Genomic DNA, 137268 nt, shown 5'->3' on the forward strand with positions numbered 1-137268 from the left:
TTATTTTAATGATTCTATTTTTCATTTCTAAAAGTTCTATTTGATACTTATTCAAATCTCCCTGATTATTTTTGAAAATTCCTTGTCACTCACTTATTTTTGTTATAAAATTTATCTCTGTACTTCTTACATGTATAGTTTATATTCAATATTTGACTATTCCAATATCTTTTATTCTTAAGGGTCTAAGTCTATTGTTTTTTGTTTTGTTTACTCTCACCCAGGGTGGCCTGTTTCCTTGTGAGTTTGGTAATTGTTAATTGTGAGGTTATATGAGGGAAACCTGGGGGCTTAAATTGAGAATGCTTTCCTCCATAGAGGTTTGCAAATGTTTCTGCTGGGAATCAGGAGCTATAGTACCCTGGAATCAATTTACGTTCCCTAAAGTTTCCTGAATCTGGAGTCCCTGGGTGGTGCAAATGGTGAAACACTCAACTACTAGCCAAAAGGTCGGCAGTTAGGATACACTCAAAGGGGCCTTGGAAGAAGGGCCTGGTGCTCTGCTTTCAAAAGGCCACAGCCTTAAAAACTATAGAGTGCAGTTCTACTTTTCACACATGGGGTCACTATGAACCATAATCTACTTAACAGCAACAGGTTTGTTTTTTTTCTAAGGGAGATGCTGAATTTAAAGGGGAATCTCAAGTTCAGCTCCCTCATTCTGTTGGGAGCCCAAGACTTAGATTCCAGGTGTTCTGAGTGGCTATCAGCATTTGTGCTGATAGCAAATTTGACTTCACATTTCCTGTTTGCTCAATACTCAAGTTTCAGCTCACTATTTTTTTTAACTGTTGTTTTTAGTTTTGTTTGATTTGGGGTTTGTTTGGAAAAGGGGGATGCCTTAGAGAATTTTGTCACTTCCTGGAGTCCAGTAATGCACTGGGAAAAAAAAAAAAAAATATGTTTATCCAGAATGTAGGTGTTTTATAATGAACCCTCAGAGTCTCTAGACCATCATATTCCCTGAGATAATAGATTTTTTCATTATCTTGTAGAGACTTTGAGGGTGGCCTGACTTTTTTTTTTTTCAGATGCTATGCAGGGTCTATTTTTCTTGAAAGTCTGGCTGTAAAAATGGCATGGTGGAGGTGTTTGATTTTCTCTCTCTTCACAAGGAGGAAGGAGAATCAAGATCAATAGCCCAAGGCTGATTCCTATGAGGCGGAGGTCAGGCACGCCTCCTCTTTCCACAGTCTTTACCAATCCTGACACCAACTGTCCCTCCCACAGCACTCTCTACTTCTCTCCTGGGTTCGAAAACTCACTGCAGTGGCCACACAGAACTCACAGACAATACTCACGATTATGGGGCAGTTTGTTAGGGAAGTAACAGGTTACCATTCAGGCTCAGAAACACTCAGGATACAGTTCTCCCATCAGGACAGCCTTTTCCCAGCCTTGCTGGCAGTCATGCCTCTCCCTGGCCCTCTGCCTCTGCCACTCAGCTTTCTTGTTCTGTGGGCCAGAAAGCCCACAGTGCAGTCTCCTGCTGGTCTTTCCTGCTAGCCTCTTCTGCTGCCACTTCTTGACATCATCTCTGTCTGTCTGTCTGTCCCCTGGTTCCAGGAGCTTCTCAGTACAGGGATCCCAGGTCCAAAGAACGCAATCTGCTCCTGGCTGTTCTTCCTTCGTGGTGGGGGGATCCTCTCTTTCTTGCCTCTGGGGTGGCTCATTTTAAGCCTGGAGGGTTGACAAAACTGACCAATCCTTTTGGAGGGCTACAATTACCTTATCTGCACAGTCCTGCCCAATCACCTGGGTGGGAGTTACAAGACCATGGCAAGAAAAACCACACAAAATTGATCCATCCCACTGCACTGGCCCTCAGCCTCTTAGCCCCTCAGCCCCTTGGTCAGGCCTCTCCCTGCTCAGGAAAGTGTTACAAAGCTCTTTAGCTCCACCAATAAGTGCTCAGAAGCACCCCCGCTCCATGAGGAAGCCTCCTGCCTGAAGGCATTCAGCTCTCTCTTGTTCCATGAGTCTACTCCTGCACCATCTTGCACTGGGCTCCTGGTTCTGCTACTGCCATTTCTCTGCCACCACTCCTCACCATCTTGTACCGTCTCTGGTGCTACAGCTGTTTCTCCTAGTTCTAGGAGATTCTCAGCACAGGGACCATGGGCCCAAAGGATGCAATCTGCTCCCATCTCTCCTTCTTGATGGTATCGAGTTCCCTCTCTTTCTGCTCCCTTCTCTCTCCTTTTATCTCTTGTAAGACAAAAGGTGATACAAGCCATGCCCCAGGGAAACTCCCTTTACATTGGATTAGGGCTGTGACCTGAGTAAGGGTGTTGCATCCTTATGACCTAATCCTACCTCATTAACCTAATGGACAGCTCTCTCCCAAATGGGACCATAACCACAGGCATAAACCAAAACAAACCTGACCTTGCTGCCGCAAGTTCATCCCAACTCACAGCAACCCTAGGAGACCACTGACATAGAGGCTAGGATTTACAACACATCACAAAATGGAGGATAGTCACACAGTACTGGGAATCATGGCCTAGCCAGGTTGACACATATTTTTGTAGGTACACAATTCAATCCATGACAATGGTTATATGGTTACACGGGTGTATAATTTATAAATATTCATTGCACTGTACACTTTGATGTGTAGATTTGTACACTTTGGTGTGTATAAACTTAAATTTTTTAATGCAAATACAGCAGTGGATTTTTTTTTTTTACCTATATGAGAAAAACTTATGATGTCCTAGACAGAGAAGAGCTAGCCTCCATGACATTCCAATCAAGACAGCTATCCAAGAATCATGGAGTTGAGAAAAGCAAGCCTCCCAAGAGAAGATTGGATCCACACTCGTCTCTCTTGTCAGAGCCACATTGTGGGTAATAACATCGTGATATCTCCTGTGGTGGGATCTCATACCCAGACTAAAGATACCCTTCAAGAATATAATATAGGAGGTAGAGCCAATATGGTGGAATAGATGGAGCTTCCAGCGAGCCCTCTTTACAATAAAGACCCCCCAAAACAAGGGAAATGAGTATATTTATACAAGCTAGGAGCCCTGAGCATCAAAGGCAAGCTTAGAAAATGAACTGAGGGGGAGGAAGAGACGGTTCAGAAGCGATGAGGAGTTACCAGACCTGAATTGCTGGGAGTCCTCAGGCACCATTCCTGGGAGCGGCAGCAGTGGTGGGCTGGTACTAGTGTTCAGCCGCAGTTTCATCAGGGAGAAGCAGTCAGCCCCACAGCATACTCACACCTTTGGAACCAGAGGACAGAACTCCCAGCAAAAGCTAAGTACTTGCATATATTTTACCACTTGCCCCCTTCCCCCCACCCCCCCGCTCCCAAGTTGGCTTCAGTGGCTGACTTCCCTGGGACTGAGATAGGCCCTGTTGAGTGCCTAGAGCCATCCTCCTGGCCTTGGAGAAGGAATACATTTGCAATTGGGGAACAGATATTTGCCAGCTCCACTAATCGGGGGAGCTCAGGACAGAAGCAGCTCCTGTCCAGGCATAAACAGTCCGTGGTCTTTGAGTACCTTTCCCCTCTGCATGGACCTGTGTGGGCCTATTTCGGGATCATTGGGCCTTGTTGGCAGACTCTAACCATTTTAGCTGTGTGGCGGAGAGGTGGGTGTTTGATGTTTGACATTGCTTTGCCTATTAAACAGGGTCCTCGCCTACCCACATCAAGGGCCTAAGGACTGGTAGCTCAACTCAGGTCACCCAGCCACCCGCAACAGGGGTCCAAGGATAACTGGCACCTCCCAGTCCTTACAACCAAAAATATTGGGTGCCTATGATCTGTCTGCAGAACGTGCCCATCTGTATGCTCTAGGGAACAGGGACATGCTTTCCTCAGAGACATGTGGGGGACAATTCTCAGTCCCTGCCTTGTTCAGAGTGTGAACTCCTTATGCAACCAGATACGGGTACCTACACCAATCCCCCCTGCCCCTCTAAGACTGTAGGACAGAGCCTGTACCACACACTTGATGATCAGCTACCTGGACACCTGAGCTGAATTCATACCAGAAAACTGAATGGACTCCTAGACTGATATACCTGATTACAGCTCTAGCCATCTGGGGACAGGCATTCTGAGCTCCAAGGTGAAAATAATCAAGCTAGCTAACCCAAGCAACCCATTTGGGCATATCAAAATAAAACAAAGCAAGCAGCTATGACACAGTAAGGAAACATAAAATAAACTAATACAATAACTTATAGATGGCTCGGAGACAACAGTCAATATCAAGTCGTGTAAAGAGACCATGATTGCCTCAACCAGTTCTCAAAATAAAGAATCAAGGGATTTTCTAGATGAAAGTGCATTCCTGGAATTACCAGAGGCAGAATACAAAAGATTAATGTACAGAATACTTCAAGACATCAGGCAGAAAATGAGGCAATATGCAGAACAAGCCAAGGAACACACAGATAAAGCAATTGATGAAATTAAAAAGATTATTCAGGAACATAATGAAAAATTTAATAAGCTGGAAAAATCCATAGACAGATAGCAATCAGAAATTCAGAAGATTAACAATAAAATTACAGAAGTAGACAACTCAATAGAAAGTCAGAGGAACAGAATTGAGCAAGTAGAAGCCACAATTTCTGAACTTGAAGATAAATCACTTGGCACTAATATATTTGAAGAAAAATCAGGTAAAAGAATTTTAAAAAATGAAGTAACCTTAAGAATCATGTGGGACTCTATCAAAAGGAATAACCTATGAGTGATTGGAGTACCAGAACAGGGAGGGATAACAGAAAATACAGAGAGAATTGTAGAAGATTTGTTGGCAGAAAACTTCCCTGATACCATGAAAGATGGAAGATATCTATCCAAAGTGCTCATCGAACTCCACATAAGGTAGATCTTAAAAGAAAGTCACCACGACATATTATAATCAAACTTGCCAAAACCAAAGATAAAGAGAGAATTTTAAGAGCAGCTAGGAATAAACGAAAAGTCACCTGCAAAGGAAAGCCAATAAGAATAAGCTCAGACTACTCGGCAGAAACCATGCAGGCAAGAAAGCAATGGGATGACTTATATAAAAAATTGAAGGACAAAAATTGCCAGCCAAGGATCATATATCCAGAAAAACTGTTCTTAAATATGAAGGTGAAATTAGGATATTTCCAGATACACAGAAGTTTAGGGAATTCATAAAAACCAAACCAAAACTACAAGAAATGCCAAAGAGAGTTCTTTGGTTAGAAAATCAATAATATCAGGTATTTACCTAAGACTAGAACACTGGGCAGAGCAATCAGAAGTCAACCAAGACAGTGAAATTAAAAAAAACAAAGCAAGATTAAATAAAAAACTCAAAACAGGGTAACAGTGATGTTATTATATAAAAGAAGACAACATTAAAACAATAAAAAAGGACTAAAAAGTTCAATCATAAATCTTCCACATGGAGAGGAAGACACGGCGATACAAAGAAATAGAAGTTAGGTTTAAATTTAGAAAAATAGGGATAAATAATACGGTAATGACAAAGGAGACAAACTATCCTACACATCAAAATAAAATAGAAGAAAAAAAATAGAGACTCAGCAGAAACAAAATCAACAACGACGAATATGAGGAAAGGACAATATATAAAGCTAATCTACTCAGCACATAAAATTAAGCGGGAAAAAGAAACTGTCAAAAATACACAAAAAAAGACATTAAATTCATACCTATCCATAATTACACTGAATGTAAATGGACAAAAGGCACCAATAAAGAGACAGAGAGTGGCAGAATGGATTAAAAAACACCATTCGTCTATAAGCTGCCTACAAGAGACACACCTAAGACTTAGAGACTCAAAAAAACTAAAACACAAAGGATGGAAAAAAATGTTTTAAGCAAACAACAATCAAAAAACAGCAGGAGTAGCAATATTAATTTCTGACAAAATAGACTTTAAAGTTAAATGCATCAGAAAGGATAAGGAAGGAGACTATATAATGATTAAAGGGACAATATACCGAGATTGTAAAACCATATTAAATATTTATGCACCCAATGACAGGGCTGCAAGATACATAAAACAAACTCTATCTCATTGAAAAGTGAGACAGACGGCTCCACAATAATAGTAGGAGACTTCAACACACCACTTTCGGTGAAGGACAGGACATCCAGAAAGAAGCTCAATAAAGACACGGACCTAAATGCCACAATCAACCAACTTGACCTCATAGACATATACAGAACGCTACACCAAACAACAGCCAAGCATACTTTCTTTTCCAGTGCACATGGAACATTCCCTAGAATAGACCACATATTAGGTCATAAAGCAAGCTTTAGGGGAATCCAAAACATTGAAATATTACAAAGCACCTTCCCTGACCATAAGGCCATAAAAGTGGAAATCAATAACAGAAAAAGCAGGGAAAAAAATCAAACACTTGGAAACTGAACAATACCCTGCCCCCCCCAAAAAAAACAAAAAAAACAACTGGATTATAGAAGACATTAAGCATGGAATAAAGAAATTCATAGAATCCAATGAGACTGAAAACACTTCCTGTTAGAACCTTCGGGACACAGCAAAAGAGGTGCTCAGAGGCCTATTTATATCAATAAATGCACACATACAAAAAGAAAAGGCCAAAATCAAAGAACTATCCCTACAACTTGAACTAATACAGAGCAACAGAAGAAACCCTCAGGTACCATAAGAACACAAATAATAAAAATTAGAACAGAACTAAATGAAAAAGAAAACAGAAAAAGAACCAAAAGAATTAACAAGACCAAAACCTGGTTCTTTGAAAAAATCAACAAAATTAATAAACCTTTGGCCAAACTGACAAAAGAAAAACAGGAGAGGAAGCAAATAGCCTGAATAAGAAATGAGTTGGGCAGTATTACAACAGACCCAACTGAAATTAAAAGAATCATATCAGATTACTAAACCTAGAAGAAATGGATGAATTCCTAGAAACACACTACCTACTTAAGCTAACACAAACAGAGATTAAAAAAAAAAAAAAAGACCCATAATAAAAGAAAAGATTGAAAAGGTAATCAAAAAACTGCCAACAAAAAAAAAAGCCCTGGCCTGGACGGCTTCACGGCAGAGTTCTACCAAACTTTCAGAGAAAAGTTAGCACCACTACTACTAAAGGTATTTCAGAGCACAGAAAAGGACAGAACACTCCCAAATTCAATCTATGAAGCCACCATATCCCTGATTCCAAAACCAGGTAAAGATACCACAAAAAAAGAAAATTACAGACCTATATCCCTCATGAACTTAGACACAAAAATCCTCAACAATATTCTAGCCAATAGAATTCAAGAACATATCAAAAAAATAATTCACCATGACCAAGTGGGATTCATACCAGGTATGCAGGGATGGTTCAACATTAGAAAAACAATTAATGTAATCCATCATATAATTAAAATAAAAGACAAGAATCACATGATTTTATCAACTGATGCAGAAAAGGCCTTTGACACGGTTCAACACTCATTCATGGTAAAAACTCTCAGTAAAATAGGAATAGAAGGAAATTCCTCAACGTAACAAAGGGCATTTATACAAAGACAAAAAGCCAACATCATCGTAAGTGGAGAAAGTCTGAAAGCATTCCCCTTGAGATTGGGAACCAGACAAGGATACACTTTTTCACCACTCTTATTCAACATTGTGCTAGAGGTCCTAGCCAGAGCAATTAGGCTAGATAAAGAAATAAAGAGCATCCTAAGAGGCAAGGAAGAAGTAAAATTATCTCTATTTGCAGATGACATGATCTTATACACAGAAAACCCTAAGGAATCCTCAAGAAAATTACTGAAACTAATAGAAGAGTTCAGCAGAGTATCGGGATACAAGATAAACATACAAAAATCAGTTGGATTCCCTACACCACCGAAAAGAACATCGAGGAGGAAATCACCAAATCAATACCATTTACAATAGCCCCCAAGAAGATAAAATACTTAGGAATAAATCTTACCAGATGTGTAAAACACTTATACAAAGAAAACTACAGTACACTTCTGCAAGAAACCAAAAGAGACCTGCATAAATGGAAAAACATACCTTGCTCATGGGTAGGAAGACTTAACATTATAAAAATGTCTATTCTACCAAAAGCGATCTATACATTTAATGCAGTTCCGACGCAAATTCCAACAACATTCTTTAATAAGATGGAGAAACAAATCACCAACTTCATATGAAAGGGAAAGAGGCCCCAGGTAAGTAAAGCATTACTGAAAAAGAAGAACAAAGTGGGAGGCCTTACTCTACCTGATTTGAGAACCTATTATACCACCACAGTAGTCAAAACAGCCTTGTACTCGTACAACAATAGATACATAGACCAATGGAACAGAACTGAGATTCCAGACATAAATCTATCCACATATGACCAGTTGATATTTGACAAAGGCCCCAAAACAGTTAAATGCGGGAGAAGACAGTCTTTTTAACAAATGGTGCTGGCATAACTGGATATCCATCTGCAAAAAAATGAAACGGGACTGATACCTCACTCCATGCACAAAAACAAGCTCAAAATGGATCAAAGACCTAAATAGAAAATCTAAAATGATAAAGATCATGGAAGAAAAAATAGGGACAATGCTAGGAGGCCTAATACATGACATAAACAGTATGTAAAACATTACCAAAAATGCAGAAGAAAAACTAGATAACTGGGAGCTCCTAAAAATCAAACACCTATACTCATCCAAAGACTTCACCAAAAGAGTAAAAAGATTACCTACAGACTGGGAAAAAGTTTTTAGCTATGACATTTCCAATCAGGGCCTGATCTCTAAAATCTACATGATACTACAAAGCATCTTCTCAGACCACAAGGCAATAAAACTAGAGATCAATAACAGAAAAACTAGGGAAAAGAAATCAAATACTTGGAAAATGAACAATACCCTCCTGAAAAAAGACTGGGTTACAGAAGACATCAAGGAGGGAATAAGGAAATTCATAGAAAGCAACGAGAATGAAAATACTTCCTATCAAAACCTCTGGGACACAGCAAAAGCAGTGCTCAGAGGCCAATTTATATCAATAAATGCACACATACAAAAAGAAGAAAGAGCCAAAATCAGAGAACTGTCCCGACAACTTGAACAAATAGAAACTGAGCAACAAAAGAATCCATCAGGCACCAGAAGAAAACAAATAATAAAAATTAGAGCTGAACTAAATGAATTAGAGAACAGAAAAACAATTGAAAGAATTAACAAAGCCAAAAGCTGGTTCTTTGAAAAAATTAACAAAATTGATAAACCATTGGCTAGACTGACAAAAGAAATACAGGAAAGGAAACAAATAACCCGAATAAGAAATGAGAAGGACCACATCACAACAGAACCAAATGAAATTAAAAGAATTATTTCAGATTATTATGAAAAATTGTACTCTAACAAATTTGAAAACCTAGAAGAAATGGATGAATTCCTGGAAAAACAATACCTACCTAAACTAACACATTCAGAAGTAGAACAACTAAATAGACCCATAACAAAAAAAGAGATTGAAACGGTAATCAAAAGACTCCCAACAAAAAAAAGCCCTGGCCCGGACGGCTTCACTGCAGAGTTCTACCAAACTTTCAGAGAAGAGTTAACACCACTACTTCTAAAGGTATTCCAAAAAAAAAAAAAAGGTATTCCAAAGCATAGAAAAAGACAGAATACTACCCAACTCATTCTATGAAGCCACCATCTCCCTGATACCAAAACCAGGTAAAGACATTACAAAAAAAGAAAATTATAGACCTATATCCCTCATGAACATTGATGCAAAAATCCTCAACAAAATTCTAGCCAATAGAATCCAACAACACATCAAAAAAATAATTCACCCTGATCAAGTGGGATTTATACCAGGTATGCAAGGCTGGTTTCATATCAGAAAAACCATTAATGTAATCCACCACATAAATAAAACAAAAGACAAAAACCACATGATCTTATCAATTGATGCAGAAAAGGCATTTGACAAAGTCCAACACCCATTTATGATAAAAACTCTTACCAAAATAGGAATTGAAGGAAAATTCCTCAACATAATAAAGGGCATCTATGCAAAGCCAACAGCCAATATCACTCTAAATGGAGAGAACCTGAAAGCATTTCCCTTGAGAACGGGAACCAGACAAGGATGCCCTTTATCACCGCTATTATTCAACATCGTGCTAGAAGTCCTAGCCAGGGCAATTAGGCTAGACAAAGAAATAAAAGGTATCCGGATTGGCAAGGAAGAAGTAAAGTTATCACTATTTGCAGATGACATGATTATATACACAGAAAACCCTAAGGAATCCTCCAGAAAACTACTGAAACTAATAGAAGAGTTTGGCAGAGTCTCAGGTTATAAAATAAACATACAAAAATCACTTGGATTCCTCTACATCAACAAAAAGAACACCGAAGAGGAAATAACCAAATCAATACCATTCACAGTAGCCCCCAAGAAGATAAGATACTTAGGAATAAATCTTACCAAGGATGTAAAAGACCTATACAAAGAAAACTACAAAGCTCTACTACAAGAAATTCAAAAGGACATACTTAAGTGGAAAAACACACCTTGCTCATGGATAGGAAGACTTAACATAGTAAAAATGTCTATTCTACCAAAAGCCATCTATACATTTAACGCACTTCCGATCCAAATTCCAATGTCATATTTTAAGGGGATAGAGAAACAAATCACCAATTTCATATGGAAGGGAAAGAAGCCCCGGATAAGCAAAGCACTACTGTAAAAGAAGAAGAAAGTGGGAGGCCTCACTTTACCTGACTTCAGAACCTATTATACAGCCACAGTAGTCAAAACAGCCTGGTACTGGTACAACAACAGACACATAGACCAATGGAACAGAATTGAGAACCCAGACATAGATCCATCCACGTATGAGCAGCTGATATTTGACAAAGGACCAGTGTCAATTAATTGGGGAGAAGATAGCCTTTTTAACAAATGGTGCTGGCATAACTGGATATCCATTTGCAAAAAAATGAAACAGGACCCATACCTCACACCATGCACAAAAACTAACTCCAAGTGGATCAAAGACCTAAACATAAAGACTAAAACGATAAAGATCATGGAAGAAAAAATTGGGACAACCCTAGGAGCCCTAATACAAGGTATAAACAGAATACAAAACATTACCAAAAATGATGAAGAGAAACCAGATACCTGGGAGCTCCTAAAAATCAAACACCTATGCTCATCTAAAGACTTCACCAAAAGAGTAAAAAGACCACCTACAGATTGGGAAAGAATTTTCAGCTATGACATCTCCGACCAGCGCCTGATCTCTAAAATCTACTTGATTCTCTCAAAACTCAACCACAAAAAGACAAACAACCCAATCAAGAAGTGGGCAAAGGATATGAACACACATTTCACTAAAGAAGATATTCTGGCAGCCAACAGATACATGAGAAAATGCTCTCAATCATTAGCCATTAGAGAAATGCAAATTAAAACTACGATGAGATTCCATCTCACACCAGCAAGGCTGGCATTAATCCAAAAAACACAAAATAATAAATGTTGGAGAGGCTGCGGAGAGATTGGAACTCTCATACACTGCTGGTGGGAATGTAAAATGGTACAACCACTTTGGAAATCTATCTGGCATTATCTTAAACAGTTAGAAATAGAACTACCATACAACCCAGAAATCCCACTCCTGGGAATATACCCTAGAGATACAAGAGCCTTCATACAAACAGATATATGCACACCCATGTTTATTGCAGCTCTGTTTACAATAGCAAAAAGTTGGAAGCAACCAAGGTGTCCATCAAAGGATGAATGGGTAAATAAATTGTGGTATATTCACACAATGGAATACTACGCATCGATAAAGAACAGTGACGAATCTCTGAAACATTTCATAACATGGAGGAACCTGGAAGGCATTATGCTGAGCGAAATTAGTCAGAGGCAAAAGGACAAATATTGTATAAGACCACTATTTTAAGATCTTGAGAAATAGTAAACCTGAGAAGAACACATACTTTCGTGGTTACGAAGGGGGGAGGGAGGGAGGGTGGGAGAGGGTTTTTTTTATTGATTAATCAGTAGATAAGAACTGCTTTAGGTGAAGGGAAAGACAACACTCAATACATGGAAGGTCAGCTCAATTGGACTGGACCAAAAGCAAAGAAGTTTCCGGGATAAAATGAACGCTTCAAAGGTCAGCGGAGCAAGGGCGGGGGTCTGGGGAACATGGTTTAAGGGGACTTCTAAGTCAATTGGCAAAATAATTCTATTATGACATCATTCTGCATCCCACTTTGAAATGTGGTGTCTGGGGTCTTAAATGCTAACAAGCAGCCATCTAAGATGCACCAATTGGTCTCAACCCATCTGGAGCAAAGGAAAATGACGAACACCAAGGCCACACGACAACTAAGAGCCCAAGAGACAGAAAGGGCCACATGAACCAGAGACCTACATTATCCTGAGACCAGAAGAACTAGTTGGTGCCCAGCCACAATCGATGACTGCCCTGACAGGGAGCACAGCAGAGGAGCCCTGAGGGAGCAGGAGATCAGTGGGATACAGACCCCAAATTCTCATAAAAAGACCAAACTTCATGGTCTGACTGAGACTAGGGGAATCCCGGCGGCCATGCTCCCCAGACCTTCTGTTGGCACAGGACAGGAACCATCCCCGAAGACAACTCATCAGACATGAAAGGGACTGGTCAGCGGGTGGAAGAGTGACGCTGATGAAGAGTGAGCTAATTATATCAGGTGGACACTTGAGATTGTGTTGGCAACTCTTGTCTGGAGGGGGGATGGGAGGATAGAGAGAGAGAGAAGCTGGCAAAATTGTCAAGAAAGGAGAGACTGAAAGGGCTGACTCAAGAGGGAGAGAGCAACTGGGAGTAGGGAGTGAGATGTATGTAAACTTATATGTGACAGACTGATTGGATTTGTAAACGTTCACTTGAAGCTTAATAAAAGTTATTAAAAAAAAAACTCAACTACAAAAGACAAATTAAAAAAAAAGGTTTTTTTTTAACCCAATTAAAATATGGGCAAAAGATATGAATACACACTTAACTAAAGAAGACATTCAGGTAGCTAACAGATACATGAGGAAATGCTCACAATCATTAGCCATTAGAGAAATGCAAATCAAAACTACAATGAGATTTCATCTCACTCCAACAAGGCTGGCATTAATCCAAAAAACACAAAACAATAAATGTTGGAGAGGTTATGGAGAGACTGGAACACTTATACACTGCTGGTGGGAATGTAGAATGGTGCAACCACTTTGGAAATCGATTTGGCACTTCCTTAAAAAGCTAAAAATAGAACTGCCATAGAATCCGGCAATCCCACTCCTTGGAATATATCCTAGAGAAATAAGAGCCTTTATAGGAACAGATATATGCACACCTATGTTCATTGCAGCACTGTTCATAACAGCAAAATGATGGAAGCAACCAAGGTGCCCATCAATGGATGAATGGATAGATTACAGTATATTCACACAATGGAAGACTGTGCACCCATAAAGAACAGTGAGGAATCTGTGAAACATTTCATAACATGGAGGAATCTGGAAGGCATTAAGCTGAGTGAAATTAGTTGCAAAAGGACAAATATTGTATGAGAGCACTATTATAAGAACTCGAGAAATAGTTTAAAAAGAAAAGAAAATATTCTTTAACGGTTATACGAGAGGGAAGGGAGGGAGGGTGGGAGGAGGTATTCACTGATTAGATAGTAGATAAGAATTACTTTAGGTGACGGGAAAGACAACACACAATATAGGCGAGGTCAGCAGAACTGGACTAAACCAAAAACAAAGAAGTTTCCTGAATAAAGAGAATGCTTCGAAGGCCAGCTTAGCAGGGGCATGGGTTTGGGGACCATGGTTTCAGGGGACATCTAAATCAGTTGGCATAGCAAAATCTATTAAGAAAACATTCTGCATCCCACTTTGAAAAGTGGCGTCTGGGGTCTTAAACTCTAGCAAGTGGCCATCTAAGATGCATCAATTGGTCTCAACCCACCTGGATCAAAGAAGAATGAAGAACACCAAGGACAGAAGGCGATTATGAGCCCAAGAGACAGAAAGGGCCACATGAACCAGAGACTACATCATCCTGAGACCAGAAGAACTAGATGGTGCCCAGCTACAACCGATGAACAGGGAACACAACAGAGAACCCCTGAGGGAGCAGGAGAGCAGTGGGATGCAGACCCCAAATTCTCATAAAAAGACGAGACTTAATAGTCTGACTGAGACTAGAAGGACCCTGGTGGTCATGGCCCCCAGACCTTCTGTTGGCCCAGGACAGGAACCATTCCCAAAGCCAACTTTTTAGACATGGATTGGACTGGACAATGGGATGGAGAGGGATGCTCGTGTGGAGTGAGCTTCTTGGATCAGGTGGACACTTGAGACTATGTTGGTATCTCCTGCCTGGAGGGGAGATGAGAGGGTAGAGGAGGTTAGAAGCTGGCGAAATGGACATGAAAAAGAGAGAGTGGAGGGAGGGATCGGGCTGTCTCATTAGGGGGAGAGTAATTGGGAGTATGTAGCAAAGTGTATATAAGTTTTTGTGTGAGAGACTGACTTGATTTGTAAACTTTCACTTAAACCACAATAAAAATTACAAAAAAAAGAAAACATCCTGCATCTCACTTTGAAGAGTGGCGTCTGGGGTCTTAAACGCTAGCAAGTGGCCATCTAGGACGCATGAACTGGCTTCAATCCACCTGGATCAAAGGAGAATGAAGAACACCAAGGTCACAAGTTAATTACGAGCCCAAGAGACAGAAAGGGGCACATAAACCAGAGACTACATCAGCCTGAGACCAGAAGAACTAGACGGTGACCAGCTACAACCGATGATTGCCCTGATAGGGAACACACCAGAGAACCCCTGATGGAGCAGGAGAGCAGTGGGATGCAGACCCCAAATTCTCGTAAAAAGACCAGACTTAATGGTCTGACTGAGACTAGAAGGACCCCGGTGGTCGTGGCCCCCAGACCTGTTGGCCCAAGACAGGAACCATTCCCGAAGCCAACTCTTCAGATAGGGATTGGGCTGGACAATGGGTTGGAGAGGGATGCTGGTGAGGAGTGAGCTTCTTGGACCAGGTGGACACTTGAGACTATGTTGGCATCTCCTGCCTGGAGAGGAGATGAGAAGGTAGAGGGGGTTAGAAGCTGGTGAAACGGACACGAAAAGAGAGAGTGTGGGCGGGGGGAGGGGGGGACGGGCTGTCTCACTGCGGGAGAGCAACTGGGAGTATGTAGAAAGGTGTATATAAGTTTTTGTGTGAGAGACTAACTTGATTTGTAAACTTTCACTTAGAGCACAATAAAAATAAAAAAAAAAAGAATATAATATAAATAAACTTAGTTTAATTTTTGCTTTGTTGGTTGTTATTGCTGCTGCCGTAATTTGTTTATTCTTACTCAAAGCATTGACGCCTTTATTTTTAAAATTTGAACTTTGTTAACTTTCTTATTCTATTTTCAGGCCTCCTCCCTGCTGAGTCCTTGTCACACACTGAGTGAGAAGGGTGAGATGCACCTTTGCCTACCTGAGAGATGGTAACACTGATGTGGGTTTCTCAGCCATCTCTTGGTGGGCACTGGGAGGTACACCTTCCCTTGAGGTGACAAGATAGAACTTCCTGAGCTCCTGGACAGCAGAGGACCTGGGCAGACCTGGAGAGACTGTGCTTGCGTGATCTAATTTAATGCAATTTTATACAAAAATCAAAATTAATGCAAAAAAAAATCCACGATGAACAAAATAGCATAATTTTAAATAAAGACAGAATCAATATCCATGAGCGCCATATTGGAGTCTGAGGCAATGATGCTAATATTCCACTCCAGTGATGGGCCAAGCCAACAGGAGGACAGTGCTCCTCCTCGACCTCTGAAAATCCTTCTAGCCCCCAATTGAGCGCACGGTGGCTAGGCCTGAGCGTCGGCCCTCCCTGAGTCCCCAGCCCTCAGCACTGGTCAGAACAGCAGAGGGGCTCAGGGAGGACAGCATGAGGCCCCTGTACAACCTCCCCACCCCGGGATGGGACTCACACAGGGGCAGGGCTGCCAGAAAGAATGCCTGGCCCTGCACCCACCACTCTTTCCCTCCAGTCAGGACTTTCTCTGCAAAGGCAGGGCATTCCAAGCTTTTCCTGTCCAGGAATTCTCTCTTCCTGGCAGGAAGAAAATAAAGAACAATCAGGCTCGAAGTCTACTGTCTTTGTTACAGGCTCCCATCCCCTCCACTCCCCGTATCCCCATTCCTGCAACTAGATCCCTTTTCCCTGAGACACCCCTACCCTTTTTCTATCACTCCACACAGGAGAAGTCTTACTGAGTTTTTTCTTTTGCCTTAGACCCCAATACAGCACTCCATGGTACTGATACTGACCCTGTCTTTATTTAAGATTCTGATATTTTATCTTGAATTTTTTGCATTAATTTTAATTTTTTTTCAATATAGCATTAAAATATTATCTATCTTGATTACTGAGATTTTTGGCACCCTCTTAAATCTTGCACCCTATATAAGTGCCTCATACACCTTGCCCTAATATCAGCCTTGATGTCTTCATACCAAAAACCAAACCCATTGCCAATTCTGACTCATAGCAACCCAATAGGTCAGAGTAGAATTGCCCCACAGAGTTTCCAAGGAGCGCATGGTAGATTTTAACTACTGACCTTTTGGTTAGCAGCCATAGCTCTTAACCACTACACCACCAGGGTTTCCAATGTCTTCATAAGCAGTTACTTATTCATTCATTCATTTCACACACAGTCACTGGGGGCCTACTCTGTGCCAGGACATGTGCTGGGTTCTAGAAAGAGAAATGTGAAGACGACACAGGCTCGGCACTGAAGATGGTATTGGGGGAAGATGGCTATGGACACTGGGGACGGTAGGACAGTGTGGGGAGGGGCAGGGCAACAGAAAACTCCAGGGGAATCAAAAACATGCCAGCTAACACATCCTGGGGGTTACCATGTGCCAGGGTCAGAGATAAGATCTTCCCAGGCAACACCTCATTGGTTTCCTCAACAGCCCTTCCAGGTTTGCACATACTTCTATGTAAGTAACAGGTAAGGGACCTGGGCTTGGAGAAGTTATGTGTAGGTAATTAGCATAAGGTCACGCTCTGAGAAATAGTGGATGTAGGAGTCAAACCCAAGTCTGTCTGGCTCTGGGCTCTCACCTGCTCCACTATTCACAGCCCTCTTTTTGGAAACCCTGGTGCCGTAGTGGTAAAGTGTTACTGCTGCTAACTAAAAAGTCTGCAGTTTGAATCCACCAGGTACTCCTTGGAAACCCTATGGGGCAGTTCTGCTCTGTCCCATAGGGTAGCTATGAGCCGGAATCAATGGCAACAGTTTTGTTTTTTTCCTTATCTGTAGAACCCTGGTGGCATAGTGGTTAAGAGCTTGGCTGCTAGCTGAAAGATCGGCAGTTCAAATCTACCAGCCGCTCCTTGGAAACCCTATTGGGCAGTTCTACTCTGTCCTATAGGGTCTCTATGAGTTGGAATCAATTCAACAGCGATGGGTTTGGTTGTTTTTTTCCCCCTGTCAGCATGAGAGAATCAGGGCAGGCTGCCTGGAGGAGGCACTGTTTGAGCTGAGACTTCTAGGATGTGTAGGAGTTTACAGGGAGACAAAGCAGGGGAAAGAACTTTTGGCAGAAAGAGAAAATCATGTGCAGTGTCAGCGAGGTTTCCAAAACAATTCTAAGAAGCTGAGTGATGCTTCTGAAGAGTCATGTGTGCAGAAAAGGCCTGCCAGCATTGCTTCCTCTTTTGCTTTCCTAACAACGTCAGTATAAATAGGAAGCACACAGAACTTACTGCTGTCTGGAGACTCCAGCAAAAGGCGATCTGTCATCCACAAAGAGGTATTGTCTGGATTTCAGGGGCAGGGGCAGGGGCAGGAGCAGGGGCAGGACTCTATGGGGAAGTGCAGGAATTCCCGGACGGAAAAGGACAGGGAGAGCCTGGAGAGACATGTCGGGAACATCTTGAGAAGGCCTGAGCCTGGGTGTCTCCAGTGGCCAGTGAGTGAGGAGACAGGCCGGGTGCTGCTCTCTGGCTTGGGTGGTGTACTAAGGGCTTTGAGGAGGACCCAGTCTCACCAAGGGGGTCTGGCTGTTCTGGCAGGTATGACTCCTGGGATGGTGGTGAAAGCTCGGACCTGGGGTTGACACCTATGTGTGCCCACCCTTGCTCACCCACTAAGGAGTTTGCAGTAGCCATAACATCCTCGCCCTGCCTCGGGCTTCTGTGTTCCTACCTGTGGAATGGGCAGGGGGCTGCTAGTCTCTGACACCCAGGTTTAGAAAGAGACAGTGTGTGTGTGTTCCTCTGTGGAGGCGCAGGGTCCAGAGAGAGAGGGGGGCAGAGGGAAAACCTGGAACCTTGTTCAGTTTAGATGCAGAGCTCGGAGTAACTTGGGAAGCTGACTTGGGAAGTCAAGGAAGGGCCCTGTCTTTTGCCAGAGACATACAGGGCACCAACCTCTCCCCCATTTTCTTTCTTTCTTTTGTTTTAAGTGAAAGTTTGTAGAACAAATTAGTTTCTTATTAAACAGCTAATACACAAATTATTTTGTGATGTTGGTTGCCAACCCCATGATGTGTCAACACTCTCCTCTTCTCCACCCCAAGTTCCCTGTTTCCATTTGTCCAGTTTTCCTGTCCCTTCCTGCCTTCTTGTCTTTGCTTTTGGGTTCTTGTGTCCATAAGTCTCGCATATATGATTGAACTGTGAAGCACTTCCTTCAATGTGTTATTGTTGGCCCCATAAGCTCATTGCCGCCGAGTTGATTCCAACTCATAACGACCCTAAAGAACAGGATAGAACTACCCCCACAGAGTTTCCAAGGAGCAGCTGGCAGATTGGAACTGGTGACCCTTTGGTTAGCAGCCGTAGCACTTAGCCACTATGCCACCAGGCCCTACAGACATGTCTAATCTTTAACTGAAGGGCGAACCTCAGGAGTGACTTCAGTACTGAGTTAAAAGGGTATCCAGGGGCCATACTCTTGGGTTTCTCCAGTTTCTGTCAGACCAGTAATTGTTTTTTTTTTTGTTTTGGTGAATTTGAGTTTTGTTCTATATTTTTCTCCTGCTTTGTCAGGGACCCTGTATTGTGATCCCTGTCAGAGCAGCCGGTGATGGTAGCTGGGCACCATCTAGTAGTTCAGGACTCAGTCTGGTGGAAGCTTTGGTAGTTGTGGTCCTCTAGTCCTTTGGACTCATCTTTCCCATATAAGTTTTCTTCATTCTCCTTTGCTCCAAACAGGGTGGGACCAGTGGATTATCTTCAATGGCCACTCACAAGCTTTTAAGACCCCAGTCACTAGTCACCATGGTCAGATGTAGGACATTTTCTTTACAGACTATGGTATACCAATTGAGATTCCCCCCATTTTCCTCGCAAAGAATGTACCTTTCCTATCACACTCTGCCCTGAACTGTATCTAGCTGTTGCTTATTTGGGTTGGGGTCCAGGTATATGCTGTGCATCAAATGTGTTGGATGGGAGAGCGTCTGGGGATGTTTGCCTCAGGGTGTGGGCAGGTGTGTGCATTGGCCCTGAGTCAGAGGGCAGGTGAGTCTATGGGTCCACATTGGGGTACGAGCTTTGAGGCCACATCAGACATGCTCTAGTGACAAGTCACACATGTACCATTTTTAGTCTCCAAATGCCCTGCCGCTTGTATTTTTTCATAAACAGATTCTAATTTTCTCTCCTTGCCATCATCTTTCCTGCTTTCTAGTATCTTTATAATGAGTATAACCTTTTCTATTAGCTTTTGGTTACCTTTTTTTTTTCATTCATCAGTTTTGCTTACATTGTGCTATAGCCGCCAATACTACAGGATAGTTCACGAGTTGCTTAGTGAGTGTATTTAATATTATACAAATAAATATATAGACACCTGCTTTATTAAAAATTCAAACAATATAGAACTATGCAGTAACGTAGAATTTCAAATTTATAAGACAAAAGTCCCCAATCATCTCCACCCCCTAGTGCCACATTCAACATTCTTCACTATATGTGCCCTTTCGAAACTTTTTCTAAAAAAAAAAAAATTTTCTTTTTACAAAGATGGGATTATAACATGCAAATGGTTTGTGCTTGGCTACTAACCAAATGATTAGTAGTGGAGACAGGGCCAAGATAGCAGAATAGTCGGACGCTTTGGTGAACTCTCATACAAAAAAGACCCCAAAAAATAAGTGAAACAATTATATTGATGACAAGCTCGGAGCCCTGAACATCAAGGGCAAAGTTAGAAAATGGACTGAGCGGAAGGAGGAGGGAGAGACAGTTCAGAAGCTGAGAGGAGTTGCCGGACCTGAATTGCTGGGAACCCTCAGGCACCGTCCCTGAGAGTGACTGTGGGGTGGTGGTAGCATTCAGCCACAGTTTCCTCAGGGAGAAGCAGCCAGCTGCACAGCCTACTCACACCTCCAGAACCAGAGAAGAACTCTTGGCAAAAGCTAAGTACTGGCACATATTTTACTGCGCACCCCGCCCCCAAGGTGTCTTCAATGGCTGTTCATTTCCCTGGGCCTGAGATAGGTCCCGCTGAGTGCTCTGAGCCATTCTACTGGCCTCAGAGAAGGAATAAATTCACAACTGGGGGAAAAGATAATCTGCCAGCTCCACTGACAGGGGAGCTCAGGACAGAAGTGGCTCCTGTCCAGGCATAAATTGTCTGTGGACTTTGAATACCTTTCCCCCCCTGCATGGACCTGCGAGAAATAGGCCCATGTTGGCAGACTGCAACTGTTTCAGCTGTGTGGTGGAGAGGTGGGTTTTTGATGCTTTACACCACTTTGCCTATTAAACAGGGCCCTCACCTACCCACATCAGGGGCCTAAGGACTGGTGACTCCACTCAGGTCACCACCCACCCATGACAGGGGTCCAAGGATATCTGGTTCCTCCCAGTCCTTACAACCAAAAGTATTGGGTGCCCATGGTCCATCTGCAGAATCCACCCAACCTGTGTGTTCTAGGGAACTGGGACACGCTTTCCTCACAGACACTTGGGGGATGTTTGTCAGCCCCCTGCCTTGTTCAGAGCATGACCCCCTGCTGCAACCAGATACAGGTACCTACATCAATCACCCCTGTTCCTCTAAGACTGTAGGACAGAGCCTGCACCACACACTTGATGACCAACCACCTGCACACCTGAGCTGAATCCATACAAGAAAAGTTTATGTGCTCCCAGACTCATATAACTGGTAACAGCTCTAACCATCTGGTGACAGGATGTTAGAGCTTCAAAGGTGAAAATAATCAAGCTAGCTCAATCAAGCAACCTATCTGGGCAGATGAAAACAAAACAAAGCAAGAAGCTAGGATACAGTAGGCAAACATAATATAAACTAATACAGTAACTTATAGATGGCTCGGAGGCAACAGTCAATATCAAATCACAAAAGATTAGTGGTTTGAACCCACCCAGCGGCACCATGGAAGAAAGGCCTGGCAATCTACTTCTGTAAAAATTGCGACCAAAAGAATTCTGTGGAGCTCAGTTCTACTCTGAAACTCATGGGGGTCTCTAAGAGTCGGAATCAACTTGATAACAACAGGTTTGGGGTTAGTTTTGTTTTGTTTTTATTGTTCTGTGACTTATTTCTTCCTCCAAGATTACATTTTGGACATCCTTCCACAATAATGCATATAGATTTAACTTTTTAATTAACCCTGAGAAATACGTGGCATTTATTAGCATAGGTGCACAGCAATCTACCTAATTTTCTACTAATGGACACATGTAATAATTCAACATATGTTGAAAATATATTCTCACAGATGACCATTTGTGGTTTTTTTTTTTCCTTCACCATGTTTAAGATGTTTTGTGTCATATTTAACTTTTAAATTTGTTATTTTTCCAGTTTTCCCACATTTCTATAGCCTAGGTTCCTAGAAGCAGTATTGCTGGGCAAGAGGTCATGCTTTTAAAATTCTAATAGAGATTGTCAGATTCTCCTCGAAGCTGCTGAACCAATCTACACCAAAAGGAGGCATAAAAGAGCCAATTTCTCCTTCAGGAAATTGTCCATCTTTTAATTTTGTCCAATGTAATAGAAGAAAATTATCTCATGGATGCATGACTTTTTTCCTTTCCCTGATTATGGGCAAGGCTGTGCATCTTCGATATGCTTATTAGCCATTTAGATTCCTTTTATAATGTGAAAGGGGATGGCCTTTGTCCATTTTCTGATGGGTTCTTTGTCTTTTACATTATTAACCCTGGGAGTGGTTCCTTTATTGTGCTATATTAATAATTTGCACATGTAATAATTGAACATATGTTGAAAATACATTCTCACAGGTGACCACTTGTGGGTTTTTTTTTTTCTTTTCTTTTCTTTACCATGTTTCAGATGTTTTGTGTCAGATTTAATTTTTAAATTTGTTATTTTTTTCCATTATGGTTCCTGGCTTTAGTGTCTTGCTCACCCCCTAAGATTACAGAAGCATTTTTAATGCCTTTATCATTTTAGTTTCAACTTTTAGATCTTTAATTCATCTAGAGTTTGGAGGGATGGGTAATGTATAAAATTATAATAACATTTTTCCCTAAATTATCATCTAATTGTGTATGTAGTCCAGCCCTTTCCTCAGTGATTTGAAATGCCATTAATACTTCCTAAATTCCTGCATATACTTGATCATTTTTCCTTACTGTTTTCTGTTCCATCCATATACAGCTATACTCCCGGGCCACACAGGGTCAATTAATTTTCTAGCTAATAGAGCAAGTCTATTTTTGGCTTGTTTTCATTTTAGAATCAGCTTGTCAAGTCCTTTTGGAATTTTGATTTAGGTTGCATTAAATTCAGAGATTGGGGGAAAATTGGCCACTGGAGATAATGACAATAGAGGGAGCCTTCTCCTGTCTGTGCCTTTGATAGGGAGACAATGATGCTTCCTTTTGCCACAGACTTCTGGTAGACCCACAAATGTGAAGGCTTCCTCCAACTCATCAACTCATCATTTATCAAGAGGTTTATTTGTTCAGTCAGGGATGACTTGCATATTATCAAATATTTGGGGGGCATCTGCTAAGATAAACGTGGTCTTTTTTTTTTTAATTTGTTAATGTTCACAATTATACGAATAGATTTCCTAATGGTTCTCCTTGCATTTTTGGAGTAATCCCTAATTGGTCCTGATACATTCTTCTTTTAAGTCTTCGTCAGGTTGTTCTATGAAATTGCTTTTGCCTGGAATGAATTTTTGTTCTGCTTTTTATGTTTTTATCTTTTATTCCTACCATTAAATTTCTTCATGGGCTTTAGGATTTTGGTATGCACTTTTTTTTTGAATGAGAAGGTATTTGCTCCCTCCTTCTTCTCTCCTCCTTCTCCCCCATCTCCTCTTTCTCTCTCTCTCTCTCTTTCACACACTCAGTCTCTCATTCTTTTTTGACTGTGTTCACCCCTCACTCTTAATAATTTTTCACACTTATATTTTTATATTATATTATATATTTTATTTATATATATATTTAAACTTACCTGTCAGCATATGCTCTTCCCAAACAAGACTAGATGCGTAGCAAACTTTCAGATTTCCTCTGCTTTCCACACCCATTCCCACATTAAAACCATTTGGGTTTTAGTTCTAGGCTGTTACTATGTTTTTTTTTTTTTTTTACTTTATGCAGTAACAGTTCTTCTTAACTACAAATATACAAGTCTTATGGGTTTATTTGCTCAACGCTGATTCTAGAATCGTAAGCCATCTTTCTTTTTTCGATTTTTTTCTTTCCTGAAAAGCAACCTACAGTAATTTTTTTCAGAGCAAGATCTGAAAAACTTTCTTTGTAGTTACATATCTAAAATATGTGGTTTTGTAGGGGCTTTTTGGGTTTTTTTTTCTCTTTGCCTTGCACTTAAAGAACACTCAGTTTTTTAGGTTTCTAAGCATAAACATATTTTCTTTCAGCATCCTGAAGACATGACTGTCTACTTAGAGTTCAAGGTCACACGTGAAAAAACCCGTGCCAACTCAACCTTTTTTCCGTTTAAAGTAACCGGTTTGTTGTTGTTTAGTTTTCCTCGGGAAGTTTCTAGGATTTCCCTTTTATTCTTGGAGGGCTGAAATTTCACCAGAGTGTGACCGGGTGCGGCACTTATGAAAATGAATCTCGCTCTTCATTTAGTGGACTATTGTCACCTTTCAAGCCCTATGAAGTTTTCTTCTGTTATTTCTAATTGTAGTTATTTGGCTGCACACAGAAAATCTCCAAACGAGAGTGGCTCAAACAACATAAAAGTTTATTTCTCCCTCACATAAAAGATGTGCAGAGGTAGGCAATCTCAGGCTGATGTAGTTGCTCCAGGGACATGAGGCACCCAGGCTCCTCTCCTTCTGTTTCATCATTTTTGCATATGGCTTCTATCCTCAACATAACCTTATAGTCTAAGGTGGCTGCTGGTGCTCCAACCATCATGTCCAAGTTGCTGGCTAGAAGAAAGAGGAAAGACAGAAGGGACCCCTCCCATCTAGCCTTTTTGGAAGGTACCCCCAATGCTTCCACTCACATCTCTTTGGACAACATTTAGTCAACCTGGCCCTACACCTAGGGGCAAGGGAGTATAGAAAATACAGTGGTTTGCGTTTAGAAGCCAAAAGCTGGTCATCTGTTACCAAGAAGGCAGGAGACAGGTAGGTAGCTACACTCTCTGCTACACCTGCTCTCGATTCTCTCTGCCTTCTGCTTCTGGGTGTGGGAACATTGGGACCTCATCCCTAGGTTTCAACTTTTCTCTTTGACTTTCCCTGTTTTTGCCCATATACTCTGAATTCTAGAAGAATCCCTTGTCTTCAACGTCTACTTTGGAACATGATCATTTATAATGTTCATTCAGCAATTTGCACCATTATTGAGTTTTTTTTTTTAATTTTAAAAATTAATTTAAAATTAAAGATTTCATACATCAAAGTTCAAGGACTCTTTTTGTTTTGATTTGGTTTGGTGGTGTTTTGTTTTGTTTTGGGTAGAAGTCTGTTTTTTTAAACGACTGAGATTTCTCCAATCTCCCTGCGGACGCTAATTTAGTATGGTCAGAGTTTTCTGTTGTTTCTTCTGTGTGTGTCCATGCCTACAGGAGAGTCTGTTGGGCCAGTGTATGTCAGAACAGACAGGTATGATGCTGATGCTTGGGAAATACAACTTCTGTTGGTGTAGCAGTTGAGGGCACAGACTCTGGAGGCAACCTGCTATGAGTTTCAATCCCAATCTGTCCCTTATTAGCTGTGTGATCCTGAACAAGTTACTTAATGTCCCTATACCTGTTTTCTCATCTTAAAATGGGGATTCTAGTAGTAACCTACATGTAGAGGTGTCAATACCTGTAAAGCCCTTTGAACAGTACCTGGCTCATGGTAAACATTCAATAAACGTCAATCACTAACATAAATTCTCTCTGTGTGTAAATTTTCTGCTTGTGTTATTTGCCGACTTACTAAATTGTATTAATCTTTCTTTCACAGTGTATTAAGCTGGATTTTTTTTTTAAGCTGATATATGTAATTTCAGTGCAAACTTGTTTTTGCAGTTTATCCTTTGCTTCATGTTTTATTTTCACAAAATAAGGATTTTTTTTTTTTTTTTTTTTTTGCTTTTACATAGTTACAGCTGCCAAACTGTCTCTCTCTTGTTTCTTCTGCTGCTTTTAAGCTTAAATCGCTCAAAGGTATTCCCTTCTATGGTTTGCAAGCTTAATATGTTTTACCATTTTACATTATTTTTTTTTAATTAACCTTGGAAGTGGTATGAGATGGGGATTTAAGCTGATAGGTCTTCTGTTATGATTCGATTATTCTACTTTCATTGAACATCCATCATTCCACATTAATTCACAATTCTTCCTTCAACATATAGTAAATTCTTGGGTACAATATAAACCTACTGTGGTGGTTACGGTTATGTGCCAACTGGCTAAGCCATGACTCTCAGTGGTTTGGCAGGTATTATATAATCATCCTTTTGTGATCTGATGTGAGCAGCTAATCAGTTGAAAGGGGAGTTCCCTTGAGGATGTGGCCTGCATCCAATATATATGGATGTCCTGGCAAAGCTCGCCCTCTCTCCATCCTGCATCCGACTCATCATTCTTGATACATGAGCCAGCAGCCTGCTGTCTGACATGCTAATTTTGGGTTCATCAACCCCTGCAACCACAAGAGTCAGGAGAAGCCTCCAGCCTGATGCCTGACCCACAGGTTTGGGACTTGCCAGCCTCCACAACTGTGTGAGCCATTTCTCTGAAATAAATTTCTCTCTATATGTACTTATGGATACAGGTGGCCCACTGCACCTGCAGATTCTGCATCCAAAGATTGGACCAAGTGGGATCCAAAATATTTAGGGGAAAAAAGGCCTCTTTTTTTGGTCATTATTCCCTGAACAATACAGTATAACAACCATTTACACAGCAATTACGTTGTTTTAGGTATTATAAGTAATCTAGAGAGGATTTAAAGTATATGGGAGGATGTGTGTAAGTTACATGCAAATACTCTGCCGTTTTCTATAAGAGAATTAAGCATCTGTGGATTTTGCCATCCACGGAGGTCCTGGAACCCCCACAGATATTGAGGGATGACTGATGCCTCACTGGTTCTGCCCCTCTAGAAAACACAGCCTAAGACATCTACCTGTCTTTTGTGGGAGTGTGTGCGTATGTGTATGACAGCAAGACCCCACCTTACTTAGCAGATCTTTGTAATACATTTCGTTATTGGGACCAGCCTCCTTATTTTTAAAAATCTCATTGACTTTCGTCGCGTGTATGTTTTCTCCTGAGTTCCTGCAAAACTATCTTGTTAGCTTTTGACTGGGATTATGTTAAACCTCTAACTTATTTTGGAATGAACTCCTCTCTTTCCACAGGTGGTATTTCTATTCATGTTGAGACCCAAATGGAAGTTCTGGAATTCTTAGGCTAGACACAAGCATGCAGAACAGCCCAGACAGGCTCTCACATGCCTGCCCATAATTGTTGTCCCCAGTCTTCAAAGCTTAAGTGGACAAATACTCTCCCCCAGCTCTGAACAAGCCTCTTCTTCCCTGGGCATTTGCTGGACCAACTGCAGCGTAGCATTTGGTTCTCATGACAACCAATGTGAGATACGTGTGCCCATTTTACAGATGCAGACAGCGAGGTACAGGGAGCATCGGTGATTTCGCTCAGGCTGCCAGCGAGGCAGGGTTGGAGCTCAGGGTGGCTGAGCCCAGATCATGCTTACCCTAGCCAAGTATGCATCCTGAGTGAGTTTAGACAGTCTTCCTGGGTGAAAAGGGGCCACGGTGTTCTGTTCCACTCTCCTGGGTACTTCCCAAAGCCTAAGGAAAATAAAATGAGGAAATCCCCAGCTGAGTGCAGAGAAAAGGGAACTGGCTTTCAGAGGGTGGGGTGGGAGGGTGGGAGGGATGACTATAAGTGGAGGGGGCAGGGTGAGCACCAGGCTTTGAGTATTTGAGCCTGTGTGTGCATGTGTGCGTGTGTGTGATATCACACTTGGCACCCCCCATCCAGTGACCCCCCAAAGTGGATGTGGGCTACAGGCTTTGGAGAAATTAATCAAAGCCAGGCTGCCTCTAGGCATCCCCCTCAGCAAGGCATTACACAGATGACTGGCGCATGACCCCAGGGGGACCCCCAATCATGGTCATGCACAAGGAGACCGAGTCCCAAGGAGAGGGGACTGCCCCAGCATGCCAGGCTGAGGCAGCAGCAGGACCTGAGCCTAGGACTGGGCCACATCCCCAGGGTTTCCCCATAACCACTGCATCCCCATGGCTATAGGACAGGAGGGGAGGGCAGCTCCTGGCTGACAGCTCCTTCCACAGGCCCTGGAGGAGTCAGAGTCCTGGAGGGAAGGACCACAAGAGCCAGTGACATGGGTTTGGCCTGACCTCCAGTCAGAGAGGAACACAAGCTTCCCGGACAGTGAGGACCTCTAGCCCTGTGCACACCCTGGGCCCACATGTGCCAGCCACCTGCTCACCCACAGCTGGCCAGAGAGATGCTGCTGACGCGGGGGCTTCTCCCCATCATCCTGCTGGCCCTGTATGGGGGACCCAGCATGGTGGGGGCACAAGGTGAGTCCATTACTTCCTCCTTTTCCCTGCCCCCCTCCTCACTGCTGGGCCCTGTGGGTGACAACACCCCTCCACCCTATCCCCTGGCCCTTCCTCATTGCTGGACTCCATGGCTGAGGCCACCGCTCCATTGTATCCCCAAGGAAGCCCCAGAGGCACCAGCGGCTCCTGTCCTGCCTCCCAGCTCCCTCGCCCTCATTCCTTCTCTCCCTGATCCTCCCTGGCCAACTTCCCTCCCCTCCTCCCTCCTGCACACTCCTGCTATCCTTTGCCTGGTCTCCCAGTAAGGCCATCTGAGGCTTCTCTGCCCTCAGCCCTCAGTGTAGCTTTTGAGGCTCTGACCTCCAGGTGGGCTGCTCCGGACTTTCCTCTGTCTCCTTCTTCTGCACCAGACACTCTGCTGCTCTGAGCAGCCTCCCGCATTTCCCACCTCTGTGCCTTTGCTCCTGCCGGGCCCTCTGCCTGGATTTTCTTCCTGGCTTTGTCCCCAGCAACCTCCTCCTGGTGCTCAGAGGCCCTGCTGGGGTGACCCTCTGGCTCTTGGAGCAGAATGAACCCCCACCCAAAAGTCCACCCGCAACTACCCAGAAGGGCCAAAATGTGGAGGTCTCAGGGTATGGGCTCTGCCATACTGCACTTAGGGGTGGGTTTGGGGCTGTCCTCCAAGGTCACAGGGTGGGGTCTGATGCATGTCCTTATCCTGGGACTGCACCAGGGGGCCCACAGCAGGGCTTGGGAAATGTGCTGTTAATCAACTGGAGTGATGGACAGCCAGGAGGCTCACTGCTAAGTCCTCTTCCAGGCCCCCCCACCTCTGCCTGGCATTTGGGAGCCTGGGCAGGATCAGGGAGACACCTCCCCAGCTTGGGGCACCAGGGGAGCTGGGAAGGGAGGTGATGTGGGGCTCATGGAGGAAGAGAAGGCTGACCCCTCCTGCCTCTCCCCGGTTAGAGGCCGTCCCCCTGCAGAGCCTGCGCTGCTATAACGACTACACCAGCCGCATCAAGTGCAGGTGGATGGACACCGAGGCTGCCCAGCGGTACATCAATGTGACCCTCTATCGCCGACTGGACGAGTGAGTGACCCCGGGGGAGGGGGCGTAGAGTAGAGAGAGGTCCAGGGTCAGCCTGCAAGCAGGAGCTGCCCAGGAGCTCCGGCTCTAGCAGGCTGCCGGCCAGGCCCAAGGCTGGCATCTGATGTCGGGGCTTAGGGGAGGGCTGACTTCATTGTCATTGTTGTTGCTGATGATGATAATGGCAGAGATAATCTATTAGGTTCATCCAGCTATTGGGGAGCAGGGCAAGATGGGCCCCTCTCCTGCCCCTACTTGGGGGGCTGGCTGCGAGCCCACCTGGGACCCTCCCACCTCCTTCAATTGGGGGGGTTTGGCCCTTTCTCCTACTGTGTCTCCTGTGCATGTGCCATTGGGGAAGGTGCTCTCATCATGTTGGGACGTTGGTGAGAGTCTAAATCAGCCATAACAGAGATAATTAAATATCTGGATAGACAGGGGAGGAACAACTCAGAAAAGGAGGGTGACAATAGCTGCAAAACTCAAAGACCGTAACCAACATCACTGAATTATACATGTAGAAACTGTTCGATCAGTGTATGTTCTGCTGTGTAGATTTTCAACAACAACAAAAATAAATTATTTTTAAAAATCTGGATAGAGTTTCTGCTCCTCCCCACGCTGTCCCCACATTCACTTTCTGTCTCCTGTTCCCTGGATGCCTCCAGCTCACCTCCTCCACCTTCCTCAGACTCCCACAACCCTCCCCCCACTCTCAGCCTGTGGCCTTTTTCCTACTGTGTGGAGACAACAGACACCCCCAGAAGGGAAGCTCCCCAAACCCACATACCTTTCCTCACACATACTGGCTGTCCCTTCCTACTGTACTCCAGGCTGTTCCTGCCCCAGGGCCTTTGCACTTGTTGTTAGCTCTTCCTGAAGTACCCTTTTCCCAGAATTTACATGACTCTCTCCCTCACCTCCTCCAAGTTTTTGTCCAAATGTCCCAGCTCTTTCAAATTGCACCCCCTGACCCAGCCCTTCCAGCCTTCTTATTCCCCCCACCCCTAGCTTTATTTGTCTCCACAAAGTTTTCTACTTTTGACATGCTACATCATTCATGTTTAATGCGTGTCTCCTCCAGCCAGGATATCAGCTCCACAGGCAGGGACTCGTGCATGTTTTGCTCACTGTCTGGCCCCTGCCCCTGGATGGTCTGGCATGTAGGAACCGCTCTGTAAGCATTTGCTGAACAGTGATTCTGATTTACTCTGGGCTAATGTGTGTCCTCTCCTGGCAGTGACCCTCCAGAGCCAGTGCCCTGTGATCTCAGCGACGACATGCCCTGGTCAGACTGCCCTTCTCCACCCTGTGTGTCCAGAAGATGTGTCATCTCTCACAGTTTCTTCGTCATTGGTGACAATGACTACTTCTCCTTCCAACCAGACAGGCCTCTGGGTGCCCAGCTCACTGTTACGCTGGCCCAGCACGGTGAGGGCCTGGGGTCCCTAGCCAGGGCTTTGTTCCTTGTCTGGACAGTGGTCATCAGGGGTGGCCTGGCTTCAGGAGGTGGACCAGGGAGTCAGGGTCTTCCAGGGGTGGAGATATTGGCTTGGGGTTGGGTTCGGGTCTCTTGGGGGAAGAGGACATGGTCTCCTCACCATGGAGGCTTTGGAGCAGGTACAGCTTGAGAAGGTTCTGGCCAAAGGGACATCCTACTGCCCTGGCTACTCCCACCACCTTCCAGGCCACTGGCTTCCAGTGCTGAAGCCTTTCCTTAAAGAAGAACCATCCTCCCTAACCAGGTAGAAACTTTACAGCTTGCAAAACTCATTCATCAATGTGTTCACAGCCAATTTCTGCAACAACCCATTTTAGAGATGAAGCACTGAAGCCCAGAGAGGTGAAGTGACTTTCTTGAAGGAAATCCCACCACTGAGCAATAACAGCAGTGGTCAGTCAGAGATATCAAGGGCCTCTTGCATGTTAGAGGTGAAGTTTAGCACCTTCCTGCACTTGCTGAGTGGCCCCCAGAATGTCCCTGCATGTCCTCAAACCACGTGAAGCGATGACTGGTCTTGGGTGGGTGTAGAGGAGCATTAAATAGCTAGGTTATATTTGACTTATATTAGAAAGAACTTCAATAGCACTTCACTCTCATTCTCGTCGATTTGATGATACGTGTGGTCAGAATTATGGAGGGTCATTTTTGAAAGTTAATAGTCACATGGCAAAAACCATGCAGGTGGCTGGCTTTTAGGAAACACTGCCCAATCTCATTTAATCCTTAAATTATGTTTGGAGTCATATACTATTTTGTGACCCCATTTCACTGATGACAAAACTGAGGCTGAGACAGCAGGGAGACTTGCCCAAGGCTACTCAGCTCCTCATGTCTAGCTTTAGCTTAGCATCCAGGGCCCCAAATACTGGGCCACCTGCTGCCTCCTTTCAAGCGTCCAACGGGAAGTTGGCTCTGGCCCTTGCTTCCTGCCTCTTTTTGCCACAGCATCACAAAGTTGTTGCCTGGAAGGGTGGGTGGGTTAGGCCATCCTGAATTAATTGGAAACAATATTTCAAACATAGTTTGGTGAATGAGAAAGAGTCTCCTCCTGAGTGGAGCTCAGAGTACACAAGTTAGAGATGGCAAAGTAGTGGACGTCATCTGGGGTGATAACTCGCTTGAGGGGGGTGTGTGCTCTCTGCAGAGGGGCAGAGGGCAAGGAGCCCCTGGAGGATCAAGACAGGCTTTCCAGAGGAAAGAGCTTTGCTGTGAGCTCTGAAGGATGGGCAGGAATGGGGAGCAGGACAGCAGTCCTGGCAGAGGAAACCGCATGTGTAGGGGCTGGAGTTGGGGAGGGTCTGTCTGCTGGGCAAGCCGCTGGTCATTGTATCCTGTGGAACATCAACTCCTAGAGGGTTGCCCAATGGTAGGGAAGGCAGGGATGCAGGGCTTGAATCTAGAGAGGCTTCTGTGCCCTGCAAAGACGCCTAGAGTTCACCTTCAGGCTATGGACAGTCACTGAAGGGGTGTGAAATAATCAGATATCATTGGGAATGGGCAATGTGCGGTTTGGATCAGAAAGGTTGGGAGGTGAGGGACAGGCTGGAACCGATTAGTGATCTAAGGTGCTGGTCTCCAGGGAGAATTTCAAACCTATTGCCATCGAGTCACTTCTGATTCATGGTGACCGCAGATGTACCAGTGTAGAACTGCTCCACAGGATTTTCTTGGCTGTAATCTTTACAGTTGTAGATCACCAGGCCTTTCTCCCACGGGGTCTTTGGGTGGCCTCAAACTGCCAATCTTTTGGTCAAGTGCAAACCACTTGCACCACCCAGGGATGTGGGGAGGAGTGTAAAAGAACCTGTTGCTGTCAAGTCAGTTCCAACTCCTGGTGACCCCACGTGTTACAGAGTAGAACTGCTCCGTGGAGTTGTCATGGCTGTAGTCTTTACAGAAGCAGACCACCAGACCTTCCTCCCGAAGCGGTGCTGGGTGGTTTAAACCGCCAACATTTACGTTAATAGATGAGAGCAAACCATGTGTGCCACTCAGGGACCTAGGGTAAACCCACTGCCAACAAGTTGATTCTGACTCATAGAGACCCTATAGGACAAAGTAGAACTGCCCCATAGTGTTTTCAAAGCAGTAATCTTTGTCAAAGTGGACTGCCACATCTTTCTCCCATGGAGGGGCTGGGAGTTTGAACTGCTTACCTTTCGGTTAGCAGTCAAGCACTTAACCACTGTGCCATGAGGGCTCCAGGACCTAGGGATGGAGGTTCAAATCATAGTAAGAAAATAGAGGCAATTTATTCGTTACTTGGTTCCACTTTAAGCACCTACATATCCTAGGGGAGCCGTGAACAAGCCAGTCATCATCCCTGACTGTTGAGCTTGTGGCCTGGGAGCAGGGAAGGCTTCACAGCAGAGGAGACAAGGACCACCTAGGGATGGCGTGGGGGGAGCATGGACTTTGCCTACTGGAAGCATGTGTTGAGCTCTGATCTAGCCCACAGAGTTTTGCAATGAATCAGGGAGGCCCTGAGGTGCAGGGAAGGGGAGAGATTTGCATCTGATCTTCTCTGAGGTTCCCACATTTGAAGATCTAAGACATTTCACTTCCTCTATCAGTTTCTTCACTGATGAAACCAGTACGTGGGCTGAAGTTTCTTAGGTTAGATGAGTAAGTTAGGTTTCGGTCTGTTCAATTGGTAGCAGCTTTCTAGAGCTCTATGCTGAGAAGGATTTCCACACCAGGGTGGGCTCAGGGGCGAAGAGTGAAATGACCCATTAGTGACGCCTGTCCTGGCTATAGGTTGGGACAGGGTGGTTTGCTGCCTAAGTATCACCATTCTGGGTTTAAGGATTTCTGAAGGACTTCCAGCTCCAGCGTGCTCTAACACACCAGGATCCAGGCACAGCATAGAAAATTTACATCTTGTTTGTGCTGTTATTGAATTTTGGGGGGCTTGAAAGTCATTCCTCAGCAATCAGACATGGGAGCTTCAGGAAGGCAGGAGCCATGTCATTCATTAGTCCATCTTCTCATCTTACCCAGTAGGTCCCAGCAGATACGCCCTTCAGGTCAGTTGATAGAATGATTTATGAGAAATCTGTGAAGGTTGCCTGCACGTATTCAGCCAGTCAGTCAGTCACTCACTCACTCACTTATTCATTCATTCACTGTCACTCCTGAATTCACTGAGTTGCTACATCTCAGGCCCTGGGGATAGAGAGAGACGTGACACCCAACCTCTGGCTTCCCTGAACTCTTCATCTACTGGAGGGTGCAAATGTGGAAACACATAGACCATCAAGTGTGATAAGGACCATGGTGGAGGGAATTACAATGGGCTATGTGGGACACCTTGGCTGCAAAAGTGCACTCAAACAAGCCAGCAATCATGAAGATGGTGCAAGACTGGGCAACGTCCCATTATGTTATAAATGTGGTGACCATGAGTCTGAGCTGACTGCATGGCAGCTAACAACAACATGGTGGGACAAGAAAAGGAGGAAGAGATTCTGCCCAGGGGAGGGAGGCAGCCAAGAATGGTCTAGAGGAGGAGACATTTATCCTGGGCATTGACAGGGGCACTGGAGAGTGTGCAGGTGGGAAGAGAGAGGCAGAGCGGACTCAGGAGGGGGAGTAACATGAGCCACAGCGCCCTCTGCTGGGAAGGAGGCCATAGAGATCAGAATGCGGTGAGTGGGGGAGACCCAGAACAGATGGAGGCTTGTTTTAGCTTGTCAGCACCTCTAACTCAGCTTACATTACATTTGCAGAGTGTCTGCACAGCTTCATTCATGTTCGCACTGGATTCCACAAGTTCACAGGTGACAGGCCATAGAGGTGAAGTGTCTGGTCCAGGGCCACTCAGCTAGTAGAGACAGTGCTGGGCCTGCAGCCCTGGTCTGTGCACACAAAAGGCCATGAAGGCTGTTAGCTGCCCTACAGTCATCTCCACCCTGACTCATCCTTCCCTTTCTCCCCCTCCAGTCCAGCCCCCTGAGCCCAAGGACTTGGAGGTCAGCCATGCTGGGGATGGCTTCCTGCTGACCTGGAGGGCGCACCTTGGAGGCCTCCAGAGCCGCTGGCTGTCTGAGAGGCACCTGGAGTCTGAGCTGGTCTACCGGCGGCTTCAGGACTCCTGGGAGGTACGGAGCCCTGGCCAGCTGCCCCTGAGCCCACAGGGACCTGGGCCAGCTCTCCTCCTGCAGCTCCTCTATCCCCACAGGAAGCCTCCACCCTCTACTCCAGCTCCTCCCAGGCCGTTCTGGGGCCAGAGCACCTTGTGCCCAGTAGCACCTACGTGGCCCGTGTGAGGACCCGGCTGGCCCCTGGTGCAGGGCTCTCAGGGAAGCCCAGCAAGTGGAGCCCAGAGGTCCGCTGGGACTCCCAGCCAGGTAACTGGCAGAGCTCGGGTGGGCCTGTCTGGGGGAGGGTGGGTCATCATGAGCTCCTGCAGCAGGAGGGCTCTCAGAGTCCATTCTTGTGTCATTCCAGGAATGTGACGTGTCACAGATGTACAACAGCATCCCTAGGCCAGCCCCATCTCTGCTGAACTTGGCAGAGGCAAGGCTGTGTCTTAGGGGCCCGTCTTCAGGGCGCGCCCTGACTAGTACTCATTACAACAACAGTAGCGACTGCATTCATAGCAGCTATGTTTTAATGAGGCTGCTGTGTGCGGGACACGCCAACACTATTGTTCTTAGTCCCCAAAGCACTGGCACTTAGATACTCTTCCCACTTCACACAGGAGAGGATGAAGGTTCAAAGAATCCACTCTGCCCCCTGTGGTCACACAGCTGGCAGGTGTCAGCTGAGCTTTTCACCCTGGTCTCTGGGCCCCAAAACTCACGATCTCTCTATGATGCCTCCATGAGGGCCCTCACTGAGAGCCACAGAATGAATGACCGAGGGATGAATGAGGGAATGATCGAGGGAATGTCTCCCTCCAGGGGACGAGGCCCAGCCCCAGAACCTCCAGTGCTTCTTCAACGGGGCTGACGTGCTCAGCTGCTCCTGGGATGTGAGGTCCGTGGTGGCCAGCTCGGTCCCCTTCACCCTCTTCTACAAGCCCAGCCCCGACACGGAGTGAGTGCCCCTCCCCTCTTCCAGGCCTTGCCCTTGGCAGTCTCCTCCTCTCTCTGGGGGCCCCAGCAGAGATCCCAGCTCATCCTAGAGTCCCCTTCTCCCTCCCAGGGTCCTCTTCCTCCTGCCCTCACCTCAGCCGTGCTTCTCAGGGAGAAGGAATGCTCTCCAGTGCTGAAAGAGAAGCTCAGCAGCCCCTACACCCGGCACCGGTGCCAGATTCCTGTGCTGGACTCCGAGACCCATGACCAGTACACAGTCTCTGTGAAGCCAAAGAAGGAGGAGAAATTGATAAAGAGCTCAGAGCACAGTGAGTTTGCCCACAGCCTTCTGCGTGGGTGGTTCTGGGACACTGTGTAACCAGAGTAAGTGCAGGGCTCCTCATGGCTCAGTCTTCGAGTCTGTCACTGCCAAAGAAATGCAGTGTAGCAACCAAAAGTCTGCAAAAGTAATGTGATGCTTTCTTGAAATTCTCAAGAAGCAAAGAATACAATGACAAACAATATGAAAGAAGATACCATTGCTAACCCACAGGAGCTCTCTTCAAAGTCTTTCCCCCATTCCTTATGCTCTGCTTTCCTCTTCAACTCTGCAGCTGCACTGAAGTTTCTTCTACTGGCTACGCCCTCCTGGCCATCCCACCAAACTTTCCCTTTCACTTCCTGATTTATTTTTCTCTTGCTGATTTCCAAGTCTTCCCTTGACTTATAGTCTCGGTCTTGAAAATAGTTGGTCTATGATTTACTTCTTCAGTTGGGGGGCCGGAAATAGATTGTAGATCCCAGCAAGTTAATATCCCTGATTTCTCTTATGAAGCAAGAACCCCAATGCAAAGGAACCTCTTGCAATTGTTTCATGATGACCAAATAATCTTCCATCCAGTCATCAATGTTTGACAGCAACAGCAGCCAATTTGCCTTAGTCACTGGGTTTAAATCTACCACTTATTCTTCTGAGATTCTCATTGGAAATAGAGGCTGTTAGGGTTCATGTACATAAAATATAAATGGCCTAGGAAGACACCTGACACATAGTAGACTTCAGGAAGTTACAAGCATTAGCATTGTTTTTATAAAAGCCCTATAAAGTTGTCAGGAGTCTCTGGGTGGCACAAACAGTTAAGTGTTCAACTACTAACAGAAAGGTTGTGGTCTGAGTTCACTGAGGGGTGTCTCAGAAGAAAGGCCTGGCAATCTACTTCTGAAAAACCATAGGCCCATTGAAAATCCTATGGAGCACAGTTATGGGGTCACCATGAGTTGGAATTGACTTGATGGCAACTGGTTTGGTTTGCTTTTGGTTTTGTGAAGTCGTCAAGTAGGGGTCATGGCCACTCTTTTTTCCCTGATGAGTAAAAAGAAGCTCAGAGTTATTGAGTATCTTACTTAAGGTCACACAGCTAGTAAAAGGTGAACCAGGACTGGAGTCTAAAACTTCTGTCTACCCGGCCTCTTCTTTCTCTCTTTTCTTTGCCTCTCCCTACTTGCTGATCTGCCAGTAAGCACTGTCTACAAGAGCCCCCCCCCCTTACTATTTGACCACAATCTGGTTGGGGAGAAGGGTCATCTGGGTGTGGCTGAAGGTCCTTTAGAGCTGTGCACTGAGGATTTTCTGGTGGTGAGATCCTGGGAGCTTTTCCAGCCTGAGATGTGTCCCTAAGCCTTTGGGAGTGTTGGGCGAGAGTAACCCAGAATAGAGCTCAGCCCCAGAGACTCTGAGGCAGAGGAATAGAGTGATTCAGCCAAGGACTTTGGAGTCACACTGTAGGAGTTCCAGCCTTTGCACCTACCCCTTGTTAGCTGCCTGTCCTTGGGCAAGTTATTTAATCGCTCTGTGGCTCAGTTTCCCCACCTGTAAAATGTGAACAGTTAATAGTACCTATGACATAGGGCTGTTGTTAGAATTGAATGAAATAATCCATACAGAGTGATGTACCTGGCACAGAGTCAACACACTGCAAGAGAAACCAGCCAACAGGGCTTTTATTTTTACCACAAACACTGCAAGTAACACATTCCTTGGGCCCCCTCACTACAAAACAAGTATATCTTATAGCATCTCCCTGTGAAGGGCTGCTCAAGTCAAAAGAGAGGTTGAAATAGTAAAAACAAAAAAACAAACCCATTGCCATCGAGTCGATTCCAACTCATAGCAACCCTATAGGAGAGAGTAGCGCTGCCCCGTAGGGTTTCCAAGGAGCGGCTGGTGGATTTGAAATACTGACCATTTGATTAGCAGCCATAGCTCTTAACCACGGAGGTCACAAAGACCCCGTGATTGGAGGGTCCCAGGCCAATGGAGATGGCTCCTGGGATGTGCAGAGAATGCTGGGAATATTGCTTTGAGAGTGGGAGCTGGACCACCCCCTGAAGGTGTCCCTCTCTCCAGTCCAGATGGACCGCCCAACACTCAACGTGACCAAGGATGGGGACAGCTACATGCTGCGCTGGGAAACACAGAAGCAATACTACGGTCACATAAGACACAGCTTTGAGGTCCAGTATAGGAAGGACACTGACTCCTGGGAGGTGAGAGCCGGAGGCAGGGGAGGGGCATGGGTGATGGGGAGGGGAGGAAAATGAGACACACCCAGGAGCCCAGAGCCTGGTCCCAGCAAGTTGGCAGTTGGGTCGTCACTGTGGTGTGATCACAACCCTGTATGGTCAGCAGATCAGCGTCTCAGAGAAGTGAGGTGACTTGGCCAGAATCAACACAGCTGATCCTGTATTACAAGAGGGCCAAAGACCTCAGGGCAGGGAGGGGCTGAGGACTGGAGGATTTTCAAAAGATGTAAAGCCCTGGGGACCCTTCTCCAGGGGACTCTTCCCCAGAATCCTAGTGTGCAGTGCTAAGAGCAGACGGCTCCCAGCGAAGCAGGGTGACCTGGCCCAGGGCTCAGTCTCTGCCCTGACCCTGGGCTGCCCTCAAGGACCGTGTGCGACCCTGGGGCTCCCTGGAGCCCAGATCGGAATCCACAGAGCCAGCCCAGACCCAGGCAGAACACAGGCCAGGAGCCGGTGGGTCAGCGGTAGAGGTAGAAGTGGGCCCCAGGCTCCGAAACACCTGTCTAGGGGTCCAGAGCCCCACAGCTGGAGTCCAGGCTGTCCCCTAGAGGAGGTAGGAGGCTAAGGAACCTCAGAGGAATGTGGGACATAGCAGGATCTCAGGCTCTGGACACCTCAGTGTTGTCATGTCACAGGGGTCCTATTCCAAGCATCCCTCCCCGTGGGCGCTGGAGTAGGGGTTCTCCATCCAGGGAAAGATGCAGCTGCTGAGGGGACTGAAAGGGGGCAAGTGAAGCCGGTTGGTGTGGAGGTGGGGAGAGAATTGTGGCTATGCACACGTGTACCAGACCATGGGCCTCAGCCTCAGCCCACCCTGCTCACCACCACCCCCCCCACCCACAGGAGAGCAAGACACAGACCCTGGAGAACACCTACAACATGCCTCTGCTACCTCTAGAGCCCTCCACCAGGTACTGGGCCAGGGTGAGGGTCAAGCCCTCCCTCAGCAGCTACAACGGGATCTGGAGCGAGTGGAGTGAGGAGCTTTCCTGGGACACGGAGTGGGGTAGGTCCCCCAGCTTCCACTCGCCTTCCTGGGACAGCCCAGGCTGGCAGGAAAGAGGGGGAGGGGACAGAGTTTTGAGGCTCCAGGCCCTATCCCAACCAGAGAGGGCCACCCTCAGGCAGAAAGGAGAGCTGGACACCAGGCCTAAAGGAGGAAAGAAGAGGGGAGTCCAGGAGGTGGCCCAGCCTGTGCGGGGCTCAGGGCCTGCACAAGCAAGAAGCCTCAGGGGGCTCCTGACAGGCCGTTGCACATGCTGGCTCCTCTGCCAGTCTGCCCTTTCCCCACCTCACCTCCAAATCCTCCCCGTTCCTTGAGGCCCTCTTACATGCCACCTCCTTCAGGAAGCTTCCCAAGTGCCAGGGTTGCAGCCGTTGCCTCCCATTGCACCACTTCCTCCTGGAAAGGCTCTCAGTCCCTCAGGCCTCCCGGCACATACAGCATTGTGGGCTTTAGGCCAGTGCCCCCCTCTTCTTAGCATATGTCTGGCCCCCTCCCTGGGCCCCTGTAACAGTGAGCTTCTGCAGCCCTGGGCCTGCACAGAGCAGGGTCTGGGGGTGCCCTGCCCTGCCCCTTCCCTCCTGAGCCCCTAGCATTTCCCACCTGGATGCTAATGCCCTTTCCTCCTTGTGCCTGGAAGTGCTGCCCATGTGGGTCCTGGTGCTCATCCTGATCCTGGTCACCCTCGCCTTGCTCCCCGCCCTCCGCTTCTGTGGCGTCTATGCATACAGGTAGAGGTCTCCACGGGGAAGGTGGACAGGGTGGGGCCATCCAGGACCCAGAGGGTCCAGGGAGTCACACTGTGGGCCCCCTTTAGTCCCTCCTCTGCCACCAACCCTCTGTGGAGCCTTGGATACACCCCACCCCCTCCCTGGGCCTCAGTTGCCCCTCTGTACATGAACGTGGGAGCAGCTGGCCCTCAGGTCTCTGGTAGCTGCCACCTCCCTGGTGTCTTTCCAGGCTGAACCAGAAGTGGAAGGAAAAAATCCCTAACCCCAGCAAGAGCTACCTATTCCAGGTAGGGTCTGGCTGGGAGGATGCAGGGTGCAGGGAGGGGTTTCTCTGCCCTGCCTCCCACGTCTCGGTCCCCACCTCCTCTTTCCTGTAGGCTGTGAGTGGTGGGTGTGGGACAGGGGCTCTGTGAGTTAGTTCTAGGACATCAGCCCTGCCCTTCCCGGGTACTGAAGATGAACGAGCTGGGGCCCTGCCTGCCTGGGCTCTCTGTGCAGCAGGACTCAGAGAACTGAGGCAGGGACCATGGGTAGGGTGGGCTCCAAGGAGGGTTCCTCTTCCTAGGGGCAGGTGGGGGTAATGGGAGGCACCTTGGTGTCACCAGGATGGGACATCTGAGCTGGGTTCTGGAGGATCAGGTGGTGCCAGGTGGAAAAGGTGGGAGGGTCACTACAAGCAGACACATAATAGCCTCGAGGTGGGCACACGATCCTTCATGGATGCCCTGAGGGTAGTGGGTATTGAGATGTGGCCAGGCCACGGTGGCCAGAATGACCAGGCAGGTGACACCAGCACATGGTCATGGAGACCTCTGGTCAGCACAGGCAGGGCCACTTTGCACAAGGAGGGGTCTTGCAGCCAGTGTGAGGAGGGTCAGGTGAGATGAGCATGGGGGCAGGGACATCATCCTCTGGTGCTCTGGGGACCCAGGGAAGCCACGGCCTCTCCCTGGGCTGCACTTTGCTGGTTTCTGAAAGGCCGGGCCCATCCTGAGGAGGCTGAGACCCTTCCCTGTCCCCAAGGCTCACCGATGCCCCCTGGTCACCTCCCCTCCACCCTCTGCCCGTCCCACCTTCCCAAGGACCCCTCACACCCACAGAACGACATGTACTTTCTCTTCCCAGAATGGAGGTGCAGGACTCCGGGTCCCGGACAGCACGTCGGTCTTCACCAGCAGAAGTCTCTTACACAAGTGGCCGTGCGACAGCCTCATCCCAGAGCTGGAGGGGTGAGAGTCTGGGCCCCGGGGTGGCCCCTGTCCTCTGGGGAGCAATGGGGCAGGGAGGACCTTGTCATGCACATCAGGGGCTCTGATGAGGTGGCTCTGCCTTGGCTCATTGTGAAGTGACTAAAGCAGGAGGCACTCCATTTAGACATCAGGAAGAACTTCCTGAGCCCTAAGTTAGTGGAATACCAGACAACGGACTTGACCAGAGGCAGTACATTAGAGTAGATGCTGTCTCCCCACCCTGCTGTCTGGGGAGGCTCCACAGCAGAGCCTTCCAGGTCCCATGAAGTGGGCGAGGGGCTGCAAACACCTAGGGACTCAAGGCCTGTGCAGCCAGCCCTCCACTGCCCTCGCTCAGGAAAGCTGATTATATGTTTGGCTAACTGAATGAAGGACAGAGGAAATGACTGGGTGGTACACAGACTGGCATCAACCTGAGCCAAAAGGTGGTGCGGTGTTGAACAGCAGAGGGGAAGGTCGAGGCCACACAAAGCCAGAGTGAGTTATCCACGGGAAATTGAATCAAGGGTCAGTTTTCGTTCCCTGAGCCTCCACCTGGCCCTCCTCTGGTGCTTACTCTGAGCTGCGGGTGGGATCTGGCTGTCCAGAGTCACCGCCTCCTTTGCCTGAAGTACCTGCTCAAGGTGGTCCCAGCATCTTTATCTCCTTTCTCTTGGCAGGGTGTTCCCTGCACACTGCGGGGACAGTGAGCTGTCACCGCTCACCACAGAGAACCCCAAAGACACCTGTGACTCACCCTCTGGGCCTAACATGACTCCAGCCACCTTGGAGCCCATGGAGCAGCCCCCCAGCCCCCCACCTGGTGTGTTCCTCCCCTCAAAGAGGCCTGAAAGCCAGGCTTCCAGCTTTGACTTCAATGGCCCTTACCTCAGGTCACCCCATAGCCGCTCCCTGCCTGACGTCTGGGGTCAGCTGACGTCCCCTGATGTGGGCAGGAGTGAGAAGCCACTGCCACCAGGGTCCCTGGAGTACCTGTGTCTGCCCTCTGGGGGACAGGTGCAACTGGTTCCGCTGGCCCAGGCCATGGAGCAGAGCCGGGTCACGGATGTGGAGGGGTTGCCCAGCCCAGGGTCTGAGGGGAGCTTCTCCCTGCAGTCAGGGAAAGGCCCTGCCCCTCCTCTACCTGGGCCCATGGTGGGTGCTTGCGACCCAAAGGATAGCCCACCTGCTCTGCCCACTGGTGCTGGGAGCCCCCAGGACAGTGTCGTGGCCTCTGGCTATGTCACTACTGCAGATTTGGTGTTCGACCCACCCCCAGAGGCCCTGTCTGGCACCCTGACACCCCCTCTGGGTCGCCCCTCTCACCAGGACCCCAGCTCCTGTCCTGGGCTGGCCAGTGGACCCCCTGGAGGCCCATCTCCACTGCAGCCAGGGTTTGAGGACTATGTGGGGCTCCCTCCAACCACAGGCCAGCCTCCCAAGTCCCCTCTCTGCAGCCCTGTCTCTGCTGTACCCAACAGCTCTGTCCTGAGCCCAGGGGAGCCCCAGGTACATGAGGCCTCTGGGTCCCCCCACCTGAAGGGACTCCTTGTCCTGCAGCAAGTGGGTGATTACTGCTTCCTCCCCGGTGTCGGGCCTGGCCTGCTCTCGCCACAGAGCAAGCCCTCTCCCCCAGACCCCTGTCCAGAGATGGGGGTCCTGGACCCGGTGTTCCAAGCCAAGAAGCCCCCAGGCCCAGCCATGGCCCAGGTGCCAGCCGTTCAGCTCTTTAAAGCCATGAAGCAGCAGGACTACCTGTTGCTGCCCCCTTGGGAGGTGGGCAGACCCAAGGAGGTGTGCTGAGACCCCCGATCCCATGGAGGGCACAGGGGGAGAAGGTCGGCCTGCTCTCCTGTGTGGCCTTCTCTCCCTGCCGGCCCCTCGTCCCTTCCCAGTCATTCCGAAAAGCCAAGGAGAAGCTTCCATGTTGAAATAGAGGGAGACCTGGAAAATCAAGCCCACCATTGTACCGCTCCTCTCCCCCTTGACTTCCGTAGATCACTTCTCTCTCTCTCTCACACACACACGCGCGCGTGCACACATATTTTTCTTTCAAATTAATTTACTTTTAGATCCTAGATTATTAACAAGGAGTCCCTGGGTGAAACCAGCGGTTAAGCGCTCCACTACTAGCCAAATGTTTGATGATTTGAACTCACCCAGGGGCATCTTGGGAGACAGGCCTGACGATCTGCTTCCGGAAGGTCATGGCCTTGAAAACCCTATGGAGCAGTTCTACTCTGCACACATGGGGTCGCCATGAGTTGGAATCAACTTGACAGCAACTAACAATAGGCACTCACGCAGGAGACCAGGTTCTGCCTGGGTGCATGAGGCAGGAGGTCCCGGGTGGGAGCATGTGGTTTAGGGCTGAAGAGAAGCATGGGGGCTGGGCACACTCAGTCAGGTTCTAGCAACCCCAGACAGGGTGGGAAAGCACCCACCTCAACTGTCACTCCCAAAAATGGACACAACAAGGGGCAGTGGGACAAAGGGAGAACACGAGAGGCTGTGAGTTCATAGGGATTCCTGGTGGTTGTCACAGAGATGACCAGGGGACCCTTTGGGGACCAGAGGCCTGCATCATGTAGAGAGAAATCACTATCTGTGAGATGATGGCTGAAGTGGTCTCCTTCCTACTCCCAGACTGGTGGGACCTGGGGAAATAGGAGAGGCCCAGAACCCACACTAACTCTAGATAAGCTGGGAAATACTGTGCAACCAAGTGAAAATGGAAAATGACCAAAGGCCATGTACATTTGAGGGCTTTGAGTCCAAATTGGCCAGCTGTCTGTCTTCCAGAGATACTGTCCCACTTCTGCTCCTGCTCGGGGTGCCAGAGAGGTTGTGGGTCTATGCTGGGTCAGCACTGGGGACTGTCATTGTTCTACATCTTTGCCTTTCTGATATGCAAAAAAAAAAAAGAAGCATTAAACTTGGTTTTAATTTGCATTCTTTGATAAGGCTCAGGTTTGCACATAGTTTCGTGTTTTTTGGCCATGGGTGTTTTTTTTCCTGGGCTAAGCCTGTTAAGGCCTCTGTCCTGTTGGGTGCTTGTCTTTTTCTGATTCCGTTTTTAAAAGTATTTATATATGACCTTTCAGGTGTGGTGCATAGTGTTTTCCTAGTTGTGACTTGTCTTCTAATTTTGTATGTGAGCGTTTTTGGTGCACACAATTTTTACATTTTTGTAAAAGTCAGCAGATGGCTCCACTCTTGGTGTCAAACTTGCAAAGGGCTTCCCACTTCAGAACTGTATAAATTTACATGGTCTCTCATTCTTTCTGCGTCTCAAGCTTTTCATGTACATTATTTATCATTTTGGCATTTGTTCTGGTGAAAGATACGAGAAAGAGATCTGGCTTTCTGTTTTCCCCAAATGAGTAGCCAGTTGTCCCAGCATTATTAGTTGAATCATTCATACTTTGTCCATGTATTTGAAATGCCACCTTTATGATATCCTGAGTTCTTGTGTACACTTAGTTTCCAGTCTTTCCATTTTATTTTATTGTTCTATCTATGATGCCCCACCCTTTTGATTACTGTCGCTTTATAACATGTTCTAATAAGTGGCAGAGCAAATGTTCCTGTTATTTTTGTTCACAAGTCTCTGTTCATTGTAGCAATGTTTGTGGTAGCAGAAAACTATAAGCAGTTTAAATGTTCATCAAGAGCGAAATAAAATTTTAGTACATTCTCAAGTAGACTGTTCTGTTAATAACAAACACAGCAGACCTACATGTATTAGAAGAAAGCCCAAGATGTTAACTACCAAAGGTTTGGACATTGTTCAGAGGGAAAAAGAAATCAATGCAGTGTGTATAATATAAAACAAAATAAAACCCTAAACTTGTGTGTATGTGTTGGAGTAGTTGGGGAGAGGGTAATTATTTGAAACCACAATTGCATTCGAAGAAGGATGACTTCTGTTAAACACAATGGCCTTTGGCTTTGAGGTACTCCCATGAGTTTGGGACAGTTTAGATGCGTCAAAGTTGGCATGTGAGAGAAGATGTTATGAAGTGGTAAGTGCTGTACCTCACAGAGTGAGGGAGTCCCTGGGCAGTGCAAATGGTTAACACACTCCGTTGCTAACCAAAAGGTTGGAGGTTTGAGTCCATCCAGATTATCTTGGAAGAAAGCCCCGGCAACCTCCTTCCAAAAAACTCACCATTGACAACCCTATGGAGCAGTTTTACTCTGACACACGTGGTGTCGCCATGAGTTAGAATTGACTCCATGCAACTGGTTTTTCCTCACACTCTGAAATCCTGAAAGACATTTAGCAGAGGACACATCTCCGTCGTCACCCTCTCCCCTTAGGCCCCAGCCCTGCATCGTGCCCATTGCAAGTGATTGTTAAGGAGTGTCACAGCTTGAAGTCTCCAGGAAGCTGTCCCTGAGATGGAGGTAGACACGCAAAGGTCCTATTGGGGAATGAACAAAAAAGGGAGAAGGAAGACTGGGCAGGGGGAGCTGTCAGAGTGCAATCCAGACCTGACAAAACCTCTGCCCCTCCGCCTGCCCATGGGGAGCTCTGGAGCAAAACTTCTTTTTAGAAGAGCCCCACCTTGGGCAGAAACAGCCAGACCCTAGGACCCTCGAGGAGCTCAGGCATTGATTGGAGATGCCCTGGGAAGAGCTCAAGGCAGATCCTGAGGGAACCAGTGGCTAGAGACTGTCCGCAGCTCTGTGACAGGTCCATTCTTAAGGGGGACTGGAGCAGTATCTCCCCGAGTCATTCACATGATAATGTATCCTACAGAACCATTGATCCAGCAGATTTTACACTCCCAGAGGGAGTCTTTTCTTTGTGTTGAAACCTTCCTTTTCCAGCCCCAACATTGGTGGCCTGCAAACAGTGGTGCTCTATAAGTAAATGTTGAGCAGGCTACCATTACTGAACATTTTGATCAAAGACTCCAAAGAAGAATCCTGATCAAACGGGGGCAAAACGCAGAACAGAATTTCAAATTGTGCTCTAAGTGAAAGTTTACAAATCAAGTCAGTCTCTCACACAAAAGCTTATATACACTTTGTCACATACTCCCAATTGCTCTCCCCCTAATGAGACAGCCCACTCCCTTTCTCCACTGTCTCTTTTTGTGTCCATTTTGCCAGCTTCTAACCTCCTCTACCCTCTCATCTCCCCTCCTGGCAGGAGATGCTAACATAGTCTCAAGTGTCCACCTGATACAAGAAGCTCACTCCTCACCAGCATCCCTCTCCAACCCATTGTCCAGTCCAATCCTTGTCTGAAGAGTTCGCTTCGGGAATGGTTCCTGTCCTGGGCCAACAGAAGGTCTGGGGACCATGACCACTGGGGTCCTTCTAGTCTCAGTCAGACCATTAAGTCTGGTCTTTTTAAGAGAATTTGGAGTCTGCATCCCACTGCTCTCCTGTGCCCCCAGGGATTCTCTGTTGCATTCCCTGTCAGGGCAGTCATCGATTGTAGCCGGGCACCATCTAGCTCTTCTGGTCTCAGGCTGACGTAGTCTCTGGTTTATGTGCCCCTTTCTGTCTCTTGGGCTCGTAATTAACTTGTGACCTTGGTGTTCTTCATTCTCCTTTGATCCAGGTGGATTGAAGCCAGTTCATGCGTCCTAGATGGCCACTTGCTAGCGTTTAAGACCCCAGACGCCACTCTTCAAAGTGAGATGCAGGATGTTTTCTTTTTTTTGTAATTTTTATTGTGGTTTAAGTGAAAGTTTACAAATCAAGTCAGTCTCTCACACAAAAACTTATATACACTTTGCTACATACTCCCAATTACTCTCCCCCTAATGAGACAGCCCGATCCCTCCCTCCACTCTCTCTTTTTCATGTCCATTTTGCCAGCTTCTAACCTCCTCTACCCTCTCATCTCCCCTCCAGGCAGGAGATACCAACATAGTCTCAAGTGTCCACCTGATCCAAGAAGCTCACTCCACACGAGCATCCCTCTCCATCCCATTGTCCAGTCCAATCCATGTCTAAAAAGTTGGCTTTGGGAATGGTTCCTGTCCTGGGCCAACAGAAGGTCTGGGGGCCATGACCACCGGGGTCCTTCTAGTCTCAGTCAGACTATTAAGTCTGGTCTTTTTATCAGAATTTGGGGTCTGCATCCCACTGCTCTCCTGCTCCCTCAGGGGTTCTCTGTTGTGTTCCCTGTTCATCGGTTGTAGCTGGGCACCATCTAGCTCTTCTGGTCTCAGGCTGATGTAGTCTCTGGTTTATGTGGCCCTTTCTGTCTCTTGGGCTCGTAATTACCTTATGTCCTTGGTGTTTTTCATTCTCCTTTGATCCAGGTTGGTTGAGACCAATTGATGCATCTTAGATGGTCACTTGCTAGCCATTAAGACCCAATTCCCCACTCTCCAAGTGTGATGCAGAATGTTTTCTTAATAGATTTTATTATGCCAATTGACTTGGATGTCCCCTGAAACTGTGGTTCCCAAACCCCCACCTATGCTACACTGGCCTTCGAAGCATTCCGTTTATTCAGGAAACTTCTTTGTTTTTGGTTTAGTCCAGTTGTGCTGACCTCGCCTACATTGTGTGTTGTCTTTCCTGTCACCTAAAGTAATTCTTATCTACTACCTAATTAGTGAATACCCGTCTCCCCCGCCTTCCTCCCACCTCTCATAACCATCAAAGAATATTTTCTTCTCTGCTTAAACTATTTTTCAAGTTCTTATAGTAGTGGTCTTATACAATATTTGTCCTTTTGCAACTGACTAATTTCACTCAGCATAATGCCTTCTGGATTCCTCCATGTTTTGAAATGTTTCACGGATCATCACTGTTCTTTATCGATGGGTAGTATTCCATTGTGTGAATATACCATAATTTATTTATCGATTTATCCATTGATGGGCACCATGGTTACTTCCATCTTTTTACTATTATAAAGAGTGCTGCAATGGGTGTACATATATCTGTTCATGTAAAGGCTCTTATTTCTCTAGGATATATTCCAAGGAGTGGGATTGTTCGATCTTATGGTAGTTCTATTTCTAGCTTTTTAAGGACGTGCCAAATCGATTTCCAAAGTGGTTGTACCATTTGACGTTCCCACCAGCAGTGTATACGCTTTCCAATCTCTCCACAGCCTCTCCAACATTTATTGTTTTGTGTTTTTTGGATTAATGCCAGCCTTGTTGGTGTGAGATGAAATCTCATTGTAGTTTCGATTTGCATTTCTCTGATGGCTGATGATCGTGAACATTTCCTCATGTATCTGTTAGCTACCTGAATGTCTTCTTCAGTGAAGTATCTGTTCATATCTTTTGCTCATTTTTTAATTGGGTTATTTGTCTTTTTGTAGTTGAGTTTTTGCAGTATCATGTAGATTTTGAGATCAGGCGCTAATCGGAAATGTCATAGCTAAAAACTTTTTCTCAGTCCATAGTTAATCTTTTTACTCTTTTGGTGAAGTCTTTGGATGAGCATAGGTGTTTGATTTTTAGGAGATCCCAGTTATCTAGTTTTTCTTCTGCATTGTTAGTGATATTTTGTATACTGTTTATGCCATGTATTAGGGCTCCTAATGTTGTCCCTATTTTTTCTTCCATGATGTTTATCATTTTAGATTTTATATTTAGGTCTTTGATTCATTTTGAGTTAGTGTTTTGCATGGAGTGAGGTGTCAGTCTTGTTTCATTTTTTTGCAGATGGATATCCAGTCATGCCAGCACCATTTGTTAAAAAGACTGTCTTTTCCCCATTTAACTGTTTTGGGGCCTTTGTCAAATATCAACTGCTCCTATGTGGATGGATTTATGTCTGGATTCTCAATTCTGTTCCATTGGTCTATGTATCTGTTGTTGTACCAGTACCAGGCTGTTTTGACTACTGTGGAGGTATAATAGGTTCTAAAATCAGGTAGAGTAAGGCCTCCCACTTTGTTCTTTTTCAGTAATGCTTTACTTACCTGGGGCCTCTTTCCCTTCCATATGAAGTTGGTGATTTGTTTCTCCATCTCATTAAAGAATGTCATTGGAATTTGGATCAGAATTGCGTTAAATGTATAGATCGCTTTTGGTAGAATAGACATTTTTATAATGTTAAGTCTTCCTATCCATGACCAAGGTATGTTTTTCCACTTATGTAGGTCTCTTTTGGTTTCTTGCAGAAATGTGTTGTACTTTTCTTTGTATAAGTCTTTTACATCTCTGGTAAGATTGATTCGTAAGTATTTTATCTTCTTGGGGGCTACTGTAAATGGTATTGATTTGGTGGTTTCCTCTTTGATGTTCTTTTTGTTGGTGTAGAGGAATCCAACTGATTTTCGTATGTTTATCTTGTATCCTGATACTCTGCTGAACTCTTCTACTAGTTTCAGTAGTTTTCTGAAGGATTCCTTACGGTTTTCTGTGTATAAGATCGTGTCGTCTGCAAAAAGAGATAATTTTACTTCATCCTTGCCAATCTGGGTGCCCTTTATTTCTTTATCTAGCCTAATTGCTCTGGCTAGGACCTCCAGCACAATGTTGAATAAGAGTGGTGATAAAGGGCATCCTTGTCTGGTTCCTGATCTCAATGGGAATGTTTCCAGGCTCTCTCCATTTAGGGTGATGTTGGCTGTTGGCTTTGTATAAATGCCCTTTATTATGTTGAGGAATTTCCTTCTATTCCTATTTTGCTGAGAGTTTTTATCATGAATGAGTGTTGAACTTTGTCAAGTGCCTTTTCTGCATCAATTGATAAAATCACGTGATTCTTGTCTTTTGTTTTATTTATGTGGTGGATTACATTAATTGTTTTTCTAATGTTGAACCATCCCTGCATACCTGGTATGAATCCCATTTGGTCATGGTGAATTATTTTTTTTGATATGTTCTTGAATTCTATTGGCTAGAATTTTGTTGAGGATTTTTGCATCTAAGTTCATGAGGGATATAGGTCTGTAATTTTCTTTTTTTGTGATGTCTTTACCTGGTTTTGGAATCAGGGATATGGTGGCTTCATAGAATGAGTTTGGTAGTATTCCGTCCTTTTCTATGCTCTGAAATACCTTTAGTAGTAGTGGTGTCAACTTTTCTATGAAAGTTTGGTAGAACTCTGCAGTGAAGCCATCCAGGCCAGGGTTTTTTTTTTTTTTTAGTCAGGAGTTTTTTGATTACTTTTTCGATCTCTTCTTTTGTTATGGGTCTATTTAGTTTTTCTACCTCTGTTTGTGTTAGTTTAGGTAGGTAGTGTGTTTCTAGGAAATATCCATTTCTTCTAGGTTTTCAAATTTGTTAGAGCACAATTTTTCATAGTAATCTGATATTATTCTTTTAATCTCAGTTGGGTATGTTGTAATATCGCCCATCTCATTTCTTATTCAGGCTATTTGCTTCCTCTCCTGTTTTTCTTTTGTCAGTTTGGCAAATGGTTTATCAAATTTGTTGATTTTTTCAAAGAACCAACTTTTGGTCTTGTTAATTCTTTCAATTGTTTTTTGTTTTCTATTTCATTTAGTTCTGCTCTAATTTTTATTATGTGTTTTCTTCTGGTGCCTGAGGGTTTCTTTTGTTGCTCTCTTTCTATTTGTTCAAGTTGTAGGGATAATTCTTTGATTTTGGCCCTTTCTTCTTTTTGGATGTGTGCATTTATTCATATAAATTGACCTCTGAGCACTGCTTTCTCTGTGTCCCATAGGTTCTGATAGGAAGTGCTTTCATTCTCATTGGATCCTATGAATTTCTTTATTCCGTCCTTAATATCTTCTATAATCCAGTCTTTTTTGAGCAGGGTATTGCTCAGTTTCCAAGTGTTTGATTTCTTTTCCCTGCTTTTCCGTTATTGATTTCCACTTTTATGGCCTTATGGTCAGGGAAGATGCTTTGTAATATTTCAGTGTTTTGGATTCTGCTAAGGCTTGCTTTATGCCCTTATATGTGGTCTATTCTAGAGAATGTTCCCTGTGCACTAGAAAAGAAAGTATACTTGGTTGCTGTTGGGTGGAGTGTTCTGTATATGTCTATGATGTCAAGTTGGTTGATTGTGGCATTTAGATCTTCCGTGTCTTTATTGAGCTTCTTTCTGGATGTCCTGTCCTTCACCGAAACTGGTGTGTTGAAGTCTCCTACTATTATTGTGGAGCTGTCTACCTCACTTTTCAATGCTGATAGAGTTTGTTTTATGTATCTTACAGAGCTGTCATTGGGTGCATAAATTTTTAATATGGTTATATCTTCTTGGTATATTGTCCCTTTAATCATTATATAGTGTCCTTCCTTAACCTTTATGATGGATTTAACTTTAAAGTCTCTTTTGTCAGAAATTGGTATTGACACTCCTGCTCTTTTTTGATTGCTGTTTGCTTGATATATTTTTTTCCATCCTTTGAGTTTAAGTTTGTTTGTGTCTATAAGTCTAAGGTGTGTCTCTTGTAAGCAGCATATAGATGGATCTTGTTTTTTAATCCATTCTGCCACTCTCTGTCTCTTTACTGGTGCATTTAGTCCATTTACATCCAGCGTAATTATGGATAGGTATGAGTTTTTTGTTTTTTTGGTTTTTTTTTTTATGAGTTTAGTGCTATCATTTTGATGTCTTTTTTTGGGAGGTTGTTGACAGTTTTTTTTCCCCACTTAATTTTATGTGCTGAGTAGATTATCTTTATATAGTGTCCTTTCCTCATATTCGTTGTTGATTTTGTTTCTGTTGAGTCTCTATTTTTTTTCTTCTATTTTATTTTGATGAGTAGGATAGTTTGTCTCCTTTGTGGTTACCTTATTATTCACCCCTATTTTTCTAAAGTTAAACCTAACTTCTATTTCTTTGTATCGTCGTGTCTTCCTCTCCACGTGGAAGATTTATGATTGAACTTTTTAGTCCTTTTTTATTGTTTTAATATTGTCTTCTTTTATATAATAACATTGCTGGTACCCTGTTTTGAGTTTTTTATTTAATCTTGGTTTGTTTTTTTGATTTCTCTCTCTGGGTTGACTTCTGATGGCTCTGCCCAGTGTTCTGGTCTCGGGTTGATACCTGATATTATTGATTTTCTAACCAAAGAACTCCCTTTAGTATTTCTTGTAGTTTTGGTTTGGTTTTTATGAATTCCCTAAACTTCTGTGTATCTGGAAATGTCCTAATTTCACCTTCACATTTAAGAGCAGTTTTGCTGGATATATGATCCTTGGCTGGCAATTTTTGTCCTTCAATTTTTTATATAAGTCATCCCATTGCTTTCTTGCCTGCATGGTTTCTGCTGAGTAGTCTGAGCTTATTCTGATTGGCTCTCCTTTGTAGGTTACTTTTCGTTTATCCCTAGCTGCTCTTAAAATTCTCTCTTTATCTTTGGTTTTGGCAAGTTTGATTATAATATGTCGTGGTGACTTTCTTTTAAGATCTACCTTACGTGGAGCTCGATGAGCACTTTGGATAGATATCTTCTATCTTTCATGATATCAGGGAAGTTTTCTGCCAACAAATCACCAGCAATTCTCTCTGTATTTTCTGTTATCTCTCCCTGTTCTGGTACTCCAATCACTCGTAGGTTATTTCTCTTGATAGAGTCCCATATGATTCTTAAGATTTCTTCATTTTTTTTAATTCTTTTACCTGATTTTTCTTCAAATATATTAGTGCCAAGTGATTTATCTTCAAGTTCAGAAATTGTGGCTTCTACTTGCTCAATTCTGCTCCTCTGACTTTCTACTGAGTTGTCTACTTCTGTAATTTTATTGTTAATCTTCTGAATTTCTGATTGCTATCTGTCTATGGATTTTTCCAGCTTATTAAATTTTTCGTTATGTTCCTGAATAATCATTCTAATTTCTTCAGTTGCTTTATCTGTGTGTTCCTTGGCTTGTTCTGCATATTGCCTCATTTCCTTCCTGATGTCTTGAAGGGTTCTGTATATTAATCTTTTGTATTCTGCCTCTGGTAATTCCAGGAATGCACTTTCATCTAGAAGATCCCTGGATTCTTTGTTTTGAGAGCCTGTTGAGGTGATCATGGTCTGTTTCTTTATGTGACTTGATATTGACTGTTTTCTCCGAGCCATCTATAAGTTATTGTATCAGTTTATGCTTGCTTACTGTGTTGTAACTTCTTGCTTTGATTTGTTTTGATATGCCCAAGTGGGTTGCTTGAGTGAGCTACCTTGATTATTTTTGCCTTTGGAGCTCTGACATCCTGTCCCCAGATGGCTAGAGCTGTAATAAGGTATATCAGTCTAGGAGTCCATTCAGTTTTCTTGTATGAATTCAGCTCAGGTGTCCAGGTAGCTGATCATCAAATGTGTGGTATGGGCTCTGTTTTACAGTCTTAGAGGGGCAGGGGTAATTGGCATATGTACTGGTATCTGATTGCAGCAGGGGGTCACACTCAGAACAAGGCAGGGGGCTGAGAACTGACCCGCAAGTGTCTCTGGGAAAAGGACATCCCTGTTCCCTAGATCATGCAGGTGGGTAGGTTCTGTGGATGGACCATGGGCACCCAATATTTTTGGTTGTAAGGACTGCGAGGTACCCATTAGCCTCGGACCCCTGTTGTGGGTGGCTGGGTGACCTGAGTGGAGCTACCAGTCCTTAGGCCTCTGATGTGGGTAGGTGAGGACCCTGTTTAATAGGCAAAGCAATGCCAAACATCAAACACCCACCTCTCCACTACACAGCTGAAAAGGTTAGAGTCTGCCAACAAGGGCCTATTCTACTAAAATAGGCCCACACAGGTCCATACAGAGGGGAGAGGTGCTCAAAGTCCACGGACCATTTATGCCTGGACAGGAGCCGCTTCTGCCCTGAGCTCCCGTGGTTAGTGGAGCTGGCAAATTATCTTTTCCCCCAAGTGCAAATTTTTTCCTTCTCCAAGCCCCAGAGGATGGCTCTAGGAACTCAACAGGTCCTATCTCAGGCCCAGGGAATTCAGCTGCTGAAGCTGGCTTGGCGGGGGTGGGGAGATGGGGAGCTGTAAAATATATGCAAGTACTTAGCTTTTGCCGAGAGCACCGTTCTTCTCAGGTTCTGGAGGTGTGAGTAGGCTGTGTGGCTGGCTGCTTCTCCCTGAGGAAACTGCATCGGAACACTAGTACCAGCCCACCGCAGCCACCACTCTGGGAATGGTGCCTGAGGGCTCCCTGAGATTCAGGTCTGATAGCTCCTCTCCACTTGTGAACAGTCTCTTCCTCTCCCTGCCCCTCTGTTCATTTTCTAAGCTTGCCTTTGATGCTCAGCGCTCCTAGTTTGTCGTAAATATACTTGTTTCACTTGTTTTTCAGGTCTTTGTTGTAAAGAGGGCCCGCCAGAAGTGTCTGTCTATTCCGCCATCTTGGCTCCACCTCCTTCAATGCATGCTTTTTTAAGAACTATCTATAAGGAATCAAATTTGATAACGGTAACTGAAAGATCAGATAAGAAACGGCTATAAATTTATGTTAATGGAGGGAACAACTTAGAAAAGGAGGGTGAGAAGGGTTACACAACTCAAAGAATGTAATCAATGTCACTAAATGGTACATGTGGAAACTGATGAATTGGTGTATGTTTTGCTGTGTATATTCTCAACAATAACAACAAAATAAATAAAATTATATGAAAAAAATAAATGTTGGGCAGCCAGTGGAGGCAGTGCGGCAAGTGGTGTGGCCAAAGGGTTGAAATGCAGATGACCTAGGGTCATGTTGTGGGCCCTGTGCAGAGGTAACTTTATCTTCCCTGGGACCTTTGAGCACTCTGTAAATCCTAACTCAAGTAGGGCTCCTTAGGGAAGTCCCCTCTTGTTCTCTTCATAGCCCCATTTCCACCCAAGCAGAGCCCAGTTCAGCCTCTCTGTCCTCCCACTACATTTTGTCCCTTTGCCTTTACTGACTTCTATATCTTCATGGAAATAGCCCCGGTAGAACAGTGGTTAAGAGCTTGGCTGCTAACCAAATGGTCAGCAGTTCGAATCCACCAGCCGCTCCTTGGAAACCCTGTGCAGCAGTTCTGCTCTGTCCTATAAGGTCACTATGAGTCAGAATCGACTTGACGGCAATGGGTTTGGTTTTTTGGGGGCGGGGGGAGTTTATATCTTCGTGTAAGGAGCCCTGGTGGTGCAGTTGGTAAGAGTTCAGCTGCTAACCAGAAGGTCAGTGGTTCGAACCCACCAGCTGCCCCACAGGAAAAAGGTGTGGTGGACCACTTCTGTAAAGATGTACAGCCTTGAAAACCGTGTGGGGGAGTTCTACTCTGTCCTATAGGGTTGCTCTAAGTCTCGATCGAATTGACAGCAATGGGTTCGGTTTGATTTTGTTTATATCTTTGTGTTCTGCCTAGACGGAGAGCTCCCTGAGGCCCAGCCCCTGTCTTGCCCATCTCAGGCTCCAGTGTCTCCCTCGGGACCTAGCACGCCCACCTGGTATGTGTGCTGACAGTATTTGTTGCTACAGAGTTTCTGGAAATTCATCACTCTCTCTCTTCCACTTCCCGGTCGAGGTGACTCAATTATTCTGCTGAGGAGAGTGGAGGGCGGTGGAGAGTGAAGTTTGACTAATTGCTGGATGCCAAAGGCACTAGAAGTCCTCATTTATGGCTTTGCTCAGTCTCTGTTGAGGGGTTGAAACTGGAGATTGTTATTCTACAGACTTTCAAACCAGGGCTTCAAACCATTGCTTCCAGTTTGAACCCCTGCTGAGAATTTGCATTTCTAACAAGTTCCCAGGCGATGCTAACGCTGGTGGTTAGGGCCTATTCTGAGAATCACAAGTAGAGCAATGTTCTCGAAATGCATTATACATAAGAATCACCTGGGGATCTTGTTAAAATGTAGAATCTGATTCAGCATATCTGAGAGTAGAAGTGAAAATTCTCAGCAGGGGCTCGAAACTGAACAAACTGGTTCGAAGTTCTATTTCAAACTGACCTTTTTAAGTTTATGGGTTGCTTTTGTAAAATAAAGCCAGTAATTTTTACCATGGTAATATATCGAAAGTGTGGAAAGTGAAAAAGAAATAAAATAAAACAAAATAATTATTTGTTATCAATAAAAGCCAATGGATCTACTAAGGCAAGGATTCTCAGATTGGACTGGATTTTTTTTTAATGTAGCTACAAACAGTTTTCAAGACACACTCCAAGAAAAACGACCTGAAAGTTAAACATAATGGATTGGAAAGATGTATTAGGCAAATGCTAATTACCAGAACAACAAAGTACAAGGAGCAGTGTTATTATTAGATTAACCAAAAGTTAAGGTCAAGTATATTAAATGAGACAAAGAACTTTTAAACGGAAAATTAACAATCCACGAAGATATAATCATCACAAACCTTTTAAAACTGAACGATATAGGGAAATTCCAAAGGCAAAAATCTTATAAATACAGAGAATTTGATTAAGACTAAATCCCAGTTGAAGACTTTAATGCACTTGTTCACTATTTGGCAGAGCAAATGGGTAAGAAAACCTGCTGCCGTCGAGTCCAACTCATAGGGACCCTACAGGACAGAGTAGAACTGCCCCCGTAGAGTTTCCAAGGAGCGCCTGGTAGATTCGAACTGCCCACCTTTTGGTTAGCAGCCATACCTCTTAACCATTACACCACCAGGGTTTCTGCAAGACACAATAGTCACTCAATAAAAATTTGCTGAATGAATGACAGAAATCACGTAAGAGGTGACACTTAGACAGCAGTTAACTTTATGCCAGGCACTTGATTAACTTAATCCCTAGGAGATGGGTATGATTATCATCCCATTTTACAGATGAGGAAACAGAGGCACAGGTGGTAAGTAGTGAAGCTCGGGCTTGAACCCAGACACTCTAGCAAAAGAATCCAAATTAATATGAATTAACACTACTCTCTACTGCCTTGCAAAATAATGTATAATAAACAATAACTTACAAATGAATTATATAGGTGAATATGTATATGTATATTTGTAAATGTATGTATATGTGTACACATGGTATATATATAGAGAGAGAGATTATACTCTTTTACTTTTCTTCTCTTATTCCTAGGGAGCATAGACAGACATTTGATCTACTTAGGCACAAAGAAAACTTTAAAGAAAATCCAGATACTAAGGATTCTACAAGCTACATTTTCTGTTGCACTGCAGTAAATCCAAAAATCAGTAATAAAATGGAAACAAGGAAAAAAAAATAATCTTGATCAATTAATGAATTACACATAACTAGTTTTTATGGGGCAGTTCTACTCCGTCCTATAGGGTCGCTATGAGTCAGAATCGACTCAAGGGCACTGGGTTTTTTTCCTTTTTTTTTTTGTAGTCTTAATTACTAGCAATCCCTGCCCGTTACGCAATAATTGGAAAATCGCAGATATGGGAATGGAGTGAAAATCACACCCAAATCGTTCTCGAGATGCTCAGAGGCACAGCATGAGTGACGGATAGAATTAAAGTAAGTGGTGTTTGGATTTTCTTCTACACCAGGGGCTCTCAAGTGCAGCCCTGGACCAGCAGCTTTGGCGTCACCTGTGAACTCTTTAGAAATGCAAATCATTGGGCCTTGCCCCAGCCCAGCTGAATCAGAAACTCTGTGTCTTAACAAGCTCTGAGGGTGAATCAGACGCACAACAAAGCTCTAGCACCACAGCCCATCACCACAGAGCCCTCCTCTAGATACACTGAAAATTCTGGGGAAGCAGTCAGGGGTTGGTACAAGGAGGCAAGGAGGTGCCAGAGCTCCGACTGAGACAGGCGGCAGCCACGCCTCTCCAGGCCTGTTGGCATTGCCCAGGGCAGAGCTGGAACCTAGAGGGCTTCATGGCTTTGAGGATGGGAAGTATACGTGCACTTGGCACTTGGCACATGATCTGGCAAAGGTGTCTGGGGCCAGGGTATCTTAGTCTGAACACCCCTGCTAGGTACAACAGAGACAGGGCTGCAGAAAGGGGACATGGGAGGCTAGCCTGTGGTTGGAGGGAGTCCCACATAGTCCTCAAGCCCTGGCTGCAGTGGGGATGGGCCTCCAGGGGGTCCACTGGCCAGCCCAGGACAGGAGCTGGGGTCCTGGTGAGAGGGGCGACCCAGAGGGGGTGTCAGGGTGCCAGACAGGGCCTCTGGGGGTGGGTCGAACACCAAATCTGCAGTGGTGACATAGCCAGAGGCCACGACACTGTCCTGGGGGCTCCCAGCACCAGCGGGCAGAGCAGATGGGCTATCCTTTGGGTCGCATGCACCCACCATGGGCCCAGGTAGAGGAGGGGCAGGGCCTTTCCCTGACTGCGGGGAGAAGCTCCCCTCAGACCCTGGGCTGGGCAACCCCTCCACATCCGTGACCCAGCTCTGCCCCATGGCCTGGGCCAGCAGAACCAGTTGCACCTGTCCCCCAGAGGGCAGACACAGGTACTCCAGGGACCCTGGTGGCAGTGGCTTCTCACTCCTGCCCACATCAGGGGACGTCAGCTGACCCCAGAAGTCAGGCAGGGAGCGGCTATGGGGTAGCCTAATGTAGGGGCCATTGAAATTGAAGCCAGAAGCCTGGCTTTTGGGCATGCCTGAGGGTGGGGACAGGCCGGGCTGGGGGCTCAGGGGCTGCTCCATGGGCTCCAAGGCAGCTGGAGTCACGTGAGGTCCAGACGGTGAGTCAGAGGCTTTCTTGGGGTTCTCTGTGGTGAGTGGTAACACCTCGCTGTCCCCACAGTGTTCAGGGCACATCCTGTCAGGAGAGCAGAGATTGGCCATTGGCCTCCGATGGGCATGGAAGGGGAGAAGGTGGAAGGGGCAGGGCCATGAGAAGGCTGGGTCACGTGGGAGAAGACAACTGACACCCACACCATCTTCCCTGTCCTCGAGGGCTCTGCATTTGCTTCAAGTTCTTCCTTCCATCTTATTTGCCCCTCTCTGCCCCCCTGTCGGTGACAGAGGAATGCCATCTCAGCACCTCGTCTGATCATCTGTCTCTTGCTCAGTCTGTCATGAAATCAGCATATCAGGGTCCCAGTGGCCTTCCTGAGCCACCTCCCCCATCCCAACCAGCCCAGGGGTGATAGGATCTCAGGCTGTTCCTTGCATAGCAGTTCTTCCTGCTAGACTGAGTTGTCCACTGTCTTCCTCGGTCCAGGACCTCCACCTGCTATTGAGCTCTCCTGCTCCCCAAGGCAGGGCTGGTGGGCTGGTGGTCTCTGCCTCCCTCACAGCCAAGGGCCAGAGCCCTGCCTAGAAGGGGCACGTAGTCAATGTGTGCTGAATGAATGAATGAGTGAAGGAAGGAAGGAGGTTACCTTCCTGTTGAAGGTCTCCAACGGTGTCCCCCGAAGCTGCTTGAAACGGAGTGCCTATAACCAAACTCATGCTTTTCTGCCCTTCCCCCACCATGCCCCATCACAAGCCCCCCAAACCTGCCTCCTATGTCCTCATGCAATGACCTCCATCCTCCCCAGCAGGTGTGTATTAAGCAGTATGCAAGGTACACACAGGCCTATTTGTGTTTACTTGCTAATCTGTAGTGCACAATTTCACATGGGTTCCATTACATCTTTGATGTGGTGAAAACAGATGAAATTGTGCACTACAGCTTAGCAAGTAGGCACAAGTAAGCCCATGCGTACCTTTGGTATTGGGTAATCTGTCCCAACTCCCCAGCACCCAGACCAGGAAGCTCCATCATCTTCAACTCCTTCGTCTCTCTCACCCCTTGTAAAATAAATGACCACGTCCCGCCTCCCATTCTGAAGCCTCAGCAATCCCTCCTTTTCTGTCCACCCCCCAGCGGACACTAAACCAGCCACTGTCTTCTCTACCCTGAAAACTGAAGCAGCCTCTATGCCCTGCCATCCCAGGCTACCCCTCTCTGCGCCCTGTCCCTTTCTCAGACACAGCTCTGAGCATCACACCCTGTAGCGCTCCTGCGGCTCTGGGAAGATGTCCTGGCCCAGCTCCAGGGCCCACTTTTCGGCCTCACATCATGTCTTTCTCATAGCCAAACCCATCCATAGTCAAACCCTGTCCTCCACTGAGTCCCCTGGGCTTGCTCACGGGCTCCTCTCCTGGTGAACTGTGAGCACCTCCCTAGAAGGCCTCCCCTGGCTGCAGAAAACCCCTCCCTTCCCTCAGCGCCTCCTTCCCCAGTCCCAGTGCCTGCTCCCCCTCCCACCTTGAGCTGAACCCATTGCCATTGAGTTGATTCCCACGCATAGCAACCCTATAGGACAGAGTAGAACTGCCCCATAGGGTTTCCGAGGAGCAGCTGGTGGATTCGAACTGCCGACCTTTTGGTTAGCAGCTGAACTCAAAGGGCAGTTATTTCTCCCTACCCAGTACACCTTGAGCCCCGGGAGGGCCAGGGCAGCCCCTCCTTCACCTCTGCGCCCCCAGGCCTGGCAGGCAGCAGGTCTCGGCACATGGCCCTCCTTTCCTTCCTTGCCGTCCTCTTGTAACAACTACAGTCTTTCACACATTTGTCTCACCTGAGCCTCCACCTGCCTGTAAGGTAGGGCAGAGAGGCCCAAGTTACTCTCCCCCTTCCAGGCAAAGTAAGAAAAGGCAGGACTGGGAGGTGAAAAAAGGTCTCTGGGATAGTCAGGCACCTATTCCAGGCACAGGGGGAGGTCCAGAGTGGAAGTGCCCCTCTGGTCTGAGGCCGCTCATGTGGCAGGTTTGTGGTACACTGGGAGAGCCCAGTGCTCCAGCCGCCACCAGAGCTAGAGGAGCAAGGCTCCTCCGAGCTTCTGTCCTGGGTGCCTGCAGACCTGGACAGAGCTGAACCCATGGGCACCTGACTGGGGGCTGCAGACTGCAGGAGCAGAACAGAAAGGTGAGTGTCCTCCAGGTCAAGGGGAGGGGGACTGCGAGAGCTACACCTAGTCTTTAGCCCTGAACTTCCTCTAGGGGAGGAATGTTATTTCTACGAGCAATTAATCCCTGGAAAGGAGAGGGACTGAACATGCCCACATGAGTCAGACCTCAACACGGCCTCAGGGCTGGGCCTTGAGTCTGCCCCAGAGCTTGACCTTGACCGAAGGAAAGACGGCTTTGAGAGTGTGGCCATGCTCGTGTCTGGTAGCAGGGAGGGCTGGGGCCAGGGCCTTGCCTGGAGTCCAACCCCCTTCCCTTGACCTGCTCCACCAAGTAGGCTTATGAAGGCCCAGCAGTAATAAGAAGGGACTCTCCTATCTCCTCTCTTCTTCCTCCTCTTCCACCTTCTTCACCGTCTAATCAGAAATAGAGCATAAAGCCATGGACTCTACAGAGTTGTTCTGAGTAAGAAGCAAGACACCCTACATACACCTGCTCAGCTCATGGCCAGCCCAGGACGTCCTTAACATGACAACTGTTGTTATTTTTAGCATCATCATCACAGACAGGGCACACTGGCTTCTCCCAACAATCCTAGAAGCTCGGTATTATTGTCTCCATCTTGAAGATAAATTAATAATGTAATAAACTGATCCATTTATGGACAACAAGGAAACAGACTCAGAGAGCATAAAGCTTAAGCTAGAGGTGGGAGACATTGTATGTGACTTCATGGCATGCCTGCCTGCTCCCTGCCCTTGTGAAGCACGAATCTCTAGCCCAGGGCTGGCAAGCAGCCCTCCATCATCTGGTCTCCAGGGGTAAGACATACTCACTGCCTCCCAGGCTGACAGCACAGGGGTCAGGGGATCCCAGAGGGTCTGGGGATGATGGTAATGTGCGTACAGCCCTTCTTGGAGTGACCTGATCACCACCCACCCTGACTCCTTGGGTCATCACATGTCACCATGAGGTTGATGGTTTTGTCCTTACTTTAAGGTTGAGGAGACAGAGTCAGGGCGCATCCCAGCCAGAAAGCAGAAGATCCCAGGATCCTGGCTGTAGGACTCTGCCAAGGGGCCTCCTTCTCAAAGGAAAGACCCTCATACCCAGAGCCCCTGCACTAAAGACAGAGCCCCCTTTCCAGCCCCCAGCACCCTACCCCAGCACTCCACCCCAGCACCCCACCCCAGCACCCCACCCCAGCACCCCACCCCAGCACAGAGGTGCTTCACCTCTCTGAACCTCCCTTTCCATGCCTGCACCATGGGGACAGTCACATCTGGCCTGTCTTGTCTACCCCACAGTGGCCATGGAGACAGGAGGGGAGGCCTTGCCAGTGGCAAACTTGTCATCATTACTACTCCAAGGACTGTGGTATTCCCGTCCTCATTGAGGGAGGTCAGTGTCACTTCCAAGCTCCAGAAAAGACCCAAAGAACCCCTGCACCAAGGGGTTTCCCAGTCGCTCCCCCGACCCTTGAGGCCCTGAGGGTATGCAGCCCCTTGCCCACTCCACTGGACCTGGAGGCCTCCACAGTGTGGAGCTTCCTCAGGCAGCAGGGTGGGAAGACAGCATCTGCTCTAGTCCATTGTCTTAGTCAAGTCTGTTGTCTGGTATTCCACTAACTTAGGGCTCAGGAAGTTCTTCCTGATGTCTAAATGGAGCGCCTCCTGCTTTAGTCACTTCACAATGAGCCAAGGCAGAGCCACTTCATCAGAGTCCCGGTTGTGCATGACAAGGTCCTCCCCTCCCCCATTACTCCCCAGAAGACAGGAGCCACCCCGGGGCCCAGACTCTCACCCCTCCAGCTCTGGGATGAGGCTGTCACACGGACACTTGTGTAAGAGGCTTCTGCTGGTGAAGGCCAACGTGCTGTCTGGGACCCGGAGTCCTGTACCTCCATTCTGGGAAGAGAAAGTACATGTCGTTCTGTGGGTGTGAGGGGTCCTTGGGAAGGTGGGACGGGCAGAGGGTGGAGGGGAGGTGACCAGAGGATGTCAGTGAGCCTTGGGAACAGTAAGGGTCTCAGCCTCCTCAGGGTGGGCCTGGCCTTTCAGAAACCAGCAAAGTGCAGCCCAGGGAGAGGCCGTGGCTTCCCTGGGTCCCCAGAGCACCAGAGGATGATGTCCCTGCCCCCATGCTCATCTCACCTGACCCTCCTCACACTGGCCATGAGACCCCTCCTTGTGCAAAGTGGCCCTGCCGGCGCTAACCAGAGGTCTCCATGACCATGTGCTGGTGTCACCTGCCTGGTCATTCTGGCCACCGTAATCTGGCCCCGTCTCAATACCCACTACCCTCAGGGCATCCAAGAAGGATCGTGTGTCCCCCTTGAGGTTATTACGTGTCTGCTTGTAGCGACCCTCCCACCTTTTCCACCTGGTACCACCTGATCCTTCAGAACCCAGCTCAGATGTCCCATCCTGGTGACACCACGTTGCCTCCCACCACCCCCACCCACCCCTAGGAGGAGGAACCCTCCTTGGAGCCCACCCTGCCGGTGGTCCCTGCCTCAGTTCTCTGAGTCCTGTTGCACAGGGAGCCCAGGCAGGCAGGGCCCCAGCTAGTTCATCTTCAGTACCCGGGAAGGGCAGAGCTGAGGTCCCAGAACTAACTCACATAGCCCCTGTCCCACACCCACCACTCACAGCCCACAGGAAGGAGGAGGTGGGGACCGAGACGCTGGAGGCAGGGCAGAGGAAACCTCCACCTGCACCCTGCATCCTCCCAGCCAGACCCTACCTGGAACAGGTGGCTCTTGCCGGGGTTAGGGATTTTCTCCTTCCACTCCTGGTTCAGCCTGGAAAGACACCAGGGAGGTGGCAGCTACCAGAGACCTCAGGGCCAGCTGCTCCCATGTTCACGTACAGAGGGGAAACTGAGAACCGGGGGGGGGGGTGTTCAAGGCCTCACAAGGGATCTGTGGCAGAGCAGGGACTGAAGGGGCCCTGCTGTGTGACTCCCTGCGCCCTCGGGGTCCTAGGTAGCCCCACCCTGTCCACCCTCCCCATGGAGACCCCTACCTGTAACCATGGATGCTGCAGAAGAAGAGGGCAAGGAGCAGGGCGAGAGTGACGAGGACCAGGATGAATGCCAGGGCCCACACAGGCAGTACTTCCGGGCACAAGGAGGAAAGGGCATTAACATCCAAGTGGGAAATGCTGGGGGCTCAGGAGGGAAGGGGTGGGGTGGGGCACCCCCAGACCCTGCCCTGTGCAGGCCCAGGGCTGCAGAAGCTCACTGTCATAGTAGCCCAGGGAGGGTGCCAGGCCCATGCTAAGAAGAGGAGGGTTCTGGTCTGAAGCCGACAATGCTCTACATGCTGGGAGGCCTGGGAGACTGAGAGCCTTTCCAGGAGGAAGTGGTGAAATGGGAGGCAGTGGCTGCAACCCCGGCACTCGGGGAGCTTCCTGAAGGAGGTGGCATGTAAGAGGGCCTCAAGTTGTGGGGAGGATTTGGAGAGACCAAAACCAAACCAAACCAAACCCACTGCCATGGAGTCAATTCTGACTCATAACAACCCTATAGGACAGGGTAAAACTGCCCCATAGGGTTTCCAAGGCTATAATCTTTATGGAAGCAGCCTGCCACATCTTTCCCCTACGGAGCAGCTAGTGGGTTCAGACAGCTGACTTTTTGGTTAGAAGCTAAGCCCTTTAACCACTGTGCCACCAAGGTTCCATTTTGGAAAGGCAAAGCAGGAAAACACAGGCTGTTAGAGGAAACAGCATGTGAAAGGCCCATCAGGAGCCCCTGGAGGCTTCCTGCTGTGCAGGCCCTGAGCCCCACATAGGCTGGGCCACCTCCTGAACTCCCCTCTTCTTTCCTCCTTTGGGCGTGGTGTCCAGCTCTCCTTTCTGCCTGAGTGTGGTCCTCTCCCTGGGGTTCTTCCTCTCCATAGGTGGCTGAGGCCCCTTCCGGCACAAACCATCCACAGGACTTTATCATTTATGTGTCTCCTGGTGGTCACTCTGGGGAAATGTGAGTGGCCAGCAAGAGCAGCAAATACAGGCAGGAGATGAAGACTAAGGAATCAGACCAAAAATTCCAAGCCTAAGCCCCGGTCCATAGCTCTCAATGTCTTTCCTATTATGGTAACAGGGAACTCTTGGTGAGTGAGCACTGGAACGTGGCTGCTACAAAGTCTAGTGAAACCATGGGCCACATTTGTAGAGGCCCAAGTTCCAGGCTGAGGGAGGTGAGACAGAGGAACCTGCTATCCTGGGCTCTGCTCAGAAACCATGTGGAGTCTGTGTTGCACACAGGTATCACTTTCCAAGCATTGTCAGGCTAGGTCAAGAAAATAAAGCAGGGTCACCACATACAGGTGAGCAGGTGGTTCACTGCACAAGGGCAACTGTATAAGAGGCAAGACGGGCCCGAATTCAGTCTGAGCCTCCCATGCCAAGCCTGGTGCCTACGGGGCTGTGTCCACCCAAGAAGAACTACCACCGCCGGCTGCTGTGGATTCCATTCTGACTCACAACAACCCCATGTGGGTCAGAGTGGGACAGTGCTCCACTGGTTTTTCAGTGACTGATTTTTCAGAAGCAGATCCTTGGACCTTTCTTTTGAGATGCCTCTGGGTGGACTTGAGCCTCCAACCTTACAGTTAGCAGCCCCAAATGTTAACCATTTGCACCACTCAGGGACTTATCCAAAACGATCCATTTTCCTAACTCCCTTTAGTAAATGTTAGCAGAGCCCGGGCATGGAATTCAGATCGAGAAGGGCCTGGGCAACAGATCTCCATGTCCACACACACACGCACACACACACACAGACGCACACACACACACACACGCACACACACACACACCCTCTGTGCAGCTGGGCTATCCCAAGAGGGCAAGTGGAGGCCAGGAGACCTACCTCCCTCGGTGTCCCAGGAGCGCGCCTCACTCCACTCACTCCAGATCCCATTGTAGATGCCAGGGGTGGGCTTGACCCTCACCCTAGCCCAGTACCTGGTGGAGGGCTCCAGCCCCGAGAGCCACAGGCTGTATGTGTTTTGTAAAGCCTCAGTCTTGGCCTCCTGTGGATGGAGAGTAAAGAGGAGTTGGAGCGGATCCTCCAACTCCAACACCACTGGGCTTCCCCTCGCTCTTGGGGAATCTGGTTGTGTCCCCTAATCTGTGGCAGTGTTGTTCTCCACCCTGACCCTGGCAGGAGACCCTGCCCCAGACCCACTGATTGTCAGAGCAACATCACTACATATGACCCACCCATATTACAGATGACAACACTGAGGTCCAGAGAGCCCCAGGTTCCACCATGCCCAACCCTCATTTTGAAATCCTCAGCCCTTCCCAATCCTCTGTTGGGGGCAGTGTGGACCTCCAGGAACGTAGTGTGGTGGACTCTGACCATGAGAAAGGTGTTCAGGAGCCCAGGGCCCACTCCTAAGTCCACCTCTGACTCTCCCCCCTCCTGTCCTCAGTGTCCCCGTGTTCTACCTGGGTCTCAGCTGATTCCATAGATTCTGGTCTGGGCTCCAAGGAGCCCCAGGTTTTACACATGGGCCCTGAGGGTGGCCCCAGGTCAGGGGAGAGGCTAAGCCCTGGGCCAGGGCCCCCTGCTCCACCGGGAGCCCTCTGCTCTTAGCGCTGCACGTTGGGATTCTGGAGAAGAGTTCCCTGGAGAAGGGTCCCCAGGGCTTTACAGCTTTTGAAAATCCTCTATCCTGGTGGCCTCTCAGCCCCTCCCTGCCCTGATGGCCTGGCCCTCTTGTAATGCTGTGATGATTTTGACTAAGTCACGTCACCTCTCTGAACCTCAGTTTCTTCACCAAGAGGTAGACGGGGGCCTGCTGACCGTACAGGGTCATGATCACACCACAGTGGTGATCTGACTGCTTGGCTGCTGGGGCCAGGTGTTGAGTAGGAGGCAGCTGCTCTCCTAGGTGTGTCTCATTCTCCCACCCTCAAGTCTGCCCATGTCCCTCCTCTGCCCCAGCCTATCACCTTCCACAAGGCGGTGTCCTTCCTGTACTGGACCTCGAAGTTGGGTGCTAAGTCCTTGTCTGCTTCCCAGTGCAGGATGTAGCTGTCCCCGTCCTTGGTCACATTGAGGGTTGGGCAGCCCATCTGGACTGGAGAGAGGGACACCTTCAGGGGGTGATCCAGCTTCAAATGGAATATTCCAGATGTACCCAGGTCCTGCCCCAGGTCTCTGTGCCCCCTTCAGGGGGTGACATCTACCTGGGCCTGGGCAGCCCTTCTCTGGGAGGTGCTGAGCTAGACTGCTGTCTGTCAATAGTGAGGTAGCCATGTGACTGGTTATTCACGGTGGCTGAAGTACCCAACTGTATACCTTCTCCTCTAAACAAACATGGGCAGAGTGAGAGTCCTCACTCTGATAGCACCTCTCAGCCAGTACACGGTCTGGAGAAGGAGCAATGAGCAGAGTTCCAGCCCTGGGAAATGCCCCTTCTGCACCCCCCATCCCAGCCTGGTTTATCTGTGCTGCTTCTCCCGTGGTTTGCCAGGGGTGGGACAGGACTTGGCACAGACTGCCCATCTAGAGGGAGGACAGGAGGTGCCCAGGGGTATAGGGAGGGTAACAAGTGCCCAGGGGCAATCTCTAAGTTGTTCCCCCTCCCCCAGTTTCAAGATGAATAGAATGGATAGCGGTGAGGCGTCAGCAGAAACTCCTCCCCTCTTCTTGTCCAGCTGCCTCAGTTAGGCGCCTTTCATATCTATGGCACCTAGATCATCATTCCACGTCTCATTTGGTACCCCCTTGGACTTGCACCCTGGAGTAAATGCCTCTCTCTGTCCGCCTCCTCTGCGACTCTGAAGGTACCACTGGGGACACACCATCCAGGTTCTGAAAGGCTGGTCCCCTTGTTAGGACAGGCCGGACCTTGCAGCAGGATTCAGAGCTGACATGATGAACAGACCAGAGAAAGGCTGTGGCCAGCTGAATAACGGCTGCAAAGATACCCGAGACCTAATCCCTGGAGCCTGTGAACGTTACCTCACACGACAAAAGAGACTTCGCAGATGTGACTAAATTAAGGATGTTGAGGTGAGATTCTCCTGGATTATTTGAGTGGGCCCTAAATGTAATCACAGATTTCCTAATAAGAGGGAGGCAGAGTGAGATCTGACTACAAGCAGAGGAGAAGGAGATGCGATGGAAGCAGAGAGAGATTTGAAGACGATTCACTGCTGGCTTTAAAGATGGAGGAAGGGGCCATGAGCCAGGAATGCAGGAGGCTGCTAGAAGTAGGGAAAGGCAAGGAAACGGATTCTTCCTAGAGCCTCTGGACAGAATATGGCCTCGCCAGCATCTTGGCTGATTTTGGACTTCTGGCATTCACAGGAGTCCTGGTGGTACAATGGTTAAGTGTTGGGCTGCTAACCAAAAGGTCAGCAGTTCAAATCCACCTGCTGCTCCTTGGAAACCCTATGGGTCACTGTGAGTCCCAATCTACTTGGCAGCAAGGGGTTTGGTTTCTATGGCCTCCAGAACTGAAAGAGGAGCAGCACCAGGCCACTGTGCTTTGTTGGCTATAGTAGGGACTTTTATTCTGTGCAGGACAGGGCCCTTGGAAGGTTTGGGGCAGAGGAGAGGTATGATTTACTGATGTGTGACCAGAATCACATGAGCTGTGACATTGAGAATAAATTGAATGAAGAGCAAGGGTAGAAGTAGGGAGACCAGCTGTTGCAAGGATCCAGGAGGAGTTGGTGGCTTAAACCAAGGCATAAGCAGAAAGTAGTCATATTCTAGGTGTATTTCAGCGATAGAGATGGCAGAATTTGCTGGTAAATTGGATGTGGCATTTGAGAGAAAGATATGAAAAGATGACACCAAGGTTTCTAGCCTGAGCAATTGAAGAACCAAAAAACCAGACCAAACCAGTTGTCTTCAAGTCAATTCTGATTCTTAGCAACCCCGTGTGTGTCAGAGTAGAACTGTGCTCCATAGGGTCACCTTTCAAAAGCCGATCACCACGTCTTTCTTCCAAAGCACTTCTAGATGGACTCAAACCACCAAATGTTTGCTTGGGAGCCAAGCACTTAACCATTTTTGCTATCCAGAGACTCCTAACTAAAGAACGGACTTGCCATTTAGGGAGATGGAGAAGCTGCTGGAAAGTGGGTCAAGGAGACATAAGTGAGCAGACATTTTGAAGCATGCTAAGTATACTTCCCATGGCACTTCCCAACAGAGATGTTGGGAAGGTAACTGGGACCAACCCAGTAATGGAGATCAGAGGTTCTAGAAACTGCACATTGAGAGGAAGACACAGAGAAAAAAGAATGTGAGGAAACTTATTTTAAGAATTGTTCTGGTGGGGAATCACCAGGTGGTAATATGTTTTTGAGAAATTCAAGCAGAGATTAGAATTACTTTTGTTCATGTTTGGTTGCTACACTGCGTTTTTTGGCAGTGACAGCCATGAAGACAGAGCTGTGAGGAGCCCTGCACTTACTCTGGTTACACAATGTCCCAGAACCACCCACGCAGAAGGCTGTGGGCAAACTCACTGTGCTCTGAGCTCTTTATCAATTTCTCCTCCTTCTTTGGCTTCACAGAGACTGTGTACTGGTCATGGGTCTCGGAGTCCAGCACAGGAATCTGGCACCGGTGCCGGGTGTAGGGGCTGCTGAGCTTCTCTTTCAGCACTGGAGAGCATTCCTTCTCCCTGAGAAGCACGGCTGAGGTGAGGGCAGGAGGAAGAGGACCCTGGGAGGGAGAAGGGGACTCTAGGATGAGCTGGGATCTCTGCTGGGGCCCCCAGAGAGAGGAGGAGACTGCCAAGGGCAAGGCCTGGAAGAGGGGAGGGGCACTCACTCCGTGTCGGGGCTGGGCTTGTAGAAGAGGGTGAAGGGGACCGAGCTGGCCACCACGGACCTCACATCCCAGGAGCAGCTGAGCACGTCAGCCCCGTTGAAGAAGCACTGGAGGTTCTGGGGCTGGGCCTCGTCCCCTGGAGGGAGACATTCCCTCGATCATTCCCTCATTCATCCCTCGGTCATTCATTCTGTGGCTCTCAGTGAGGGCCCTCATGGAGGCATCATAGAGAGATCATGAGTTTTGGGGCTCAGAGACCAGGGTGAAAAGCTCAGCTGACACCTGTCAGCTGTGTGACCACAGGGGGCAGAGTGGATTCTTTGAACCTTCATCCTCTCCTGTGTGAAGTGGGAAGAGTATCTAAGTGCCAGTGCTTTGGGGACTAAGCACAATAGTGTTGGCGTGTCCCGCACACAGCAGCCTCATTAAAACGTAGCTGCTATGAATCTGGTCATTACTGTGTTGTAAAGAGTACTAGTCAGGGCACTCTCTGAAGACAGGCCCCTAAGACACAGCCTTGCCTCTGCCAAGTTCAGCAGAGATGGGGCTGGCCTAGGGAAGCTGTTGTACAACCGTGACATGTCACATTCCTGGAATGACACAAGAGTGGACTCTGAGAGCCCTCCTGCTCCAGGATCTCATGATGACCCACCCTCCCCCAGACAGGCCCACCCGAGCTCTGCCAGTTACCTGGCTGGGAGTCCCAGCAGACCTCTGGGCTCCACTTGCTGGGCTGCCCCGAGAGCCCTGTGCTTGGGGCAAGCCGGGTCCGCACACGGGCCACGTAAGTGCTACTGGGCATGAGGTGCTCCAGCCCCAGGATGGCCTGGGAGGAGCTGGAGTAGAGGGTGGAGGCTTCCTGTGGGGATAGAGGAGCTGGAGGAGGAGAGCTGGGCCAGGTCCCTGTGGGCTCAGGGGCAGCTGGCCAGGGCTCCGTACCTCCCAGGAGTCCTGGAGCCGCCGGTAGACCAGCTCAGACTCCAGGTGCCTCTCAGACAGCCAGCGGCTCTGGAGGCCTCCAAGGTGCGCCCTCCAGGTCAGCAGGAAGCCGTCCCCAGCATGGCTGACCTGCAAATCCTCGGGCGCAGGGGGCTGGACTGGAGGGGGAGAAAGAGAAGGATGAGTCAGGGTGGGGACGACTGTAGGGCGGCTAACAGCCTTCATGGCCTTTTGTGTGCACAGACCAGGGCTGCAGGCCCAGCACTGTCTCTACTAGCTGAGTGGCCCTGGCAGACACTTCACCTCCATGGCCTGTCACCTGTGAACTTGTGGAATCCAGTGCGAACATGAATGAAGCTGTGCAGACACTCTGCAAATGTAATGTAAGCTGAGTTAGAGGTGCTGACAAGCTAAAACAAGCCTCCATCCGTTCTGGGTCTCCCCCACTCACCGCATTCTGATCTCTATGGCCTCCTTCCCAGCAGAGGGCACTGTGGCGCATGTTACTCCCTCTCCTGTGTCCACTCTGCATCTCCCTCCCCACCTGCTCACTCTCCAAGGTAGCTCACAGTGCCCTGGATAAGTGTCTCCTTCTCTAAGACCCTTCTTGAGTGCCTCCGTCCCCTGGGGTAGAATCTCATACTTCTCTTTTTGTCCCACCATAAAACCAAACCAAACCCATTTGAGTGGATTCCAACTGATAGCAACCCTGTAAGATAGAGTAGAACTACCTCATAGGGTTTCCAAGGGTATAATCTTTACAGAAGCAGACTGCCATATTTTTCTCCCATGGAGCACCTGGTGGGTTCAAACTGAAGAACTTTCATTTAGCAGCCAAGCACTTAACCACTGGGCAGCCAGGGCTCCTTTGTCCCACTATTGCTGTTGTTGTTAGATGCCGTCAAGCCAGTTCTGACTCAGAGTGACTCTATGCACAACAGAACGAAACAGTACCTGCTCCTGTGCTGTCCTCATGATCATTGCTACGTTGGAGCCCATAGCTGCAGCCACCGTGTCAGTCCATCTCTTTGAGGAGCTTCCTATTTTTTGCTCACCTTGTACTTTCCCAAGTATGATGTCCTTCTCCAGGGACTGGTCCCTCCTGAGAGCATGTCCAAAGCACATGAAACAAAATCTCGCCATCCTGGCTTCTAAGGAGCATCCTGGCTATACTTCTTCCAAGACAGACTTGTTCATTTTTCTGGCAGCCAAAGGTATATTCAATATTCTTTACCAACACCATAATTCAAAGGCATCAATTCTTTTTTGATCTTCCTTATTCGTTGTCCAGCTTTCACATGCATATGTGGTGATTGAAAATACCATGGCTTGGGTCAGCCACAACTTAGTCCTCAAAGTGGCATCTTTGCTTTTCAACACTTGAAAGAAGTCTTTTGCAGCAGATTTGCCCAAATCAGTATGTCATCTGATTACTTGTGTGTTGCTTCCAAGGCTATTGATTGTAGATCCAAGTAAAATGAAATCCTTGACAACTTCAAACTTTTCTCCATTTATTATGATGTTGCTCATTGGTCCAGTTGTGAGGATTTTTGTTTTCTTTATGTTGAGGTGTAATCCATACTGAAGGCTGTGGACTTTGATCTTCATCACTGAGTGCTTCAAGTCCTCTCCACTTCCAGCAAGCAAGGTTGTATCATCTGCATATCACAGGTTGTTAATGAGTCTCCCTCCAATCCTGATGCCCCGTTCTTCTTCATATAGTCTGGCTTCTCGGATTATTTGCTCAGCATACAGGTTGAATAAGCATGGTGAAGGGACACAATCCTGAAGCATACTTTACCTGATTTCAAACCCCACAGTATCCTCTTGTTCTGTTCGAACTACTGCCTCTTGGTCTATGCACAGATTTTGCAGAAGCATAATTAAGAGTTCTGGAATTCCTATTCTTCGCAAAGTTATCCGTAACTTGTTATATTCCACACAGTCAAATGTCTTTGCATAGTCAACAAAACATAGGTAAATATCTTTCTGGTACTCTCTGCTTTCAGCCAAGGTCCACCTGACATCAGCAGTGATACCCCTCATTCCGTGTCCCCTTCTGAATCTGTCTAGAATTTCTGGCAGCTCCTTGTTGACGTACTGCTGCATCCTTTTTTGAATGATCTTCAGCAAAATTTTACTTCGTGTGATGTTAACGATATTGTTCAATAATTTTCACATTCTCTTGAATCACTTTTCTTTGGACACAAATATACATCTCTTCCAGTTGGTTGGCCAGGTAGCTGTCTTCTAAATTTCTTGGCATACACTAGTGAGTGCCTCCAGTTGCCACATCCATTTGTTGAAACATCTCAATTGGTATTCCGCCAACACCTGGAGACTTGTTTTTCTACAATGCCTTCAGGGCAGCTTAGACTTCTTCCTTCGGTACCATCAGTTCTTGATCATATGCTACCTCCTGAAATGGTTGAATCTTTTTGTACAGTGACTCTCTGTATTCTTTCCATCTTCTTTTGATGCTTCCTGTGTCATTCAATATTTTGGCACCAGAATCCTTCAATATTGCAACTCAAGGCTTGAATTTTTTCTTCAGTTCTTTCAGCTTGAGAAATGACAAGCATGTTCTTCCCTTTTGGTTTTCTAACTCCAGGTCTTTGCACATTTCATTATAATACTTTTCTTTGTCTTCTCAAGCTGCCTTTTGGAATCTGTTCAGCTCTTTTACTTCATCATTTCTTCCATTCACTTTAGCTGCTCTACATTCAAGAGGAAGTTTCAGAGTCTCTTCCAACATCCATTTTGGTCTTTTCTTTCTTTTCTGTCTTTTTAATGACCTTTTGCTTTCTTCATATGTGATGTCCTTGATGTCACCCCACAACTCATCTGGTCTTCAGCCATTAGTGTTCAATGGGTCAATCTATTCTTGGGATGCTTTCTAAATTCAGGTGGGATATCCTCAAAGTTGTATTTTGGCTATCATGAACTTGTTTAAATTTTCTTCAGCTTCAAAATGAACTTCTTATGAGCTCTGTTCTGCAGTTGGCCCCTGGCCTTGTTCTGACAGATGATACTAAACTTCTTCATTGTCTCTTCCCACAGATGTTGTTGGTTTGATTCCTGTGTATTTCATCCAGTGAGGTCCATGTGTATATTTGCCGTTTATGTGGTTGGGGAAAAAGGTATTTGCAATGAATAAGTCATTAGTCTTGTAAAATTCTATCATGCAACCTCCAGCATCGTTTCTATCATCAAGGTCATATTTTCCAACTACTAACCCTTCTTTGTTTCCAACTTTCACATTCCAATCACCAGGTTGTTGCATCTTGTTTGCATGTTTGGTCAATTTCAGACTGCAGAAATTGGTAAAAATCTTTAATTTTCTTATATTTGCCATTAGTAGTTAGTGTATAAATTTGAATAATACTCATATTAACCGGTATTCCTTGTAGATGTATGGATATTGTCCTATCGCTGACAGCATTGTGCAAACCCCAGTGGTGTAGTGGTTAAGAGCTATGGCTGCTAACCAAAAGCCTGGCAGTTTGAATCCACCAGCCACTCCTTGGAAGCTGTATGGGGCAGTTCTACTCTGTCCGATAGCTTGCTATGAGTTGGAATCAACTCGACTGCAAACGGTTTTGGTTTTCACAGCATCATACTTCAGCATAGATCTTGAAATGTTCTTTTTGATGATGAATGGGACACCATTCCTCTTCAATTTGTTATTCTCAGCATAGTAGACTATATGATATTCCAATTCAAAATGGCCAGTACCAGTTCACTAATACCTATGATATCGATCTTTACGCATCCAATTTCATTTTTGATGACTTCCAATTTTCCTAGATTTATACTTCATACATTCCATGTTCTGATTATTAATGGATGTTTGCAGCTGTTTCTTCTCATTTTGAGTTGTACCACAACAGCAGATGAAGGTCCCGAAAGCTTTACTCCATCCATGTCATTAAGGTCAGCTCTACTTTGAGGAGGCAGCTCTTCCTTAGTGGTATTTTGAGCACCTTCCAACCTGAGGGGCTCATCTTCCAGCACTGTATCAGACAGTGTTCCGCTGCTATTCATAAGGTTTTCGCTGACTAGTTATTTAGAAGAATAATGCCACATCCTTCTTTCTGGTCTGTCTTAGTCTGGAAGCTCCACTGAAACCTGTCCGCTAATGGTCACTCTGCTGATATTTGAAATACCAGTGGCACAGCTTCCAACATCACAGCAATATGCAAGCCACCACAGTACGACAAACGGACAGACAAGTGGTGGTGTCCCGCTATAGCCCATTTTAAATCCTTCCACCAGGGTCCTATCACATCATGATGGATTTATGTGTCTCCATGTCTGTCTCTGCAAGTAGATGATGAGTTCGTGGAAGGCTGGGTATTATATGCCCGTCTCTGTCCCTGTGGCCTGCAATGTAGTGGCTCAGGGTATTTTGGGGGCAATGGTGAATGAATGAATATATGCAAGTAACCTTTAGGGACTTCTCATGAAATCATTCTATTAATCCAAAGCAAATGTGTATCTCCTGCAATCTACTGGGTTAGGCAAGAAGATGCATTCATGGAATGATACGGTTCATGCCTTCCTGAAGCTTCCATGTCTGATTGCTGAGGGATGACTTTCAGACCCCCCAAAATTCAGTATGAGCACATATAAGATGTAAATATTCTATGCTGGCCTTAGGCTATGGAATGTAGGAGCTGGAGCCCCTCAGAAATCCAGAAACCCAGAATGGCAAGTGCACAGCACACAATCCACCCCCTCCCAACCCACACCCACAACAGGCATCAGTAATCAATCATTGCACTCTTAGCCTCTGAAATCCTTCTCAGCACAGAGCCCCAGGAAACTAATACCAATTCAACAAACTGGGAATCAACTAAGAACCTACTCATCCAACTGAAAAGATTTTAGTCCACTTATTTCACAGATGGAGAAACTGATAGAGGAAGTGAAATGTCCCAGATGTTCAAATGTGGGAACCTGAGAGCAGAGCAGATCAAGTCTGTCCCCTCCCAGCACCTCATAGCCCTCCCAATTCATCTCACATCGTTCCTCAAGTAAACATCAAGTTCATTAATACTTTTAACATAACGTTAAAACATATTAAACTTGCAAGCCAACTATTTAAACTTAAAAACACTGGAAGAAATAAGGGAGACAAAGCCTGACAGATATAACTATATAAAGACAAAAATCTCTCTATTTTATAAAAAATAACCAAACCATGAAACAAAAGGTAAAGTGCAAAAAAAAAAAAAAAATTTTTTTTTTGCCCCCAAATTATAGAGAAGGGTTTAATATCTTTACACTGTAAAAGGTTAACACAAATTCAAAAGTCATCAGATAACACAAGCAGGAAGTTCACATACACACACAAAATTCATGTTGGTAACTGACATTTGTTGAATGCTCACCATGAGTCAGGCTCTTGTCAGAGGGCTTTACAGGTATTTACACAAATATATGTGTAGGTTACTATTGGAATCCCCATTTTAAGATGAGAAAACAGGTATAGGGACATTAAGTAACTTGTCCAGGATCACACAGCTAATAAGGGACAGGCTGGGATTGAAACTCACAGCAGGTTGGCTCCAGAGTCTGTGCCCTCAACCGCTACACCAACAGAAGGTATATTTCCCAAGCATCAGCATCATACCTGTCTGTTCTGACATACACTGGCTCAACAGACTCTCCTGTAGGCATGCACACACACAGAAGAAACAACAGAAAACTTTAACACAACTAAATTAGCATTCGCAGGGAGACTGGAGAAATCATAGCTTTTTAAAATAATAGACTGCTAAACTAAATAAAACAACACTCCCCCCCCCCAAAAAAAAAACACATAACCATAGTTGATGGAATTTGAACTATGAGACCCATAATTTTGTTTAAAATCCCAATAATGAATGGAACACTACAAATGATCATGTCATAGAGGTAGACGTTGAAGATAAGGGATTCCCCTAGAATTGAGAGTAAATGGGCAAAAAGAGGGAAAGTTGAAAAGTTGAGACCTAGTGTTGAGATCCCAGTGTTCCCACAGCCAGAAGCAGAGGGCAGAGAGAATCAAGAGCAGGTATAGCAGAGTGTAGCTACCTACCTGTCCTCTTCCTTCTTGGTAACAGAAGCCCAGCTTTTGGCTTCTAAATAGAAAAGGCTGTATTTCCTAGACTGTCTTGCTTCTAGGTGTAGGACCATATGACTAAATGTTGTCTAAGGAGATGTGAGTGGAAGTATTAGATGCACCTTCCAAAAAGGCTGCTTAAAGAGGGCTGACTCAGATGGGAGAGGTTCCTTCTGCCCTTCCTCCTTCTTCCTGCCTGTAACTTGGACATGATGGCTGGAGTGCCAGCAGCCTTCTTGGATCTTAAGGTTACTTCCAGGATGGAAGCCATATGCAAAAATGGTGAAACAGAATGACAGGAGCCTGGATCCCTCATGTCACTGGAGCAACTACACCAGCCTGAGATTGCCTACTTCTGGACATTTTATGTGAGGGAGAAATAAGCTTCTGTTGTTTAAGCCACTGTTGTTTGGGGATTTTCCCTGCCCAGCCCAACAGATACACTTGGAAATAACAGAAGGAAACTTCACGGGGCTTAAGAGGAGATAACAGTCTAAAAACTGAAAAGCAAGATTCACGTTTTAAAGTGCCATACTCAGTCACATAAAAGTTGGTGAAATTTCAGTCTAAGAACTCCTAGAAGCTTACAGAAGGAAACAAATCATGGCAACAGCAAAACAGGTTACCTTCAACAGAACAAGGGTCAAGTTGACACGAGATTTCTCACGAGTGACCTTGAACTCTAATAGATAGCGATCTTCAAAATACTAAGGGAAAATATGCTTAAACCTAGAATCATAAAAAGTTATATGTTCCTTAAAGATCAAGAGAAAGAAAGCAAAGCTACACATTTTGATTATATAAGGACAAGGAAAAGTTTTCAGATCTTTTCTGAAAAAAATTACTGTAGGATGCACTTCAGATAAAAAAAAAATCTAAGAAAGAAAAGTACAATGTTGGAATCAGTGATGAACAAAGAAACCAGTAACAGCCATAAAAACACCCATAGTCAAGCAAAAAAGAATTGTTACTGCATAAAGTAAAAATAAAATACACAATAACAATAAGGAACTAAAACCCAGATGATTTTAAGGTGGGTTGTTGTTGCTGTGTGCGGTCAAGTCAATTCTGACGCACAGCGACCCTATAGAACAGAGTAAAACTCCCCTATAAGGTTTCCTAGGCTGTAAATCTTTATGGGGGAAGAGAGCCAGGTCTTTTCTCCCACGGGGCCTCTGGTAAGTTTGAAATGCTGACTTTTCGAAGCAGCTGAGTGCTTAATCATTGCGCCATCAGGACTCTTTTTAGTATAGAAGTGGAGTGGAAATTGAAGGAAGCCTGTCTTGATCCCTTAGGGGCTCCTTGCCTTCTGCCCTTCCACAGGACGCACACCTGCCTCAGGTAAATTATCGCAGCTGACTGTATCTACTGTGTCCCTGTTTGCGGCCTCTCCACTCTGATCTCCATTCACATCCATCAAACATATGCTTTGAAGCGTTGTTTGAAATCCATTTGGGACAGCCTAATTCTGATTCCAGTCTTCAAGACAACAGCTTTAGGTGAAAAGAGGCAGGAAGCAAAGGCCTGAGCCTACTCCCTGTCAGACACTTACAAGGGACAATAGGTGGCCCAGTGTTTGCATCAAAGGTGCTAAAGTCATACGATCCTGGGTTCCAGTCTCATCTCTTTCTCCAACACCTGAGTGACCTTGGGAAAGTCACTTTCCTCTCTGTCCCAATTTCATCATCAGTCAAATGGCGGTCATAATAGCACATAACTTGGCATTGTTTGAGAATTAAATAAGAGTTGGCAGTGTCTACTAAAAGCCAGCCACCTGCATGGTTTTTGCCACATCAACATAAACTTTTATAATCATAGCCATTTAAATAAAAACAGACTGCTTTTCATTCTAAGCAATAATTTCCCTGAATCCATGAATTTGAAATGCTGGTTATATTTCTTTCTAATATACAGTCAAATATAACCTAACTAAACCAAAAAACCAAAGCCGTAGCCATTGAGTCGATTCCAACTCATAGTGACCCTGTAGGACAGAGTAGAACTGCCCCACAGGGTTTCCAAAGAGCAGCTGGTGAATTCAAACTGCCGACTTTTGGTTAGCAGTCGAGCTCTTAACCACTACACCACTAGGGCTCTGTAACTTAACTACTTCTATAAAAATGCTCATCTACACCCACTCAAGACCAGTCATCATTTCATGTGCTGCAAGGACACACAAGGACACTGTGGGGGCCACTCAGCAAGAGCAGGAAGGTGCTAAGCTCCATCTGCGAAGTGCAGGAAACTCTCAATATGTCTGACCAACCACTGCCGTTATTGCTCAGTGGTGAGACTTTGGGAAAGTCACTTTACTTCTCTGGGCTTCAGTGCTTCATCTCTAAAATGGGTTGTTGCAGAAGTTGGCTGTGAACACATTGATGAATGAGTTTTGCAAGCTGTAAAGTTTCTACCTGGATAGGGAGGATGGCTGTTCTTTAAGGAAAGGCTTCAGTGCTGGAAACCAATGGCCTGGCAGGTGGTGGGAGTAGCCAGGGGTAGTAGGAGGTCCCTTTGGCTAGAACCTCCTCAAGCTGTAGCTGCTCCAAAGCCTCCATGGTGAGACCATCTCCTCTTCCCTCAAGAGACCCAAACCCAACCCCAAGACAGTATCTCCACCTCTGGAAGACCCCAACTCCCTGGTCTACCTCCTAAACCCAAGCCACCCCTGGTGACCACTGTCCAGACAGGTGACCAAGCCCTGGCCAGGGACCCCAGGCCCTCACCATGCTGGGTCAGAGTAACGGTGAGCTGGGCACCCAGAGGCCTGTCTGGTTGGAAGGAGAAGTGGTCATTGTCACCAGTGACGAAGAAACTGTGAGAGATGACACATCTTCTGGACACACAGGGTGGAGAAGGGCAGTCTGGCCAGGGCATGTCGTCGCTGAGATCACAGGGCACTGGCTCTGGAGGGTAACTGCCAGGAGAGGACACACATTAGCCCAGAGTAAATCAGAATCACTGTTCAACAAATGCTTACAGAGCGGTTCCTACGTGCCAGATCATCCGGGGGCAGGGGCCAGGCAGTGAGCAAAACATGCACGAGTCCCCGCGCATGGAGCTGACATCCTGGTGGGAGGAGACACACATTAGACATGAAAGATGTAGCGTGTCAGATGGAGAAAACGTTGTTCAGACAAATACGGCAGAGGAGATGTGTGGGTTTGAAGGGCTGAGGGAGCAACTTGGAAAAGGGGTTCAGGGAAGGCTTCAAGAGTGGGTAACTTTAGAGCTAATTCCAAGACTAAGCCCTGGGGTATCCTGCCTTTCAGAATCAGGGGGTGGAAGGTACGGGCCTTCAGAGCCGTGAGGTAAGAAATTTCTGTTCTTATAAGCCCGAGTTAGCAATACTTAGTTACAGGCAATCTAGGAAACTAGAACTGGGTGGCTGGGGGATTTCTGGAGGCTTCTGTTGCCTCCTGCAGTAGGAAGCAGGTCACAGGCTGAAGGCAGGGATGGGGGTGTGGTAGTGGGGGTCAGAGGAAGGTGGAGGGGGTGAGCTGGAGGCATACAGAAAGCAGGAGAGAGAAAGTGAAATGGGGGCCTTGTGGGGTGTAGCAGAGGCCACTCCTCCCCAGGGGCAGCCTCCGTGGGGAGGGTCTCCCCACCCAGAGATTCTATCCAGACATTTCATCATCACTCTTATGGCTGATTTGGACTCTCACCGACATCCCAAAATGATGGGAGCTCCTTCCCCAACAGTGAAGCATGGGAGACATGACGTGGGAAAAGGGCAAACCCCACACAGGGAGGTGGGAAGGCCCTAGGAGGACATGGAGCCTGGTCCCTTAAGTTTCTCAGAAAAGAGGAATCTGCCCAGCTTTGACACTCATCCTCCATGCTGCCAGGAGAGGGGTCTTGGTTTCCTCATCTGTGAACTGGGTGTCCTCTCCTGCCTTGCCCCCCTCATCTGAGAACTGAGCACCCTCTCCTGCCTGCCCCCTTCGTCTGTGAACTGGGAACCCTCTCCAACCCTGTGCCCTTCATCTGAGAACTGGGCACCCTCTCCTGCCCTGCCCGCCTCACAGCCAGTAGAACTAAGATAAGGCAGGTGGAATGCCTGGAATGGGAGATTATCACCATCAACAATAACAACAGTAATAATACACTCCCAGAAGCCTGAACAGCAGATACCAGCCTTAGGCCTGGTTGGCAGCCTGCTTGCTAGAACCAGAGCTCCTGGCAGTCTCCTTGTGCTTGGTCCGCTGGGCACCCCCCACCCCTAGGCTGACCCTGGACCTCTCTTCACTCTACACGCCCCACCGGGGTCACTCACTTGTCCCGCCAGCGATAGAGGGTCACATTGATGTACCGCTGGGCAGCCTCGGTGTCCGCCCACCTGCACTGGACGCGGCTGGTGTAGTCGTTATAGCAGCGCAGGCTCTGCAGGGGGACAGCCTCTGACCGGGGAGAGGCAGGAGGGGTCATCCCTCCCCCCCTCCATGTGTCCCTTGTCTCTCCCGTCAGCTGTGGTGTCTGTTCTGTCCAGCCTGATGTTTAGAAAAGGGAATTTGGTTCCCACCCTTAAAGAGAAGCCAAGTTCTGTAAGAACTCTTTGCGTGGGGGTTCATTCTGCTCCAAGAGCCAGAGGGTCACCCCAGCAGGGCTTCCGAACATCAGGAGGAGGTTGCTGGGGACAAAGCCAGGAAAAGAATCCAGGCAGAGGGCCTGGCAGGAGCAAAGGCACAGAGGTGGGAAATGCGGGAGGCTGCTCAGAGCAGCAGAGTGTCTGGTGCAGAAGGAGGAGACAGAGGAAAGTCTGGAGCAGCCCACCTGGAGGTCAGAGGCTCAAAAGCTACACTGAGGGCTGAGGGCAGAGAAGCCTCAGATAGACTTACTGGGAGACCAGGCAAAGGATAGCAGGAGGGTGCAGGCAGAGGGAGAGGAGGGAAGGCGGCCAGGGTGGAACAGGGAGAGAAGGAATGAAGGCAAGGGAGCTGGGAGGCAGGACAGGAGCCACTGGTGCCTCTGGGGGCTTCCTTGGGAATACAATGGAGGGGTGGCCTTAGCAGTGGAGTCCAGAAGTGAGGAGGGGCCAGGGGATAGAGTGGAAGGGTGGCCTCACCCACAGGGCCCAGCAGTGAGGAGGGGGGGCAAGCAAAGGGAGGGAGCAATTGGACTCACCTTGGATCCCCGCCATGCTGCAACCCCAGCACAGAGCCAATAGGACGATGGAGAGCAGCCACCGAGTCAGCGCCATCTCCCTGGTCAGCTCTGGATACGCAGGTGGCCGACAGAGGTGGGTCTACACTTCAGGTAGTTTTGGGATTCCTCACTGCCCAGGAATCTTCTGTCCCTCTCAGGCTGGGGACCAGGCCAGGCCTATCTTAACAGCTTTTGTTGTTCTTCCTTCCACTGTGTTCTTCCCCCAGGAGCTGAGAAAGGAGATATGAGATACCGTCAAACCATGACACTCCCCACCCTCAGGGATATGGCCAGTGATGGGGAGAGAATACCCTGTTTGAAGGGGAGCAGGAAGCCTGGGCTTTAGTCCCTGCACCTGCCTCAGACTGGGACCCTGGGCCAGAGACTTCCCCTCTGGGCCTGAGTCCCCTCATGTCTGCAGCAGTACCCCAGTCACCATGATGCTGGTGACTGGGCCTCATTTCTGGAAATTCTGTGTGTTTGAGTAGATCTGCTATGAAATTGAGGATAGCAGTTAGGCCTGCTGTGTGAACTCTTTTCTGAACACATTTCATTACCTCAGAGCTTCAAAATGCATGAAGCAAAAACTGACAGAACTGAAACGAGAAGCAGACACCATGTGTTAGTTATTTAGAGCTGCTAAAACAGAAACAGCACAAGTGGATGGCTTTAACAAAGAGAAATTTATTCTCTCACAGTCTAGTAGGTTGTTTCTGTTGTTGTTAGGGGCCGTCGAGTCAGTTCCAACTCATAGCGACCCTGTGCACAATGGAACGAAACACTGCCCTGTCCTGCGCCATCCTTACAATCGTTGTTATGTTTGAGCTCATTGTTGCAGCCACTGTGTCAATCCACCTCGTTGAGGGTCTTCCTCTCTTCCGCTGACCCTGTACTCTGCCAAGCATGATGTCTTTCTCCAGGGACTGATCCCTCCTGACAACATGTCCAAAGTATGTAAGACACAGTCTTGCCATCCTTGTACTTCTTCTAAGACATTTTTGTTCGTTCTTTTGGCAGTTCATGGTATATTCAATATTCTTCACCAACACCACAATTCAAAGGCGTCAACTCTTCTTCCCTCTTCCTTATTCATCGTCCAGCTTTCACATGCATATGATGTGCTTGAAAATACTATGGCTTGGGTCAGGTGCACCTTAGTCTTCAGGGTGACATTTTTGCTCTTCAACGCTTTGAAGAGGTCCAAATTCAGGGTGTCAGCTCCAGAAGAAGGCTTTCTCTCTCTGTTGGCTCTGGAGGAAGGTCCTTGTCATCAGTCTTCCCTTGGTCTGGGAGCATCTCCACACAGGAACCTCAGGTCCGAAGGACGCATTCTGCTCCTGGCACTGCTTTCTTGGTGGTAAGAGGTCCCATGTCTCTCTGCTCACTTCCCTGTTTTATATCTCAAAAGAGATTGGCTTAAGAGACTAATCTTGTAGACCTCATCAATATAACTCCCACTTATCCATCTTATTACATCATAGTGATAGGATTTACAACACATGGGGAAATCACATCATAAGATAAAACAGTAGACAATCATACAATACTGGGAATCATGACCCAGCCAAGTTGACAGGTATTTTGGGGGGACACAAGTCAATCCATGACACCACGTGTGTAATTATAGTTGGAAATGTCAACACTCCCCTCTCAGTAGTTGACAGAACAGCTAGACAGAAATCAGTAAGGGTATAGAAGACTTGAACAACACCATCAACCAGCTGGGTCTAATTGACATTTATTGACTATCCAACCCAACAACTGAAGAAGAAACATTCTTCTCAAGTACACATGATCATTCACCAAGATGTATCATGTTCTGTGCCATAAAACAAGACTCCATAAATTTCTAACAATTGAAACAGAGATTATCTTCTAATTAGATTAGAAGTCAATAACAGCAAGATTCCTGGAAAATCCTCAAATATTTGGAAATTTTGTTAGTTACCATCGTGTTGATCCTGACTCATGGTGACCCCATGTGTGCAATGTGGAACTGGCCCATAGGCTATTCAAGGTTGTGGCCTTTCAGAAGCAGATTGCCAGGCTTGTCTTCCAAGGCACCTCTGGGTGAGTTTGAATCGCCAACCTCTCAGCTAGTAATGGAGCACTTAATGGCTTGCACCACCCAGGGAACCACTGGAAATTAGACTCTTCTAAATAATTATTTCTCGTTATCTGTAACAATTAGGAACAAATCAGTCTTGGAGCAAGTACAACCGGAATGCTCCTTAGAAGCGAGGGTGGCAAAACTTCATCTTGCTTATTTTGGACACATTATCAGGAAAGCCCAAGTGCTAGAAAAGGACATCATGTTTAGAAATGTGGAAGGTCAGCGTACGGAAATCCTTCATGAATGGATCAACATGGTGGCTACAACAATGGGCTCAAACATACCAACAATTATGATGACACAGGACAGGACAGTGTTTTGTTCTGTTATACACAAGATTGCCATGAGTCGGAGCAAATTTGATGGCAACTAACAACAACGACAACAAAATAACCCCTAGGTCAAAGAAAGAACCAAAATATCAGAAAATATTTTGAACTGAATAAAAATGGAAAGTCAATAGTATCAAAATGTGTGGGCTGTAGTTAAAACAACTTTTAGAAGGAAATATATTGCTTTCAATGATTATACCAGAGAAGAAACATACACAAACTAAACTCCTACTTAAGAAGCAAGAAAAAGAATATAAAATTAAATACAAATAGGTAAAAGGAAAGAAATTATTAAGAAAATAAATCAATGAAATAAAAACCAGAAGAACAATTAGAGAAAATACAAATGCTGTTTGTCGTTTGTTTAATCAATAAAATTGATAAACCTCTAGTTAGGCTGATCAACAAAAAAAAAAGAGAGAGAGAGCAAATACAAATTACCAATGTCAGGAATAAAGCAGAAGACATAACTACAAATTATATAGTCATTAAAAGGATAATAACAGAATATTATGAACATTTATGCCAATAAATTTGGCAACTTAGATAAAATGGAAAAATATCTTAAAAGACACGAATTATAAGAACTCAAGAAGAATTAGAAAACTTGCAAAAGCCTGTATCTGTTAAAATTTTTGAATTTGTAACTAAATACTGTCACATACACACACACACACACACACACACACACAAATTCCAGAGTCAGATGGCTTTGCTCATGAGTTCTAATAAATAGTATCAATTCTACACAAACTCGGAGGGAGAAATACTTTCCAATTCATTTTATGAAGTCATCATTACCCTTAAGACACAACAATAAAAGAAAATTAAAGACTAATAGTCCCAGTGAACATAAACACAAAAATCCTTAACAAAATATTATCATATTGAATCCAACAATGTATAAGAAAAATAATACACCATGATTGTCATGGACTGAATCAGGTTCCCCCAAAATATGTGTTGTAAATCCTAACCTCTATGCCTGTGGTTATAATCCCACTTGGAAATGAGTGGTCTTTGTTAAGTTCATGAGGCAGGATTAATGTGGGGTATATCTTGAGTCAATCTCATTTGAGATATAAAAGAAATTAAACAAGTGAGCAGAGGAGAGAAGGGGAAAGAGAGAAGTCAAGCCATGTGACGACTGTTTAAGAGCAAAAGCTCAAAGACACAAGGACTTTCCCTCAAAGCAGAGAGAGAAAGCCTTCCCCTAGAGCCAGCTCCCTGAATTTGGACTTCTAGCCTCCTAAACTGTGAGAAAATAAATTTCTCTTTATTAAAGCCACCTACTTGTGGCATTTCTGTTATAGCAACACCAGATAACTAAAACAACAATCAAATGTAATTTGTACAAGATATACAGGATATACAATTCATACAAGAGGAAAAGACCTGACAATCTGCTCCCTTAAAGCTTACAGCCTAGGAAACCCTATGGAGCAGTTCTACTCTGCCCTATAGGGTTGCTATGAGTCAGCATCGACTTGATGGCACAAAATAACAACAACATGCAAGGTTAGTTTGACATTTTAGAACCAAGCATCAGGATTGGAAGACGATCCATTAACAACCAGTGATATGCAGATGACACAATCTAGCTTGCTGAAAGTGAAGAGGACTTGAAGCACTTATTGAAGCTCAGACTACAGCCTTCAGTATGGATTATACCTTAACATAAAGAAAATGAAGATCTTCACAACTGGACCAATAAGCAACACCATGCTAAACAGAGAAAACCTTGAAGTTGTTAAGGATTTCATTTTACTTGGATTCACAATCAATGCCCATATAAGGAGCAGTCAGGGAATCAAACATATTGTAGTGGGCAAATCTGCTGCAAAAGACCTCTTTAAAGTGTTAAAAAGCAGTCACTTTGAAGACTAAAGTAGGCCCGATTCAAGCCATGGTCTTTCCAATCGCCATATACAGGTGAAAGTTGGAAAATTAATAAGAGAGAAGAAGAATTGCTGTCTTCGAATTATGGGGTTGGTGGAGAATATTAAATATACTTTGCTCTGTCCCAAGAATGAACAAATCTGTCTTGGAAGAGGTATGACCAATGTGCTCCTTAGAAGAAAGGATGGCAAGAATTGTCTCATGTACTCCTGGACAGGAAGGACCAATCCCTGAAGAAGGACATCATGCTTGGTAAAGGAGAGGGTCAGAGAAAGAAAGGAAGACCCTCAATGAGATGGATTGAAAAGTGGCTCAAGAGTAACGGTAATAGTGCACATGGCACAGGACTGGACAGTGTTCGTTCCGTTGTACATAGGGTCACTATGAATCGGAACAAATGGAACGGCAACTAACAACAGCTTCGGCATCCCCTTCCTCTCTTCCCAAATCCCCCTTCCCCTCCCCCCCACTCCTAAATCTTTGTGTCAGAGCTGGGAGGGGTCTCTGAGCATGTCACCTCCAATACCCTTATTCTAAAGATGAAAAGGCAGAAGCTTAACGTGGACAGGGAATATTCTCACTGTCACCTACACTTCAGTGGCAAAGCAAGGGACAGAACACAGGTACCTGACTCTCAAGCTTTCTCCTCCAACCCAGATGTCCTTCCTGCCCAGACAGGGCCTAAGTACCTATCTGAGGACCACCAAACAGGAATGCGGATGAGAAACAACACCCCATCCCTGTGTAGCCCTTCTCAAAACTTTACCCAAACAATGATGAGTCTGTGAAGCATCTCACAACATGGATGAATCTGGAGGGCATTATGCTGAGTGAAATAAGTCAACCACAAAAGGACAAATATTGTATGAGACCACTACTATAAAAACTTATCAAAAGGTTTATACACACACAAAAAAATAATCTTTGATGGTTATGAGGGAAGGGAAGGGTAGGGATGGAAGAATAGTAAATAGACAGTAGATAAACAGTAACTTTGGTGAAGGGTGAGACAGTACACAATACTGGGGCAGCCAGAACAACTTGTCCAAGGCAAGGTCATGGAAGCTCCATAGACATATCCAAACTCCCTGAGGAACCGAATTGCTGGGCTGAGGGCTGTGGAAATCATGGTCTCAGGGTACTAGCTGAATTGGCATAACATAGTTTATAAAGAAAATGTTCTACGTTCCACTTTGGTGAGTAGTGTCTGAGGTCTTAAAAGCCTGTGAGCAGTCATCTAAGATACTCCACTGGTTTCACCTCTTTGAGCCCAGCGGAGAATGAAGAAAACCAAAGATACAAGGGAAAGATTAGTCCAAAAGACTAATGGACTACATCTACCACAGCCTCCACCAGACTGACAACTAGATGGTGCTCAGCTACAACCACTGACTGCTCTGACAGGGATCACAATAGAGGGTCCTGAACAGAGCTGGAGAAAAATGTAGAACAAAATTCTAACTCACAAAAAACACCAGACTTACTGGCCTGACAGAGACTAGAGAAAACCTGAGAGTACGGGCCCTGGGTACTCTTTTAGCTCAGTAATGAAGTCGTTCCCGAGGTTCAGGCTTCAGCCAAAGATTAGACAGGCTTTTAAAACAAAATGAGACTAAATGGGCACACCAGCCCAGAGGCAAGGACTAGAAGGCAGGAGGGGACAGGAAACCAGTAATATGAAACCCAACTTCGAGAAGGGAGAGTGTTGACTTGTCACGGGGTTGTTAACCAATGTCATAAAACAATATGTGTACTAACTGTCTAATGAGAAACTAGTTTGCTTTGTAAATCTTCATCTAAACTACAATTAAAAAAAAAAAAAACAACTTTACCCAAGCCGAATGAAAGCACCCCAGGCTATCCTTCATTCCAATGCCTGCCTGGGGGACCTGGTGCCCAACCTTCCCAACTCCCAGAGCACATCTGCCCACATGTCCCCCAGGATCTCCCTGTCCCTTTCCATCCAGGACTCCCCACAACCCGCTCTGCTCCCCACACAGTATGTCCCCCCACCCCTCAGCCCTGCCCCGAGATCCAGCAATACCTCTCCGTGGTGGATAGGTCCACCTTCCGCTGGGGTCTCCAGACAACAGTGAGCCCGGTGCACTTCCTACTTATGCTGCAAAGCAAAAAAGAGGAAACAATGCAGCCCAAGTCTGTTTCAGCACGAAAGACACTTCAAAGACATCATTGATTTCTTAGAACTGTGGACACCAATGTTGTTGGTATCTCACTGACTTTGCAAATGTTGTTCCTTCTCCCAGAAATACTTCTCCCACTCGCTGTCGTAAACTTCTGTAAACTTCTACACACACTTCTCATCTCTGTTCAAAGAAGCCTCCTCCATGCAGCCTTCCCTGAATTCCCCGTGCAGACAGGGAGTAGCTGCTCCAAATAGTGGAGCAGGTAAGGGTCCCAGAGCCATAGAGACCTGGGTTTGACTCCCAGCTCCATTAGTTCTTAGAGTGTGTGGCCTTAAAAAATTACCTGCAGATAACTTCTCCAAGTCTCAGATCCAGCATCTGTTACTTGGAGATGATCGTCTACAAACCTCAAAGGGTTTTAGAGGGAATGGTTTCTGGTACATGATACTCTTCAACAATGTTAGCTGAAATTAGTTGGATTCCCCCAGCTTCCGATTTTGCCTAGTGTGCCCTGAACCTCCCCGCACTGTGCCATAGTCATCAGTGATCATGCTCCTGCCCTGTAACACACACACTGTCTTCAGGGCTAAGTTTATATGTGGCTCACATCTCTCTCCCTGGTGGTCAGCACATGCTTTGGCACAGAGGTACCCCTTGGGACAGTGTGTGGAATGAATGAATGAATGAATATATCTTCTTGAGGACAGAGGATCCAGAGTGCATGCCTTCCTCCCGTCTCTCCCTGGTTCTGTCCGGCCCGGCACAGGGCGGAGTGTGGGGATTGTAGTGCCCCATTGGTGACATAAAAAGCTGGATGCAGTGTGTAGACAGTGGGCATGAGATTTAGGTGGCTTCACAGGTAACAAGCTCACAACAGAAATGTCGAGCCAAAAAGGGGATGGCTAGGAACAACCAGGGCCTTAGAAGTTACAGGAAGGACATGGTCCTCTCTTTCCCAGACCCCAGGGCCCGGAGTGTGAGACTAGGCAGCTGTATGGGTACAGTACATTCAGGCTCCATCTTTGCTTCTGGGAGCCCTTCCTGGGCCCAGAGCCAAGAGACAAGCTCCAGTCTCAACTCAGCCTCTGCCTGGCTGCATGACCCTGAGTGTGCCACTTGCTGTCTTTAAGCCTTGCTCGGTCTCCTTATCTGTAAACTGTGGGTATTGGACAGACTTTAGGTCCCTGAGTGGCTCAAATGGTTTATACTACTAACCTAAAGGTTGGTGGTTTGAACCTACCCAGTGGTGCTGCAGAAGAAAGGCCTGGCAATTTGCTTCCATAAAAAGTACAGCCCAGAAAACCCTATGGGACAGTTCTGCTCTGTAACATATGGGGTCGCCATCAGTCAGAATCAACTCAACAGGTAACAGGGCAGTCTCTATCTGTCTGCAGTCTGAGCCCCAGCCTCTGCAAACCTGGGGGACCCCTTGATCCCGGATTCTGGTGCTCAGGGGTCCTCCTCTGGCCCAGGCCCCACGTGCCTTGGAAACCTCTCAGCCCCCAATGTTCTGCTGACCTCCCCATCCATCAGTCAGCTACTGAGCAAGCAGAGCCCAGGGCCTGGGCCAGAGGAGGCCAAGTCAAGCATCACCATTATAGAACCAACTTCTGGGTACAAGAATAAATCCAAAATGTTACCTGCTCAGAAATGAAAAACATTACTACAGTGCTATTACTATAAATGTTAGTATTCAAACTGTAAATGTTGACATTTTCCTGTGTAAGAACTACAATTTCTCAACACTGTCAGTGCCAGATTGCTCCTGGGTCTCCTCTCCTGAATCTCCGCAATCCTGAATAAATACATCCTTTCAACCAGCCCATTCAATAATACCCCTAATCTTTCTGTGTACAGTAGGGGGAACATCATTCAGGTAAAATTTTTCTGGTAATGTGTTTCTAGAAGGAGCTCTGTCCTCAAGATTAATGGCTCAGGCAGATTCTTAAAGTCTTCATCTTCAACTTCTGAAAATGGTCGGCTCTTGGTGGCAGTCAACCCGACAAGCATTTTAGCCTCCTGGGACTCAAAACTACAGGGAATTGCCTTCCTAAAGCATTCTTATAAAGTCTGCTGTTTTGAGATTTGAATAATAAGAACAGGATATGTTTGGGAAGCTTTGCTGGTCTTTAGCAATTTCTTCCTTTCTTCCTTCCCTGCACAGCCTTTATTATGGCTGACTCAAAAAATGATTTATCCCAGATCCTTGATTTTGAACTTTGTTCTCTGTGAAATTTTCATGTGGCAAAGTTAACGTTTTGCTTTTCACTTCTTCTCACAAGATGCGGAGAATTTGCAAATAGGACTTTTTCTTGAAAGACCCCTGGCTTAAGTGAAATTAAACTGCTAAAAATTGAAATAGCGTTCTTAAAGGGATTTTGTTTTATGTAAGGAATATTATGGGTCCAAAATTTCTACAGAATTCTATAATATTCTCCCTAAAATTATCAAGCAAATATACTCTCTCAGTACTTGTATTAGCTGCTAGTCTCTCTCCTTATTCAGCTGTTCAATTCTTATTGTTTTTCTTCATAAACTCACCGTTTTTGCTATCATTAATTATTGCACATTTCACTCTTGAAATAAACAATGTGTTTATGCTTCAACTAACTGATTCAATTTAAAAGTGCAAACCAACATAAAAAATACACAAGTAAATACACTGAAGGGAGAAAAAAGAGGAAGAAGCGGAAAGGTACCTGTGGATTAAAAACAAGCAAAGCTAAGCTACAGGGTTCATATGTAGGCTTGGGTGATGAAATGACAAAAAAAGGAAGAAAGTGGTTGCCGTATGTGTAGTAAAGAATTTAACCTTGCCTAAAAAGGGGTCTGGCCTTGGCCTTGGTTTCTGAGAGGTCGTCTCTAAGCCCTTGAAATGTCCTGCTTGATAGGAGTGTCTTTGCCTGGGGTCCCTGGGCCAGCTGGATAGTAACAATCAACGTCTTATAGAGTGAGGGCTTTGGGTCCCCAGGGTATCACCTGGATTTCCTGAGGAGCTGGAGGCTGGGATCAGCCACATGGGCAGTCAACAGTGCCAACATGATTGAGCCCTAAAAAAACCCTGTGCACTAAGTCTCTGTGACCTTCCCTGGTTGGCAATATTCTGTGCATTTGTCACCATCCTTGCTGAGGGGAGTTAACATATCCGTGACTCCATGGGGAGAAGACAGCTGGAAGCTCTGTGTTTGGAACTCTCCCAGACTCTACCCCATGTGCCTTTTCCCTTGGCTAATTGAAGTCTGTATTCTTTTGCCGTGGCGCATTAGTTAAAGCGATCAGCTGATAACTGAAAGGTCAGCAGTTCAAAACCACCAGTGGCTCCGTGGGAGGAAGACGTGGGTCACTATGAGTCGGAATCGGCTGGACGGCAGTGAGTACCCTTTTGCCGTAATAAACCGTGACTGTGAGTATAACAGCTTTCTGTGAATTCTCAGAGTCCATCTAGCGAGTTATCAAACCTGCGGGTGGTTTGAGGAACCCTCCCAAACTTGTAACTGGTGTCAGAAACGAAGGCAGTCTTGTGAGCTATGTTCCTTCTAACTTCTCAGTTATCCAACTCTTCACGGTAGCAGTCAGGAGAGTGGTAATCAAGGGGTGAAGGGCTCATCTGGAAGCAGCACATGGAAGATTCCGGGTGACTTATAATGATTTGCAAAGCTAAACATGTTTCATGTGGTTTGGGGCACTTGTATTTCATGATAAAACAGGTGTTTTTAAAAGAATTAAATTCCAAATTGAAGATAATAAAAACAAAAACCTGGGATATAATACATAATATCCAAGACCCTTCTTTAATAAATTCCCATTCCAACTTGACCACATTTGTTCATACGTTTCCTATTTCCTTCTTGCCCTGGTGCACCCCTGTTCATGTTTCAGCCCTCCACCCAGATGTCATCATATACGTGAGAAACTTGTTCTATCTCTCTTCGTATCTCCCCACTCCCAGCCCTCCGCATCTGGATGCCCCATGGCACCCTGTGCAGGCCTCTGCTGTGTCTCCCACCACAATGAATTGAAATTCTCTCCTTATTCACCTGTTCTTTTCTTTATAGTGTAAGCAGATCACGAGCAGGGGCCAGGCAGGTCTCATTCATTTTCGAATCCTCAAAACCTAGCGTACTCACAAACATGTAGTAGACATCCAATAGATAATGTTTATCTGTTCCAATAGTATCTCAGTTTCCACTTAATGATTTTCAATGATTATTCAAAGACAGCAATATATCTTTGAAGAATTTTAATTGGCAGAAAAGAGGGTTTCTGGCTGATGGTATTGCAGGTTGAATTTCTGATTGTAAGTCCAAAAGTTTTTGTAGAGTGGCAGCATCAGACCTCACCTAATTTCAGGGGGAGGAGAGAATCAAGAACAGCCCAAAGCTGATCCCTGTGAGGTGGAGGTCAGACACCTCCACTCTCCAACTTCTTAATCAGTTTTGACACCAGCCGTCCCTCCCACAGCACTCTCTGCCTCTCTGCTGGGTTTGCTCATTTGTTGCAATGGCCACACAGAACTGGCAGACCATATTTACAGTTAAGTGCTTTCTTAAGGAAGTAACAAGGTACAACTAAGGGTCAGGATCAACAGGCTAAAACTTAGGATCAGGATCAGGAAGCATGTAGGCAAGACCTGGAAGGCTCTCCCAAAGTGGAGAGTACATCCCTCCCTTCTTCAGTGCAGGACGGCTCTCTCAACTCCTTTCAGCCATGCACACACCCTCTCAGCTGTGCAGGCCTCCTCTCAGCCTCCCCATGACAGGCCTTCTCTCAACCCCTGCATGATAGGCTTCTTCTCGGCTCCCTCAGGACAAGACTCTCTGCCTTCAGCCTCCCTACCATCAGCCTCCCACAGCTAACTGACCCAGCTCATAGCCAGTGCAGCAGCTTTGTTCAGCACTCTTACCTCCATTTCTAACACCAGGTTTTTGCCATTACCACCAACCCTGCCTCAGAGCCCCTTCCAAGCCTGTCACTGTCTTTAGTGTTACAGCCATTGACTCATGTTACAGCTCTTTCAGGAGGTTCCTCGCCTCCTCTGTCTCTGCTTTTTCTCTCTTCTTGTCTCTCTTGCCATTTCTCCTTTCTGCTTCTTTCTTCCTCTGAAACCTCTTTGGGGTTGGCTGCATATATAAGCAACTCGTTGTCAAATTCAAGGCATGGTCATCCCAGCGGGGCAACAAACTGACCAATCCCCTTGGTGGACCATGATTACTCCATTTGCACAGTCTATAGTATATTTTTTTATATATAGTATATTGACCAATCCCTGCAAGACGTATAAATAAATCAATCATAGGGCAGGCTGCAGCCCATAGCCAGACAAAAAGTATCAAACCATCAAGTCATTTACAGCTTACCCAGGAAATGTCAATCAACATGGACAAAAGTATCAAACCCTCTGGGGCAGGGGGAAAATATCTCCAACTGTTTTTCCAAAGAACCAAGGCAAAAAACCACATAATGGAACCCATTTCACCACACACCTGCTGTGAATTTTCTTTAGGGAGTATGATTTCAGGTGACTGATGTTGCAAAACATTATATTGTAATTTTCCCACAACAAATGCACATTTATGTAATAAAAGAATAAAATTATATTGTAAATTTAAAATGATATATTATCATTTAACTCACATTTATTGAGCAATTTAAAAACACACAGGATATTGTCACACAGATTACATCTCAAATGCTTGCCTATATTTGAAGGCGAATTGCAGATCTAACGATGATTCTTTGAGACATGCTGTGGTCGGTTTTTTCCAAAGATGGCAACCACCCTTCATGCCCTTTTATAATGTGACTTTGAAGATCCATTCGTCTAGAAGTAGAGTCTGTTTTCCCTCCTCTTGAATCTGGGCTGCCTTGTCACTTGCTTTGACCAGTAGAATGCAGTAGGAGTGGGGCTATATGACTTCTGGGACTAGGCCTTAAAAGGCCTTGCAGCTTCTTTTGCTCTCTTAGAAGCCAGCCATTGTGTAAAGTAGTCCAGGCTATCCTGCTGTAGAGGCCACACAGAGATAAGCCCTGGAGACTGAGAGGCTATTTGGGGGGGAACGAGACACCCAACAGCCAGCACCACCTGCCAGACGTGACTGAGGCCATCACTCATGCTCCAGTCCCAGCCAATCTCCTAGCTAAATACAGTCACATGAATGACCCCTCCTGCCTCTTGGAGCAGAAGAACCACCCAGCTGAGCCTAGCCAACCCAGGAAATGGTGGCAAATAATAAGCACTTGCTTTTTTAAGCCACTAAGTTTGGAGGTGGTTTGTTATGTTGCAATTGATCATTTGTTCTTTTGACAGACATTGGTTTGCTGGTTAGATGTAGTGTAGTCTCTGGGATCACATGGTTGATCCTATATAAGCAATTCTAGGAATGTTTCCAAAGTCCAATGGCCCTTGGCCATTCGACTTTTCTGAGACCAAAGCCCAACTTCAGAGCATCCCTACTTTCCAGTCTATCTCCCAACTTCCCTACACAGTGCTAAGTGTGAACTGGATCCCATTCCTCCCATGCCCATTGCCTCATCAATTGATCCTATTTTTTCTTATATCTCATACACTTTGAGTGTGTTTTCTTGAACCTGAAGTATAATCAACTCTTTTGAAAAAATGCCCTGCCCCCTCACTTCAAACAAGCATCCACTTTAAGCTTCCTTCCATGTCATCTTTTTCCCTCCTTACCAGCCAAGCTTTTCCAGAGAGCTGTCTTCATTTTCTGTCTTCCTAGTTACCCTCTTCCTATTTGCTACAGTCTGATTTCTGCCCCCACTGTGTCCCAGAATCATCTCTTACCAACTACACCATGAGCTCCATATCACCTGCTCCGATGAACTCATCTCCACCTTGACCTCTCGGCAACAGGACCCAACACTGTTATTTCTCCTCCCGCCTTAAAAATCTCTCACCTTTATACAATTTTCTCTCTCTCTCTCTCTCGGTTTCTCTCCTCCCTCTCTTACTGCCCCTTCTCTACCCCCTCCCTGGCCTCAGGCTGCTAAACCTGGCCCTTAAGCAGCAGTGTCCCCAGTTAATTTTTTTTTTTAATAACTTTTATTAAGCTTCAAGTGAACGTTTACAAATCCAAGCAGTCTGTCACATATAAGTTTACATACATCTCACTCCCTACTCCCACTTGCTCTCCCCCTCTTGAGTCAGCCCTTTCAGTCTCTTCTTTCTTGACAATTTTGCCGGCTTCCCTCTCTCTCTATCCTCCCTTCCCCTCTCCAGACAAGAGTTGCCAACACAATCTCAAGTGTCCACCTGATATAATTAGCTCACTCTTCATCAGCGTCTCTCTCCCACCCGCTGACCAGTCCCTTTCATTTCTGATGAGTTGTCTTCGGGGATGGTTCCTGTCCTGGGTCAACTGAAGGTCTGGGGAGCATGGCCGCCGGGATTCCTCCAGTCTCAGTCAGACCATTAAGTTTGGTCTTTTTATGAGAATTTGGGGTCTGTATCCCACTGATCTCCTGCTCCCTCAGGGGTCCTCTGCTGTGCTCCCTGTCAGGGCAGTCATCGATTGTGGCCGGGCACCAACTAGTTCTTCTGGTCTCAGGATGATGTAGGTCTCTGGTTCATGTGGCCCTTTCTGTCTCTTGGGCTCTTAGTTGTCATGTGGCCTTGGTGTTCTTCGTTTTTCCTTTGCTCCAGGTGGGTTGAGACCAATTGCTGCATCTTAGATGGCCGCTTGTTAGCATTTAAGACCCCAGACGCCACATTTCAAAGTGGGATGCAGAATGATTTCATAATAGAATTATTTTCCCAATTGACTTAGAAGTCCCCGCAAACCGTGTTCCCCAGACCCCTGCACTTGCTCCACTGACCTTTGAAACGTTCATTTTATCCCGGAAACTTCTTTGTTTTTGGTCCAGTCCAATTGAGCTGACCTCCCATGTATTGAGTGTTGTCTTTCCCTTCACCTAAAGCAGTTCTTATCTACTGATTAATCAATAAAAAACCCTCTCCCACCCTCCCTCCCCCCCTCGTAACCACAAAAGTATGTGTTCTTCTCAGGTTTACTATTTCTCAAGATCTTATAATAGTGGTCTTATACAATATTTGTCCTTTTGCCTCTGACTAATTTCGCTCAGCATAATGCCTTCCAGGTTCCTCCATGTTATGAAATGTTTCAGAGATTCATCACTGTTCTTTATCGATGCGTAGTATTCCATTGTGTGAATATACCACAATTTATTTACCCATTCATCCGTTGATGGACACCGTGGTTGCTTCCAACTTTTTGCTATTGTAAACAGAGCTGCAATAAACATGGGTGTGCATGTATCTGTTTGTATGAAGGCTCTTGTATCTCTAGAGTATATTCCTAGGAGTGGGATTTCTGGGTTGTATGGTAGTTCTATTTCTAACTGTTTAAGATAACGCCAGATAGATTTCCAAAGTGGTTGTACCATTTTACATTCCCACCAGCAGTGTATGAGAGTTCCAATCTCTCCGCAGCCTCTCCAACATTTATTATTTTGTGTTTTTTGGATTAATGCCAGCCTTGCTGGTGTGAGATGGAATCTCATCGTAGTTTTAATTTGCATTTCTCTGATGGCTAATGATCGAGAGCATTTTCTCATGTATCTGTTGGCTGCCTGAATATCTTCTTTAGTGAAATGTGTGTTCATATCCTTTGCCCACTTCTTGATTGGGTTGTTTGTCTTTTTGTGGTTGAGTTTTGACAGAATCATGTAGATTTTAGGGATCAGGAGCTGGTCGGAGATGTCATAGCTGAAAATTCTTTCCCAGTCTGTAGGTGGTCTTTTTACTCTTTTGGAGAAGTCTTTAGATGAGCATAGGTGTTTGATTTTTAGGAGCTCCCAGTTATCGGGTTTCTCTTCATCATTTTTGGTAATGTTTTGTATTCTGTTTATACCTTGTATTAGGGCTCCTAGGGTTGTCCCAATTTTTTCTTCCATGATCTTTATCGTTTTAGTCTTTATGTTTAGGTCTTTGATCCACTTGGAGTTAGTTTTTGTGCATAGTGTGAGGTATGGGTCCTGTTTCATTTTTTTGCAAAGGGATATCCAGTTATGCCAGCACCATTTGTTAAAAAGGCTATCTTTTCCCCAGTTAATTGACACTGGTCCTTTGTCAAATATCAGCTGCTCATACGTGGATGGATCTATGTCTGGGTTCTCAATTCTGTTCCATTGGTCCATGTGTCTGTTGTACCAATACCAGGCTGTTTTGACTACTGTGGCTGTATAATAGGTTCTGAAGTCAGGTAAGGTGAGGCCTCCCACTTTCTTCTTCTTTTACAGTAGTGCTTTGCTTATCCGGGGCTTCTTTCCCTTCCATATGAAATTGGTGATTTGTTTCTCTATCCCCTTAAAATATGACATTGGAATTTGGATCGGAAGTGCGTTAAATGTATAGATGGCTTTTGGTAGAATAGACATTTTTACTATGTTAAGTCTTCCTATCCATGAGCAGGGTATGTTTTTCCACTTAAGTATGTCCTTTTGAATTTCTTGTAGTAGAGCTTTGTAGTTTTCTTTGTATAGGTCTTTTACGTCCTTGGTAAGATTTATTCCTAAGTATCTTATCTTCTTGGGGGCTACTGTGAATGGTATTGATTTGGTTATTTCCTCTTCGGTGTTCTTTTTGTTGATGTAGAGGAATTCAAGTGATTTTTGTATGTTTATTTTATAACCTGAGACTCTGCCAAACTCTTCTATTAGTTTCAGTAGTTTTCTGGAGGATTCCTTAGGGTTTTCTGTGTATATAATCATGTCATCTGCAAATAGTGATAACTTTACTTCTTCCTTGCCAATCCGGATACCTTTTATTTCTTTGTCTAGCCTAATTGCCCTGGCTAGGACTTCTAGCACGATGTTGAATAAGAGCGGTGATAAAGGGCATCCTTGTCTGGTTCCCGTTCTCAAGGGAAATGCTTTCAGGTTCTCTCCATTTAGAGTGATATTGGCTGTTGGCTTTGCATAGATGCCCTTTATTATGTTGAGGAATTTTCCTTCAATTCCTATTTTGGTAAGAGTTTTTATCATAAATGGGTGTTGGACTTTGTCAAATGCCTTTTCTGCATCAATTGATAAGATCATGTGGTTTTTGTCTTTTGTTTTATTTATGTGATGGATTACATTAATGGTTTTTCTGATATTAAACCAGCCTTGCATAAAAAAATAAAAAAATACCTGGTATAAATCCCACTTGATCAGGGTGAATTATTTTTTTGATGTGTTGTTGGATTCTATTGGCTAGAATTTTGTTGAGGATTTTTGCATCAATGTTCATGAGGGATATACGTCTATAATTTTCTTTTTTTGTAATGTCTTTACCTGGTTTTGGTATCAGGGATATGGTGGCTTCATAGAATGAGTTAGGTAGTATTCCGTCATTTTCTATGCTTTGGAATACCTTCAGAAGTAGTGGTGTTAACTCTTCTCTGAAAGTTTGGTAGAACTCTGCAGTGAAGCCGTCCGGGCCAGGGCTTTTTTTTGTTGGGAGTTTTTTGATTACCGTTTCAATCTCTTTTTTTGTTATGGGTCTATTTAGTTGTTCTACTTCTGAATGTGTTAGTTTAGGTAGGTAGTGTTTTTCCAGGAATTCATCCATTTCTTCTAGGTTTGCAAATTTGTTAGAGTACAATTTTTCATAATAATCTGAAATGATTCTTTTAATTTCATTTGGTTCTGTTGTGATGTGGTCCTTCTCATTTCTTATTCGGGTTATTTGTTTCCTTTCTTGTATTTCTTTTGTCAGTCTAGCCAATGGTTTATCAATTTTTTAATTTTTTCAAAGAACCAGCTTTTGGCTTTGTTAATTCTTTCAATTGTTTTTCTGTTCTCTAATTCATTTAGTTCAGCTCTAATTTTTATTATTTGTTTTCTTCTGGTGCCTGATGGATTCTTTTGTTGCTCAGTTTCTATTTGTTCAAGTTGTAGGGACAGTTCTCTGATTTTGGCTCTTTCTTCTTTTTGTATGTGTGCATTTATTGATATAAATTGGCCTCTGAGCACTGCTTTTGCTGTGTCCCAGAGGTTTTGATAGGAAGTATTTTCATTCTCGTTGCTTTCTATGAATTTCCTTATTCCCTCCTTGATGTCTTCTATAACCCAGTCTTTTTTCAGAAGGGTGTTGTTCATTTTCCAAGTATTTGATTTCTTTTCCCTAGTTTTTCTGTTATTGATCTCTAGTTTTATTGCCTTGTGGTCTGAGAAGATGCTTTGTAATATTTCGATATTTTGGACTCTGCAAAGGTTTGTTTTATGACCTAATATGTGGTCTATTCTAGAGAATGTTCCATGTGCGCTAGAAAAAAAAGTATACTTTGCAGCAGTTGGGTGGAGAGTTCTGTATAAGTCAATGAGGTCAAGTTGGTTGATTGTTGTAATTAGATCTTGCGTGTCTCTATTGAGCTTCTTACTGGATGTCCTGTCCTTCTCCGAAAGTGGTGTGTTGAAGTCTCCTACTATAATTGTGGAGGTATCTATCTCGCTTTTCAATTCTGTTAAAATTTGATTTATGTATCTTGCAGCCCTGTCATTGGGTGCATAAATATTTAATATGGTTATGTCTTCCTGATCAATTGTCCCTTTTATCATTATATAGTGTCCTTCTTTATCCTTTGTGGTGGATTTAAGTCTAAAGTCTATTTTGTCAGAAATTAATATTGCTACTCCTCTTCTTTTTTGCTTATTGTTTGCTTGATATACTTTTTTCCATCCTTTGAGTTTTAGTTTGTTTGTGTCTGTAAGTCTCAGGTGTGTCTCTTGTAGGCAGCATATAGATGGATCGTGTTTCTTTATCCAGTCTGTGACTCTCTGTCTCTTTATTGGTGCATTTAGTCCATTTACATTCAGGGTAATTATAAATAAATAAGTTTTTAGTGCTGTCATTTTGATGTCTTTTTATGTGTGTTGTTGACAATTTCATTTTTCCACATACTTTTTTGTGCTGAGGCGTTTTTCTTAGTAAATTGTGAGATCCTCATTTTCATAGTGCTTGACTTTATGTTATTTGAGTCGTTACGTTTTTCTTGGTTTTTATCTTGAGTTATAGAGTTGTTATACCTTTTTGTGGTTACCTTATTATTTACCCCTATTTTTCTAAGTAAAAACCTAACTTGTATTGTTCTATATCGCCTTGTATCACTCTTCATATGGCCGTTCAATGCCTCCTGTATTTAGTCCCTCTTTTTGATTATTGTGATCTTGTATCTATTGACTTCCATGATTCCCTGTTATGTGTATTTTTTTTTTAATTAATCTTAATTTGTTTTTGTGATTTCCCTATTTGAGTTGATATCAGGACGTTCTGTTTTGTGACCTTGTGTTGTGCTGATATCTGATATTATTGGTTCTCTGACCAAACAATATCCTTTAGTATTTCTTGTAGCTTTGGTTTGGTTTTTGCAAATTCTCTAAACTTGTGTTTGTCTGTAAATATCTTAATTTCGCCTTCATATTTCAGAGAGAGTTTTGCTGGATATATGATCCTTGGCTGGCAGTTTTTCTCCTTCAGTGTTCTGTATATGTCGTCCCATTCCCTTCTTGCCTGCATGGTTTCTGCTGAGTAGTCAGAACATATTCTTACTGATTCTCCCTTGAAGGAAACCTTTCTTTTCTCCCTGGCTGCTTTTAAAATTTTCTGTTTATCTTTAGTTTTGGTGAGTTTGATGATAATATGTCTTGGTGTTTTTCTTTTTGGATCAATCTTAAATGGGGTTCGATGAGCATCTTGGATAGATATCCTTTCGTCTTTCATGATGTCAGGGAAGTTTTGTGTCAGGAGTTCTTCAACTATTTTCTCTGTGTTTTCTGTCCCCCCTCCCTGTTCTGGGACTCCAATCACCCGCAGGTTATCCTTCTTGATAGAGTCCCACATAATTCTTAGGGTTTCTTCATTTTTTTTAATTCTTTTATCTGATTTTTTTTCAGCTATGTTGGTGTTGATTCCCTGGTCCTCCAGATGTCCCAGTCTGCATTCTAATTGCTCGAGTCTGCTCCTCTGACTTCCTAGTGCGTTGTCTAATTCTGTTATTTTATTGTTAATCTTTTGGATTTGTACATGTTGTCTCTCTATGGATTCTTGCAACTTATTAATTTTTCCACTATGTTCTTGAATAATCTTTTTGAGTTCTTCAACAGTTTTATCAGTGTGTTCCTTGGCTTTTTCTGCAGTTATCCTAATTTCATTTTTGATATCATTAAGCATTCTGTAAATTAGTTTTTTATATTCTGTATCTGATAATTCCAAGATTGTATCTTCATTTGGGAAAGATTTTGATTCTTTGGTTTGGGGGGTTGGAGAAGCTGTCATGGTCTGCTTCTTTAAGTGGTTTGATATGGATTGTTGTCTCCGAGCCATCACTGGGAAACCAGTTTTTCCAGAAAATCCGCTAAAAAAAAAATGCAGTCAGATCCCTATCAGAGTTCTCCCTCTGGCTCAGGCTATTCGGATGTTAATGAAGCCGCCTGGGGAGGGTGGGGGAGGGAACAGAGAGATAGGAGAGTAGCACCTCAGAACATAGCCAGAGTTGCTTGTCTTGCTTGGAATGACTATTATATCTGAGATTCCCGCGGGCGCGTCGCCTATGTGTGCTGGCTGTGTGGAGATTGCCCCCGGGGGTCTGGCCCGCTGGAGTCACGGTCAGATCCTCCGCTTCCAGCCCCACGCCCAGCGTCAAGGCTCCCCTACTGGGACGGTGCACTCTCGACTCCAAAATCAGTCGCTGCCTCCCGGGGACTTCTCGTCCCTCCAGCCGCGTGGCCTTGCCGCCCCCGAGAACCAGTTGGGCCTCCTCCCAGGGTTAGTTCAGATGGGTGGAGCAGGTCCCCGTGCTTGTGCCGTGACCGAGTGTCCCGGCTGGGACGCTGTTCTCCCCACTCCAATACCAGTCACTGCCTCCCAGGGACTTCTCCTACTGGCTGCGTCCCACGCCGCCCGCGCAACCCGGCTGGTCCCCTTCCCGGGGTTAGTTCAGGGGAGTGGAGCAACTCTCCGTGTTTATGCCGTACCTGCGTCCAGTCCAAATCCCTGTGGGACGGTTCCCCAGCTCGGACGCTGCTCTTTCTGCTCCAAGACCAGTCACTGCCTCCCGGGGACTTCTCCTACCGGCTGCGTCCCACGCCACCCGTGGAACCGGCTGGTCCCCCTCCCGGGGTTAGTTCAGGGGAGTGGAGCCGCTCTCTGTGCTTGTGCCATACCTGACTGGTACGCTGGCTCCAGGCTCTGGAAACAATCGCTGCTTCCCCGTATTAGTTCGTTCTCCGTCTCTAAATCTGTGTTTGTTGTTCGGGGTTCGTAGATTGTTATGTATGTGATCGATTCACTTGTTTTTCCGTGTCTTTGTTGTAAGAGGGATCCGAGGTAGCGTCTGCCTAGTCCGCCATCTTGGCTCCGCCCCCCCCAGTTAATTTTTGTGTTCTCTTTTCATCTCACTCTACATGCCCTGCCTTCAAGTTCTCGGCCTCTCTCAAGTTGCCTGTAAGTACCTCTCAGTAAGTACTCTACTCCAAACCTGAGGGCGGCATATCCAACTACCCATAAGACACCTTCCCTGAGATGTTCTGGACACACTTCAAATTCAGCACGCATTCCTGGTTACTTCTTTGGGCCACTGGTTCTGCTAAAGCCAGGGAAATGCCCAGACACAAGGCTACTCATGGGCAGGGCTTCTTCCTTGGCTGGCTTTTCCTCATCCTCAAGTGTTCCCTTAGGAAACAAGTTAACACCTCGTGGAAAGGGGATAATCCTAAACTCATTTAATCCTTACGCTAACTTAATGAAGTCATTCCCATCTTATGAATGAGGAAATTGAGACTCAGAAAGGTGATAAAGCTCGTTCAGGGTCACACGGCTTAGTGGCGGAGCAGGATTCAACTCCCAGCCTGACTGCATAGCTGGCACTCCTTCCATGGCTCATGGGCAGGAGTGGCCTGAGCCAAAAATGAGGAACTAGAGAAGAGGCCCCAATATTCCACCCCAACCACATGACTTTTGTCAAGAGTGAATCAAAGAGGAAGAAGAGATACCAGGAAACTGTGGCCACAAGGAAGATAAGACCCCATCAGCATTTGTTCTGTAAGTCGCTGCCCCATGTGAGGACAGAGGGAAAAGTCCAGGCTGAGAAACATAACAGCCTCCCCTCTCCAAGGATAGGATTATAATAATGAAATCTCCCATATGAGAACTCACAGCCAAGAAACTATGACTGCATTTGCAACCCAGAGCAAGTTTCATCACCTTTCTAGGTCGTCAATTTCCTCATCCATAAAATGCGAACAACTTCATTAAATTAGTGTAAGGATTAAATGAGTATAGGATTATCCCCTTTCCATAAGGTGTTAGCCTGTTTCCTAAGGGAACTCTTGAGGATAAGAAAAAGCCAGCCAAGGAAGAAAAGGGCTCTTGTGTCTGCAGGTCAAAGAGGGTGCAGTGGGAGCCTTGGGGAAGAGGTCTGCACAGGGTCAAATGCAGTGCTATCAAGAAGGGTGACTATCCTAGCTTCGGTCCAGTGGCCAGGAACTGTGCTGGACTGGAAAACTGCCACAGTTCTCTAAGGCTTCCTGGGACCCCCAAGGAACTCAGCCCGCCTTGCACCAGCCCCCCACCTTTTTTTTTTTACATAATTTTTATTGTGCTTTAAGTGAAAGTTTACAAATCAAGTCAGTCTGTCACATATGAGCTTATATACACCTTACTCCATACTCCCACTTACTCTCCCCGAGTCAGCCCGCTCCCTCCTTCCAGTCTCTCCTATCGTAACAATTTTGCCAGTTTCTAACCCTGTCTACCCTCCTTTCTCCCCTCCAGACAGGAGATGTCAACACAATCTCAAGTCTCCACCTGATACAAGTAGCTCACTCTTCATCAGCATCTCTCTCCAACCCATTGTCCAGTCCCTTCCATGTCTGATGAGTTGTCTTCAGGAATGGTTCCTGTCCTGGGCCAACAGAAGGTTTGGGGACCATGACCACCGGGATTCCTCTAGTCTCAGTCAGACCATTAAGTCTGGTCTTTTTATGAGAATTTGGGGTCTGCATCCCACTGATCTTCTGCTCCCTCAGGGGTTCTATATTATGCTCCCTGTCAGGGCAGTCATCGGTTGTGGCCGGGCATCATCTAGTTCTTCTGGTCTCAGGATGATGTAAGTCTCTGGTTCTTGTGGCCCTTTCTGTCTCTTGGGCTCACAGTTATCGTGTGACCTTGGTGTTCTTCATTCTCCTTTGATCCAGGTAGGTTGAGACAAATTGATGCATCTTAGATGGCCACTTGTTAGCATTTAAGACCCCAGACACCACATTTCAAAGTGGGATGCAGAATGTTTTCATAATAGAATTATTTTGCCAATTGACTTAGAAGTGCCCTTAAGCCATAGTCCCCAAACCCCCGCCCGTGCTCCGCTGACCTTTGAAGCATTCAGTTTATCCCGGAAACTTCTTTGCTTTTGGTCCAGTCCAGTTGAGCTGACCTTCCGTGTACTGAGTATTGTTCTTCCCTTCACCTAAAGTAGTTCTTATCTACTAAGTAATCAGTAGATAACCCTCTCCTACCCTCCCTCCCTCCCTCCCCTCCTCGTAACCACAAAAGAATGTGTTCTTCTCAGTTTATACTATTTCTCAAGATCTTATAATAGTGGTCTTATACAATATTTGTCCTTTTGCCTCTGACTAATTTCACTCAGCATAATACCTTCCAGGTTCCTCCATGTTATGAAATGTTTCACAGATTCGTCACTGTTTTTTATCGATGTGTAGTATTCCATTGTGTGAATATACCACAATTTATTTAACCGTTCATCCGTTGATGGACACCTTGGTTGCTTCCAGCTTTTTGCTATTGTAAACAGAGCTGCAATAAACATGGGTGTGCATATATGTGTTCATGTAAAGGTTCTTATTTCTCTAGGGTATATTCTGAGGAGTGGGATTTCTGTGTTGTATGGTAGTTCTATTTCTAACTTTTTAAGAAAATGCCAGATAGATTTCCAAAGTGGTTGTACCATTTTACATTCCCACCAGCAGTGTATAAGAGTTCCAATCTCTCCACAGCCTCTCCAACACTTATTATTTTGTGTTTTTTGGATTAATGCCAGCCTTGCTGGAGTGAGATGGAATCTCATCGTAGTTTTAATTTGCATTTCTCTAATGGCTAATGATCAAGAGCATTTTTTCATGTATCTGTTAGCTGCCTGAATATCTTCTTTAGTGAAGTGCATGTTCATATCCTTTGCCCACTTCTTGATTGGGTTGTTTGTCTTTTTGTGGTTGAGTTTTAACATAATCATATAGATTTTAGAGATCAGGCGCTGATCGGAGATGTCATAGCTGAAAATTCTTTCCCAATCTATAGGTGGTCTTTTTACTATTTTGGTGAAGTCTTAGATGAGCATAGGTGTTTGATTTTCAGGGGCTTCCAGTTATCTGGTTTCTCTTCGTCATTTTTGGTAATGTTTTATATTCTGTTTATGCCTTGTATTAGGGTTCCTAACGTTGTCCCTATTTTTTCTTCCATCATCTTTATCATTTTAGTCTTTATGTTTAGGTCTTTGATCCACTTGGAGTTAGTTTTTGTGCATGGTGTGAGGTATGGGTCCTGTTTTATTCTTTTGCAAATGGATATCCAGTTATGCCAGCACCATTTGTTAAAAAGACTATCTTTTCCCCAGTTAACTGACACTGGGCCTTTGTCAAATATCAGCTGCTCATATGTGGATGGATTTATATCTGGGTTCTCAATTCTGTTCCATTGGTCTATGTGTCTGTTGTTTTACCAGTACCAGGCTGTTTTGACTACTGTGGCTATATAAAACCCAGTGGCTATATAATATGTTCTAAAATCAGGTAGAGTGAGACCTCCCACTTTCTTCTTCTTTTTCAGTAATGCTTTACTTATCCAGGGCTTTTTTCCCTTCCATATGAAGTTGGCAATTTGTTTCTCCATCACATTAAAAAATGTCATTGGAATTTGGATCAGAAGTGCATTGTATATATAGATGCCTTTTGGTAGAATAGACATTTTTATTATGTTAAGTCTTCCTATCCATGAACAAGGTATGTTTTTCCACTTCTGTAGGTCCTTTTTAGTTTCTTGTAGTAGTACTTTGTAGTTTTCTTTGTATAGGTCTTTTACATCTTTGGTAAGATTTATTCCTAAGTATTTTATCTTCTTGGGGGCTACTGTGAATGGTATTGATTTGGTGATTTTCTCTTCGATGTTCTTTTTGTTGATGTAGAGGAATCCAAGTGATTTTTGTATGTTTATCTTATAACCTGAGGCTCTGTCAAACTCTTCTATTAGTTTCATTAGTTTTCTGGAGGATTCCTTAGGGTTTTCTGTGTATAAGATCATGTCATCTGCAAATAGAGGTAATTTGACTTCCTCCTTGCCAATCCGGATGTGCTTTATTTCTTTGTCTAGCCTAATTGCTCTGGCTAGGACCTCTAGCACAATGTTGAATGATAGCGGTGATAAAGGGCATCCTTGTCTGGTTCCCGTTCTCAAGGGAAATGCTTTCAGGCTCTCTCTTTTAGAGTGATGTTGGCTGTTGGCTTTGTATAGATGTCCTTTATTATGTTGAGGAATTTTCCTTCAATTCCTATTTTGCTGAGAGTTTTTATCATAAATGGGTGTTGGACTTTGTCAAATGCCTTTTCTGCATCAATTGATAAGATCATGTGCTTTTTGTCTTTTGTTTTATTTATATGGTGGATTACATTAATGGTTTTTCTAATATTAAACCAGCGTTGCAACATACCTGGTATAAATCCCACTTGGTCGGGGTGGATTATTTTTTTGATATGTTGTTGAATTCTATTGGCTAGAATTTTGTTGAGGATTTTTGCATCTATGTTCATGAGGGATATAGGTCTATAATTTTCTTTTTTTGTAATGTCTTTACCTGGTTTTGGTATCAGGGATATGGTGGCTTCATAGAATGAGTTAGGTAGTATTCCGTCATTTTCTATGCTTTGGAATACCTTCAGAAGTAGTGGGGTTAACTCTTCTCTGAAAGTTTGGTAGAACTCTGCAGTAAAGCCGTCCGGGCCAGGGCTTTTTTTTGTTGGGAGTTTTTTGATTACTGTTTCAATCTCTTTTTTTGTTACGGGTCTATTTAGTTGTTCTACTTCTGATTGTGTTAGTTTAGGTAGGTAGTGTTTTTCTAGGAATTCATCCATTTCTTCTAGGTTTGCAAATTTGTTAGAGTACAATTTTTCATAGTAGTTTGATATGATTCTTTTAATTTCAGTTGGTTCTGTTGTGATGTGGCCCTTCTCGTTTCTTATTTGGGTTATTTGTTTCCTTTCCTGTATTTCTTTGGTCAGTCTGGCCAATGGTTTATCAATTTTGTGAATTTTTTCAAAGAACCAGCTTTTGGCTTTGTTAATTCTTTCAATTGTTTTTCTGTTCTCTAATTCATTTAGTTCAGCTCCAATTTTTATTATTTGTTTTCTTCTGGTGCCTGATGGATTCTTTTGTTGCTCAGTTTCTATTTGTTCAAGTTGTAGGGACAGTTCTCTGATTTTGGCTCTTTCTTCTTTTTGTATGTGTGCATTTATCAATATAAATTGACCTCTGAGCACTGCTTTTGCTGTGTCCCAGAGGTTTTGATAGGAAGTATTTTCATTCTCGTGGCATTCTATGAATTTCTTTATTCCCTCCTTAATGTCTTCTATAACCCAGTCTTTTTTCAGCAGGGCATTGTTCATTTTCCAAGTATTTGATTTCTTTTCCCTAATTTTTCTGTTATTGATTTCCACTTTTATGGCCTTGTGGTCTGAGAAGATGCTTCGTAATATTTCGATGTTTTGGATTCTGCAAAGGTTTGTTTTATGACCTAATATGTGGTCTGTTCTAGAGAATGTTCCATGTGTGCTAGAAAAAAAAGTATACTTTGCAGCAGTTGGGTGGAGAGTTCTGTATAAGTCAATGAGGTCAAGTTGGTTGATTGTAGCAATTAGGTCTTCCGTGTCTCTATTGAGCTTCTTACTGGATGTCCTGTCCTTCTCCGAAAGTGGTGTGTTGAAGTCTCCTACTGTAATTGTGGAGGTGTCTATCTCACTTTTCAGTTCTGTTAAAGTTTGTTTTATGTATCTTGCAGCCCTTTCATTGGGTGCATAAATATTTAACATGGTTATATCTTCCTGGTCAATTGTCCCTTTAATCATTATGTAGTGTCCTTCTTTATCCTTTGTGGAGGATTTAAAGTCTATTTTGTCAGAAATTAATATTGCTACTCCTGCTCTTTTTTGCTTGTTGTTTGCTCGATATATTTTTTTCCATCCTTTGAGTTTTAGTTTGTTTGTGTCTCTAAGTCTAAGGTGTGTCTGTTGTAGGCAGCATATAGACGGATCGTGTTTCTTTATCCAGTCTGAGACTCTCTGTCTCTTTATTGGTGCATTTAGTCCATTTACATTCAGCGTAATTATAGATAAGTATGTGTTTAGTGCTGTCATTTTGATGTCTTTTTATGTGTGTTGTTGACAATTTCATTTTTTCACTTACTTTTTTGTGCTGAGACATTTTTCTTTGTAAATTGTGTGTTCCTCATTTTCATAGTATTTGAATTATGTTTGCTGAGTCGTTATGTTTTTCTTGGTTTTTATTTTGAGTTATGGAGTTGTTATACCTCTTTGTGGTTACCTTAATATTTACCCCTATTTTTCTAAGTAAAAACCTAACTTGTATTGTCCTATATCGCCTTGTTTCCCTCTCCATATGGCAGTTCTATGCCACCTGTATTTAGTCCCTCTTTTTGATTATTGTGATCTTTTAGATATTGACTTCAATGATTCCCTGTTTTGAGCATTTTTTTTCTTTTTAAAATTAATCTTAATTTGTTTTTGTGATTTCCCTATTTGAGTTGATATCAGGATGTTCTGTTCTGTGACCTTGTGTTGTGCTGGTATCTGATATTATTGGTTTTCTGACCAATCAACATTGGGCACTTCACTCTCTGGCTCAGGAAATTCCAATGTTAATGAAGCCACCTGGGAAGGGGAGGGGAGGGTGCAGATAAATAGGAGAGAGTAGCACCCCGGAATATAGACAAAGTTACTTATCTTGCTTAGGATGACTGTTTTATCTGAGAGTCCCGAGGGGCGTGTTGACTGTGTGTGCTGGCTGGGTAGAGATTGCCCCCGAGGGTCAGGCCCGCGTCCCGTGCTTACGCTGTCTCAGAAGCTGTGGTCAGTTCCTCCACTCCCAGTCTAAAGGCCAGTGCCAAGGTTCCCCGGCTGGGACGCCGCACTCCAGGCTCCAAAGCCAGTCACTACCTCCCGGTGACTTCTCCTCCTGTCAGCCGTGTCGCTGCGCTGCCTGTGTGCACTGGCTGGCTTCCCCCGAGGTCACTTCTGGGGGCTAGGGCTGCATCCCGTGTTTGCACCATCTCAGGATGCCATGCTCAGCTCCCCTGCACCCAGTCCAAAGCCCGGCGCCAAGGTTTCCTGACTGGGACGCTGGCTCCAGGCTCCGAAAACAGTCGCTGCTTCCCCGTGGTTGTTCATTCTCAGTCTCTGTCACTCAGGTCAACTCTTTAGATCTGTGTTTGATGGTCAGGGTTCGTAGATTGTCATGTGTGTGATCGATTCACTTGTTTTTCCGAGTCTTTGTTGCAAGAGGGATCCGAGGTAGCTTCTACCTAGTCAGCCATCTTGGCCCTGCCTCCTGGCATATATTTTTATAATCACCAAAATAAAAGAGAAAGACAGCACATGATATAAAGAGATCATGAAGTGAGGACACTTCTGGCTTATAAGTAATGGGTACAGTACACTTCATGTCCTGCCCCTGGTTGGCTAGAAGCTCTATACTGCACCAGTTTAGCCAGATACTTAATTCTCTTTGTGTTTTAAGGAAATTTTGAATAAGCCAAAATGATTACTGATGCCTGCGATGGAAAATTACCAATTGTTTAGTGCACACCCTGGAAGGGGGGGAGTACCTGACTCTAGCCTTTCTTTGCCTTCAAACTATTTTACAACTCTGTAAATTGTAGATAACTGATACCAAAAAATCAAACCAAACCCATTGCTGTTGAGCTGATTCCGACTCACAGCAACTCTATAGGACAGAGTAGAGCTGCCCCATAGTTTCTAAGGTGGATTCGAACTGCCACCCTTTTGGTTAGCAGCCGAGCTCTTAACCACTACGCCACCAGGGCTCAGATAACTGATAGCAAAGCAAAATAATCCTTGTCTATAGGCATACAAATAAATTCAGTTAGGTGGAGGGACAACCTGGCCACCCGACACACACACACATACAGTTTCTTTCAATATCCCTACAAATATAAATATACTTGTTTTGGATTCTCTTTGGAATAGTGAATTAAATAGAATACTTAACATGCATTCGTTCTATATCTGCAGGAATTTCTCCTCTTTCAGTATTTACCCTTTAGCAGCATTCCGTGTAGGACCAGAAGTAGAAAGAAAGTAACATGATCTGTAGCAAGGCCAAGTTCCTGGAAGTTGATCACGCCCGGGGAAGTGGTTCGGAGTCAGACTGACCAGCTTCTATCACTACTGAGATTAGATCTACTCAACTTACCCTCCCCGAGTTCCCAAAAAACCCCAGCCCCTTATCTCCCAAGGCTCCATCTGGTGTGAGTCAGCCCAGTGCAAAGCCACCCCCGTTCTAATTTCCTTTGCCTCATTCCAGATTCAAAACAACCCAGTTATGCAACAGAGAGGTAGAAGTTGAAGGTGCTGAGTAACCACAGTCCAGAGAAAGTCAGGTTCTCATGATAGCCCCAGGGATTCTGCCTTTGAAGTAGAAACTTGGGACCTAGAGGCACCCATGAGACCTGGGCAGGTCCTTGTCAATGGCGGTGGTGGGAGGATTCCCAAAAGGGGAAGAGCCCATGCTGGCCTCCAGCTTTCTCCCATCTCTGCCCATTCTCACAAACTGGGCAGTGCCTTGGGCCCTCCATGTGGGGGCCCCAGCCTAGCCTGCCCACTCTGGGCCCAGCACTCTACCCACACTGGCTCTCAGTCATAGACAGCTGTGTGCCTCAAGCCTCACTCATGGGATCCGTTTGTCCAGGACTCTTGTTTCACTGATGACCTGTCTGCCTCCTGCTCCTTGGTCTCCCACTCCATAGCTGAGCCACCTGTGCCCCTCCCTCACCACGGAGTTAGAAGCTCAGAACCACCCTCAGCCCTAGGACCAGCCCTGGGTAAGAGAAAAAAGAATTCTAATCTCAGGTAACAGGATGGCCCCTTTGAAGAAAGGGCAGGTGGTCACTTCCATTGCCCTCAGGTTTTGTGAATTTCTCGTTTCACCAAAGAACAGTGAACACTTCATCCTAGACCTGTCCTGGTCTCCAGGCTGACTTTGGGGACCTGCCTTGGCTATAGCATCTGTCTGCCAGCCTGGCAAACTTGGCTGTGAGGTACAGACTCACTCTGGGTGGAAACTGATAAATAGAAACTCTAGCAGTACTACCAAGAGGAGGCAGACATGATCCATATCTGGTCCTAATCCTCCCAGGCCCAGAACTTTCATTTCTGGTAGTCCAGAGCTGACTGCACTCCAGAAAGTTGGCTTCTAGTTTCCTAAACTCACAAGAAACACATTCATTAATCAGGAAAAATCAGAATGCTGAAGCAGCCTGTTGAGCACACCCTCACCTAGGGGGATCCCTTGCTGGGATCCCCCTGATGTCACAAAGCTGTCACTCAGCCTTCAGTCCAGCAGTGAGGCCTGGGCAGCCAAGTGTGAGGGATGCTGTGACAGGGACCAGCACACTGTGACCAGGGACAGGTAGGCACACCTGGAGGCACTTTTCCACAGCTGAACAGAGGGCAACACGCACCGGTGTGCCCTGAGCCAGCCAAGGAGAGGGACGCCTCCCTTCTCTGGACCAGATGGCACCTTGATTCTTCTTGATCCCCATGAAATGGCAGCAGTTGCCTGACTCCAAGAGACTGAGAAGTCCCTCTTTCTTTCCTATTTATTATGTGGCCAGGCACAACCCAGCCATCCCAGTGCTGTTTCCTGCTCTTTGCTAGCTGGTGGGACTCGCCAGCCTCCCAAGCAGTCTTAGAGTCTGGCTCTATACCAGCTTGCCTTCACCCTGGGTCGGCAACTGCGGGCAGTGCCCAAGGCCCAAGAGTACCCCTAGCAACAGCCAGATGGCTGTTTCCTAGGGATCAGGAAGTATTTCTACCCCTTGAGGAAGTTGCTAGGGCCCCTGTGACATCTAGTCACAATTTTCGTTTATCTCCTTTGGGACAATGATGTAATAACTTTCTCTAATCTTTTTGTTTTGGTTTGGTTTTTTGCCTATTTGTTGGTTTATTCCAGATTTGGTTGGGGTTGAATAATTGTTCTTTTCATTTTTATTTATTTTTAGCCAATTTGATAATATTTTTTGACTGCATTTTATATTTTAGAGGTGTTTTAGGTTGACAGAAAAATTGCTCAGAAAAGTACAGGCTGTTTCCAGACATCCCCACTTCCCCTGCACACAGTGTCTTCTATTATTAACATCTTGAATTTCTGGCGTACATTTGCGACAATTGATGAACCAATATTGATGGATTTTTATTAACTAGGGGCCCTGGTGGCAAAGTGCTTAAGAGCTCGGCTGCTAACCAGAGGGTTGGCAATCCAGACACATCAGCCACTCCTTGAAAACCCTATGGGGCAATTCTACTCTGTCCTATAGGGTCGATTTGAGTCGGAATCGACTCGATGGCAACAGGTTTGGTTTTTTTGCTATTATTAACTAAAGTCTACGGTTCATACTAGGGTTCATTCTGTGCGTTATACAGTCCTACGGGCTTTGACAGATGCATAATGTCACGCGTCCATGATGACAGTATCACACGGAATGCTTACACTGCCCTTGGAATGCTCTGTGCTCCACCTATTCATCCCTCCCCTTCCCCCTGAACCCCTGGCACCCACTGATCTTTTCACTCTCTCTGTAGTTTTGCCTTTTCCAGAATGCCATATAGTGGGAATCCTGCAGTATGTACCCTTTCAGACTGGCTTCTTTCACTTAGCAATATGTGTTTAAGTTTCCTCCATGTCTTTTTGTACTTTCTCTAATTTTTAAAAGATATATATATATATAAATATACATATACATTATATACATAAACAGCAAGCAAGTGCAGTTGTCAAGCACAGAGGGTCACTTAACATAATTTTGACCTGGATCAAAGAACTTTTAGGCAAGGTGTAATACTTTCTCACTACAGATATGGTGAGGTTTTCTTGGGAGGGACACAAAGACCTCGGTATGGCCCGTGTAATGAGTTGAATTTTATCCCCCCGAAAAGATATGTTCAAGTCCTAAGCCTGGGTACCTGTGAATGTGACTTTATTTGGAAATAGGATCTTATGCAGATGTGATGAAATCATATTGGATTCAGGTGGGCCCTAAATCCAACGGAAAGGAGAGGGAGATTTGGATACAGACACACAGGGGGAAGGCAGCCCCGTGAAGAGGGAAGCAAGCAGAAATTGGAGTGGTGCAGCCACAAACCAAGGAATGCCAAGGATGGCCTGCAGCCTCCCAAAGCTAGAAGAGGCAAGGAAGGATTCTGCCCTAGAGCCTACATAGTGAGCATGGCCCTGCTGCGCCTTGATTCAGACTTCTAGTCTCCAGAACTGTGAGAAAATAAATTTCCCCTGTTCTAAGCCACCCAGTTTGTAGTAATTTGGTATGGCAGCCCTAGCAAACCATAGCCTGCTAAAGAAAAATAGCCAGTAGTTAACAAGCTGTTCATTCCCCTCTTCCCACAAGACGAAAGCAGTTCTGAGGCTCTGGCACCATGAGCACTTAGATTTCTGGTAGAGAATTTCCCAAGCGGACGCCATAACCACCTACTGAGGTCACATGTTAACACTGATGAAATTATAACTAAGACTCTTTTTTTCTTTCTGCTTCCAGATTAGAAAACGTTTTGCTTTGAACGTGTTGACAATCTTATTACATGTAGATCTTATCATTTTAGTCTCAGAGTGTCTTACACGCCTTCGGGCTGCCCTCACCTACATTAAATTTACGAAAGGGAAAACAAAAGCATATGAAGGTACAAATGAAGAAAGTAGGTATTTCCATAGATATAGAGAACATTAATAGAAATATAAGAGAATATTATGTGAAACTTTATGCCAATAATTTGGAAAATGGAGGGGAAATACACAATTATCCTAGAAAATATAACATCAAAACTGATTTAAAAAAGAAGTAGAAATGTTGATTAAAAAAAAAAGATGGAGGTCTTTCTGATGTTGGTTTTAATCTGATACTGAATTTAATATTATGCCACAGAAACCCACTTGGAGGTAGAGATAGGCAGAGCTCCTAGGAGGGGCTTATAGCCCTGGATATCATACAGAGGGAGTCCCTGGGTGGTGTATATGGTTAAAGGCTTAACTACTAATCAAAACGTTGGAGGTTTTAACCCGCCCAGAGGCACCCAGAAGAAAGGCCTAGAAATCTGCTCCCAAAAGTTGTTGTGTGCTGACAAATCTATTCCAATTCATAGAGAGCCTATAGGACAGAGTAGAACTGCTCCATAAGGTTTCCCAGGCTGTAATCTTTGTGGTACGAGATCGCCAGGTCTTTTCTCCTGTGGAGCAGCTAGTGGGTTTGAACTGTCAACCTTTTGGTTAGCAGCCAAGCACTTAACCATTGTACCACCAGGGCTCCTTCCCTAAAGATTAAACCAAAAAAAAAGCCAAACCCATTGCTGTCAAGTCTGACTCATAGCAACCCTACAAGACAGAGTAGAACTGCCCCACAGGGTTTCCAAGGAGTGCCTGGTGGATTAGAACTACCGACCTTTTAGTTAGCAGCCATAGCACTTAACCACTACGCCACCAAGGCTATAAAGATTATGGCCATGAAAACCCTGTGGAGCTCAGTTTTACCCTGCAACACATGGGATCACCAGGAGTCGGAATCCACTTGACAGCAACTAGTTTTTTTGGCGCATTTGAATTGCAGTGTTGGTGAAGAATAGTGTTGGCACAGTGGTCAAGAGTTTGACTGCTAACCAAAAAGTGAGCAAAAAGTGGAAACTCTGTGGGGCAGTTCTAGTCTCTACTGTAGGGTCACTGTAAGTCGAAATCGACCCCACAGCAATGGGTTTGGTTTGGTTTTTTTGCCAGAATAACTAACAAGTGAGTGTTGGAGGAAGCACAGCTAGAAGGCTCCTTAGAAGCTAGGATGGAAAGACTTCATCTTGATTACATTATCGGGAAAGTCTAATGGTTAGAAAAGGACATCATGTTTGGTAAAGTAGAGGGTCAGCGAGAATGAGGGAAATCCACGAGATGGATTGACGCAACAATGGGCTCAAACATACCAACAATTGTGAGGATGGCGTAGGACCTGCTAATGTTTCTGTTATTCATAAGGTTGCCATTAGTCCAAACCAAGTTGACGGCAACTAACAACAGAAAAAGAAAGTGCATTTTTGTTTTTACTGTTGTTAGGTGACATCAAGTCAGTTCCAACTCACAGCAACCCTATGTACAACAGAACGAAACACTGCCCGGTCCTGTGCCATCCCCACAATCGTTGCTATGTTTGAGCCCATTGTTATAGACACTGTGTCAACTCTTCTCGTTGAGGCCGTTTCTCTCCTTTGTTGACTCTCTACCAACTGTCTTAGTTATCTAGGGCTGCTATAACAGAAATACCATAAATAGGTGGCTTTAATAATCAGAAATTTATTTTCTCACAGTTTAGGAGACTAGAAGTCTGAATTCAGGGGGTCAGGTCTAGGGGAAGGCTTTCTCTCTCTGTGGGCTCTGGAGGAAGGTCCTCGTCTCTTTGAGCTTCTGCTCCTGGGCAATCTTCAGGTGGCCTGGCATCTCTCTTCCAACTTCTTGTCTTGCTAGCTTGCTTGTTCAATCTCTTTTATATTCAAAAGAGATTGATTTAAGGCACACCCTACACTAATCCTGTCTCATTAACGTAACAAAGAAAATCCATTTCCAAATGGGGTTATAACCACAGGCAGAGCGGTTAGGATTTACAACACAATTCAATCCATTTTTTTCAATCCATAACACCAAGCATGATCTTCTTCTCAGGTACTGATCCCTCCTGATAACATGTCCAAGGTAAGCTAGACTTCATCCTACCATCCTCCCTTCTAAGGAGCATTATGGCTATAGTTTTTCTAAGGCAGATTCGTTCCTCCTTCTGGCAGTCTATGGTATATTCAAAATTTTTCACCAGCACCATAATTGAAATGCTTCAATTCTTCTTGGGTCTTCCTTATTCATTGTCCAGCTTTCACACGCGTAGGGGGCAATTGGAAATACTTTGGCCTGGGTCATGAGCACTTTAGTCATCAAAGTGACATCTTTGCTTTGTAAGACTTCAAAGAGGTCTTTTGCAGCAGGTTTGCTCAGTGAATTTTTTTTTTTTTTTTGCTCAGTGAATTACATTGTATTTTGCTTTCCCTGATCTCAAACTCCTATCTCTCGCCCAGAAAAAAATTAGTTCTTCTGGGCTGATAAACGTGTCAGTTTACTATTTGTTACATATATTAAAACTCTTTGAATAATTTAATTGTTTCAAATGTTTATGAAACATTCGTTGGGCTGAATTACATAATTCATGAAAGTTGCTGATGGTTCAAAAAGTGTGTCATGTATACAAATGGTTCAACAGTTAGCAATTTTTCTCTCCTATTCTTTTGCGCTTTAGGTGAAAGTTTACAGCTTAAGTTAGTTTCTCAAAAATTTATATACACACTGTTATGTGACTGTATCAGCTGTACCTATAATGTGACAACACGTTCCTCCTTTCCACCCCAGATTTCCCGTTTCTATTCAAGCAGCTGCTATCGCTTTCTCCCCTTCTCATCTCGCCTCCAGACAGGAGTTGCCCATTTAGTCTCCTGTATCTACATGAGCTAAGAAGCACTCTCTTCAACGAGTATCATTTTATTTCTTATAGTCCAGTCTATTCTTTGTCTTAAGAGTTGGCTTCAGGAATGGTTTTAGTTCTGGGTTAACCGAGAGTCTGGGGACCATGTCTTCCGGGGTTCCTCCAGTCTCAGTCAGACCATTAAGTCTGGTCTTTTTACTAGAATTCGAGTTCTGCACCCAACTTTTCTCTTGCTCCATCAGGAACTCTCTGTTTTGTTCCTTGTCAGGGCAGTTATTGCTGGTAGCCAGGCACCATGTGGTTCTTCTGCTCTTGGGCTGATGGACTCTCTGGTTTATGTGGCCCCTTTTGTCTCTTGGGCTAATATTTTCCTTGTGTCTTTGGTGTTCTTCATTCTCCCTTGCTCTAGGTGGGTTGAGACCAATTGATGCATCTTAGATGGCCACTCACTAGCTTTTAAGACCCCAGATGCCACCCACAAAAGTGGGATGCAGAACATTTCTTAATAAACTTTGTTATGCCAATTGAACTAGATGTTCCCTGAAACCATGGCTCCCAGACCCCTGCCCCTGGTACACAGACCCTCGAAGTGTTTGGTTGTGTTCAGGAAACTTCTTAGCTTTTGGTTTAGTCCAGTGGTGCTTAGTTCCCCTAGATTGTGTGTTGCCCTTCCCTTCACATAAGATAACTCTTGTCTACTATCTAGTTAGTGAATTCCCTTCTTGTAACCATCAAAGAATGTTTTCTTCTGTGTTTAAACTTTTTCTTGAGTTCTTATAAGAGTGGTCTCATACAATATTTGTCTTTTTACAACTGACTAATTTCACACAGCATAATGTCTTCCAGACTCATCCATGTTAAGAGATGTTTCTAGGATTCATCGTTGTTCTTTATTGTTGAGTAGTATTCCGCCTGTGAATATACCATAATTTGTTTACCCATTCATCCGCTAATGGGCACCTGGGTTGTTTGCATCTTTTTGCTATTGTGAACAGTGCTGCAGTGACCATGGGTGTGCATATATCTCTTCCTGTGATGGATTTTATTTCTCTAGGGTATGTTCCAAGGGGTGGGATTGCTCAATCGTAGTTCTATTTCCAGCTTTTTAAGGAAGCACCAAATCGATTTCCAAAGTGGCTGTACCATTTTACATTCCCAGCAGTGTGTAAGTGTTCCAGTCTCTCCACAACCTCTCCAGCATTTATTATTTTGTGTTTTTGGATTAAGGCCATTTTTTTTTGTCGGGGTGAGATGGTATCTCATTGTAGTTTTGATTTGCATTTCTCTAATGGCTAATGATGGTGAGCATTTCCTCATGTATCTGTTAGTCACCTGAATGTCTTCTTTGATGAAGTGTCTGCTTATATCCTTTGCCCATTTTTTAAGTGGGTTATTTGTCTTTTTGTGGTTGAAGTTTTGCAGTATCTTGTAGATTGTAGAGATTAGACCCCGACTGGATATGTCATAACTCAAAATTTTTTCCCAGTCCGTAGGTTGTCTTTTTACTCTTTTGGTGAAGTCTTTTGATGAGCATAACTGTTTGATTTTTAAGAGCCCCCAGTTATCTGCTTTCTCTTCTGTGCATTGTTAGTTATGATTGTATTCTATTTATGCCATTTATTAGGGATCCTGGCATTGTCCCTATTTTTTCTTCCATGATCTTTATCATTTTAGATTTTATATTTAGGTCTTTAATCCATTTTGAGTTAGTTTTTGTGCATGGTATGAGGAATGGGTCTTTTTTTTTTTTTTTTTTTGTAGATGGATATCCAGTTGTGCCAGCACCATTTGTTAAGGAGACTGTCTTTTCCCCATTTAACGGACTTTAGGCCTTTGTCAAATATCAGCTGCTCATAAGTGGATGAATTTACGTCTGTATTCTCAATTCTGTTCCATTGGTCTATGTATCTGTTGTCATACCAGTACCAGGCTGTTTTGACTATCGTGGTGGTATAATAGATTCTAAAATCAGATAGTATGAAGCCTCCCACTTTGTTGTTCTTCTTCGGTAATGCTTTACTTATATGGGGCCTCTTCCTTTTCCTTATGAAGTTGTGATTTGTTTTTCCACCTCATTAAAAAATGCCATTGGAATTTGGATCGGGATTGCATTGCATCTGTAGATTGTTTTGGGTAGAACTGACATTTTCACAATGTCGAGTCTTCGTATCCATGAGCAAGGCATGTTTTCCCACGTCTGGTAGTAGGTCTCTTCTGGTTTCTTGCTGAAGCGTCTTGTAGTTTTCTTTGCACAGGTTTTTTACTTCTCTGGTTAGGTTTGTTCCTAAGTATTTTATCTTCTTGGGGGCTATTGTAAATGGTATTGATTTGGTGATTTCATCTTTGGAGCTCTCTTTGTTGGTGTAGAGGAATCCAACTGATTTTTGTATGTTTATCTTGTATCCTGATACTTCACTAAAATCTTCTTTTAGTTTCACTAGTTTTCTTGTGGATTCTTTGGGATTTTCTGGGTACAAGATCATATCACCTGCAAATAGGGATACTTTTACTTTTTTGCTTCCAATTTGGATGCCCTTTATTTCTTTTTCTAGCCTAATTGCTCCGGCGAGGGCTTCCAGCACAACGTTGAGTAAGAGTGGTGATAAAGGGCATCCTTCTCTGATTCCTGTTCTCAAGGGGAATGCTTTCAGACTCTCTCCATTTAGGATGATGTTGGCTGTTGGCTTTGTATAAGTGTCCTTTATTATTATTACTATGTTCTACAGAACAAAACACTTCCCTGTCCTGCTCCGTTTTCACAATCGTTGTTATGCTTGAGCCCATTGTTGCAGCCACTGTGTCAATCCATCTTGTTGAGGGTCTTCCTTTTTTCTGCTGACCCTCTACTTTACCAAGCATAATGTCCTTCTCCAGGGACTGATCCTTCCTGACAACATGTCCAAAGTTTGTGAGGCGCAGTCTCGCCATCCTTGCTTCCAAGCCGCATTCTGGTTGTGCTTCTTCCAAGACAGATTTGTTCGTTCTTTTGGCAGTTCATGGCATATTCAATATTCTTCACCAATACCACAATTCAAACGCGTCAATTCTTCTTTGGTTTTCTTTATTCATGGTCCAGCTTTCGCATGCATATGAGGTGATTGAAAACATCATGGCTTGGGTCAGGGGCACTTTAGTTCTGTAGGTGACATCTTTGCTTTTTAACACTTTAAAGAGATCTCTTGCAGCCAACTTGCCCAATTCAATGCATCTTTTGATTCCTTGACTGCTGCTTCCATGGGTGCTGATTGTGAATCCAAGTAAAATGAAATCCTTGACAACCTCAATCTTTTCTCCATTTATCATGATGTTGCTTATTGGTCCAGTTACGAGGATTTTTGTTTTCTTTATGTTGAGGTGTAATCCATACTGAAGGCTGTGGTCTTTGATGTTCATCAGTAAGTGCTTCAAGTCCTCTTCAAAAAAAAAAAAAAAGAGACACTCCCCCCCCCAAAAAAAGTCCTCTTCACTTTCAGCAAGCAAAGCCGTGCCATCTACATAATGCATGTTGTTAATGAGTCTTCCTCCAAGCCTGATGCCCCGTTCTTCTTCATATAGTCCAGCTTCTTGGATTATTTGCTCAGCATACGGATTGAATAGGTGTGATAAAAGGATACAACCCTGACACACACCTTTCCTGACTTTAAACCACGCACTGTCCCCTTGTTCTGTCTAAGCAACTACCTCTTGATCTATGTACAGGTTCCTCATGAGCACAACTAAGTATTCTGGAATTCCCATTTGTTATGACCGCACAGTTGAAGGCCTTTGCATAGTTAATAAAACACAGGTAAACATCCTTCTGGTATTCTCTGCTTTCAGCCAGGATCTATCTGACATCAGCAATGATATCCTTGGTTGCATGTCCTCCTCTGAATCCGGCCTGAATTTCTGGCAGTTCCCTGTCAATACTGCTGCAGCCACTTTTGAATGATCTTCAGCAAAATTTTGCTTGGGTGTGATATTAATGATATTGTTCAATAATACCTGCATTCGGTTGGATCACCTTTCTTGGGAATAGGCATAAATATGAATCTTTGGAGTCAGTTGGCCAGGTAGCTGTCTTCCAAATTCCTTGGCATAGATGAGTGAGCACTTCCATCTCTGCATCTGTTTCTTGAAACATCTCAGTTGATATACCGTCAATACCTGGAGCCTTGTTGTTTTTCACGAATGCCTTCAGTGCAGCTTGGGCTTCTTTCTTTGGTATCATTGGTTCCTGATCATATGCTACGTCTCGAAATGGTTGAAAGTTGACCAGTTCTTTTTGATATAATGACTCTGTGTATTCCTTCCATCTTCTTTTGATATTCCCTGTGTTATTTAATATTTCCCCCATAGAATCCTTCACTATTGCAACTCAAAGCTTGAATTTTTTCTTTAGTTCTTTCAGCTTGAGAAATGCCGAGTGTGTTCTTCCCTTTTGGTTTTCTATCTCCAGCGATTTGCACATGTCATTATAACACTTTGTCTTCTCGAGCCACCCTTTGAAATCTTCTGTTCAGTTCTTTTACTTCATCATTTCTTCCTTTTGCTTTAGCTGCTCAATGTTCAAGAGCAAGTTTCAGAGTCTCTTCTGACATCCATTTTGGTCTTTTCTTTCTTTCCTGTCTTTTTAATGACCTCTTGCTGTCTTCATGTATAATGTCCTTGATGTCATTCCGCAACTCATCTGGTCTTCGGTCATTAGTGTTCAATGTGTCAGTTCTATTCTTGAGATGGTCTCTAAATTCAGGTGGGATATACTCAAGATTGTACTTTGGCTCTCTTGGAATTGTTCTAATTTTCTTCAGTTTCAACTTGAACTTGCATATGAGCAATTGATGGTCTGGTCCACAGTCAGCCCTTGGCCTTGTTCTTGAAATGTTCTTTTTGACAATGAATGCAACGCCATTCGTCTCCAAGTTGACATTTCCCGCATAGTATACCAATGATTGTCACATTCGAAATGGCCAATACCAGTCCATTTCAGCTCACTAATGCCTAGGGTATCAATGTATATGCATTCCATTTCATTTTTGATGATCTCTAATTTTCCTAGATTCATACTTCGTACATTCTAGGTTCTAATTAGTAATGAATGTTTGCAATTGTGTCTTCTCATTTTGAGTCATGCCACATCAGCAAATGAAAGTCCCAAAAGTCTGAGTCTATTAAGGTCAACTCTATTTTGATGAGTTAGCTCTTCCCTGCATTCCCAGTATGAATCCCACTTGGTCATGTTGAATTTTTTTTTTATATATATGTTGTTGAATTCTATTTGCTAGAACTCTGATGAGGATTTTTGCATCTATGTCCACGAGGTATATTGGTCTGTAATTTTCTTTTTTTGTGGTGTTTTTACCTGGTTGTGGTATTAGGGATATGCTGGCTTCATTGAATGAGTTTGGGAGTCTTCCATGTGCTTCTATGTTCTGAAATACTTTTAGTAGTAGTGGTGTTAACTTTTCTCTGAACGTTTGGTAGAATTGTCTACTGAAGCTGACAGGGCCAGGGGTTTTTATTTTGGGAGTTTTTAAATTACCTTTTTAATCTCCTTTTGTTATAGGTTTATTTAGTTGTTTTACTTCTGTTTGTGTTGGTTTAGGTAGATAGTGTGTTTCTAGAAATTTTGTCCATTTCCTCTAGGTTTTCAAATTTCTTGGAGTACAATTTTTCATAGTATTCTGCTAAAATTCTTTTAATTTCAGTTGGATCTGTTGTGATATAACTCACCTCATTTCTTACTCAGGTTATTTGCTTCCTCTCTAGTTTTTCTTTTGTCAATTTGACTAGTGGTTTATCGATTTTGTTGATCTTTTCAAACAACCAGCTTTTGGTCTTGTTAACTCTTTCAATTGTTTTTCTATTCTCTATTTCATTTAATTCTGCTGTAATTTTTATTTTTTCCTTTCTTCTCGTGCCCAAGGACTTCTTTTGCTGCTTTCTTTTTACTTGTTCAAGTTGTATGCTTAATGTTTACCTTTTGGCCCTTTCTTCTTTTTGTATGTGTGCATTTATTGCTATGTATTGACCTCTGAGCACTGCTTTTGCTGTGTCCCAAAGGTCCCGGTAGGTTGTGTTTTCATTCGCATTTGATTCTGTGAATTTCTTTATTCTGTCCTTAATTTCTTCTATAACCCAGTAGTTTTTGAGCAAGGTGTTGTTCAGTTTCCATGTACTTGATTTTTTAAAATAATTTTTATTGTGCTTTAAGTGAAAGTTTACAAATCAAGTCAGTCTCTCACACAAAAAATTATACACCTTGCTACATACTCCCAATTACTCTCCCCCTAATGAGACAGCCCACTCTCTCCCTCCACTCTCTCTTTTTGTGTCCATTTTGCCAGCTTCTAACTCCCTCTGCCCTCTCATCTCCTCTCCAGGCAGGAGATGCCAACATAGTCTCAAGTGTCCACCTCATCCAAGAAGCTCACTCCTCACCAGCATCCCTCTCCAACCCATTGTGCAGTTTAATCCATGTCTGAAGAGTTGGCTTTGGGAATGGTTCCTGTCCTGGGCCAACAGAAGGTCTGGGGGTCATGACCACCGAGGTCCTTCCAGTCTCAGCCAGACCATTAAGTCTGGTCTTTTTATGAGAACTTGGTGCCTGCATCCCACTGCTCTTCTGCTCCCTTGGGGGTTCTCTGTTGTGTTCCCTGTCAGGGCAGTCATCTGCAAAAGGACAAATATTGTATAAGACAGCTATTATAAGAACTTGAGAAATAGTTTAAACTGAGAAGAAAACATTCCTTTGTGGTTACAAGAGGAGGGAGGGTGAGAGGGTGGGAGAGGGGTATTCACTAATTAGTTGGTAGATAAGAACTACTTTCGGTGAAGGGAAAGACAATACACGATACGGGGGAGGTCAGCACAACTGGACTAAACCAAAAGCAAAGAAGTTTACTGAATAAACTGAATGCTTCGAAGGCCAGTGCAGCAAGCGCAGAGGTTTGGGGACCATGATTTCAGGGGACATCTAAGTCAATTGGCATAATAAAATCTATTAAGAAAACCTTCTGCATCCCACTTTGAAGAGTGGCATCTAGGGTCTTAAACGCTAGCAAGTGGCCATCTAAGATGCATCAATTGGTTTCAACCCACCTGGATCAAAGGAGAATGAAGAACACCAAGGACACAAGGTAATTACGAGCCCAAGAGACAGAAAGAGCCACATGATCCATGTACTTGATTTTTTTCCTTGCTTTTTCTGTTATTGATTCCTACTTTTATGGCTTTATGGTCAGAAAAGATGCTTTGTAATATTTCCATGCTGTGGATTCTGTTAAGGGTTGCTTCGTGTCCTAATATGTGCTCTATTCTGGAGAATGTTCCATGTGTGTTGGAAAAAAAAGTATTGGTTGACTGTGGCATTTAGATTTTCTGTGTCTTTATTGAGTTTTCTGGATGTTCTGTCCTTCACTGGAAGTGGTGTATTCACCCAGAATCAGTACCGTCTAGTTGATTCCAACTCATAGCGACCCTATAGGACAGAGTAGAACTACCCCATATTCAAGTCTCATACTATTATAGTAGCACTGCTTATTTCTCTTTTCAAAACTGTTAGAATTTGTTTTACGTATTTTGGAGCTCTGTTGTTGGGTGCGTACATATTTATTATGGTTCTGTCCTCCTAGTGTATTGACCCTTTAGTCATTACAAAGTTTCTTTCCTTATCCTCTGTGGTAGATTTTGCTTTAAAATCTATTTTGTCACAGATTAATATTGCTGCTCCTGCTCTTTTTTGATTGTTTGCTTGATATATTTTTTTCCATCCTTTGAGTTTTAGTTTGTTTGCATCTTTAAGTCTAAGGTGTGTCTCTTGTAGGCACATTATCCATTCTGCCACTGTCTGTCTCTTTATTGGTACATCTAGTCCACTTATATTCAGCATAATTATGGATAGGTATGAGTTTAGTGCTGTCATTTTGATGTCCTTTGTGTGTGTGTTGTTAACTGTTTCTTTGTTCCACTTAATTTTCTGTGCTGAGTTGTTTTTCCTTATGTATCTTCTTTTCACCTTTTTCATTGTTGTTGGTTTTGTATTTGCTGAGTCTTTACTTTTTTCTTCTTTTTTATTTTGATGTGTAGGATCGTTAGTCTCCTTTGTGGTTACCTTAATATTAACCCCCATTTTTCTAAGCTTAAATAAATCTTTTATTTCTTTATATCTCCTTGACTTCCTCTCCATATGAAAGATCTATGACTACATTTTTTAGTTCCTCTTTTTTGTTTTAATGTCATCTTTTACATATGGATGTCTCTGTTTCCAAATTTTCAGTGTTTTGCTTTGATTTATTTTTGTAACTTCCCTATCTGGGTTGATATCTGATTGTTCTGTCCTGTGTTCTAGTCTTGGGTTGTTATCTGATGTTACTGATTTTCTAACAGGAGTGCTCCCTTTAGTATTTCTTGTAATTTTGGTTTGGTTTTTGCGAATTCCCTAAACTTCTGTTCATTTGATAATGCCCTAATTTCACCAGCATATTTGAGAGGTAGTTTTGTTGAATGTATAATTCTTTGCTGGCAATTTTTTTTCCTTCAAGTCTTTATATATGTTATCCCATTGCCTTCATGGTTTCTGCTGAATAGTGCAAGCTTAGTCTTCTTGACTTTCCTTTGTAGGTGACTTTTCTTGTTTCTCCCTAGCCACTGTTAAAATTCTCTCTTTGTCTTTGGTTTTGGCAACATTGGTTATAATATGTCTTGATGACTTTCTTTGGGTTCTACCTTGGGTGGGTTTCTATGAACTTCTTGGATATCTTCTCATCTTTAAAGATACCAGGGACGTTTTCTGCCAACAAATCTTCAACAATTCTCTCTGAATTTTCTGTTATCCCTCCCCCCCTGCCCCCTCCCACCCTGTTCTGGTACTCCAGTCACTCATAGGTTATTCCTCTTGATAGAGTCCCACATAGTATCTTCATTTTTTTTTTTTAATTTTTTAATCTGGTGTTTCTTTGAATATATTGGTGCCAACTGTTTTATCTTCAGTCACGCTAATTCGGACTTCCATTGCCTCAGTTCTGCTCCTATGGCTTTCTATTGAGTTGTTTAATTCTGAAATTTTATTGTTCATTTTTTGGATTTCTGTTTGCTGTCTCTCTATGGATTCTTTTAGCCTGTTAAATTTGTCATTATGATCTTGTATAACCTTCTTAAATTCCTCTATTGCTTTGTCTGTGTGCTCCTTGGCTTGTTCTGCATTTTGCCTGATCTCCTTCTTAATCTCTTGAAGAGTTCTGTCTTTTGAATTCTACCTCTGATAATTCCAAGAATTTATCTTCCTCCAGAAGGTTTCATGAGTCTTTGTTTTGGTGGCTTGCTGAAGCCATCATGGTCTGTCTCTTTGTGTGATTTGATATTGACTGTTGCCTCTGAGCCATCAATAAGTTATTATATCTGTTTATTTTACGTTTGCTTGGAAACGCTGGTAGCAGAGTGGTTAAGGGCTACAGTTGCTCACCAAAAGGTCTCCAGTTTGAATCCACCAGTCACTCTTTGGAAACCCTATAGGGCAGTACTACTCTGTCCTTTAGGGTCACTATGAGTTGGAATCAACTCAACGGCAACGGGTTTGGGTTTTTGGATTTTTTTATGCTTGCTTACTGTGTCCTAGCTTCTTGTTTTGTTTTGTTTTGATATGCCCAAATAGGCTGGTCAAGTGAGCCAATTTGATTATTGATGTCCTTGAAACCCTCACGTTCTGTCTCCAAGTGGCTTGAGCTGTTACTAGGTATGTGAGCCCAGGAGTCCATTCACTTTTCTTGTGTGAATTTGACTCAGGTTCCAGGTCATCAGTCACCAAGTGTGTTGTGCAGGCTATCACCTACAGTCCTAGACAGGCAGGGGTAATTGGAGTAGGCACAGGTATCTGGCTGCAATAGGGGGTCATGTGCTGATCAAGGCAGGGGAGTAACTGCTGCAACTTGAGTTTCTGGGTGGAATGCATGTCCCTGTTGCTTAGAGCAAGTAGGTAGGTGGGTTTTGCAGCTAGACTCTGGGCACCTAATGCTGTTGGCTTTAAGGACTGGGAGTCACCACTTATTCTTGGACCCGTGTTGCAGTGGCTCAGTGGAATAGGTGGAGTCACCAGTCCTCAAGCCCCTGATGTGGGTAGGTGAGGACCCTGCTTAATGGGCAGGGCAGTGTCAAATATCATGAATCTTCCACTCTCTCTTTTAGCAGATACAGATGAAAATAGGCTTCAGGTATGTACTCTGTTATGCCATGCTAATGAGGGCCTATGCTGTTGAAATGGGCCCACACAGGCCTAGGAAGGAGTGAAAAGCATTCAAAGTCCATTGACCCCTTATGCCTGTGCCTAGGCAAAGGGGCTGTGCCTGCCCTGAGTTCCCGGCTTAAGTGAGCTGGCAGATTATTTTTTCCTGTTTATTAAATTGCTTCCTCTCCAAAACCGGGAAAATGACTCAGAGCACGTGATGGGTCCTATTTCTGGCCAGGGTGTGTAGCAATCACTGAAGCAATCACTGACAGGGCCTGGGGGCAGAGTGGGGAGGGGGAAGGTAAATGGGAGAGAGATACTTCCCATAAGGGTGGGGAGGGGGGAGTTTTGATCTGTGAGGTAGGTTAGACACTTGTACCTATCTTTTGCCAGTTGAGCTCCATTTCTTTCTGGTTCTGGAGGCTTGAACAGACTCTCTGCCTCTCAGTCTCTCCCGACATGGAAAACTCATCCTTAGTGCCACTGCTTGCCTCACCACACATGTCCAACTGATCCAGCCTGCAGGGTGCTGGTGCTGGCCAGGTCAGATCTAACAATTCCTCACGGCTTCTGAACTGTCTCTCCCTCCCCCTGCCACCAGTCTAATTCCTCAACTTTGTCTTTGATGTTCAGGAAACCTAGATTGTCATATATAATCAATTCATATGTTTTTCTGGGTCTTTGTTGTAAGAGGAACCACAGGAAGTGCCTGACTACTCTGCCATCTTGGCCCTGCCTCCTCTTTTTTTTTTTTTTTTTTTTTTGAAAATGAAACCAAGGCTGATACTTGTGAGATGGAGGTTACACATACCTCCATTCTCCAGCTTTTTTACCACTTCTACACTAGCAGCCATTCTCATGACATTCTCTACTTCTCTGCTGGGTTTGATAATCCATTGAAATGACCACAGAGAACTCACAGACTATACTTACACTTAAGTGGTTTATTAAGGAAGTAACAGCATTTCTCTAGCTGAAATGACTGAAGAAAAGATTCAAGCCTCGAGTTACAATATTGAAGGATTCTACAGGGAAAATATTAAATAATGCAGAAACCATCAAAAGTAGATGGAAGGAATACATGGCATCACTGTAGCAAAAAGAATTGGTCAACTTCAACCATTTCAGGAGGTAGCACATGATCAAGAACTGATGATACTGAAGGAAGAGGTCCAACCTTCACTGAAGATGTAGTCAAAAAACGAGGCTTCAGGAGTGGATGGAATACCAACTAAGATGTTTCAACAAATGGGTGCAGTAGCTGGAAGTGCTCACTCATTTATGCCATGAAATTTGGAAGACAGCTACCTGGCCAACCAACTGGAAGAGATCCATATTGTACCCATTCCTAAGAAAGTGACCAAACAAAATGCAGAAATTATCCAACAATATCATTACTATCAACACATAAGTAAAATTATGCTGAAGATCATTCAAAAGCAATTGCAGAAGTACATCAGTAGAGAACTGCCATACGTTCAAGCTGGATTCAGAAAAGGAAGTGGAAAAAGAGTATCATCGCTAATGTCAGATGGATTATGGACGAAAGCAGAGAATACCAGAAAGATGTTTACCTGTGTTTTATTGACTATGCAAAGCCATTCGACTGTGTGGATCATAACTAATTATGCATAATACTGCCAAGAATGGGAATTCCAGAACACTTAATTGTGCTCATGAGGAACCTGTACATAAATTGAGAGGCAGTTGCTATGACAGAACAAGGGGCTATCGAGTGGTTTAAAATCAGGAAAGTTGTGCATCAGGGTTGCATCCTTTCACCATACCTATTCAATCTGTATGCTGAGCAAATAACCCAAGAAGATGGACAGTATGATGAAGAATGGGGCATCAGGATTGGAGGAAGACTCATTAACAACCTGCAGTATGCAGATGACACAACCTTACTTGCTTCAAGCAAAGAAGACTTGAAAAGCTTACTGATGAAGATCAAAGGCCACAGTCTTCAGTGTGGATTACACCTCAACATAAAGAGAAAAAAAAATTCTCACAACTGGACCAATAAGTAGTATCGTGATAAACAGACAAAATATTGAACTTGTTAAGGATTTCATTTTACTTGGATCCACAATCAACAGCCATGGAAGCAGCAGTCAAGAAATCAAATAAAACATTGCATTGGGCAAATCTGCTGCAAAAGACCTCTTTAAAGTGTTAGAAAGAAAAGATGTCAGTCTTAGGACTAATGTGTGCCTGACCCAAGCTGTGGTGTTTTCAATGACCTCATATGCATCTGAAAGCTGCACAATGAATAAGAAAGATCAAAAAAGAATTGATGCCTTTGAATTACGGTGTTGCAAAGAATATTGAATGTACCGTGGACTGCCAGAAAAATGAACAAATCTGTCTTGGAAGAAGTACAGCCAGTGCAACAAGATACCAGTACCTATACCAATCGCCCCTGCCCCTCTAAGGCTGTAGGACAGAGCCTGTGCCACACCCTTGATGACCAACTACTTGGACACCTGAGCTGAAACCATAAAAGGAAAGTAAATGGACTCCTAGGCTCATATACCTGATAGCAGCTCTAGCCATCTGGTGGCAGGCCGTCAGAGCTTCAAAGGTGAAAATAATCAAGCTATCTTACTCAAGCAACCCATCTGGGCATATCAAAACAAAACAAAGCAAGAAGCTAAGGTACAGTAAGCAAACATAAAACAAACTAATACAATAACTTATAGATATCTTGGAGACAACAGTCAATATCAAGTCACATAAAGAAGCAGACCATGAGTGCTTCAATAAGCTCTCAGAACAAAGAATCAAGGGATCTTCTGGATGAAGGTGCCTTCCTAGAATTACTGGATGCAGACTACTAAAGATTAATATATAGAACTCTTCAAGGCATCAGGAACAAAATTAGGAAGGAGATCAGGCAATACACAGAACAAGCCAAAGAACACACAGAAAAGGCAGTCGAAGAAACTAAAAAGGTTATTCAAGAACATAATGAAAAATTTAATAAGCTGCAAGAATCCATAGGGAGACAGCAATCAGAAATTCAGAAGATTAACAATAAAATTACAGAAGTAGACAACTCAATAGAAAGTCAGAGGGGCAGAATTGAGCAAGTGGAAGGCAGAAAGGGTGAGAATGAAGACAAAGCATTTGGCACCAATATATATGAAGAAAAATCAGATAAAAGAATTTTTAAAAAATGAAGAAACCTTAAGAATCACATGGGACTCTGTCAAGAGAAATAACCTACAAGGAATTGGAGTACCAGAACAGGGAGGGATAACAGAAAATACAGAGAGAATTGTTGAAGATTTGTTGGCAGAAAAACTCCCTGATATTCTGAAAGATGAGAAGATATCTACCCAACATGCTCATCAAAATCCACATAAGGTAGATCTTAAAAGAAAGTCACCAAGACATATTATAATCAAACTTGCCAAAAACAAAGACACTGAGAGAATTTTACGAGCAGCTAGGGATAAACAAAGTCACCTACACAGGAGAGTCAATAAGAATAAGCTCGGACTACTTGGCAGAACCAACGCAGGCAAGAAGGCAATGGGATGACTTATACAAAGCACTGAAGGACAAAAATTGCCAGCTAAGAATCATATATCCAGCAAAACTGTCTCTCAAATGTGATGGTGAAATTAGGACATTTCAGATAAACAGAAGTTTAGAGAATTTGTAAAAAACCAAACCAAAACTACAAGAAATACTAAAGGGAGTCCTTTGGCTAGAAAATCAAAAATATCAGGTATCAACTCAAGACAAGAACACTGGACAGAGCAATCAGATGTCAACCCAGATAGGGAAATCACAAAAATAAATCAAGAGAAAAAAAAGCTCAAAACAGGAAAACAGCGATGTTATTATGTAAAAGAAGACAACGTTAAAACAATAAACAGAAAATAAACAGGGACTAAGAAACGTAGTCACAGATCTTTCATAAGGAAAGGAAGATAAGGCAATATAAAGAAAAAAACCTTAGATTTAAACTTAGAAAAATGGGGTAAATATTAAGGTAAGTACAAAGGAGACTAACATTCCTACTCATCAAAATAAAATACAAGAAAAAATAGAGACTCAGCAGAAACAAAATCAACTACAAAGAATAAGAGGAAAAGACAATATATAAAGATAAATTACCCAGCACAAAAAATTAAATGGGAAGAAGAAACTGTCAACAGCATACAAAAAAAGACATCAAAATGGCAGTACTAAACTCATACCTTTCCATTATTAAGCTGAATGTAAATGGACTAAATGCACCAATAAAAACACAGAGAGTGGCAGAATGGATTAAAAAACATGATCCATCTATATGCTGCCTACAAGAGACACATCTTAGACCTAGAGACACAAACTAAAACTTATAGGATGAAAAAAAAAATCAAGCAAACAACAAGCAAAAAAGAGCAGGTTGGCAGTATTAATTTCTGACAAAATACACTTTAAAGTTAAATACACCACAAACGATAAGGAAGTACACTATATAACGATTAAAGGGACTATATACCAGGAAGAGATAATCATATTAAGTATTTATGTATATAATGACAGGGCTGCAAGATACATAAAACAGACTCTAACAGCACTGAAAAGTGTTCTGTCCCTCACCACTTTTGGTGAGGGACAGAACACCCAGTAAGAAGATCAATAACGACACGGAAGATCTAAATACCACGATCAACCAACTTGACCTCATAGACATATACAGAACACTCCACCAAACGGCAACCAAGTATACTTTCTTTTCCAAGGCACGTGGAACATTCTGTGGAATAGACCACATATTAGATCATTAAGTAAGCCTTAACAGAATCCAAAATATTGAAATATGACAAAGCATCTTCTCTGACCATAGGGCCCTAAAAGTAGAAATCAACAGGAAAAGCAAAGAAAAGAAATCAGACACTTGAAAACTCAACAATACCCTGCTCAAAAACAACTGGGTTATAAAAGACATGAAGGATGGAATAAAGAAATTCATAGAATCCAATGAAAATGAAAACACTTCCTATCAGAACCTTTGGGACACAGCGAAAGCAGTGCTCAGAGGTCAGTTTACAGCAATAAATGCACACTTCTGAAAAGAAGAAAGGGTCAAAATCTAAGAATTATCCCTATAACTTGAATAAATAGAAAGAGAGCAACAAAAAAAAACCACAGGCACCAGAAGAAAGCAAATAATAAAAATTAAAGCAGGATTAAATGAAATAGAGAACAGAAAAACAATTGTAAGAGTTAATAAGACCAAACCTGGTTCTTTGAAAAAATTAACAAAATTGATAAATCATTGGCCAAACTGACAAAAGAAAAACAGAAGAGGAATCAAATAACCTGATTAAGAAATGAGATGGGTGATATTACAACAGACCCAACTGAAATTAAAAGAATCATATCAGATTACCACGAAAAATTATACCCTAACAAATTTGAAAACCTAGAAGAAATGGATGAATTCCTAGAAACACACTACTTACTTAAACTAACACAAACTGAGATAGAACAACTAAATAAACCCATAATAAAAGGAGAGATTGAAAAGGTAATCAAAAAACTCCCAACAAAAAAAAGCCCTGGCCGGGACTGCTTCACTGGAGAGTTCTACCAAACTTTCAGAGAAGAGTTAACACCACTACTACTAAAGGCATTTCAGAGCACAGAAAAGGATGGAATACTCATTCTATGAAGCCAGCATATCCCTGATACCAAAACCAGGTAAAGACAACACCAAAAAAAAAAAAAAAAATTACAGACCTATATCCTTCACGAACTTAGATGCAAAAATCCTCAACAAAATTCTAGCCAACAGAATTCAACAGCATATCAAAAAAATAATTCACCGTGACCAAGTGGGATTCATACCAGGTATGCAGGGATGGTTCAACATTAGAAAAACAATCAATGTAATCCATCATATAAATAAAACAAAAGACAAGAAACACATGATCTTATCAATTGATGCAGAAAAGGCATTTGACCAAGTTCAACACCCATTCATGATAAAAACTCTCACAAAATAGGAATAGAAGGAAAATTTCTCAACATAACAAAGGGCGTTTATACAAAGCCAACAGCTACCATCATCCTAAATTAAGATCGGGAAACAGACAAAGATGCCCTTTATCACCACTCTTATTCAACATTGTGCTGTAGGTCCTAGTCAGAGCAATTAGGCTAGACAAAGGAATGAAGGGCATCCAGATTGGTAAAGAAGGAGTAAAACTATCTCTATTTGCAGATGACATGATCTTATACACAGAAAACTCTAAAGAATCCTCAACAAAACTACAGAAACTAAGAGTTCAGCAGAGTGTCAGGATATAAGATAAACATGCAAAAATCAGTTGGATTCCTCTACACCAACAAAGAGAACATCGAAGAGGAAATCACCAAATCAATACCATTTACAGTAGCCCCAAAGAAGATAAAATACTTAGGAATAAATCTTACCAGAGACGTAAAAGACCTAGACAAAGTAAACTACAAGACACTACTACAAGAAACCAAAAGAGCCCTACATAAGTGGGAAAACATGCCTTGCTCATGGATAGGAAGACTTAACATTGTAAAAATGTTTATTCTACCAAGAGTGCTCTATAGATACAATGCAAATCCAATCCAAAATCCACCGATATTTTTTAATGAGATGGAGAAACAAATCACCAACTTCATATGGAAGGGAAAGAGGCCCCAGATAAGTAAAGCATTACTAAAAAAGAACAAAGTGGGAGGCCTCACTTTACCTGATTTTAGAACCTATTATACTGCCACGGTAGTCAAAACAGCCTGGTACTGTTACAACAACAGAAACATAGACCAATGAAACAGAATTGAGAATCCAGACATAAATCCATCCACATATGAGCAGCTGATATTTGACAAAGGCCCAGAGTCAGTTAAATGGGGAAAAGACAGTCTCCTTAACAAATGGTGCTGGCATAACTGGGTATCCACCTGCAAAAAAAAAGAAACAAGACCCATACCTCACTCCATGCACAAAACTAATTCAAAATGAATCAAAGACCTAAATATAAAATCTAAAACAATAAAGATCATGGAAGAAAAAATATGAACAACATTGGGAGCCCTAATACATGGCATAAACAGTATAAAAAACATTACTAACCATGCAGAAGAAAAACTTGATAATAGGGAGCTCTTAAAAATCAAACACCTATGCTCATTCAAAGACTTCACCAAAAGAGTAAAAAGATTACCTACAGACTGGGAAAAAGTTTTTAGCTATGACATTTCCAGTCCGCATCTGATCTCTAAAATCTACATGCTACTGGAAAAACTCAACTACAAAAAGAGAAATAACCCAATTAAAAAATGGGCAAAGGTTATGAACAGGCACTTCAGGTATCTAACAGATACATGAGGAAATGCTCACAATTATTAGCCATTAAAAACCCAATGATTATTAGCCATTAGAGAAATGCAAATCGAAACTACAATGAGATTCCATCTCACTCCAACAACAACAAAAAAAAAACTGTCATTAATCCAAAAAACACAAAGTAATAAATATGGGAAAGGTCGTGGAGAGACTGGAACACTTATACACTGCTGTTGGGAATATAAAATGGTACAACTGCTTTGGGAATCGGTTTTGCACTTCCTTAAAAAACTAGAAATAGAACTACCATATGATCCAGCAATCCCACCCCTTGGAATATATCCTAGAGAAATAAAAGCCTTTACAAGAACAGATACATGCACACCCATGTTCATTGCACCAGTGTTTACAATAGCAAAAACATGGAAGTAGCCAAGGTGCCCATCAACAAATGAATGGATAAATAAATTATGGTATATTCACACAATGGAATATTATGCATTGATAAAGAGCAATGATGAATCCGTGAAACATTTCATAACATGGGGAACCTGGAAGGCATTATGTTGAGTGAAATTAGTTGCAAAAGGACAAATATTGTATGAGACCACTATTATAAGAGCTTGAGAAATAGTTAAAACAGAGAAGAAAATATTCTTTGAAAGTTATGAGAGTGGGGAGGGAGGGAGGGAGGGAGGGAGGGAGGGAGGGAGGGAGGGAGGGAGGGAGAGGGGTTTTCACTAATTAGATATAGATAAGAACTATTTTAGGTGAAGGGAAAGACAACACTCAGTACAGGACAGGCCAACACAACTGGACTAAACCAAAAGCAAAGAAGTTTCCTGAATAAACTGAATGTTTTGAAGGCCAGCGTAGCAGGGGTGATGGTTTGGGGACCATGGTTTCAGAGGACATCTAAGTCAATTGGCATAATAAAATCTATTAAGAATATATTCTACCATCACTTTGGAGAGTGGCATCCGGGGTCTTAAATGCTAGCAAGCAGCCATCTAAGATGGATCAATTGGTCTCAACCAACCTGGAGCAAAGGAGAATGAAGAACACCAAAGACACAAGGCAATTATGAGCCCAAAAGACAGAAAGGGCCACATAAACCAGAGACTATATTAGTCTGAGACCAGAAGAACTAGATGGTGCCCAGCTATAACCGATGACTGCCCTGACAGGGAACACAACAGAGAACCCCTGAGGGAGCAGGAGAGCAGTGCAATGCAGACCCCAAATTCTCATAAAAAGACCAGACTTAATGGTCTGACCGAGACTAGGAGGACCCTGGAGGTCGTGGTCCCCATTCCTTCTGTTAGCCCAAGACAGGAACCATTCCCCAAGCCAACTCTTCAGACAGGGATTAGACTGGACTTGGGATAGAAAATGATACTGGTGAAGCGTGAGGTTCTTGGATCAAGTAGACACATGAGACTATGTGGACATCTCCTGTCTGGAGGGGAGATGAGATGGCAGAGGGGTCAGAAGCTGGCCGAATGGACACGAGGAGAGAGAGTAGAAGGAAGGAGTGTGCTGTCTCCTTAAGGGGAGAGCATCTAGAAGTATATAGCCAAGGTGTATATAAGTTTTTGTGTAAGAGATTGACTTGATTAGTAAACTTTCACTTAAAGCACAATAAAAAAATTTTTTTTTAATCCTACGCGTCATAAGCTTTACCTCACCATGTTTTCTGGTGACCATTAGAAATGTCTAATGAAGATAATAATGCCTACCAAACCCTGGTGGCATAGTGGTTAAGTGCTATGGCTGCTAACCAGAGGATTGGCAGTTCTAATCCACCAGGCACTCCTTGGAAACTCTATGGGGCAGTTCTACTCTGTCCTATACGGTCGCTATGAGTTAGAATCAACCTGATGGCAACAGGTTTGGTTTTTCCGGTGTGTAGGACTCTTTGGAGAATTAACTGTAATAACGTTGCCAGCATATAGGATAGGGCTTCAACAACTGTTCCTTTTTCCTCCCGCTGAACTGAGACAAGTTGCATGTTTGTTGTTATTCTTTTTCCATTTCAAACTCAAATCTTTGCACTTTGTGCTCAATAAATATTTGCTAAATACTTTTAAAAAGTACAGCCAGAATGCTCATTAGAAGCAAGGATGGCAAGACTTCGTTTTATCAAGAGGGACCAGTCCCTGGAGAAGGACATCATGCTTGGTAAAGTAGAGGGTCAGTGAAAAAGGAGGCCCCCAACAACATGGATTGACACAGTGGCTGCTATAATGGGCTCAAGCATAACGACGATTGTGAGGATGGTGCAGGGCTGGGCAGTGTTTCGTTCTGTTGCACATGGGGTCACTACGAGTCAGAATCAACTCAACAGCACCTAACAACAAGGGTATAACTTGGGATCAGTACCAGGAAGCATGTAGACAAAGTCTCCCTTCTTCAGTGCAGGATTAGCAACTTTTCTTAAAGGAGTGTGGTTGG

General features: G+C 44.6%; 2 protein-coding genes across 5 annotated transcripts; one reads left to right on the forward strand and one right to left on the reverse strand.

Annotated features, from left to right (window-relative positions):
• Positions 1 to 17827: 17827 nt before the first annotated feature.
• CSF2RB (colony stimulating factor 2 receptor subunit beta) lies at positions 17828 to 45157 on the forward strand. Its single transcript, XM_049884345.1, has 14 exons — positions 17828 to 17910; positions 27911 to 28162; positions 29114 to 29237; positions 30475 to 30665; positions 34681 to 34838; positions 34919 to 35087; positions 35643 to 35778; positions 35928 to 36085; positions 38164 to 38303; positions 39183 to 39345; positions 39983 to 40073; positions 40303 to 40360; positions 41199 to 41302; positions 41983 to 45157. Exons 2-14 carry the CDS (start codon positions 28048 to 28050, stop codon positions 43103 to 43105), a joined length of 2730 nt encoding a protein of 909 aa, XP_049740302.1. The 5' UTR covers positions 17828 to 17910; positions 27911 to 28047; the 3' UTR covers positions 43106 to 45157.
• An 11113-nt stretch (positions 45158 to 56270) lies between these two features.
• LOC126076011 (cytokine receptor common subunit beta-like) lies at positions 56271 to 110933 on the reverse strand. Of its 4 annotated transcripts, none has more exons than XM_049884346.1 (15): positions 110815 to 110933; positions 88346 to 88420; positions 81937 to 82187; positions 81089 to 81302; positions 79539 to 79729; positions 70710 to 70867; positions 70461 to 70629; positions 69771 to 69906; positions 69464 to 69621; positions 66929 to 67056; positions 65838 to 66000; positions 63989 to 64079; positions 63708 to 63765; positions 62766 to 62869; positions 56271 to 58884 (listed from the first exon to the last, which is right to left on the reverse strand). In XM_049884346.1, the coding sequence occupies exons 3-15, from the start codon at positions 82010 to 82012 to the stop codon at positions 58131 to 58133; spliced, it is 2400 nt and encodes a 799-aa protein (XP_049740303.1). In that variant the 5' UTR covers positions 82013 to 82187; positions 88346 to 88420; positions 110815 to 110933; the 3' UTR covers positions 56271 to 58130. The 4 variants fall into 4 exon arrangements, with proteins under 4 accessions (XP_049740303.1, XP_049740304.1, XP_049740305.1 ...); XM_049884347.1 differs by lacking the exon at positions 110815 to 110933 and adding an exon at positions 88540 to 88558; XM_049884348.1 differs by lacking the exon at positions 110815 to 110933 and having other exon boundaries at positions 81089 to 81212; positions 88346 to 88526.
• Between the last annotated feature and the right edge of the window lie 26335 nt (positions 110934 to 137268).

The sequence above is a fragment of the Elephas maximus genome, chromosome 4, assembly GCF_024166365.1.
Source record: "Elephas maximus indicus isolate mEleMax1 chromosome 4, mEleMax1 primary haplotype, whole genome shotgun sequence".
Classification (NCBI taxonomy): Eukaryota; Metazoa; Chordata; class Mammalia; order Proboscidea; family Elephantidae; genus Elephas; species Elephas maximus.

What these genes read in the sequence shown, in the direction of transcription:
- CSF2RB (XM_049884345.1), top strand. Translation starts at nt 28,048, where the DNA reads ATGTGCCAGCCACCTGCTCACCCACAGCTGGCCAGAGAGATGCTGCTG. An exon ending in CTCTATCGCCGACTGGACGA is followed by an intron (nt 29,238 to 30,474) that starts GTGAGTGACCCC and finishes CTCTCCTGGCAG; the next exon opens with TGACCCTCCAGAGCCAGTGC. An exon ending in CTCATCCCAGAGCTGGAGGG is followed by an intron (nt 41,303 to 41,982) that starts GTGAGAGTCTGG and finishes TTCTCTTGGCAG; the next exon opens with GGTGTTCCCTGCACACTGCG.
- LOC126076011 (XM_049884346.1), bottom strand. Translation starts at nt 82,012, where the DNA reads ATGGCGCTGACTCGGTGGCTGCTCTCCATCGTCCTATTGGCTCTGTGC. An exon ending in CGTTACTCTGACCCAGCATG is followed by an intron (nt 70,868 to 79,538) that starts GTGAGGGCCTGG and finishes CTCCCCCTCCAG; the next exon opens with TCCAGCCCCCTGCGCCCGAG. An exon ending in CTCCTGGGACACCGAGGGAG is followed by an intron (nt 64,080 to 65,837) that starts GTAGGTCTCCTG and finishes TGTGCCCGGAAG; the next exon opens with TACTGCCTGTGTGGGCCCTG.